Genomic DNA, 144,179 nt, shown 5'->3' on the forward strand with positions numbered 1-144,179 from the left:
ACTTGCCATGAGATCTTGTAATAATCTCCATTTGCTAGATTTCTTTTTAATAACAAATATTGGGCTATTCCAAGGACGAGTAGATTTCTGTAGATAACCAAGAGCATATTGTTTATCCATTAACAATTTTGCTGCCTCTAACTTCTCTTTAGATAAGGGCCATTGATCACACAGGAGTAGAGGCATACCATGTGGTCTAGTCAATGGCCCTTCTGAAAACCCATACCATGTCTATCACTTTTTGGTGTTATTGATAGAGGTTCAATAGGGCCTTGTAAAGTCTTTCCAAGGCCTTTGCCTTTTTCATACCCCGTTCTGTGCATCATTTGAATAACTTCAGGAGATTGTGATTCTTTAGGAATGGGAGGTGTCTCTAACTCTAGTCCCATATCAAAGAGTATATCTCTGCCCCAAAGGTTCAAATCTATATCTAATATAAAAGGTTGAAAATTTCCATGATGGCCTTCAGAAGTTTGCCAAGGTGAGTGGTTAGAGCTAATTTTTGGAGCTGATGCATTACCTACTCCCTTTATGTGAGTGGTAGTGCTTTTGAAGGGCCATTGAGAGGGCCAATCCTTGAGTGCTATGACTGACATATCAGCTCCAGTATCAATCAAGCCCTGAAATGGATGACCATGGATATATATGGTCAAAAATGGTTTATCAGAGATAATAATTCTCATCCAATAGGCATCTGTTGAGCCAAATCCTTGTTCCCCTCGTTGAGATTTCACAATTTGGTTCTGTGATTGTACTCTAAATAACAAGATTAATTGTGCTATAGATATTTTAGGTTGCATGGCCATGATCCCAGAAGAGAGGGAAATCATTATTTTAATTTCTCCTGTGTAATCCTCATCTATAAATCCAGGATGAAAATTTAACCCCTTCATAGTCCAGCTGGAATTGCTTAATAAAAGTCCCCAAATTCCTTTTGGCAAGGGGCCCCATATTCCAGTAGTGATTGCTTTAGAGGGTTCCCCATCCTCATAGGTAAACAGCAACATGTGGGGCTAAGTCGAGTCCAGCACTGGAGGGGGTACCTCAGAATAATTTGTTGACTCTGGGCAAGTCTGCACTATTTGCTTGGGGAATTGTGGTAGGAGGGATGCTTTTGTTTGGCGGGGCAGCAGTGGGCCCCTTTTGATGTTTCACTGAAGGGGTTGGCCAAATTTATCTGTTTTGGATAGACAGTCATTTGCCCAATGATATCCTCTCTGGCAATGGGGACATAGAGATTGAGGCTTACTCTTTTGATTATTGGGAGGAGTAGGCAAACCTTTACTTTGCCTTTGTTTAGATAATTGGGGGCATTGAGCATGAAAGTGTCCCAAATTTCCACATTGAAAACATGCTCGATTATTAAATTGTCCTCCCTTAGATTTAATAAGGTGTTGCTGCATTTCTTGAGGGGAAATTACTTTTAATATTAAAGCAATAGGAAATCCTTGAATATAGGAAGGCCCAATATCAGCACACAATCGAATGTAATCCTCTAAAGTGCCTGTTTTACTCCAAGGGCTTATAGCAGCCTGACATGCAGTGTTAGCATTTTCATAAGCCAATTGTTTGACTATAATAGTCCCAGCTTCACCATCCAATACAATCCTACCTACAGCCTTTAAGAGAGGGGCTACAAAGTCCTGACACGGCTCATCAGGTCCCTGTTGAATTTTAGATAATTCCTCAGTTTGGGCCCTATAGTAGGTAATTTCTTCCAAGCCTTAAGAGCACATTCATTAATTTGAGTGAATGCAATCTCTGGATAATCTATTTGAATGCCAACATCATAATAAGGTCCAGCTCCTACTAATATATCATAAGTAATAGGAATCTGTGTTCTTCTATTATACAAGGCCATTTCATTAGCTCTTTCAATGAATTAAGCCTTCTATAATAAGAAATCTCCACCTGATAAACATGCATGAGCTATGACATTCCAATCACCAGGACACAAAGCTTCCATTCCCAAATTATCTAGTAGAGGTAAAGTAAAAGAAGCAGTAGGATCATACTGAGCAGTGGCGGTTTTAATTTCTTTTAAGACTTTGAAATTTAGAGCTGTGTAAATTCTTTGTCCTTGCTCGTTGGCAGTAACAGGGAATGCAGAAAACTCTGCAACATCTCCCCTTTTTGCTGTGCTTGATACAAAGCACGCTGTAATGGTGTTACTCCTGATAAAGAAAGTAACTGTGCACTTTGTTGTGCAGCCATTACAGGAAAAGCAGCACGTTTAGGTTTTACTTTCTCTTTACGACTTGGCGCCTGCCATCCAGCATCCGGGATTTTATAGGCCGATTTTATCTTAGATTCACCCCCTAAGGAGGGAGTGGTATTAACCCCAACATGAGTACACTGTGGCACTAAAGTATTATTCGGTACCTGCTGTTTACATGGTGTATCAAAAAAGAGTGCAATGGAGCTGGAGAAGAGGAACCATAGGACATTATCATCATCAAGATAAACATCATCCTTTTCAATTTCATCATCCCCTGAAGTTATCAATAGCAGGGGCGGTAAATGAACCACACTGGGAGGACTCTCAGACATATGACTTTTATTGAATAATTCCTCCAAAGATGGGAGAGACAGCGCTGATGCCATCATGGAATCTCCGCCATGAGAAGGGCTTAAACTGCACATTAGAAAATCCTCACCTTTGCAGTCTCTGGGGAAATGTTGGCTTAAAGGATGGTATACAGAACATCATTTTCTTTTCTCTTTGTCTAGAAAGGGAAAGCGGGACATTGACACACAAGACAACCTGCGTTCTTGATCAGGCTCATAGGGCTCTTTTTCTGTCCTTCCCAGGCTTCCTACCTAAAGCCATAGGACTCCAAGGTCATGGGAGAGGGATGGCTGCTTCAGTGAATCCAGCAACTGTGATGTCACAAAGCTTTGATGTCATAGCAGCCACTCCTCATCAACCCACGCCTGATATCTACACTTGGCTGGAGTAGTCATGGGTGTGCCAAGAGGATCCCAAGTCTCCCAAACCGCAGCAGCCACCTGGATCTCTCACCAAGGCAGTTTGTGAAGCGATTCGGTTTCACCTTCTCCATGGCCGACTTCATAATCTTAAGAACATTGAGCATTCCCACAGGGTGGAGCAACTACCCTCTGGGGATCTGCATGGAGATGTGGCAGCACAAGCTTGCCTTAATCCTCCCATGGCCATCCCCCAAATGGTTTCATGGGATAAGCAAACAGTGCCTCTTGTGGAAGATGGGCATGTTCTAATGGAGCCAGGAGACGATGAACAATGTGTCAACAAAAGGCCATTACAGCGTGACAGACAGCAGATGCTACAGGTTGGTGATGAGATCCAGGAAGACAAAGAACAGGAGAATGAACTAGGAAGCTCCGAGCGAAGGTCGGACATTTTAGGATGGTGGGGGGTGCTCTGTACCTGACTGCATTTTAAAGGGAACTAAGTTCAAATTAAATAAAACATCCTATGGCCACAGTCAATCCTTGTACACTGGTTTTGGTTTATGTTTTTTGTCAAATGATGCACATGCACATATTTGACAGAGAGACAGAGTGATCACAATCAGGTGGTGGAGCCAGAGGGGAGAAGCTGACTTGCCCGTGAGCAGGTAACCTGAGACCAGAGAGAATGCCATGACCCTGGGATCATGAGGTGAGCTGAAGGCCACCTCTGAACTAATGGACAAACACCAAGACCCAACCTTTGACTTCTGAATACCTTCTCGTTCTAGATAAGAGCGGCTGCCCTGTCATTGTTCAGAAATGCAGGGGATATGGATTTTGGCTTGGGCTGGTGTTGCTTTAGCTGTCCGACCTAATTCGAGAGCTGGTATAGCTTGTCCTCTTGAGGTAAGTGACTTGGCCATGGACAAAGTATGCTCCAACGCATATTTGGGTAATGGCAATTCCTCCATTTCTAGCTTTTGCAGGGAAATGACACTATGTCTTTTGGTGCCCTGCTTCTGTGGATGGTGATGGGAGTCCTCTGTGCCTCTTAATCTGGATCTCTTTTGCTGCTCCCAGATGAAAGCCATTTCAGCTCTGATTTCTCAAAGACATGTTCAGCACTTTTTTTTTCTCTCATTCCTAGTTCTCCTACAATAGACACCTATTTCCATTCCTTGGATTCGATGGATTCCCTAAGCTCTTTGTCATGTTTCATCACTCTTCCTTCTCTCTTTGGACTTGTTGTTTATTTTATAGTCTTTTTCTTCCAGATAACTTGGATCCTCTGCTTCTGCCAGCTTCCTGGACTTTTCATCCAGTCTGCTTCCAATCTTTTCATCAGGAACATTTAATTTTATATTATTTTACTTTTATCAGCTTTATCTCGTGGTTCAGAACTCATTATCTGTGTTTTCTGATGTTCACGAAATATCCTGGATGCTGCCTTTTATCCTCCATTGCGGGTTTTTTCATGTAAAAGTTTCACCCCGATTTCCGGGCCATGATCATTTGCTGTTCTTTTTCTCAGCATCATTTGATTCTTCCATGTTTGCATTGCATCTGGGTCTCTATCTTCTTCTCAGTATTCTAAAACCCCATTCTGTTTAATAGCCTGGGAGGAAGTTCTATAGGAAGAAGAGGTCATGGGTTACCAAGGGTTGGCCCTTGAGAGATTCTCAGTTGTGTGTGTGTGTGTGTGTGTGTGTGTGTGTGTGTGTGTGTGTGTGTTATGCATGCCCTCTGCTTTTGTGTTGTGACTTTCCACTGTCCTTGAGATGGGTCATCAGCAGAAGATCTCCTTGCTTACTGTTTGGTGTGCTTAGGTTCTGGGCTGAATATGCTGAGGTTTAACATGCTGGATTCTCGTGTGCCTGTGAAAGAGATGTTCAAACAACTCAACAGTGTGAAGGCCTGTAGAATGTTGTGTTCGGGAGAGAGCATGTGGGCAGGGCTTTCTTCTAGTCCCCGATGGGTGAGTCTGCTCTCCTTGAACTAAGCAGCTTGGACAGAGGAAGACAGTCCACCAAGAATTCAATGGTTGGGATTTTGGTATTTGCAGGTTAGGAAGCTAATGTCCTCACCATCCTGTCTTTGGCCAGTACCTCGGTCTTGATGCTGCTGGTGCGAGAGCCCCAAATTTATTATGCCCCCATTGAGTCATCTCCATGAACATTGCCTCTCATGGATGCACTGCCAGAACTCACCATCTTCCCACTCCATCTCCTGGGATGGACTATGATCATGGTTTCTAGGCTGTCTGCACCTGGTTGCTTGTTGGTGTCCTTTGCAGGAGAAACACAGTATTCTCTCAAATTGACGTCTGCTCAACCTGCTGATTTGAAATCTCCAGGCCTCATGACCTTTCGTTGGCAAGAACTTGGGCCATTCAGACCCTCTGCTTTTCACAGCCAATGGCTTTGGGAAACAGGTTTCCTGTGTATTCCCAGTGTGCTCCTTTCTCCTGTGCCTTTGTCTTTTGCATTGTCTTACTGGCCTCTGACACACCAGTTGCACACGTCTCTCCTGAGTCATGTCTTCAATCTTCTCCCATAGTCTCTGCGACTTCTTTTCTCTTTTGCTGTGGAGTTTAATTTGTAGGCTTCAGGTCAATTTCTGCCGAGTTCCAGTTGATGTGTTCATCTTCCTGTTGTGTTCATGGCTGAAGACAAGCCTGGAGTTCTCAGACACTACTACCATCTCACTGTCCTCCCAAGGCATCAAAAGTTCTTACTGAGGAATAAGCAAGAATGAATTCTTGCCACTTGCCTCATGTGGCAGTGTTGTGGAGAACATTGGGCTAGGTAATATTTATCATTCAGAAAGACAAATAACATAAAGTTTCACTTTCTCGTTGTAGTCAAGAGATACGGGAAAAAGGGACAAACCACACGGTTCTAACCAGGCACACAAAATTTGGTGTTTGTTAGAAGACAGGTTTGTGAGAATACGTGTTTATCAAAGAGGACAAAAGGTGACATTCTTTGTAGGAAATGTGGTTGGAAGTGATGGAATGTGAGGTTCAAGTCATGTCAAATTGAATTGCTATCCATAAAAGAACAACTTCCTATCTCTTGAAATTTAATTATAAGTCTATGTGAACACACACAGACAACATCCAGACACACACACACACACACACACACACACACACACACACACACAAAGGATACACACAAAAGATGGAGACAAAGTGAGGAATAACAGTAAAGGAAGAAAGACTCCCAAATAATACCATAAAAAGGAAAGGTACAGAGAATCCAAGTCAGAAACCAACCAAAATAGAAAGTTAACCTCCTACCTATCAATTTTCAGTTCAAGTATTCTGGACAAATTCTCCCATTAGTACAAACAGGTACTGGACTGAATAAAAATTTTTTAAAAAGGCAAAAATGTTCCACAAGAAAACAATAAAAACTTAACAAGCTTGACCTTATGTCATGAATAGAGATTTCCTCCAACTATAAAGATACATATAGCTTGAAAGTGAAGGAATTGGGGAAGACATAGTTTATGCAATTGGCAAGGAGAAGAGAGCCAAAGAGATGGTGCTTATCCAGATAGAGAGATTTTATGCCTTACAGAGACAAAAGATTACCGGAAGGAGTTTTGTCTTGATGGGACATCGAAACATCAGAAACTTGGAAGGATTGCCAACATATACACCACCAACATGGGTGTATCTAAATGTTGGAAGCATTTACAGAAAGGAAAGGAGGTGGGGACCTCAATCCAGTATTGTTGGGGACTATGATATCCACTTTCAGCACAGGAAAGATCATCCAGATGGAAAGTTGGTAAGGAATAACAGAAGTAATTATGTGCTGTCTAGATCACATGAATTTTGGGGATCCATGCATAAGATTGTGTCTCTGAGGACCATAATATAAGTTCTTCCTAAGGGCATACCAAACTTTGTCTATCACAGATCATGTGCTGGAGTCCAAATCAAGTCATAATTAATGGGAGAGAATTCACATTATATCTTGTACACTTATGACCACAAAGTATGAAAATGGAAAGAAGTCACTTATAAAAGTGTGAGGAGATGGGAGTTGGGGTATCAGATGGTGGTATTATAGAGGGCATGGATTACATGGAACACTGGGTGTGGTGAAAAAACAATGAATACTGTTGTGCTGAAAATAAATTAAAAAATAATGATTCAAAATTAAAAAAAAAAAAACAAGAGAAGAAAAGAAAGAAAGAAACTTTGGTAAAGCCCCCAGGGAATCCGCCAGTTCCTGGCTCTTGTTTTTGGGAGGCTTTTCATCACTGCTTCAATCTCGTTACTAGATATCAGTCTATTCAGATTGTTGATTTCTTCCTGGTTAAATTTTTGGGAGTTTATAATTTTCCAGGAATGCATCCATTTCATCTAGGTTGCTTAGCTTATTGGCATATAAATGTTGATAATAACTTCTGACTATTGTTTCTCCTTCCTTGGTGTTTGTTGTGATCTCTCTCTTTTTCATTCATAATTTTCTAAATTTGGGCTTCCTCTCTTTTCTTTTCAATTAGTGTGGCCAATGTTTTATTGATCATATTGATCCTTTCAAAAGACTAGCTTCTAGCTTCATTGATGCATTCTACTGTATCTCAGGTTTCTACCTCATTGATCTCAGCTCTAATCTTGATTATTTCCTTTCTTTTGTGTGGAGTTGGTTGGATTTGTTATTGATTCCCCAGTCTCTTAAGGTGTAGAGACAGCTGCTGGGTTCTGGATTTTTTTTTTTTTTTTTTTTTTGAGGGAGGCTTGGATGGCTATGTATTTCCCCCTTAGGACCGCCTTTACTGTATCCCATATATTTTGTACCCAAGTGTCTTCATTCTCATTGGTTTCTATGACATTGTTTCCGTTCATTTTTGATCTCCTGGTTTATCCAAGCATTCTTAAACAAGGTGGCCTTTAGATCCAGGTGTTTGAGTTCCTTCTGAACTTTTCCTTGTGATTGAGCTCAAGTTTCAAAGCACTGTGTTCTGAGAATGTGCTGGGATAGTCTCAGTCTTTTGGTATCGGTTGAGTCCTGATTTGCGACCCAGTATGTGTTCTGTTCTGGAGGAGGTTACATGTGCACTTGAAAAGAATGAGTATTCTGTTGTTCTAGGGTGGAATGTTCTGTATATCTATGAGGTCCCTCTGGCCCAATGTGTCATTCAATGCTCTTGTTTCTTTATTGATTTTCTGCTTCTATGTTCTATTTCTGAGAGAGGCATGTTAAGATCTCATATCATTTATGGATTCATATCGATATGACTCTTTATCTTGACTGACAGTTTTCTTACGTAATGGGCTTCTCCCATATTGGGGGCATAGATATATACAATTGTTAGATCATCTTGGTGGATAATCCCTTTAAGGATTATGTAGTGGCCTTCTGTATCTCTGACTACAGTCTTTAGTTTAAAATCTAATTTGTCTGATATGAGAATCGCTACCACGGCCTTCTTTTGAGACCCATTGGCATGAGATATGCTTCTCCATCCCTTCACTTTCAGTCTGGGTGTATCTTTAGGTTCAAAATGGGTCTCTTGTAGACAACATATGGATGGGTCCTGTTGTTTTATCCAATCTGCAACCCCGTGCTCTCTTATAGGCGTATTTAGGCCATTCACATTGAGAGTGATTACTGATAGGTATGTTTTTATTGACATTGAGGTACTTTTGAAGTCTTTCTTTCTGTTTATTGTCTCTATATTTTTGTTCAATGCTATTCTTAGGATTTTTCCTCTTTTATAGAACCTCCCTGAATATTCCCTGCAATGTCAGCTTGATGGTTGCATAGTCTCTTAAGCTTGCTGGTCTTGAAAACTATCTCTCCATCCAATTTGAATGTCAGTATTGCTGGATAAAGTATTCTTGGCTGCATGTTCTTTTCATTAGGTGCCCTGAATATATCTTGCCAACCTTTTCTGGATAGCCAGGTGATCCTGATGAGCTTTCCTCTGTATGTAAGGACCCTCTATGTCCTAGCGGCTTTCAAGAGATTGTATCTACACGTATGATTTTCAGGTTTTACTATCAGGTGCCTTGATTTTTTTTTTTTTTTTTTGACTCTATAATCTTGGTGGGAGGAGACTGTTCTGCCTCTAGTACATGAAGGCTGGTTCCAATTGCAAGACTGGGTGTATTTTCATGAAGAACTTGTTCCACTATATCTTCTCGACTTCCTTCTTTCTCCTCCCCTTCAGAGATTCCTATAATTCTGATATTGGAACTTTTCATGTCATCTTTTATTTCCCTGATTCTTTTTTTGTGGCTTCTAAGCTGTGTGTTCCAGGTTTCTTCCTGAACTCTCTCTCTCCGTTTGTACTCCAGATCACTAATTCTATCTTCTTTTGCAGTTACCCTAGCATTTAGAGAATTTAGATTCAATTGGAACTCATGAGAACATTGTGAACTTCATCCATGGTGGCTTTCTGTTCTGCCCCATTCAAACTTCTTCTTTTTTTTTTTTTTTTCATCCATGGCTTTCTGAAACCTAGCTATTGCCTGGATAATTGTGAGCCTGTATTCTCTTTCATACATATTGACTTTGTTGAAAGTCATTAGCTCTGTTGCAGAAGGCCCATGCTCTGTATGTTTCTTCTCTGTTACATTCCTCTTCATAGTCATTTTTGTGAGAGATGATTGAACGGATATAGCTGGATCTATTGACCGAGGTGCAGTCAAGGTGCACCTTGCAATGCATCTGAGCAAACAGGATTCCCCACCGAAACGAGAGAAAAAAAAAAAAAGATAAAGAAAATAAAGAGAGATGGAGAGTGAGGGAAAAAAAGGGAAGATAAAAAATGTTCAGCCCATATGTGCCCTAAGGAAAGATTTAAAAACACAGACAAACAAAAAGACTAATAAATGTATATGACATGATATGTATCATGATACATATGTACATGATACATATCATGTCATATACTTTTTATGGGGCAATATATATATATATATATATAGCTAGGTGATCCTGATGTGCTTTCCTCTCTCTGTGTGTGTGTATATATATATACAAATAAAGGAAGAACCTCATCAAAAAGAACACTGAGTATAAGAATTGTATATACTATCAGGACAAACACAAAAATACGGAAACACTGGCGAAGATAAAGATAGGAGATTGATTATAAATTCTGTTTGGGTAAGGAAGTTTATTTTCATTCTTCCTGGATGTATCTTGATATTTTTGATATCTTTGTTTAAAAACTCAACTTTCCTAGATAAAGGGGGACTAAAAATTGGCTAACCTATAGGGGTAGCATTGATTGGGGAAAGGGGATTACCTTGAGGTTTAACTCTATATTAACATTAAAAAATAAACATTAAAAAAATAAACCAGAATAAACTCCACTAAATTAAAAAAATTAAAAATAGAATGCAAAAGAAAAACCAAGGTGTATGATTTAAAAGATTCAGGTTAGAAGGTTAATATGGAATTTGATGTACTGGACATCTCAGTGTTATGGGAAATTGGTTAAAAAATTATCTATATATAACAAATGAACCAGAATAGTGGGAAAGGATTAAAAATCAAAGTTGTGTCTCTGAAGTAGTGGTGATTGTTCTGTTGTAGTCTTTTTTTTTTTTTTCTGGTTGTTATTTTTGGGGGAGGGGCCTGCCAGGTGGTTTTCAGTCAATGATGTTCCCTGATTTAAGTACTCCCACCTCTCTCAAGGGGGTGGGATTTGAGGAAACCTATTTTTTAAGCCTTTCTTCTCTGAAGGTTTTGTTTGTTCAGTTTTTTTTTTTTTCTCTTGCCTTGACTGCTTTTGATAGTTTTTGGAGGTTTAGAGGAAAGCAAACTGCACCCCAACCTCCCTCTCAGAGAGAAGCCTCAGTCTGCTCACCTGTGGGTGCTGCAGTTTCCATATAAATTTCCCCTTGGCTGTTGGCAGAGCAGATTTTGAGTCACGGTCCTGGGGTACGCAAGATCTTCTGCTTGTAGACAAACCATGGCAGCAGCCATTCTCTGGGCGGCTCCAGACCTCCAGAGAGGTTCAAAGGAGTGAAGGCACACTGAGATTTTCATGTTTGCCCATGCTGGGAGTGCCTGGCATTTCATGGTCTAATATAGCCGGGCTTGCAAGCACCTCTCTCAGGGAAGGGTCTGGGTCACATCCATATCAGTTTCTGATAGCAGGGCACGGGTCCAAGAGCACGAGCCTGGGCCTTCGCACACCTCTCTAAGAGTGTGTGAGGCACGCACACGTCTCAGGCTCTGATAGTATGGCATTCGTCTAAAAGCACCTGGCAGGGCCTTCGCACAGCTTTCTCAGGTGAGGTAAGGGGTGCATGTGTCTCAGACTCTGTTAGCAAGGCTCACTTTTCTGCTGTCTTGTGAGGCTCCCAGCCCATTGCAGGAGCCAGATCCCACACGATCTTGGGCTCACTGATGGCTCAGGGACCAAGACCTGCTTTCCCCACCACACTCCCTCTTCCTCAGTGTCAGGGGAGGCTGTCCTGGGTTCAGGGACTTAACTCCCTTTCCTTAGCCACCTGATTTCCACAATTAACCACCATGATGCTTTGCTCTTTTCAAGTGCTGTCAAACAGAGTCCAAGTTAATGCTGCTCCCCAGATGCAGGACACTCTAATAGTGGGGTATTACTTTTCAACTGGCCACCTCGGGTGGCTCCCTTCCATTTTTGTTTATCTTTTAATCTCAGTCTGATGTTCTCACTCCGCTTTTCCTGCCCACTTGTGTCTTCTGCCCCTGTATAGATCCAGACATGTACAATTCGGATCTCAGGCTGATGTCTTGGGTTATTGGAGTTCTTTGGTCGGGGTAAAGGCTGAGACGGTGCCTTTTCCTACTTTCCCGTTATCTTGTCTCATCTCACATAACACTTATTATGAAATTTCAAGAGATAAGAGGTCGGCCATTATGGATAGCAAATCAATTTTATATGCCTTGAAAACTCACATTTTATCACGTTCAACATTTTCTTCAAATTATGTCCCATTTAGTCCTCTTTTATAAACACGTATTCCCACTAACCTGCCTTAAACACAAAATTTTGTGTGTCTGGGGAAAGTTGTATTGTTTGTCCATTTACCCCTGCTTTTTCACATGTTTCATTACTACCATGAGAGAGTGAAATCATATATTATTTGTCTTTCTGAGACTGAGAGATGCGAAGTAGCCCAATGCTCTCCATAACTATGCCACATGAGACAAGTGGCAAGAATTCATTCTTCTTTAAGGCTGGGTAAGAGTCTGTGGTGCCTTTGGAGGACAGTGAGATAGTAGTAGTGTCTGGGAACTCCAGGCTTGTCATTAGCCATGAAAACAAAAGGAAGATGACTACATCAACTGCACATGGCAGAAATTCACCTGAAGTCTACAAAGTAAGTGCTACATCAAAAGAGAAAAAAAGTTGCAGAGTCTATGGAAGAAGATTGGAGCATGGCTTAGGGACGTTTGGTGCTTCAGAGGGCAGTAAGCCAATGCAAAAGACAAAGGTACAGGATAGAGGAGAACACTGGGGGAACGCCTAAGGAGCAAGTTTGTCAATGCCATTGGCTGTGGCCAGCAGAGGATCTGGAGGGTACAAGTTACTGCCAAAAAACGGTCTTGAGGTCGGATTGTTCAGATCAGCAGGCTTGGCAGATATCAATTTGAGACAACATGAGACAACACTGTTTTGCTCCTAGAGATGACACCAACAAGCAACCTGGGGATGACACGAACATGACAGCCTGGAAACCATGATCAGAGACAGTACGAGGGGTCACAATGGGAAAATGGTGTGTTCTGGCAGTTCATTTGAGAGAGGCAGTGTTCGTAGAGATGACTTGATGGGGGTACAAGAAATTTGGGGCTCTTGCACAATCAGCATAAAGATGCCCCATCCTCTGCTGGTAGATAGTATGGGGGTTCATGTCTCCCTGGGTGATCAGGGGGCTCGAGTTCCCCTTGGCGGTTAGAGGGGGAACTCAAGGGGGTTTGAGTGCCCCTAGACATTCAGGGGGTTCAAGTCTCCCTGGGCGGTTTGGGGGTTCAAGTCCTCCTATGCGAACAGGGGATAAAGAAAACCCCCTCCAGTGGCAGGTTATTGGTAAGAATCATTGGGCCTACGGTTGTCTTTGCCTGGTCCTTTTGTTGTCCGTTGTATTGTTTGTTATGATTGAAGGAATGGGGCAAGCAGAGAGTAAAGGGACTCTGACTTTCATCTCTCTGTTCTTCATAATAGATGTGAGGCTTCTCACTCACTCATTTCGTGTGTTAAGGCCTATGACTGTAGCCAACTGGGGTTAGTCTAAGAGTGAGTTAAGGTGCCCAATGCTGATGCTCATTGGAGCTGAGCGTGGAGTATGAGTGCCTAATGGACCACTTTTGGTAAGCAGAACTGGCACTGTGGGATGAACCGACCTTGAGTCAAAGACATTAAAAAAATATTCCCAATCAGCTGCTGAAACCCCCTTTGTTTTGGGGAATTCCTTGCCTTCTCTGGTCTGATGTGGAATGCCTAGCCCCTCCCCCTTGTTGGCGGGAGAGCATGGCATCTGAAGTGGAGATCGTTATTTGTCTGTCTCAAGGTTTTAATGGGTAATTGTTAAAGTGGCTTCTAAAGTCTTTGGTAACCTGAAACTGTGAAGGGTTGCTTGAATGACAAATGGAATTAAATTCGTTGGACATGTAGGTCTTAACCAAATGAGATATAATGCTAGACCATTAGGTCAAAATCTCATCTTGACCACGACACACGCTATCGCGGACCTTCGTAGACTCAAACCGACTGATGATGGTGAACACCCGAGTGACAGGGTATCAGGCCCTCCTCCTCAACAAACCAAGAGTGATCTCACAGCCACCAGTGGTGCTAAATCCAGCCACACTGCTCCCAGAGGAGCTGGCTGACCATCTACACAACTGTGGGGAGGTCCTAAACCAAGTCAGAGGAATAAGACTGGATCTCAGAGACATGCCCTTCCCAGATGCAGAGATGACTCTGTTCATGGAAAGAGGTATGTGATGTATGTGAGGGCTGTGGTAGTTTATCCTGAGCAGGAATTCTGGGCAGCACCCTGCCACATGGAACTTCGGCATGGAGCTACTTACAAAGGAAGGAGCTTATTAACAGCAGAAGGGAAAGGAATTAAAACAGAAGAGAAATATTGGGACCCAAAAGAGGTGGCTGTTATGCATTTCTTGCGACACCAAAAGGGGACTGATCTGATTTCAAAAGGAAACCAATTATCAGATCGAGATTTAAAGCAAGCAGCCTGAGAAACAATGCAAGAGCTGGTTACACACCTGGATCTATCCATACCAGATAAACTGGAGTATTCAGAGGAAGATTTAAAGTATTTACAAAAATGGCTAAATTATATTATAAAGGGGACTGGGCTAAGACTAAAAGAGGAAATGTAATTCTTCCTCGAAGACTGGGAAAGAACTTAGTAGACCAGATACATTAAGGTACTCTCCTGGGGTCCCTCAAACTCAAGGAACTTAAAGGCAAGCAGTTCCAGGCTTCTAAATTACGGCATATGGTTCAGGATATAGTTGATAGATGTGCTCAGTGCCAGGCAGTTAATGTGGGAGGAACTAGAATTGGAAGAGGGAAAAGAGAAAGAGGTAGGGTACCAGGAATATATTGGGAAATATATATTACAGATATAAACCCCGGAAAATATGGGGACAAGTATATGTTAGTCTTTGTAGATACCATTTCAGGCCAAGGCTTTTTCCGAGAAACATGAGACAGCAGGAGTGGTAGCCAGAAAGCTAAAAGAAAAATAATTCCTAGGTCTGGGCTGCCTCTCACGATTGGGTCAGACAATGGCCTTGCATTTTGAGTTCAGTCTAACAGGAATTGGCCAAGGCCATGGGCACAAATTGGAAACTACTTTGTGCCTATCAGACCCAGAGTTCTGGGCATGTAGAGAAAATGAACCGGAATTTTAAAGTGACCTTGACAAAACTAACCCAGTGGATGGGTGGATCTCCTTCCTTTCACCCTGCTCAGGGCAAGATGTACACACTATTTAAACAGGGTGACCCCATTTGAAATGTTTGGGAGAACCCCTGCTCCCGCTGTGTCCTCGGCTACAAAAGGTTGCCCTAGCAGAAATGACTGATCAGTCTGTACTGCAGTCACTGCAGGCATTACAGTCTGTATTAAAAAAAAAATGCAGGGATCCAGACTGCCCACACTGGTATGGAGACGGAGGTGGAACCACATCCTTTCCAACCCTATCACTTGGTTTGGATATGACATTATCCAGTGGGGAGCTTGGAGCCTCGCTGGATGGGACCGTTTACTGTTACCCTGACCACACCACAGCAGTAAAAGTAGAACGCATCAGGGGCTGGATTCATGTATGTCACATCAAACGAGCCAAGGATGAAGATGACCCCCAAAGGTGGAAGCCACAGCCAAAAATCGCGCTCGCCATGGACTAAATCTAAGACTGAAAAGACTATGAGATTGTTGTTGCTCCTATTTTTACCTGTTGATGTAAAGTATAGGTAGTTAATTAGATAAAGGAAATTAGAAAAAAATGGAAAGGGTTCTATGAAGCAGTAAATGGGTAACTCATCAGCCGACTGTGCACTAGTGTCATTTACACTAGTATAAATATACAGCCGACTGTACACTACTGTCATGTACAAAAGAAAATCAGAGCGATAAAAATGTTAGAATTACATGCTCAATAAACCCTTTATAACCAGAGAATGTAGAGCTGGATGAAAAGTCAAGGATTGGACTAATCTCCAAAGAATAGGGAGGAATGTAAGAGCCTGGGTGGCCAGAGGGAATCATTTTGTGTTTATGCATTTTGCATAGATTGACCTCATGCAGTAAATTTAGATTGATACTGCCCCTCCCAAAGGTATTTACTCTCAAAGCCTAGATATAAGGGCAGGTCAGGCCAGATGAAGATATCCACTAGTGGGGAGCTTATACCTACTAGGTAAATTGAGATTCAATTATCCATCCGTGTGTTACTAGCAGTTTTTTTCTATGTCTGGCATACCTAGCCCCACTATGCAGTTTTCTCTGTGTATTGCAATCTCAAGGCCACCTGTGTACAGCCCAGCTAAACTACATCTATACATGTTAGTCTGTGATGCTGGAGGGGGTCGAATTTGGAAGAGTAGGCCCTGACCAGTCAGTATTATTCTCGATGTTTGGAATGAAATTAAGTTTTGCTTGACCTTCGCTTTGTATCAGTCTTGCTCCTTTCATTAAAAACCCTAACACTTGTGTCTGCACTGTGGAAGACTCCAGACATGTCTATGTCATGATTGGCGGTGTTCCCTTTGAGCTTTCCTTGGGTGGCCCTTCTCCTGTTCAGAAGATGGGTGATTGGGTGGGAGGGTCTAACATTTGTGCAGGGCTCAGATTCCCTCCCCTGAGGTTTGCTTGAGGCCTGATTGTTACTTGACCTTTCCAGGCTAAGATGGAATGGTGGATTCTTGCCTTTCTCCGAAATCCAGAGGACTGGTGCTGACAGTCAGGACCAAACACTACGAATTGGGCCATGGAGAAGGTGATACCGATTCGCTTCACAAATTGCCTTGGTGAGAGACCCAGATGGCTCCAGCGGCTTGGGATGGCTAGGGATCCTATTGGCACACCCATGAATATCCCAACCAAGTGTATTGATCTGGCATGGGTTTATGAGGATTGGTTGCAATGACCTCAAAGCTTTGTGACATCACAGATGCTGGCTTCACTGAAGCAGCTGTCCCTCTCCCATGACCTTGGTATCCTATGGCTTTAGGTAGGAAGCCCCAGGAAGGACAGAACAAGAGACATCTGTGCCTGATCAGGAACTCAGGTTGCCTTGTGGGTTAATGTCCCACTTCCCCTTTCTAGATAAATAGGAAAAAAATGATGTTCATTATACCTTCCTTTAGGCCAACGTTTCTCCAGAGACAGCAAGGTGTCCTATTTCCACTACAATATCTAGATCTCAAGAAACAGTGAGGCATCTTGGATACCAACATCTCTCCGTGGGATTTGTCATCCTGTGGGTGAGCAAGTCCTTTGTCAGTGTCTTTTCCCAACGGGTCAGTGATGACTAACGGACAGACAGTCCCTTTTTGAGGAAAAAGATGAGGGCATGGATATATGGTGCTGCCCTTGTCCTCATCTCCTAGATTTCTGAAACACAAGGTTAATGGATTAGGGCTCTGTCTACCTGGTTTTCCCTTAACTTTGCAAAGTCTTCGAGGAAAGTGACGTTCTGAATCAGAGCTACTCTTCAGGAAGAGGCCTGGACTGCACCTGTTGTCATCATTAGTTAACTGTACTTGTAGTGGAACGGGTATAGACATGTTGACCAAGTCTCTTTAGTCAAAAGGAAAGGGATGGCCTATATCGACAGCTTGCAAAGCCCACTTGAGCAGAACTGTGGACTGAGCCTCAAGGTCCCTGCAGACTAGTGATGAAGAAGGTGTGGTCCATCTTGGTAATGGAGTATTCCTCAGCCATCAGGGAGGATGAACCCCTGTACATTGACATGAACGTCCCATATCTGGGTGATGGGAAATGAAAAGACTGGCAGACCGTGGAAATATCATATAGCTTTCCACAATATGTTCCTCAGGATGAATACCTTGGCTCTAAGTTAAGGAAAGGAAAACTGAATGGGAAGAATGCAGAGAAGGAGACCCACCAAGAGTGACTCAGGACTCTGAGAACCAAGCTGAGGGTTACAGAGACGAGACACATACAGGGAATAAGGGAACTGCTTAATGGGTGTTCAGGAGCTGTGTCATATATTAGGAAAAGCACTAGGTAGCATATGAAACTAAAAGATCCGTGAATACTGTGTCAAAAAAAAAGACAAATAAATTCCAAGAAGAATTCTAAGATTTTCAACAAAAAAATTCAGAGAAAAACAATGTGACCCTTTCAAAACCTAAAGAAGGCACAGGGAGAAAAGGAAAGAATTACATTTTTTATTATCTTTCCTTATTGAATGACATGGGATTGGTTTCCTAAAATGTCCTTATCTGAATTGGGTCTTTATCCTTGTAAATTAGAGTCTACCCACCTCTTCCATCTCTAAAATTGATGAGAAGACATGACATTGCCTTCGCTAAATACCTAAAAGAGTGGCCCAGGAAAATGACTTGGACCTGGCCCTCTGTGTGCTTGCAGGTGCTTGATTACTGCTTCAAATGCTTCAGTCACTACTAGAGAATTGAGATTTTGTAGGTTTCCTGACCTAATCGTGGGAGTTTCTATGTGTCTGGGAATTTAAACTTTTCTCTCCCGTCTTCGATTTGCTAGTATAAATGTGTGTATGTGCCTCTTAGCTTATTCTTTTTTTCTTTCTACCAGTTGTCATGTGGTTTCATAATTTCAGCTGTGTGCTTGTCTCCCTGCTATATCCCATTAATGGCTTCTGTAGTTTGTTCATGTTTTCAGAACTGAAGTGTGAGATCTCCGGATTTTTTTTTCTATTGGTTTGTTTGTATTTCCTTTATTTCGATAAACATATGTATGATTTCATTTTTTTCTCTTAACTTTGGAGTTCGGCTCTTGTACTTGTTCCTTCAGGCGTCCAGTTAGTTTCCTTTTTTTTTTTTTTGGTGTTTTTAAATTTTGGAAATGCATGTGTTTAACCCTTTATGGTTTCCCAAAAAACTGTTTTGGCATCACTGCTTAAGTTTCTTGACATTCCTTTGTTCATCGCTCTTTCTGCATTTCCTTTGGATTTCCTTTCTTGCATTCATTGCTGGTTCGTGAGTGTGTTGTTTTCCAACCTTTAGGGTTCGGCTGTATTTCCAATTTGAAAGTGATATCTCCCGTTTTCATAACTTCGTGATCATAAGTGCCCAGGATTGGTTTTGACTTCTCTTCCATGAATTACGACTGGATTTCGACTCGAGCTCATGACCGACGATAGATAAAGTTAGGTCTGCTGCTGGGAAGAACATATCTTACTGTCCTCAGAGACACAATCTTACTCATGGATCCCAAAAGATCAGGTGGTCTCGAGAGCCCATGTGGAAGTCTGTTATTCCTTATCACCATTCCATCCGAATGATCTGTGCTGTGCTTAACGTGGATATCATAGTCCCCATCAATATAGGATTAAAGTCCCCATCTCCCTTTCTCTCTGTTCATATGCTTCCAACGTTTAGATACAGCCATGTTCTGCTATATATGTTGGCAGTTCTTCCAGGTTTCTGATGTTTTGATGCTCCATCATGACAAAAACACCTTCCACTCTCTTTTGTCTCTCAAAGGCATAAAATTACTCAAGATTCCTTAGGCACAATCACTTTGGGTCTCTTCTCCTTGGAAGGAGCATAACCTACGTTTCGAAATTTCTTCACTTTCACGCTATGTGTATCTTTATAGTCAAAGGAAATCTCCTATGGGAAACAGAGGTCGAGCTTGTTTAACATTTGTTGTATTCTGATGGATCTTTTCTCATTTTTTTTTATTGTTGTATTTTATTTTATTTATTTATTTATTTATTTTAATTTCAACCACACCTACAAAATGTTTGTATTGATGGGAGACTTTCGTCCTGAATCCTGAATGAATTATTGTTAGGTAAGAAGTTCACTTTCTCATTTTGGTTGACTTCTGACTTGAATTCTCTGTGCCTTTCCCTTTTTTGGTATTTTCTTTGGGGATGCTTCATTAGTGCGATTTTTCACTTCCTCCCCCTCTTTCGCGTGTCTTCTCTGTGTGTGTGTGTTCGTGTGTGTGTGCAGGTGCATGTCTTAATGTGTGCGTGATCTGTGTATGTTTCACACAAAACTTATAATTAAATTTCAAGAGGTAGGAATTGGTTCTCTTAAGGTTAGCAATTCAATTTGACATGCCTTGAAAACTCACATTCCATCCGTTTCAAGAACATCTTCTGCAAGGAATGTCATCATTTGTCCTCTTCCATAAACACATATTCTCACAAAACTGCCTTCAAACAAACACCATATTTTGTGTGCCTCATTAGAATCGTATTTTTTGTCCCTATACCCCTTGATTTTTCATATGTTTCTTGACTGTCTTGAGGGAGTGAAATCGTCTGTTTGTTTTCTTCCTGAGAATGATAGATATGACAGAGCCCAAAGCTCTCTGCAAGCCTGTCACATGAGACATGTGGAAGAATTCATTCTTGCTTAAGTCTCAGTAAGATTTGCAATGACATGGAGGACAGTGAGATGGTAGTAGTGTCTAATAACCTCGTGCTTGTCTTCAGCCATGAAGGCAAAAGGAAGATGACAACAATAATGGAAGCGGGTGGAAATTGACCTGAAGCCTACAAAGTAAACTGCACAGAGTAAGATATTGGAGGTCGCAGAAACTATGGCAGAAGTTTGGAGACATGGCTAATGGGAGATTTGGGTGGTTCGTGCATCAGAGGGCAGTGATCCCATGCAAAGGACAAAGGCACAGGAGAACAGGGCACACTGAAAACCCACAAGGAACCTGTTTCCCAGTGCAATTGGCTGTGAAGAACAGAGGGTCTGAGTTCTTGACAACACAATTCTTGAGGGCTGGAGTTTTCAGATCAGCAGGCTTTGCAGAAATCGACTGGAAAGAACACCGTGTTTTTCTTGCAGGGGACACCAACAAGAAACCAGGTGCAGACAGCCTGGAGACCATGATCAGAAACAATACCAGGAGATTTAGTTGGAGGAGAGTGGGTCCTGGCAGTGCATCCGTGAGAGGCAGTGTTTGTGGAAATGATTCAATGGGTGCATAAGAAATGTTCGGCTCTCAAAACAGTAGCAACAGGACCTACCTACTGGCCAAGAGAGGATGATGAGACATTTGCTGCCTACCCTGCCAAGACGAAAACCCAACCGTGGAACACTTGGAGGACTGCCTTCCTCAGTCCAAGATGCTTAGTCCAAGGAGAACACATTCTCCCATAGGGGAAAAGAAGAATGCCTTGACCACATGCTCTCTTCTGAACACAGCATTCTACAGGCCTGCATTCTATTGGGTTGTGGAATGTCTCCTTTCACACACACACACCAGATCCTACTAAGTGAAAGCTCAGCATATTCAGCCCGGGCCCCAAACACACCAAACGCCAGGCAAGGAGGGCTCTTGCAGTTGACTGGTCTCAAGGACAGGGTCAGCTACAACACAACAGCAGATGGCATGCATCACACACACACACACACACACACACACACACACACAGAAACACCCATCAGCCCTAAGGGCCAGTACTTCGTTACTCCTGGATTTCCTCTTCTTAAAGACATTAACCTCAGGATGGAAAAAGAATGAGCTTTCAGAATATGGAGAGGAAGACAGAGACTGTATATCCAAGGCAAAGACGGAAGAATCAACTGATGCCAAGGTAAAAGAACATGATGATAACAGCTAGGCAATCAGAGAGAAACTTCTATAGAACACGCCCGATGGGGTATAGAAAGCAGCGGCCTGGATACTTCCTGTACATCAGAAAACATAGAAGATATCAGAGAGTCTGGAACCGTAGAGATAAACTGATAAAGATAAACGAACATAAATAGCTCCTGAAGAGAAGATTGGTAGGAGACTGGATGCAAAGTCCGGGAACATGGCAGAAGTAGAGGATCAAATGAGTGACCTGGAAGAACTAGTCTAGAAAATAAGGAAGCAAATTCTAAAAGAGAAGGGAGAATGACAGGACATGACAATGAGCTTAGGGAATCATCATCTCCAGGAATTGAAAGAGGTGCCTCTTGAAGGAGAAGTAAGAGTGAGTGAAAGAAAGAGGGCTGAACATAGATTTGAGAAATCGGGGCTGAAAATGACCCTCATCTGGTAGCACAAACAGAGGTCCACAATCAGAGGCACAGAAGACTCCAATCACCTTCCACAGAAGCAGAGCACCAAAAGACCTAGTGTCATTTTCCCCTGGAAAATCTAGGCATGGAGGAATTCACTTTAGCAAATAGGTATGGGAGAATAGTTTGTCCATAGCCCAGTCACTGACTTCAAGAGGAAATGTTATACCAGCTCTCAAAGAAAGCCGGATAGCTCAAGCAACAGCAGCCCAGGCCAAAACCCTTATCCCCTGCATTTCTGAACAAGGACTGAGCAGTGGTTCTTGTCTAGAACCACGAGGTTCTCAGAAATCAACGGTTGGGTCCCAGGATGTGTCAATCAGTTCAGAGGCAGCCTTCAGATCAACTCATGATTCCAGGGTCTTGGCAATGACTGTGTTCTCAGGTTCTCTGCTCAGGGAAAGTAAGCTTCTCCCTCGCCAGCTCTACCCCCTGATTGTGAACTCTCGGTCTCTCTGTCTAATAAGTGCAAACACATCATTTGACATGATAACAAAAACAAAACTAGGCACAATAATTGACTGGGGTCAGAGGATGATTTATTGAATTTGGACCAAGGTTCCTATGGAGGGCAGCTAGGTACAGAGAACCTCTCACCATCCTGAAATACCAGACCTTCGCTCAGAGCTCCAATGTTCATTCTCCTGTTCTTTATCTTCCTGGATCTCCTCACCAATATGAAGCATCGGCTGTGTGTCATGCTGTACTTACCCCTTGTTGACACAAGTTCATTCTCTTCTGGCTCCTTTATAACATGCCCATCTTCTACAACAGGAACTGTTTGCTTATCACATGGCATCATTTGGCTGAGGGTCATGAGAGGTAGAAGGCAGGCTTGTGCTGCCACATCTCCATGCAAGTCCACAGGGGGTATATGCTCCACCCTGACGGAGTGCTCAAGGTTCTTCCACATTCGAATCCTCTTCAATGGGTCCTTTTGGACATATAAGTTTTCTTCCTGAATCGGGCACAGACGTCTTTCAGATGGCTTCACTTGGGCTATGGGTCTCTTTTAAAATGCTCTCCGTTTGCTCCTGCGGACTCCAAGTACATGAGTCCATCCTGGATTTAAGGTTCTACACCTAAGGTATAGAGTCTGCCTTTGATGCATGGTCATTTTTGAAGATTGGGAGGCCATGTTGGCAGCATTTCTAGAGAGGCTCGAGGTACTCTGTCCTCCCTGTTGAAGACTCCAGAAAAGTCTGGCACGGTTGCGGGTGTTCACTTGTCTTTCCTTGGGTGGGCCTTCTCCTGTTCAGAGGCTCCATGATTGTGTGGGAGGGCCTTATCTTTGTGCCAGGCTCAGATTTCCTCCCCTGAGGCTTTGCTTGAGGCCTGATTGTTTCTTGGCCTGTTGTGGTTAAGATGGAATGGTGGATGCTTGACTTTCTCTGGAATCAAGAGGGCTGGTGCTGATAATCATGACCAAACACTATGAATTGGGCCATGTAGAAGGTGACACCGATTCGTTTCGCAAACTGCCTTGGTGAGAGACCCAGACAGCTCCAGCGGTTTGGGTGGGCCTGGGGTGCTCTTGGCCCACCCTCGACTACTCTAGCCAATTGTAGTGATCAGGTGTGATGTAATGAAGAGTGGTTGCTATGAACTCAAAGCTTTGTGACATCACAAATGCTGGCTTCACTGAAGCAGCTGTCCCTCTCCCATGACCTTGGTGTCCTAAGGCTTTAGGTAGGAAGCCGCCGAAGGACAGAACAAGAGCCCTCTGAGTCTGATCAAGATCTCAGGATGCCTTGTGGATTAGTGTCCCACTACCCCTTTCTGGAAAAAGGGGAAAGAAAATGATGTTCAGTATACCTTCCTTTAGGCCAACATTTTCCCAGAGACGGCAAAGTGTCCTATTTCCACTACGATATCTAGAGATCTCAAGAAACGGTGAGTTCTCATGGGTATCAACAACTCTCCATGGGGTTGGTAATCCTGTGTGTGAGAGCCTCCTCTCTCAGCGTCTTTTGCCTATGGCTCAGTGATGACTAAGGGACAGAAAGTCCCCTTTCGAGGAAAAAGGTGAGGGCATAGATATATGGTGCTGTCTGTGGTCTCATCACTTAGTTTTCTGAAACACACGGCTAATGGTTTAAGGCTCTGTCTACCTGGCTTTCCCTTACACACCTTTGCAAAGTCTTAGAGGAGAGTGTCATTCTGCATCAGGGCTAAACCTAAGGAAGAGGCTGGGACCGTACCCGTTTTCATCACTGTTGTCCTTGTTGCGGTAACGGGTATAATCATGTTGACCATGTCTCTTTAGTCAGAAGGATAGGTACGGCTAATATCGATGGCTTGCAAGGCCCATTCGAGCAGACCTTTACAGTGAACTGCAATGCCCTTGCAAGGACTAGTGGATAAGGAAGGCTTGGTCCATTTTGGCAAGACAGTATTCCTCGGCCGTTGAAGAGAATGAACGCCCTGGACCTTGCCTTGGCATGAATGTCCCATGCCTGGCTGATGTGAAATGAAAAGGCAAGCAGAAAATGGGAAATATCATATGGCTTCCCACAATATGTGCCTCATAAGGAATACCTTGGCGCTTTGTCCTCTTCAATAAACATGTATTCTCATAAAAATGCCTTCACACAATCACCACGATTGGGTGCCTCATTAGTGTCGTATTGTTTGTCCCTATAACCCTTGCTTTTTCATATGTTTCTTGACTGTCATGAGGGAGTGAAATCATCTGTTTGTTGTCTTTCTGAGAATGATAGATGTGACGAAGCCCAATGCTCTCCGCAACACTGCCACATGAGGCAAGTGGAAGAATTCATTCTTTCTTATGTCTCAGTAAGAATTTGTGGTGACATGGAGGACAGTGAGAGGGTAGTAGTGTCTAATAACCTCGTGCTTGTCTTCAGCCAAGAAGGCAACAGGAAGATGACCTCAACAACTGCAACGGAATGGAAATTGACAGGAAGCCTACAAGGTAATCTCCACAAAGAAGAAAGTTAGTCGCAGAGACTAAGGGGGGAAGGTTGGAGACATGGCTTTTAGGAGATTTCGTTGGTTCATGCATCAGATGGCAGTGCTCCCTTGCAAAGGACAAAGGCACAGGAGAGCAGGGCACACTGGAAAACCACAAGGCATCTGTTTCCCAGTGCCATTGGCTGTGAGGAGAAGAAGGTCTGAAGGGCACGAGTTCTTGAAAACACAAGTCTTGAGAGCTGGAGTTTTCAGATCAGCAGGTTTGGCAGATATAAACTCGAAAGAACTCTGTGTTTTTCCTGCGTTGGTCACCAAAAAGCAACCATGTGCAGACAACCTGGAGACCATGATCAGCGACAATACCAGGACATGCAGTGGGAAGGTGGTGGGTTCTGGCAGTGCATCCATGAGAGGCAGTGTTTATGGAGTTGTCTTAATAGGGTTATAAGAAATATTGGGCTACCACAGGAGGAGCATCAAGACCGAGCTACTGTCCAATACAGGATGGTGAGGACCTTAGCTACCTACTCTGCCCACACGAAATCCCAACCGTGGAACACGTGAGGGACAGCCTTCCTCACTCCAAGTTGTTTAGTCCAAGGGTAACAGACTCTCCCATAGGGACAAGAAGAATCCCTTGACCACATGCTCTCTTCTGAACACAGCATTCTGCAGGCCTGCATTCTGATGAGTTTGTCGAATGTCTCCTTTCACAGGCACACCAGAGCCCACCAAGGTAAACCTCAGCATATTCAGCCCAGGCCCCAAACACACCAAACATCAGGCAAGGAGAGCCACTACAGATGGCTGGTGTCAAGGACAGTGTCAGCCACAGCACAAACATAGGATGGCATGCATGCCCACACACACACACACACACACACACACACACACACACACTAGACAAACCTTACGGGCCCGTCCTTGGTCACTCAATGATCTCTTCTACCTAAATAAATTACCCACAGGATAGAAAAAATGAATAAGTATTTCGAATACAGAGAGGAGACAGATATCTAGATCTAATACAAGATGGAAGAATCAATAGATGCCAAGGAAAAAGAACAAGAATGGATGACGGCTAAGAAATCAGAGTGAAGCTTCAACATATAACACGCCCAATGTGGGTTTGAAAGCAGCGGCCTGGATCCTTCCTATACATCAGAAAACATAGAAGATATCAGAGAGTCTTGAACCACAGAGATAAAACTGATAAAGATAAAAGAACCTAAAGAGCTCCTGAAGAGAAGATTGGTAGGATACTGGATGCAAAGCTGGGAACATGGCAGAAGTAGAGGATCCATTTAGTAACCTTGAAGAACAAGCCTAGAAAATAAGGAAGCAAATTCTAAGAGAGAAGTAAGAATGACGGAACATGAAAATGAGCTTAGGGAATCATCATCCAAAAATAAAGGAAATAGGTGCCTATTGTAGGATAAGTAAGAGTGAGAGAAAGAATAGAGGTCTGAACATGGATTTGAGAATCGGGCCTATCAATGACCCTCATCTGGGAGCTGAAACAGAGGTCCAGAATCAGAGGCACAGAGGACTCCCATCACCTTCCACAGAAGCAGAGCACCAAAAGAAATAGTGTCCTTCCCCCTGGAAAATCTAGGCATGGAGGAATTCTCTTTAGGCAAATAGGCATCGGAGAATAGATTGTCCATAGCCCAGTCACTGACTTCAAGAGGAAAAGCTATACCAGCTCTCAAAGCAGGCCAGATAGCTCAAGCATACCCGACCAAGCCAAAATCCTTATCCCCTGCATTTCTGAACAATGACAGAGCAGCGGTTCTTGTCTAGAACCAGGAGGTATTCAGAAGTCAAATGTTGGGTCCCTTGTAGTATCCATCAGTTCAGAGGCGTCCTTCAGATCAACTCATGATTCCAGGGTCTTGGCTATGACTCTGGTCTCAGGTTCTCTGCTAAGGGGCAAGTAAGCTCCCCCCTCTCCAGCTCCAACCCCTGATTGCGATCTCTCTGTCTATCTGTCCAATATGTGCATGTGCATCATTTGACAAGATGACAAAGACAAAACCAAGGTACATTAATTGATCGGTGCCAGAGGATGTTTTCTTGAATTTGGACCTAGGTTCCTGTGGAGGGCAGCCAGGTACAGAGAACCTCTCACCATCCTAAAATGCCCAACCGTTGCATCGAACTCCCTCATTTATTCTACTGTTTTTTGTCTCCCTGGATATCCCACAAACCTGAAGCATCTGCTGTCTGTCACGCTGTACTGACCCCTTGATGATAATTGTGCATCTTCTCGGGGCTCCATTAGAACATGCCCATCTTCCACAAGAGGCACTGTTTGCTTATCTCATGAAACAATTAGGGGGATGATTATGAGAGGGTGAAGGAAGGTTTGTGCTGCCACATTTCCATGCAGTTCCTAGGAGGGTAGCTGCTCCAACCTGAGGGAGAGCTCAAGGTTCTTCCACATTAGAATCCTCTTCAATGCGTCCTTTTGAACATAAAAGTTGTCTTCCTGAAATGGCTAGGAAGTCTTTCAGATGGCTTCACTTGGGCTTTGGGTCTCTTCCACCATGCTCTCCGTTTGCTCCTGTGGACTCCAAGTACATGATTCCATCCTGGACCTAAGGTTAAGTGTGTAGAGTCTGCCTTGATGCATGGCCTTTTTGAATATTGGGAGGCCATGTTGGCACCATTTCTGGAGATGCTCGTGGTACTCGTGTCCTCGCTGTGGAAGACTCCAGACATGTCTTTGGCACGGTTGCGGGGGTTCATTTGGAGCTCTCCTTGTGTGGCCATTTTCCTGATCAGAAACACCGTGATAGGGTGGGATGGCCTGACCCTTGTGCAGGGCTCAGATTTCCTCCCCTGAGGCTTTGCTTGAGGCCTCATTGTTTCTTGGCCTGTCGTGGTTAAGATGGAATGGAGGATGCTTGCCTTTCTCTGTAGTCCAGAGGACTGAAGCTGGCAGTCACGACCAAACACTACGAACTGGGCCATGGAGAAGATGACACCAACTTGCTTCGCAAACTGCCTTGATTTGAGACACAAGCAGCTCCAGCAATTTAGGACGGCTTGGTGTCCTCTTGTCCCACCCATGACTACTCCAGCCAAGTGTAGTTATCAGGCGTGGGTTGATAAGGAGTGGTTTCTATGACCTCAAAGCTTTGTAACATCACAGATGCTGGATTCACTGAAGCAGCTGTCCCTCTCCAATGACTTTGGTGTCCTATGGCTTTAGGTAGGAAGCCCCAGGAAGGACAGAACAAGAGCCTTCTGAGTCTGATGAAATACCCAGGTTGTCTTGGGGGTTAATGTCCCACTTCCCCTTTCCAGACTAAGAGGAAAGAAAATGACATTCAGTATACCTTCCTTTAAGCCAATATTTCCCCAGATACAGAAAGGTGTCGTATTTCCACTAAAATTTCTAGAGAGCTCAAGACACAGGAGACTTCGTATGTATCAACAGCTCTCCATGGGTTTTGTCATCCTGTGGGTGAGAGCATCCTTTGTCAGCGTCTTTTGCCTATGGGTCAGTGATGAGTAAGGTTGGAAAGTCCCTTTTTGAGGAAAAAGGTGAGGGCTTTGATATACGGTGCTGTCTGTGGCCTCATCTCCTAGTGTTCTGAAATCCAGGGCCAGGGATTATGGCTCTGTCTCCCTGGTTTTCCCTTAATCAACTTTGCAAAGTCTTCGAGGAGAGTGACCTTCGGCATCACAGCTAACTCTTAAGGGAGAGGCCTGGACTGCACCCATTGTCATCATTAGTTAACTATATTTGCTGTGGTAATGGGTATAGACACGCAGACCAGGTCTCTTTAGTCAGAATGAAAGGGACGGCCTATACCGACGACTTGCAAGGCACATTCGAGTAGACCTTTGGAGTGAGCTGCAATGCCCTTACAAGGACTAGTGGATAAGGAATGTTTGGTCCATTTTGGCAACACAGTATTCCTCAGCCTTCAAAGAAAATGAACCCCTGGACCTTGCCTTGACATGAATGTCCCATGCCCTGCTGATGGGAAATGGAAAAAGCAAGCAAACAAAGGGAAATATCATATGGTTTCCCACAATATGTGCCTCGGGAGGAATGCCTTGTCCCTTCGTAAAGGAAGGGAAAACTGAAGGGCAAGAAATCAGAGAAGGAGACCCACCAGGAGTGACTCAGGACTCTGAGAACAAAGCTGAGGGTTACAGAGATGAGAACTGCCTAATGGTGTTCAGGAGTTGTGGCATATATTAGGAGGAGCACTAGGACGTACATGCAACTAAAGCGTCCGTGAATACTCTGTCAAAAACGGATGATGGATGATAGGTGGGCTTTCTCAACAGGACAGCAACAACAACAACAAAAACTTCAGAGGACAACTATCTGGCCCTTTCAAAACCAAAGGAAGTCACAGGGAGAAAAGGAAAGCATTATATTGTTTATTATCTTTCCTTATTGAAATGACATGGGATTGCTTTACTAAAATGTCTTTCCCTGAATTGTGTCTTTATCCTTGTGACTTATAGTGTACCCGCCTCTTCCATCTCTGGAATCCATGAGAGGACATGGCAATGCCTTCGCCCAATACCTAGAAGAGTGGCCCAGGTATATGACTTGACCTGGCCTATTGTGTGTTGGCAGGTGTTGGATTACTGATTCAAACGCTTCAGTCACTACTAGAGAGCTGAGATTTTGTAGGTTTCCTGACCTAATCTTGGGAGTTGCTATGTGTCTGATAATTTATCCTCTTCTCTCCGGTCTTGGATTTGCTAGCATAAATGTGTGGATGTGTCTCTTAGGTTATTCTTTTTTCCTTTCTACCAGTTCTCAAGTTGTTTTATACTTTCAGCTGTGTTCTTGGTCTCCCTGTTTTATCCCAGCAATGGCTTCTGCAGTTTGTTCATGATTAAGACACTGAATTGTAAGATCTCCTGATTTTTTTCCTATTGGTTTGTTTGTATTTCCTTTATTTCGATAACTCTATGTATGATTCCATTTTTTCTGTTAACTTTGGAATTTGGTTCTTCTTCTTCTTGTTCCTTCAGCATCGAGGTAGGTTGCTTTACTTTTTTTTTGGGGGCGGTTTTTTTTTTTTTTTTTTTTTGGAAATGCACGCATTAACCCTAGATGGTTTCCCCATCAAATGGGGCATCACCCCATAAGTTTCTTGATATTCCTTTGTTCATGGCTCTTTCTGCTTTTCCTTTGGATTTTCTTTCTTGCATTCATTGCTAGTTCGTGACGTGTGTTTTCCTACTTTTAGTGTCTGGCTGTATGTCCAATTTGAAAGTGATATCTTCCCGTTTTCATACCTTCACGATCATAAGTGCACAGGATAGGTTTTGACTTCTCTTCCATTAATTACCCCTGGAGTTGGATTCCAGCTCATGACCTGTGATATAAAAAGTTCGGTCAGCCTTTGAGAAGAACATATCTTATGCTCCTCAGATATGCAATCTTACTCATGTATCCCCATAGCTCAGGAGGTCTAGAGAGCCAATGTGAATGTCTGTTAATCCTTACCACCTTTCCATCCAGATGATCTGTCCTGTGCTTAACTTGGATAATATAGTCCCCCAACAATATTGGATTAAAGTCCCCATCTCCCTTCCTCTCTGTTCATATGCTTCCAACGTTTAGATAAACCCATGTTTTTGGTGTATATGTTGGCAATTCTTCCAGGTTTCTGGTGTTTGGATGCTCCATCAAGACAAAACACCTTCTGCTAATCTTTTGTCTCTCGGAGGCATAAAATCGCTCCATTTGATGTAGACACAATCACTTTGGCTCTCTTCCCCTTGGCAATAGTGTAACCTACGTCTTCCCAATATTTTCGCTTTCAAGCCATAGGTATCTTTATATTCGAAGGAAATTTCCTATTGTCAACAGAAGGCCGAGCTTTTAAATATTTTTTGCTTTCTTATGGATCTTTTTTGCCTTTTTATTATTATAATTATTTTTTTGGTGATTTCCAGCACTTTTATGAAGTGTTTGTATTGTCGGGAGACTTTAATCCTGACTACTGAATGAATTATTGATAGGTAAGTAGTTCACATTCTCATTTTGGTTGGCTTCTGACTTGGATTCTCTTTGCCTTTCCCCTTTATGGTATTTTCTTTGGGGTTGCTTCCTTAGTGTGATTCTCACTTCCTCTCCCTCTTTTGCGTGTCTTATCAGTGAGTGTGTTCAGTTGTGTGTGCATGTGCCAGTGGTAATGTGTGTGTGGTCTGTGTGAGTTTCACATAACACTTATAATTAAATTTCAAGAGATAAGAATTCGGTCTCTTAAGGATAGCAACTGAATTTGAGATGCCTTGAAAAATCACATTCCATTCATTTAGGAACATCTTTTGCAAGGGACATCATCTATTTTCCTCTTGGAAAAACACGTATTCTCACAAAACTGCCTTCAAACAAACACCAAATTTTTGTGCATCATAAGAGTAAATTTTTTCTTCCTATACCACTTGATTTTTCATATGTTTCTTGACTGTTTGAAGGCAGTAAAATCTTCTGGGTTTTGTCCTTCTGAGACAAATAGTCTGTTTGTTTTCTTTCTGAGAATGATAGATGTGATGAAGCCCAATGGTCTCCGCAATGCTGCCACATGAGACACGTGGAAGAATTAATTCTGTCTTATGTTAGTAAGAATTTGCTGTGACATGGAGGACAGTGAGATGGTAGTAGTGTCTAATAACCTCGTGGTTGTCTTCAGCCATGAAAGCAACAGAAAGAAGACAACATAAACTGCAATGGGGTGGATAATGAACTGAAGTCTATAAAGTAATCTCCACAGTGAAGAGAATGGAAGTCACAGAGACTAAGGGAGAAGGTTGTAGACATGGCTCAGTGGATATTTGTGTGGTTCATACATCAGAGGGCAGAGATACTATTCAAAGGACAAAGGCACAGGAAAGCAGGGCTCACTGTGAACCCACAAGGAACCTGTATCGCAGTGCCATTGGCTGTTATAGGCATAGGATATGAAGGGCACAAGTTCTTGAAACACAAGTCTTGAGGGCTAGATTTTTCAAATCAGCAGGCTTGGCAGTCATTGGCTCGAAAGAACACCACGTTTTTCCTGCATAGGAAACCAACAAGCAACCAGGTGCAGACAGCCTGGAGACAATGATCAGAGACAATACCAGGAGAAGCAGTGGGAAGATGGTGGGACCTGGCAGTGCATCCATGAGAAGCAGTGTTTGTGGAAATGACTGAATGGGGGCATAAGAAATTTGGGGCTCTCTCACCAGCAGCATCAAGACAGAGCTATTGGCCAAGAAGGACAGTGAGGACATATGCTGCCAAGCCTGCCAAAACGAAATCCCAACCATGGAACACTTGGAGGACTGCCTTCCTCAGTCCAAGATGCTTAGTCCACGGAGAACAGACTCTCCCATTGGGCACGAGAAAAAGCCTTAACCACATGCTCTCTTCTGAACACAGCATTCTGCAGGCCTGCATTCTTTTGAGTTGGTGGAATGTCTCCTTTCACAGGCACACCAGAGCCCACCGAGGTAAACCTCAGCATATTCATCCCGGACCAAAAACCCATCAAATGTCAGGAAAGTAGGGCCCTAGCAGTTGACTGGTCTCAAGGAAGGTTCAGACATACACAACAGCAAATGGCATGCATGCCATACACACACACACACACACACACACACACACACACACACACACACACCAAAATCTCCTAAGGGTCAGCCCTTGGTCACTCCGGGATCTCACATTTATAAATAAATTAACCTCAGGATAGAAGACAGAATGAGAAATTCAAATACAGAGAGGAATACAGAGACCGAGATCCAAGGCAAAGATGGAAGAATCAATTGATGCCAAGGTAAAAGAGAAGAAATTATCCAGGCTAGGCAATCGGAGTGAAATCTCTACATATAAAAAGCCTAAGTGGTTTTAAAGCAGCGGCCTGGATACTCCCTGTATATCAGAAAACATAGAAGATATCAGAGAGTCTCAAACCACAGAGATAAAACTGAAAATATAAAAGAACATAAAGAGCTACTGAAGAGAAGATTGGTAGGAGTCTGGATGCAACGTCCGGGAACATGGCAGAAGTAGAGGATCCAATTAGCGACCGGGAAGAACAAGCCTAGAAAATAAGGAAGCAAATTCTTGAAAGTAGGCAAAATGATGGAACATGACAATGAGTTTAGGGTATCATCAACTCCAAGGAATTGAAGAGGTGCCTCTTCTAGGAGAAGTAAGAGTGAGAGAAAGAAAAGAGGGCTGAACATGGATTGGAGAAATCGGGGTGAAAATGACCCTCATCTGGGAGCAGGAACAAAAGTCCAGAATCAGAGGCACAGGTGATTCTCATCAACATATACAGAAGCAGAGCGCCGAACGACATTGTGTAATTCCCTCTGGAAAATCTAGGCATGGAGGGATTCTCTTAGGGCAAATAGGCACGGGAGAATAGTTTGTCCATAGCCCAGTCACAGACTTCAAGAGGAAAAGCTATACCACCTCTGAAAGCAGGCCGGATAGCTCAAGCAACACCAGCCCAGACAAAACCTTATCCCCTGTATTTATGAACAATCACAGAGCAGCAGTTCTTGTCTAGAAACAGGAGGTATTTGGAAGTCAATAGTTGGGTCCCGGGTTGTGTCCATCAGTTCAGAGGCGGCCTTCAGATCAACTCATGATTCCAGGGTCTTGGCATTGACTGTTCTCAGGTTCTCTGCTCATGGGCAAGTAAGCTTCTCCCTCTCCAGCTCCACCCCCTCACTGTGATCTCCCTGCCTCTCTGTCCAATACGTGCATGCACATATATTGACAAGAAAACAAAAACAAAACCAGGCACAATAATTGACTGGGGCCAGAGGATGTTTTATTGAATTTGGACCTAGGTTCCTATGGATGGTAGCCAGGTACAGAGAACCTCTCACCATCCAAAAATGGCCGACCTTCTCTTGGAGCTCCCTTGTTCAATCTCCTGTTCTTTGTATTCCTGGATCTCCTCACCAACCTGCAGCATCCGCTGTCTGTTGCGCCTTACTGACCCCTTGTTGACACATTGTACATCCTCTCCTGGCTATATTAGAACATGCCCATTTCTGCAAGAGGCACTATTTGCTTATATCATGAAACCATTTGGGGGATGGTCATGAGAGGATGAAGGCAGGCTTGTGCTACCACATCTCCATGCAGTTCCACAGAGGGTAGCTGCTCCACCCTAAGGGAGTGCTCAAGGTTCTTCCACATCCAAATCCTCTTCAATGAGTCCTTTTATTCATATATGTTGTCTTTCTGAAACGGGTACGGATGTCTTTCAGAGGGCTTCATTTTGGATATGAATATCTTCCCACATGCTCTCCTTTTGCTCCTATGGACTCCAGATACATGAGTCCATTCTGGATCTTAGGGTGTAGAGTCTGCCTTGGATGCATTGTCATTTTAGAAGTTTGGGAGGTCTGTTGGCACCGTTTCTGGAGACGCTCGAGGTACTCGAGTACTCCCTGTTGAACTCAAGACATGTCTCTGACAACGTTGCGGGAGTTCACTTTGAGCTTTCCTTGGGTGGCCCTCTTCCTGTTCAGAAGCTCCATGATTCAGTCGAAGGGCCTACCCTTACAAAGGCCAGGATTTCCTACACTGAGGCTTTGCTTACAGTCTGATTGATTCTTGGCCTATCCTGGTTATGATGGAATGAGGGATTCTTGCCTTTCTCCAGAGTCCAGAGGGCTGGTGCTGAGAGTCACGACCAAACACTGCAAATTCATCCATGGAGAAAGTGAAACCGACTTGCTTCATAAACTGCCTGGGTGAGAGACCAGGCGGCTCCAGCTGTTTGGGACGGCTTGGGGTCCTCTTGGCCCACCCAAGACTACTCTAGTTAAGTGTTGTGATGCGGTGTGGGTTAATGAGGAGTGGTTGAAATGACATCAAAGCTTTGTGACATCACAGATGCTGGCTGCACTGAAACAGCTGTCCCTCTCCCATGACCTTGGTGTCCTATGGCTTTAGGAAAGAAGCCCCGGGAAGGACAGAATAAGAGCCCTCTGAGCTTGAGCAAGAACCCAGGTGGTCATGTGTGTTAATGTCCCTCTTCCACTTTCTAGACAAATAGGAAAGAATATGACGTTCAGTATCCCTTCCTTAAGCTAACATTTCCCCAGAGATGGCAAGGTGTCCTATTTACACTACAATTTCTAGATATCAAGACACAGTAAGGCCTCATGGATATCAATAGGGATTAGGGCCTGTCTACCTGCCTTTCCCTTAAACCCCTTTGCAAAGTCTTTGAGGTGAGTGACAATCTGCATTAGAGCTATCTCTAAGGAAGAGGCCTGGACTGCACCCATGGTTATCATTAGTTAACTGTACTTGTTGTGGTAACAGGTATAGATATGTTTACCAAGTCTCTTTAGTTAGAATGAAAGGGATGGCATATATTGATGGCTTGCAAGGGCCATTTGAGCAGACCTTTGGAGTGAACCACAATGCTCTTGCAGGACTAGTGGATAAGGAAGGTTTGGCCCATTTTGGCAGCACAGTATTACTCAGCCGTGGACGAAAATGAACCCCTGGACCTTGCCTTGACATGAATGTCCATGCTTGGCTGATGTGAAATCGAAAAGGCAAGCAGACAAAGGGAAATATCATATAGCCTCCCACAATATATGCCTCCAGAGGAATACTTTTGCCCTTAGTAAAGGAAGGGAAAACTGAAGGGAAGATATCAGAAAAGGAGACCCACCTGTAGTGACTCAGGACCATGAGAACCAAGCTGAGGGTTACAGAAAAGAGACACATGCAGGGAATGAGGGAACTGCTAACGGGTGTTCAGGAGTTGTGGCATATATTAAGATGAGCACTAGGTCGTAATGCAACTAAAGTATCCGTGAATACTCTGTCAAAAATGGATGATGGATGATAGGCAGGATTTCTCTACAGAAGAGCAACAACAACAACAATAATTCAGAGGAAAATAATCTGGCCCTTTCAAAACCAAAGATGGCACAAGGAGAAAAGGAAAGATTTATTTTTTATTTATCTTTCCTTATTAAAATGGCATAGGATTTTTTTTCTTAAAATGTCCTTAACTGAATTGGGTCTTTATCCTTGTAAATTAGAGTCTACCCGCCTCTTCCATCTCTGGAATCGATGAGAAGGCAGGACAATGCCTTTGCTATATACTTAGAAGAGTGGCCCAGGAAAATGACTTCAACATGGACTTCTGTGTATTGGCAGGTGTTGGATCACTGCTTCAAATGACTCAGTCACTACTAGAGAGCTGAGATTTTGTAGGTTTCCTTACCTAATCTTGGAAGCTTCTATGTGTCTGGGAATTTAACCTTTTCTCTCTGTTCATGTATTTGTTAGCATAAATGTGTGGATGTGCCTCTTTGGTTATTCTTTTTTTTTTTTTTTTTTTTCTACCAGGTGTCATGTGGTTTCATACTTTCAGCTGTGTGTTTGTCTCCCTGTTTTAGGCATAGAGGGATTCTCTTAGGGCAAATAGGCATTGGAGAATAGTTTGTCCATAGCCCAGTCACTGACTTCAAGAGGAAAAGCTATACCAGCTCTCGAAGCAGGCCAGATAGCTCAGGCAACACCAACCCAAGCCAAAATCCTTATCCCCTGCCTTTTTGAACAATGACAGAGCAGCTCTCTTGTCTAGAATCAGGAGGTACTCAGACGTCAATGGTTGAGTCCCAGGTTGTGTCCATCAGACCAGAGGCGTACTTCAGATCAACTCATGATTCCAGGGTCTTGGTATCGAATCTGGTCTCAGGTTCTCTGCTCAGGAGCAAGTAAGCTTCTCCCTCTCCAGTTCCACCCCCTGGTAGGGATCTCTCTGCCTCTCTGTCCAATACGAGCATGAGCATAGTTGTACAGGATAACAAAGACAAAATCAGTGAACAATAATTGACTGGGTCCTGAGGATGTTTTATTGAAATTGGACCTAGTTTCCTATGGAGGGCATCCAGGTACAGAGAACATCCCACCATCCTAAAATGCCCGACATTCGCTCGGAGCTCCCTTGTTCATTCTCCTGTTATTTGCCTTCCTGGATCTCCTCAACAAATCACAGCATCTGTTGTCTGTCATGCTGTACTCACCCCTTGTTGACACATTATGCATCCTATTGGGACTCCAAGGAACATGCCCATCTTCTGCAAGAGGCACTGTGTGCTTATCGCATGAAACCATTTGGAGGATTGTCATGAGAGGGTGAAGTCAGGCTTGTGCTGCCACATCTCCATGCAGTTCCACAGAGGGTAGCTGCTCCACCCTGAAGGAGTGCTCAAGGTTCCTCAACATTCGAATCCTCTTCAATGCACCCTTTTCTACATACATTTTGTCCTCCTGTAACGGGCCACGGAAGTCTTTCAGATGGCTTCACTTGGGCTACGGGTCTCCTCCAACATGCTCTCCGTTGTCTCCTGTGGACTCCAAGTACATGAGTCAATCCTGGACCTAAGCTCTAGGGTGTAGAGTCTGCCTTGGGTGCATGGTCATTTTGGAAAATTGGGAGGCCTTGTTGGCACCGTTTCTGGAGACGCTCGAGGTCTCATTCCTCGCTGTCAATGACTCCAGACATGTCTTTGGCATGGTTGTGGGGCTTCACTTTGAGCTTTCGTTGAGTGGCCCTGATGGAATGAGGGATGCTTGCCTTTTTCCGGAGTCCAGAGGGCTGGTGCTGACATTCTCGAGCAAACTCTACGAAATGGGCCACGGAGAAGTTGACACTGACACACTTCGCAATCTGCCTTGGTGTGAGACCCAGGCGTCTGCAGTGGTTTGGGAAGGCTTCTGGTCCTCTTGACCACCCATGACTTCTATAGACAAGTGTACTTATCTGGCAAGGGTTGATGAGGAGTGGTTGCTACGACCTCAAAGCTTTGTAACATCACAGATGCTGGATTCACTGAAGCAGCTGTCCCTCTCCCATGAACTTGGTGTCCTATGGCTTTAGGTAGGAAGCCCCAGGAAGGACAGAACAACAGCCCTCTGAGCCTGAACAAGAACTCAGGGTGTCTTGTGGGATAATGTCGCACTTCACCTTTCTAGAGACAAAGAGGAATGAAATGACTTTCAGTATACCTTCATTTAGGCCACCATTTCCGCGGAGACGTTAAACTATCCTAGTTCAACTACAATTTCTAGAGATCTCAAGAAACGGTGAGGACTCATGGGTATGAGCAACTCTCCGTGGGGTTTGTCATCCTGTGGGTGAGAGCATCCTTTTTCAGAGTCTTTTGCCTATGGGTCAGAGATGACTAAGGGACGGAAAATCCCTTTTCAAGGGAAAAGGTGAGGGCATCGATATATGGTGCCATATGTGGCCTCATCTCCTAGTGCTCTGAAACACGCTGCTAAGGGATTAGGCCTCTGTCTACCTGGCTTTCGCTTAATGCACTTTGCAAAGTCTGCGACGAGGGTGATATTCTGCTCAGAGCTAACATTTAAGGAAGAGGCCTGGACCGCACCCATTGTCATCATTAGTTAACTGTACTTGTTGTTGTAATGCGTATAGCCATGTTGACCAAGTCTCTTTAGTCAGAAGGAAAGGGATGGCCTATACCGATGGCTTGCAATGCCCATTCGAACAGACCTTTGGAGTGAGCCACAATGCCCTTGCAAGGACTAGTGTATCAGGAAGTTTGAGTCCATTTCGGTACCACAGTATTCCTCAGCCATCGAAGTGAATGAACCACTCGACCTTGAGTTGACATGAATGTCCCATGACTGGCTGATGGGAAATGGAAAAGGCAAGCAGACAAAGGAAATATCATATGGCTTCCCACGGGAGGAATACCTTGTCCCTTAATAAAGGAAGGGAAAACTGAAAAGCAAGAATTCAGAGAAGGAGACCTGCCAGGAGTGACTCAGGACTCTGAGAACCAAGTTGAGGGTTACAGAAAAGAGAACTGCTTAAGGGGTGTTCAGGAGTTGTGGGATATATTAGGAGGAGAACTAGGACATATATGTAACTAGCATCCGTGAATACTCTGTCAGTAATGGATGATGGATGATAGGAAGGCTTTCTCAACAGAAGAGCAACAACAACAAAAATCAGAGGAAAACATTCTGCCCGTCTCAAAACCAAAGTAAGTCACAGGGAGAAAAGGAAAGAATTATATTTTTTATTATCTTTCCTTATTGAAATTACATGGGATTGCTTTACTAAAATGTCCTTATCTGAATTGGGTCCTTATCCTTGTGATTTGAGTCTACGCGCCTTTACCATCTCTGGAATCTATGAGAGGAAATTACAACGCCTTCCTAAATACTTAGAAGAGTCGCCCAGGAAAATGACTTGGACCTGGCCTTCTGTGTGTTGGCAGGTGTTGGATTACCGCTTCAAACGCTTCAGTCAATACTAGAGAGCTGAGTATTTGTAGTTTTCCTGACATAATCTTGGGAGTTTCTATGTTTCTGAATATTTATCCTTTTCTCTCATTTCTGGGATTGCTAGCATAAATGTGTGGATGTGCCTCTTAGGGTTTTTTTTTTTTTTCCTTGCTACCAGTTTTCATGTGATTTCATACTTGCAGCTGTGTGCTTGTCTCCCTGTTTTATCCCAGTAATGGCTTCTGCGGTTTGTTCGTGTTGTCAAAACTGAAGTGTGAGATCTCCTGATTTTTTTTTCCTATTGGTTTGTTTGTATTTCCTTAATTTTGATAATCACATGTGTGATTTCAATTTTTCTGTTAATTTTGGAGTTCAATTTTCTTCATCTTGTTCCTTCAGTCATCCAGTTAGGTGGGCTTCTTTATCGGTGTTTGTAATTTTGGAAATGCATGCATTTAACCCTATAAGGTTTCCCTATAAAATGTTTTGGCATCATCCCTTATGTTTCTTGACATTCCTTTGTTCATAGCTCTTTCTGCTTTTGCTTTGGATTATCTTTCTTGCATTCATTGCTAGTTTGTGAGTGTGTTGTGTTTTCCAACTTTTAGTGTCTGGCTGTATTTCCAATTTGAAAGTGATATCTTCCTGTTTTCATACCTTTGTGATCATAAGTGCACACGATAGGTTTTGACTTCTCTTCCATGAATTACGACTGGATTTGGACTCGAGCTCATGACCTGTGATAGACAAAGTTAGGTCTGCCACTGGGAAGAACATATCTTATTGTCCTCAGAGACACAATCTTACTCACGGATACCCAAAGGTCAGGTGGTCTCGAGAGCCCATGTGGACGTCTGTTATTTCTTAGCACCTTCCTATTCAGAGGATCTTTCCTGTGCTTAACGTGGTTATCATAGTTCTCAACAGTATTGGATTAAAGTCGCCATTTCCCTCATTCTCTGTTCATAGGCTTCCAACGTTTAGATACAGCCTTGTTCCTGGTGTATATGTTGGCAATTCTTCTAGGTTTCTGTTGTTTTGATGCTCCATCAAGACAAAACAACCTCCGCTTATCTTTTGTCTCTCAAAGGCATAAAATCACTCTCGCCTACTTAGGCACAAACACTTTGGCTATCTTCTCCTTGGCAAGAACATAACATACGTCTTCCCAATTTCTTCACTTGAAAGCTATGAGTATCTTTATAGTCGAAGGAAATCTCCTACGGTCAACAGAAGGACGAGCTTGTTTAATATTTGTTTTTTTCTTATGGATCTTCTCTAGCTTTTTTTGTTTGTTTTTGAATTTCACCCACTCCTCCAAAGTGTTTGTATTGACAGAAGTCTTTGGTCCTGAATACTAAATGAATTATTGATAGGTAGTACCTAACTTTCTCATTTCGGTTGGCTTCTCACTTGGATTCTATTTGCCTTTCCCCTGTATGGTATTTTCCTTGGATTTGCTTCATTAGTACGATTCCTCCCTTCCTCCCCACCTTTTGCATATCTTATCCTTTTGTGTGTTCGTGTGTGTGCATATGCATGTGTAAATGTGTGTGTGGTCTGTGTGTGTTTCACATAACCCTTATTATTAAAATACGAGTGATAGGAATTTGGTCTCTTATGCGTAGCAATTCAATTTGACATGCCTTGAAAACTCACATTCCATCAGTTTCAGGAAAATCTCCTGCAAGTAATGCCATCTCTTCTCCTCTTCGAGAAACACGTGTTCTCACAAACTGCCTTCCAACAAACACCACCATTTTAGTTCTGCATAAGAGTTGTACTGTGTGTCCCATTACCCTTGCTTCTTCTGATGTTTCTTGACTGTCATGAGGGAGTGTAATCGTCTCTTTTTGTCTTTCTGAGAATGATAGATTGATGAAGCCCAAGGCTCTCCGCAACACTGCCATATGAGACAAGTGGAAGAATTCATTCTTGCTTTTGTCTCAGTACGAATTTGCGGTGACATGGATGAAAGTGTGATGGTAATAGTGTCTAATAACTTCATGGTTGTCTTCAGCCATGAAGGCAACAGGAAGATGACCACAACAACTGCAGTGGGGTGGAAATTGACCTGCAGCCTATAAGGTAAACTCCACAGTGAAAGAGAAAGGAAGTCATAGAGATGATGGAAGAAGGTTGGAGAAATTGGCTCAGGGTATATTTGGTTGTTTCATGGATTAGAGGGCTGTGAGGCCATACAGAGGACAAAGGCACAGGAGGCAGGGCACACTGTGAACCCACAAGGAACATGTTTCCCAGTGCTGTTGCCTATGAACTTAGAGGGTCTGAAGGGTACGAGTTCTTGACAACATAAGTCTTGACGGCTAGTGTTTTCAGATTAGCAGGCTTGGCAGACATCGAATCTAAAGAACATGTCTTTTTCCTGCATAGGACAACAACCAGAAACCAGGTGCAGACAGCCTGGAGACAATAATCAGACTCAATATGGGGAGATGGAGTGGGAAGATGGTGAGTCCTGGGAGTGCATCCGTGAAAGGCAGTGTTCGTGGAGGTGTCTCATGTGGACATCATAAATTTTGTGCTCTCGCACCAGCAGCATCAAGACAGAGCTACTGGCCAAGACAGGTAGGTGAGGACATTGTCTGCCTACCCTGGAACACGAAATCCCAACCGTGGAAGACTTGGAGGACTGCATTCCTCAGTCCAAGATGCTTAGTCCAAGTAGTACAGACTCTCCCACAGAGGACAAGAAGAAAGCATTGACCACATGTTCTTCTATATACACAGAATTCTGTAGGCCTGCATTCTGTTGAGGTGTTGATTTCAGGGTCTTGGCATTGACTCTTCTCTCAGGTTCTCTGCTCAGGGGCAAGTAAGCATCTCCCTCTCTAGCCCCACCCCCTGATTGGGATCTTTCTGCCTCTCTGTCCAATGTGCCTGTGCATTGTTGGCTAAGATAACAAAGACAAAAGCAGTGCACAATAATTGACTGGGGCCTGAATAGATTTTATTGAATTTGGACCAAAGTTCCTATTGAGGGCAGCCACGTACAGAGAATATTCCACCTCCTAAAATGCCCGACCTTCACTCGGAGCTCCCTCGTTCATTCTCTTGTTCTTTGTCTTCCTGGATCTCCTCACCAACCTGCAGCATCCACTGTCTGTCACGCTGTACTGAACCCTTGTTGACACATTGTGCATCCTTCCGCGGCTCCATTGGAACATGCCTATCTTACAAAAGAGGCACTGTTTGCTTATCGCATGAAACCATTTGGAGGATGGTCATGAGAGGGTGAAGATAGGCTTCTGCTGTCACATCTCCATGCAGTTCCACAGAGGGTAGATGCTCCACCCTCAGGGAATGAACGAGGTTCTCCCACATTCGAATCCATTTCAATTGTCCTTTGACATACAGGTTGTCTTCGAGAAATGGGCACAAAAAAGTTTCAGATGGCTTCACTTGGGCTATGGGTGCATTCCAACATGTTCTCCGTTGGCTCCTGTGGACTCCAAGTACATGAGTCCATCCTGGACCTAAGGTTCTAGTGTCTAGAGACTGCCTTGGATGCATGGTCATTTTGAAGTTTGGGAGGCCTTGTTGGCAACGTTTCTGGAGACGCTCGACCTACTCGTGTCCTCGCTGTGGAAGAATCCAGACATGTCTTTGGCACGGGTGCGGGGGTTAACTTTGAGCTTCCTTGGGTGGCCCTTTTCCTGTTCAGGAGCTCCGAGATTTGGTGGGAGGGGCTCATCCTTGTGCATGGCTAGGATATCCTCCCTTGTGGCTATGCTTCCGGTCAGATTGTTTCTTGGCCTGTTCTGGCTAAGATGAAATGAGGGATGCTTGCCTTTCTCCAGAGTCCGTAGAACTGGTGCTGACACTCACAACCGAACACTACGAATTGGGCCATGGAATAGGTGACACCGACTTGGTTCTCAAACTGCCTTGATGAGATACCCAGGTGGCTCCAGAAGTTTGGGACAGCTTGGGGTTTTCTTTTACCACCCATGACTACTCCAGCCAGTGGAGTGATTAGGCGTGTGTTGATGAGGAGTGGTTTCTATGACCTCAAAGCTTTGTGACATCAAAGATGCTGCCTTCACTGAAGCAGCTGTCCCTCTCCCATGACCTTGGTGTCTTATGGCTTTAGGTAGGAAGCCCCAAGAAAGTCAGTACAAAGCCCTCTGATCCTGATCAGGAAATCAGGTTGTCCTAAGGGGTTATGTCCCACTTCCCCTTTCTATAGAAAAAGAGGAAAGAAAATGACATTTAGTATACCTTCCTTTAGGGCAACATATTCCCGGAGACGGCAAGGTGTCCTATTTCCAGTACAATTTCTAGAGATCTAAAGAAACAGTGAGGCCTCGCAGGTATGAGCAGCTCTCCGTGGGTTTTGTCATCCTGTGGGTGATAGTGTCCTTTGTCAGCGTTTTTTCCTTTGTTCAGTGATGACTAAGGGAGAGAAAGTCCCTTTTCGAGGAAAAAAATGAGGGCATCGATATATGGTGCCGTCTGTGGCCTCGTCTCCTAGTGTTCTGAAATACGCGGCTAAGGAATGAAGCCTCTGTCTACCTGGCTTTCACTTAAAAACCTTTGCAAAGTCTTCGAGGAGAGTGATATTCTGCATCAGAGCTAACACTTAAGGAAGAGGCCTGGACCGTACCTGTTGTCATCATTATTTAACTGTACTTGTTGCAGTAAGGGGTATAAACATGTTGACCAACTCTCTTTAGTCAAAAGGAATGGGACTGCCTATACCGACGACTTGCAAGGCCCATTTGAGCAGACCTTTGGAGTGAGTTGCATGCCCTGGCAAGGTCTAGTGGATCAGGAAGTTTGGGTCCATTTTGGCACCACAGTATTCCTAAGCTGTCGAAGAGAATGAGCCCCTGGATCATGCCTTGATATGAAAGTCCCATGCCTGGCTGTTGGGAAATGTAAAGGCAAGCAGACAAAGGGAAATATCATATGGCTTCCCAGAATATGTGCCTCTGGAGGAATACCTTGGCCCTTAGTAAAGGAAGGGAAAACTGAAGGGGAAGAAGTTCGCAATGGAGACCCACCAGGAGTGACTCAGGATTTGAGAACCAAGCTGAGGGTTACAGAAATGAGAACTGCTTAATAGTGTTCAGGAGTTGTGGCATATATTAGGACGTACATGCAACTAAAGCATCCATGAATACTCTGTCAAAATTGGATGATGGATGATAGGCAGGCAGAACAGCAACAACAACAATATAAATTCGGAGGAAAACAATCTGGCCCTCTCAAAACCAAAGGTATTCACTGGGCGAAAAGGAAAGAATGATATTTTTTATTATCTTTCCTTATTGAAATGACATGGGATTGGTTTCCAAAATGTCCTTCTCTGAATTGGGTTTTTATCCTTGTAAATAAGAGTCTACCCGCTTCTTCCATCTCTGGAATCCTTGAGAGGACATGACAATGCCTTCGATCAATACCTAGAAGAGTGGCCCAGGAGAATGCCCTAGACCTAGCCTTCTGTGTGTTGGCAGGTGTTGGATTACTTCTTCAAACGCTTCAGTCAATACTAGAGAGCTGAGATTTTGTAGGTTTCCTGACCTAATCTTGGGAGTTTTTATGTGTCTGGGAATTTATCCTTTTATCTCAGTTCTTGGATTTGCTAGCATAAATGTGTGGATGTGCCTCTTAGGTTATTCTTTTTTTCCTTTGACATGTTGTCATGTGGTTCCATACTGTCAGTTTTGTGCTTCTCTCCCTGTTTTTTTTTTTTTTTTTTTTTTTCCAGTAATGTCTTCTGCGGTTTGTTCATGTTTAAAAAACAGAATTGTGAGATCTCCTGATTTTTTTCCTCTTGGTTTGTTTGTATTTCCTTAATTTGATAATCACATGTATGATTTGTATTTTTCTGTTAACTCTGGTGTTCGGTTTTTCTTCATTCCGTTCCTTCAATCGTCCAGTTAGGTGGCTCTCTATATCGGTGTTTTTAAATTTTGAAATGCATGCATTTAACACTATATGGTTTTCCCATAAAATGTTTTGGCATCATACCATAAGTTTCTTGACATTCCTTTGTTCATGGCTCTTTCTTCTTTTCCTTTGATTTTCTTTTTTGCATTCATTGCTAGTTTTGAGTGTGTTTTGTTTTCCAAGCTTTAGGTATGGCTATATTTCCAATTTGAAACTGATATTCCCGTTTTTATACCTTCATGAACATAAGTGTCCAGGATAGGTTTTGATTTCTCTTCCATGAATTATGACTGGATTTGGACTTGAGATCATGACCTGCGATAGAAAAAGATAGGTCTGCCACTGGGAAGAACTTATCTTGTTGTCCTCAGAGATGCAATATTTCTCATGGATCCCCAAAGCTCAGGTGGTGTCAAGAGCCCATGTGGACATCATTAGCACCTTCCCATCCTGATGATCTGTCCTGTGCTTAACGTGGATATCATAGTTAACAACAGTATTGGATAAAAGTCGCCATCTCCCTTCCTCTGTGTTCATGGGCTTAGAACGTTTAAATACACCCTTGTTCGTGGTGTATAGGTTGGCAATTCCTCCAGGTTTCTTTGTTTTGATGCTCCATCAAGACAAAAAACCTTCCGCTAATCTTTTGTCTCCCGAAGGCATAAAATCATTCTCGCTTATTCAGGCACAAACACTTTGGCCGTGTTCTCCTGACAAGACCATATCCTGGGTCCTCCCAACTTCTTTTCCTGAAAGCTTTGCATATCTTTATAGTCGAAGGAAATCTCCTATGGGCAACAGAAGGTCGATCTTGTTTAATATTTGTTGTTTTCTTATGGAACTTTTCTACCATTTTTTTTTTAATTTCAAACACTGCTACAAACTGTTGTATTGATGGGAGACTTTAGTCCTGAATACTGAAGGAATTATTGGTAGGTAATAGTTCACTTTCTCATGTCGGTTGGCTTATCATTGGATTCTATTTGCCTTTCCCCTTAATTGTATTTTCTTTGGGGTTGCTTCATTGGTACGATTCCTCGGTAACCCTCAGCTGGATTCTCAGAGTCCTGAGTCACTCCTGGTTGGGCTCCTTCTCTGACTTCTTGCCCTTCAGTATTCCCTTCCTTTACTAGGGCCAAGGTATTCCTCCCGAGGCACATATTGTGGGAAGCCATATGATATTTCCCTTTGTCGGCTTGCCTTTACATTTCCCATCAGCAGGGCATGGGACATTCATGTCAAGTCAAGGTCCAGGGGTTCATTCCCTTCGACGGCAGAGAAATACTGTGGTGCCTAAATGGACCCAAACTTCCTGATACACTAGTCCTCGCAAGGGCATTGTGGCTCACTCCAAAGGTCTGCTCAAATGGGCCTTGCAAGCCGTCAGTATAGGCCGTCCCTTTCCTTGTGACTAAAGAGTCTTGGTCAACATGTCTATACCCGTTACCACAACAAGTTCAGTTAACTAATGATGACGATGTGTGCGGTCAAGGCCTCTTCCTTAAGAGTTAGCTCTGATGCAGAAAGACATTCTCCTCGAAGACTATGCAAAATTTTTTAAGTGAAAGCCGGGTAGACAGAGGACAAATCCCTTAGCCGTATGTTTCAGAACACTAGGAGACGAGGCCACAGATGGCACCATATATCGATGCCCTCACCTTTGTCCTCAGAAAGGGACTTTCCGTCCCTTTCATCACTGACCCATACGCTAACGTTGCTGACAAAGGAAGCTCTCACCTTCAGGATGACAAACCCCACGTGGAGCTCTCATACCCAGAAGGCCTCACCGTTTCCTGAAATCTCTAGAAATTGTAGTGGATATAGGACAACTTGCCATCTCCGGGGATATGTTGGCCTAAAGGAAGGTATAGTGAATGTCATTTCCTTTCCTCTTTGTCTCTAGAAAGGGGAAGTGGGACATTATCCCACAAGACAACCTGAGTTCTTGTTCAGGCTCAGAGGTTCTTGTTCTGTCCTTGTTGGGGGGCTTCTGACATAAGCCATAGGACACCAAGGTCATGGGAGAGGGACAGGTGCTTCAGTGAAGCCAGCATCTGTGATGTCACAAAGCTTTGAGCTCATAGCAACCACTACTCATCAACCCATGCCTGATTACGACACGTGGCTTGAGTATTCATAGGTGCGCCAAGTGGACCTCAAGCCGTCCCTAACCACTGGAGCCGCCTGGGTCTCTCACCAAGGAATTTTGCGAAGTGAGTCGGTGTCACATTCTCCATGGCCCTATTCGTAGTGTGTGGTCGTGACTGTCAGCACCAACCCTCTGGACTCCAGAGAAAGGCAAGCATCCTTCATTCCATCTTAGCCATGAAAGACCAAGAAACAATCATACCACCAGCAAAAGCTCAGGGAAGGAAATCCGAGCCCTGTGCAAGGGTGAGGACTTTACACCCAAATTCGGAGCTTCTGAACAGGAAAAGGGCCACCCAAGGAAAGCTCAAAGTGAACCCCCACAACCGAGCCAAAGGCATGTTTAGATTCCTCCACAGCGAGGACACGAGTACCTCTAGCGTATCCAGAAACGGTGCCAAAAAGGCACGCCAATCTTCCAAAACCATGCATCCAAGGCAGAATATACAGCATAGAACCATAGGTCCAGGATGGACTCATGTACTTGGAGTCCACAGGAGCCAACGGAGAGCATGTTGGAAGAGACCCATAGCCCAAGTGAAGCCATCTGAAAGACTTACATGCCCGTTTCAGGAAGACAACTTGTATGTCCAAAAGGACACATTGAAGAGGTTTCGAATGTGGAAGAACCTGGAGCACCCCCTCAGAGTGGAGCAGCTACACTTTGTGGAACTGCATGGAGATGTGGCAGCACCAGCCTGCCTTTACCTCTCATGACCATCCCCCATTGGCTTCTTGCGATAAGCAAACAGTGCCTCCTGCGGAAGATGGGCATGTTCAAATGGAACCCCGAGAGGATGCACAAAGTGTCAACACGGGGTCAGTACAGCACGACAGACATCAGATGCTGCAGGTTTGTGAGGAGATCCAGGATGACAAAGAACAGGAGAATGAACAAGGAGCTCTGAGGGAAGGTCGGGCATTTTAGGATGGTGGGAGGCTCTCTGTACCTGGCTGCCCTCCATAGGAAGCTAGGTCAAAATTCAATAAAACATCCTCAGGCCTCAGTTAATTATTGTGCCCTGGTTTGTTTTGTTATATTTTCCAATGATGTGCATGCACGTATTGGTCAGAAAGGCATAGACATCCCAGTCAGGGGTTGGAGCTGGAGAGGGAGAAGCTTACTTGAAACCAGATTCAATGCCTAGACCCAGGAATCATGAGTTGATATGAAGGCAGCCTCTGAACTGATGGACACAACCCGGGACACAACCATTGACTTCTGAATACTTCCTGGTTCTAGACAAGAAATGCTGCTCTGTCATTGTTGAGAAATGCAGGGGATAAAGATTTTGGCTTTGGCTGGTGTTGCTTGAGCTATCCGGCCTGCTTCGAGAGCTGGTATAGCTTTTCCTCTTGAAGTCAGTGACTGGGCTATGAACAAACTATTCTCCAATGCCTATTTGCATAAAGAGAATATCTCCATGCCTAGATTTTCTAAGGGGAATGGCACTATGTCTTTTGGTGCTCTGCTTCTTTGGAAGGTGATGGTAGTCCTCGGTGCCCCTGATTCTGACCTCTGTCTCTGCTCCCAGATGAGGGTCGTTTTCAATTTCTCCAATCTACGTTCAGGGCTCTTTTCTTTCTCTCACTCTTAATTCTCCAACAAGAGGTACCTCTTTCAATTCCGTCGAGATTCACTAAGCTCAATTTCATGTTACATCATTCTGCCTTATCTATTCAGGGAAAAGACAGTGCTCTTTCGAGTCGATGTCTCACAAGCCTACTGATGTGAGAACTCCAGCCCTGAAGACTTGTGTTGTCAAGAAGTCGTGCCCTCCAGACCCTCTGCATGTCACAGCCAACGCAATTGTAAACAGGTTTTTTGTGGTTTCCCAGTGTGTCTTGTCTCCTGTGCCTTTGTCCTCAAGGCCCTCTGATCCACGAACCAACCAAATCTCCCCTGACCTGAGCCATGTCTCCAAATTCTCCCATCATCTCTGCGACTTCCGTATTCTTTCGCTGTGGAGTTTACCTTGTAGGATTCAGGTCAATTTCCACCCCATTGCCATTGTTGTTGTCATCTTCCTGTTGCCTTCCTTTATACAAGCATAAAGATATTAGACACTACTACCATTTCACTATCCTACATGTCACTGCAAATTCGTACTGAGACATAAGCAAGAATGAATTCTTCCACTTGTCTCATATGGCAGTGTTGGGGAGAGCATTGTGCTTCGTCACATCTATCATTCTCAGAAAGACAACAAACAGAAGATTTTACTCCCTCATGACAGTCAAGAAACATATGAAAAAGCAAGGGTATTGGAACAAACAGTACGACTCTAAGAGGAACTCAAATGCTGGTGTTTGTTTGAAGGCAGTTTTGTGAGAACACGTGTTTCTCGAAGAGGACAAGAGATGACATTCCTTGCAGAAGATTTTCCTGAAACGGATGGAATGTCTGTTTTCAAAGCATGTCAAATTGAATTGCTACCCATAAAAGACCGAATTCCTGCCACCAATATTTTAATAATAACTGTTTTGTGAAACATACACAGACCAACACACATTAAAACATGCACATGCACTCACAAGAACACACAAAAACAAAAGACATGCAAAAGAGGGGGAGGAAGTGAGGAATCGTACTAATGAAGCAACCGCAAAGAAAATACCATAAAGGGGAAAGGATAATAGAATCCAATTGAGAAGCCAACTGAAATGAGAAAGTCAACTATTACCTATCAATAATTCATTCGGTATTCAGGACTAATGTCTACCATCAATACAAACAGTTGGTAGGAGTGGTTGAAATTCCAAAACAAAACAAAACAAAACAAAAAGGTAGAAAAGATCCACAAGCAAACACATATATTAAAAAAGCTCGACCTTCTGTTGCCCATAGGAGATTTTCTTCGACTATAAAGATACTCATAGCTTGCAAGTGAAGAAATTGAGAAGACTTAGGTTATGCTATTCCCAAGGAGAAGAGAGCCAAAGTGTTTGTACCTAGTCAGCGAGAGTGATTTTATGCCTTTGAGAGACAAAAGATTAGCGGAGGGGTTTTGTCTTGATGGAGCATCAAAATAACAGAAACCTGGAAGAATTGCCAACATATACACCACGAACAAGGGTGTATCTAAACGTTGGAAGCCTATGAACAGACAGGAAGAGAGATCGTGACTTTCCTCCAATACTGTTTGGAAATATGATATCCATGATAAGCACAGGACAGAAGATCTGGATGGGAAGGAGATAAGGAATAAAAGACGTCCACATGCACTCTCAACACAACTGAACTTTGAGGATCAATAAGTACGATTGTGTCTCAGAGGACAATAAGATATGTTCTTCCCATGACACACCTAACCTTGTCTATCCCAGGTCATGAGCTCGAATCCAAATCCAGTGGTAATTCATGGAAGAGAAGTCAAAACCTATCCTGTTCTCTTATGATCATGAAGGTATGTAAACAGGAAGATATCACTTTCAAATTGGAAATCACATATTGGGAAGCCTTATGATATTTCCCTTTCTCTGCTTGCCTTTTCCATTTCTCATCAGCCAGGCATGGGGCCTTCATGTCATTGCAAGGTCCAAGGGTTCATTCACTTAGAAGGTTGAGTTATACTGTGGTGCCGAAATGGACCCAAACTTCCTGATCCACTAGTTCTTGCAAGGGCATTGCGGCTCACTCCAAAGGTCTGCTTGAATGGGCCTTAAAGCCTTCGGTATAGGCCGTCCCTTTCCTTCTGACTAAAGAGACTTGGTCAACATGTCTATAACCGTTACCACAACAAGTACAGTTAACTAATGATGACAACGGGTGCGGTCCAGGCCTCTTCCTTAAGAGTTAGCTCTGATGCAGAATGTCACTCTACTCGAACACTTTGCAAATGTGTTTTAGGGAAAGCCAGGTAGACAGAGGCCTAATCCCTGAGCTGCGTGTTTCAGACACTAGGAGACGAGGCCACAGGCAGCACCATATATCGATGCCCTCACCTTTCTTCTCGAAAAGGGACTTTCCGTCCCTTAGTCAACACTGACCAATAGGCAAAGACACTGACAAAGAACGCTTTCACCCACAGGATGACAATCCCCATGGTGAGCTGCTCATTCTCGCGAGGCCTCACTATTTCTTGATCTCTAGTAATTTTAGTGGAAATAAGTGACCCTGCTGTCTCCGGGATATGTTGGCCTAAAGTCAGGTATACTGAATGTCATTTTCAATCTTCTTTGTGTCTAGAAAAGGGAATTGGGACATACACCCACAAGACAAGCTGAGTTCTTGACCAGGATCAGAGGGATCTTGTTCTGTCCTTCCCGGGACTTACTAACTAAAGCCATAGGACACTAATATTATCATAAAAGGACAGCTGCATCAGTGAAGCCAGCATCTGGGATGTGACAAAGCTTTGAGGTCATAGCAACCACTAGTCATCAACCCATGCCTGATCACTACACTTGGCTGGAGTAATATGGGTGGGCCAAGAAGACCCCAAGCTATCCCAAATCACTGAAGCTGCCTGGGTCTCTCACAAAGGCATTTTGCGATGCGAGTCGGTGTCACCTTCTCCATGGCCCAATTCGTAGTGTTTGGTCGTGAGTGTCAGCACCAGCCCTCTGAAATTCGAAGAAAGGCACAAATCCCTCATTCCATCTTAGCCACGACAGGCCAAGGAACAATCAGACTGGAAGCATAGGCTCAAGGGAGGAAATGCGAGCCCTGCACAAGGGTGAAGCCCTCCCACCCAATCACAGAGCTCTGAAGAGGAAAATGGCCATGCAAGGAAAGCTCAAAGTGAACCCCGCAACTGTGCCAAAGACATGTTTGGTGTCTTCCACAGCGAGGACACAAGTACCTCAAGCGTCTCCAGAAATGGTGCCAACAAGGACTCCCAATCTCCAAAATGACCATGCATCAAAGGCAGACTCTACACCCTAAAACCTTAGGTCCAGGATAGACTCATGTTCTTGGGGTCCACAGGAACCAACGGAGAGCTTGTTGGAAGAGACCCATAGTGCAAGTGAAGCCATCTGAAAGACTTCTGTGCCCGTTTCAGGAAGACAACCTGTATGTCCAAAAGGACAATTGAAGAGGTTTCGAATCGAAGAACCTGGAGCACTCCCTCAGGGTGGAGCAGCTACCCTCTGTGGTACTGCATGGAGATATGGCAGCACAAGCCTGCCTTCATCCTCTCATGACAATTTCCACATGGTTTCATGTTATAAGCAAACAGTGCCTCTGGCGGAAGATGGGCATGTTCCAATGGAGCCCGAGAGGATGCACACTGTGTCAACAATGGGTCAGTACAGCGCGACAGTGGATGCTGCAGGTTATTTAGGAGATCCAGGAACATAGAACAGGAGAACCAACAAGGGAAATCCGAGTGAAGGTCGGGCATTTTAGGATGGTGGGAGGATCTCTGTACCTGGTTGCCCTCCATAGGAACCTAGGCCCAAATTCAATAAAACATCCTCTGGCCACATTCAATTATTGTGCACTGGTTTTGTCTCTGTTTTCTTGTCCAACGTTGTGCATGCACATATTGGACAGAGAGGCAGAGAGATCCCAATCAGGGGGTGGAGCTGGAGATGGAGAATCTTACTTGCCCCTGATCAGAGACCTACAGGAGTCAATGCCAAGACCCTGGAATCATCAACTCAACAGAACGCAGGGCTGCAGAATGCTGTGTTCAGAGAAAAACATGTGGTCAATGCTTTCTTCTCATCCCCTATGGGAGAGTCTTTTCTCCTAGACAAAGTATCATGGACTGAGGAAAGCAGTCCTCCAAGTGTTCCAAGGTTGGGATTTCGTGTTGGCAGGGTAGGAATCCAATGTCATCAACTACCTCTCTTGGCCAGTAGCTCTGTCTTGATGCTGCTAGTGCGAGAGCCCAAAATTTATATGTCCCCATTTGAGACATCTCCACAAACACTGCATTTCACGGATGCACTCCCAGGACTCACCATCTTCCCACTGCGTCTCCTGATATTGTCTCTGATCATTGTCTCCAGGCTCCTGCACCTGCTTGCTTGTTGTTGACATATGAGGGAAAAGGACGGTGTTCTTTTGAGTCGATGTCTGCCAAGCCTGTTGAGCTGAAAACTCCAGCCCTCAAGACTTGTGTTGTCAGGGACTCGTGCCTTTCAGACCCTCTGCCTGTCACAGTCAAGGGCACTGGGAGACAGGTCCTTGTGGGTTCTCAATGTGCCCTGCTCTCCTGTGCCTTTACCCTCTGCATGCGCTCACGGCTCTCTGACCCACAAACCAAACAAATCATCCCTGAGCTATGTCTCCAACCTTCTCCCCTCATCTCTGCAACTTTTGTTCTCTTTCGCTGTGGAGTTTACCTTGTAGGCTTCAGGTAAAATTTGACCCCATTGCAGTTGTTGTGGTCATCTTCCTGTTGCCTTCATGGCTGAAGACAAGCACGAGGTTATTAGACACTACTACCATCTCAAAGTCCTCCATGTCACTGCAAATTCGTACTGAGACATAAGCAAGAATGAATTCTTCCACTTGTCTCATATGACAGTGTTGCGGAGAGCATTGGGCTTTGTCACATGTATCATCCTCAGAAAGACAACAAACAGACGATTTCACTCCCTCATGACAATCAAGAAACCTACGAAAAAGTAAGGGTATTGGGACAAACAGTACGACTCTACTGAGGAACTCAAATAATGGTGTTTGTTTGAAGACAGTTTTGTGAGAACACCTATTTCTCAAAGAGGACAAGAGATGACATTCCTTGCAGAAGATTTTCCTGAAAGTGATGGAAACTGAGTTTTCAAGGTATCTCAATTTTAATTGCTACTCATAAGAGACTGAATTCATATCACTCGAAATTTATTCATAAGTGTTGTGTGATACACCCACAGACCACACACACATTAACACATTCACTTGCACACACACATGAAAATACAGAAGGATAAGAGGTCTGTGTGTGTTTCACAACATACTTATTATTAAAATGTGAGAGGATGGAATTCGGTCTCTTATGGGTAGAAATTCATTTTGACATGCTTTGAAAACTCACATTCCATCAGCTTCAGGAAATCTCCTTCAAGGAATATCATCTCTTGTCCTCTTCAAGAAACACGTGTTCTCACAACACTGCCTTCCAACAAACACCACCATTTGAATTCCTCATCAGAGTCATACTGTTTGTCCCAATACCCTTGCTTTTCCGTATGTTTCTTGACTGTCATGAGTTAGGGAAATCGTCTATTTGTTGTTTTTCTGAGCATGATAGATGTGAAAAAGGACAATTCTCTCTGCAAGACTGCCATAAGAGACAAGTGGAAGAATTCCTTCTTGCTTATGTCTCAGTACGAATTGCGGTGACTGGAGGAGAGTGTGATGGTAGTAGTGTCTAATAACTCATTCTTGTCTTCAGCCATGAGGGCAACAGGAAGATGACCAAAACAACTGCAGTGGGGTGGAAATTGACCTGAAGCCCTACAAGGTAAACTCCAAAGCAAAAGAGAACGGAGGTGCAGAGATGATGGGAGAAGGTTGGCTACATGGCTTAGGTGAGATTTGGTTGGTTCGTGGATCGAGGGCCAGGGCCCAGGCAGAGGACCAAGGCACAGGAGAGCAAGGTACACTGGGAACCCACAAAGAACCTGTTTCCCAGTGCCATTGAATGTGACATACCGAGGGTTTGAAGGGCACGAGTACTTGACAACACAAGTGTCGAGGGCTGAAATTTTCATATCAGCAGGCTTGGCAGACATCGAACTAAAAGAACACCATCTTTTTCCTGCATAGGACAACAAGAAGCAACTGGAGCACAGCCTGGAGACAATGATCAGAGACAATACTAAAAGACGAAGTGGGAAATGGTACATTGTAGGATTACATAGGTGAATGGAGTGCATCAGTGTTAATGGAGATGTCTCAATGTTGACATAATAATTTTTGGGCTCTGACAACAGCAGCATCAAGACAGACATACTGGCCAAGACAGGTAGGTGAGGACATAGGCTCCCAAGCCAGCCAACACGAAATCCCAATTGTGGAAACCTGGAGGACTGCCTTCCTCAGTCCAAGATGCTTAGTCCAAGGAGAACAGATTCTCCCATAGGGGAGGAGAAGAAAGCTTTGACCACATGATCTCTTCTGAACACAGCATTCTGCAGGCCTGCGTTCTGCTGAGTTGGTGGAATTTCTCCTTTCACAGGCACACCAGAGCCCACCAAAGGAAATGTAAGCATATTAAGACCGGACCCTAAAGACACCAAATGACAGGAAAGGAGAGAAGGAGTTTAACGAATACAGAGAGGTGACAGAGACCTAGATACAATGAAAAGATGGAAGAATCAATTGATGCCCAGGTAAAGGAAGAAGGAATGACTACGTCTAGGCAATCAGAGTGAAATCTCAACATAGAACACGCCCGATGTTGTGTTGAAAGCAGCGGCCTGGATACTCACTGTACATAAGAAAACATAGAAAATATCACAGAGTCTCAGACCACAGAGATAAAACTGATAAAGATAAAAGCACGTAAAAACTCATGAAGAGAAGTTAGGTAGGAGATTGAATGCAAAGTCCGGGAACATGGCAGAAGTGGCGGATCCAATCAGGGACCGGGAAGAACTGGCCTAGAAAATAAGGACGCCAATTTTAAGAGAGAAGGCAGAATGATGGAACATGATAGTGAGCTTAGGGAATCTCCAAGGAAATGAAAGAGGTGCCTCTTGTAGGCGAAGTAAGAGTGAGAGAAAAAAAGAGGGCTGATCCTAGATTGGAGAACATGGGGCTGAAAAGGACCCTCATCTGGGAGCAGAGAAAGTGGTCCAGAGTCAGAGGCACAGAGGACTCCCAACACCTTCCACAGAAGCGGAGCACCTAAAGAAATAGTGTCGTTCCCCTGGAAAATCTAGGCATGGAGGTATTCTCTTTAGGCAAATAGGCATCGGAGAATAGTTTGTCCATAGCCCAGTCACTCACTTCAAGAGGAAAAGCTATACAAGCTCTCGAAGCAGGCCGGATAGCTCAGGAAACACCACCCAAACCAAAATCCTATCGCCTGCATTTCTGAACAATGACAGAGCAGCGGTTCTGTCTAGAAGCAGGAGGTATTCAGAAGTCAATGGTTGGGTCCCGGGTTGTGTCCATCAGTTCAGAGGTGGCCTTCAGATCAACTCATAATTGCAGGGTCTTGGCATTGACTCTGTTCTCAGGATCTCTGCTCAGGGGCAAGTAAGCCTCTCCTTCTCCAGATCCACCCCCTGATTGGGATCTCTCTGCCTCTCTGTCCAATACGTGCATGTGCACGTTGCACAAGATAACAAAGACAAAAACATTGCACAATAATTGACTGGGGCCAAAGGATGTTTTATTGAATTTGGACCTAGTTTCATATGGAGGGCAGCCAGGTACAGAGAACCCCCCACCATCCTAAAATGCCCGACCTTCGCTCGGAGCTCCCTTGTTCATCCTCCTGTTCTTTGCCTTCCTGGATCTCCTCACCATCCTGCAGCATCTGCTGTCTGTCGCACTTTACTGACCCCTTGTTAACACATTGTGCATCCCCTCGGGGCTCCATTGGAAAATGCCCATCTTCCGCAAGAGGCACTGTTTGCTTATCGCATGTAACCATTTGGGGGATGGTCATGAGAGGGTGAAGGCAGGCTTGTGCTGCCACATCTCCATGCAGTTCCACAGAGGGGAGCTGCTCCACCCCGAGGGAGTGCTCAAGGTTCTTCCACATTCGAATCCTCTTCAGAGCGTCCTTTTGGACATACCAGTTGTCTTCCTGAAACGGGCACCGAAGTCTTTCAGATGGCTTCACTTGGGCTATGGGTCTCTTCCAACATGCTCTCCGTTGGCTCCTGTGGACTCCAAGAACATGAGTCCGTCCTGGACCTAAGGTTCTAGGGTGTAGAGTCTGCCTTGGATGCATGGTCTTTTTGGAAGATTGGGAGGCCTTGTTGGCACCGTTTCTGGAGACGCTCGAGGTACTCGTGTGCTCGCTGTGGAAGACTCCAGACATGTCTTTGGCACGCTTGCGGGGGTCACTTTGAGCTTACCTTGGTTGGCCCTTTTCCTGTTCAGATGCTCCGTGATTTGGTGGGAGGGCCTCACCCTTGCGCAGGGCTCGGATTTCCTCCCCTGAGGCTTTGCTTGCGGTCTGTTAGTTTCTTGGCCTGTCGTGGCTAAGATGGAATGAGGGATCCTTGCCTTTCTCCGAGGTCCAGACGGCTGGTGCTGACACGACCAAACACTACGAATTGGGCCATGGAGAAGGTGAAACCGACTCACTTTGCAAACTGCCTTGGGGAGAGACCCAGGCGGCTCCAGCGGTTTGGGACGGCTTGGGGTCCTCTTGGCCCTCCCATGACTACTCTAGTCAAGTGTAGTGGTCATGCCTGGGTTGATGAGGAGTGGTTGCTATGACCTCAAAGCTTTGTGACATCACAGGTGCTGGCTACACTAAAGCAGCTGTCCCTCTCCCATGACCTTGGTGTCCCATGACTTTAAGTAAAGCCCCGGGAAGGACAGAACAAGAGCCCTCTGAACCTGATCAAGAACTCAGGATGTATTGGGGCACCTGGGTGGCTCAGTGTGTTAAGCCTCTACCTTAGGCTCAGGTCATGATCCTAGGGGCCTAGGATCGAGCCCCACTTAGGGCCTCTGCTCAGCAGGGAGCCTGCTTCTCCTTATCTCTCTCTCTCTGTCTGTCTCTCTGCCTATTTGATATCTCTCCCTTGTCAAATAAATAAATAAAATCTTTTATAAAAAAGATAAAACTCAGGATGTCTTGTGGGTTAATGTCCTACTTCCCCTTTCTGGAGACATAGAGAAAGGAAAATGATATTCAGTACACCTTCCTTTCGGCCAACATGTCCCCAGAGACGGCAAGGTGTCCTTTTCCACTACAATTTCTAGATATCTCAAGAAAAGGTGAGGCCTCGTGGGTATGAGTAGCTCTCCGTGGGCATTGTCGTCCTGTGGGTGAGAGGGTACTTTTTCAGCGTCTATTGCCTATCGATCAGTGATGACTAAAGTACTGAAAGTCCCTTTCCGAGATCAAAGGTGAGGGCATCCCTATATGGTGCAGTCTGTGGCCTTGTCTCCTAGTGTTCTGAAACACGTGGCGAGGGGAGGAGGCCTCTGTCTACCTGGATTTCCCTTAAATACCTTTGCAAAGTCTTCGAGGAGAATGACCTCCTGCGTCAGAGCTAACTCTCAATGAAGAGGCCTGGACCGAACCCGTTGTCATTATTCGTTAACTGTACTTGTTGTGGTAATGGGTATAGACATGTGGACCAAGTCTCTTTAGTCAGAAGGAAAGGGACGGCCTATTCAAATGGCTTGCAAGGCCCATTCTAGCAGAACTTTGGAGTGAGCCGCAATACCTTTGCAAGGATTAGTCCATGAGGAATTTGGGGGCCATTTTGGCACCACAGAATTCCTCTGCTTTCAAAGTGAATGAACCCCTGGACCTTGCCTTGACATGGATGTCCTATGCCCTGCTGATGGGAAATGGAAAAGGCAAGCAGACAAAGGGAAATATCATATGGCTTCCCACAATATGTGCCTCGGGAGGAATACCTTGGCCCTAGTAAAGGAAGGAATACTGCAGGTCAAGAAGTCAGAGAAGGAGACCAACCAGGAGTGACTCAGGACTATGAGAATCCAGCTAAGGTTTACCGAAAAGAGAACTGCTTAATGGGTGGTCAGGAAATGTGGCATATATTAGGAGGAGCATTAGGACGTCCATGCAACTAAAGCATGCGTGAATACTCAGGCTTTCTCAACAGAACAGCAACAAAGACAGCAACATTCAGAGGAAAACAATGTGACCCTCTAAAAACCAAAGGAAGTCACAGGGAGAAAAGGAAAGAATTAGATTGTTTATTATCCTTCCTTATCGAAATGACATGGGTGGATTTCCTAAAATGTCCTTCTTTGAATTGGTTCTTTATCCATGTGAATTAGAGTTTACCCGCTTCTTCCATCTCTGGATTTGATGAGAGGACATGACAATGCATTCGCTCAATACCTAGAAAAGTGGCCAAGGGAAATGACTTGGACCTGGCCTTCTGTGTGTTGGCAAAGGTTGGATTACTGCTTCAAATACTGCCGTCACTACTAGAGAGCTGAGATTTTGTAGGTTTCCTGACCTCATCTTGGAAGTTTCTATGTGTCTGGGAATTTATCCTTTTTTCCCAGTTCTTGGATTTGCGAGCATAAATGTGTGGATATGCCTTTTCGGCTATTCTTTTTTCCTTGCTACCAGTTGTCATGTGCTTTCATACTTGCAGCTGTGTGCTTGTCTCCCTGTTTTATCCCAGTAATGGCTTCTGCGGTTTGTTCGTGTTGTCAACACTGAAGTGTGAGATCTCCTGATTTTTTCCTATTGGTTTGTTTGTATTTCCTTAATTTTGATAATCCCATGTATGATTTCAATTTTTCTGTTAACTTTGGAGATCTGGTTTTCTTCATCTTGTTCCTTCAGTCGTCCTTTTACATGGCTTTCTTTTCGGTGTTTTAAAATTTTAGAAATGCAAGCATTTACACCTATATGGTCTCTCCATACAATGTTTTGGCATCATCCTCTAAGTTTCTTAGAATTCCTTCTTTCATGGCTCTTTCTTCTTTCTTTGGATTTTCTTTCTTGCATTCATTGTAGTGCGTGAGTGTGCTGTGTTTTACACTTTTTGTTTCTGGCTGTATTTCCAATTTGAAAGTGATACCTTCCTGTTTCCATACCTTCGTGATCATAAGTGCACAGGATAGATTTTGACTTCTCTTCCATGCATTACGACGGGATTTGGACTCGAGCTCATGACCTGCGATAGACAATGTTAGGTCTGCCGCTGGGAAGCACATATCTTACTGTCCTCAGAGACACAATCATTCTCATGGATCCCCAAAGTTCAGGTGCATGCATGTCTTATATTTGTGTGAGTTCATGTGTGTGTTCATGTGCATGTGTTAATGTGTGTGTGGTCTGTGTGTGTTTCACATCACACTTACTATTAAAATGCGAGAGAGTGGAATTCCGTCTCTTATGGGTAGAAAATCAATTTGACATGCCTTAAAGGCTCACATTCCATCAGTTTCAGGAAATCTCCTGCAAGTAATGTCATCTCTTGTCCTCTTCAAGAATCACGTGTTCTCACAAACTGCCTTCCAACAAACACCACCATCTGAATTCCTCATTAGGGTCATATTGTTTGTCCCAATACAGTTGCTTTTTCGTATGTTTCTAGACTGTCATGAGTTAGTGAAATCGTCTCTTGGTTGTCTTTCTGAGCATGATAGATGTTACAAAGCCCAATGGTCTCCAAAAGACTGCCATAAGAGACAAGTGGAAGAATTCCTTCTTGCTTATGTCTCAGTACGAATTGCGGTGACATGGAGGAGTGTGAGATGGTGGTAGTGTCTAAAAACCTCATGCTAGTCTTCAGCCACGAAGGCAAGAGGAAGATGACCACAACAACTGCAGTGGGGTGGAAATTGACCTGAAGCCTACAAGTTAAAGGCCACAGCGAAAGATAACGGAGGATGTAGAGATGATGGGAGACGGTTGGAGACATGGCTCAGGGGAGATTTGGTTGGTTCGTGGATCAGAGGGCTGGGGCCCATGCAGAGGACCAAGGCACATGAGAGCAAGGAACACTGGGAAACCACAAGGAACCTGTTTCCCAGTGCCGTTGACTGTGACATCCCGAGGGTCTGAAGGGCACAAGTACTTTACAACACAAGTGTGGAGGGCTGAAATTTTCATATCAGCAGGCTTGGCAGACATTGACCTGAAAGAACACCATCTTTTTACTGCATAGGACACCATCAAGCATCCAGTTGCATACTGCCTGGACACAATGATCAGAGACAATACCAAGAGACCAGTGGGAAGATGGTGAGTCATGGGAGTGCATCCGTGGAGTGCATCAGTGTGAATGGAGATGTCTCAATGTGGACATAACAATTTTGGGGACTCTCAAAACAGCAACATCATGACATACCTACAGGCAAAGACAGGTAGGTGAGGACATAGGCTGCCAAGCCAACCAACACGAAATCCCAATCATGGAACACCTGGAGGACTGCCTTCCTCAGTCAAAGATGTTTAATCCAAGGAGTACAGATTCTCCCATACAGGACGAGAAAAAACTTTGACCGCATGTTCTCTTCTGAACACAGCATTCCGCAGGCCTGCGTTCTTCTGAGTTGGTGGAATTTCTCCTTTCATATACACCAGCGCCTTGCAAGGTAAACCTCAGCGTATTAAGGCCGGACCGTAAAAACACGAAACGGCAGGATAGGAGAGGCACTGCGAATGACTGGCCTCAAGGACAGGGTCTGCCACTATACAAACAGCAGATGGCTTGCATGCTACGTATGCACACACACACACACACACACACACACACACACACACACACACACACACACACGCATGCATGCACTCAACAAACATTATGGGCCAGCCCTGTATATCTCCCGGATCTCTTCTTCCTAAAGAAATTACTCTCAGGTTAGAAAAGAGAAGGAGTTTAACGAATACAGAGAGGTGACAGAGACCTAGATCCAATGCAAAGATGGAAGAATCAATTGATGCCCAGGTAAAGGAAGAAGGAATGGTCACGGCTAGGCAATCAGAGTGAAACCTCTACATAGAACAAGCCCGATGTTGTTTGAAAGCAGCGGCATGGATACTCGCTGTACATCAGAAAACATAGAAGATATCACAGAGTCTCGAACCACAGAGATAAAACTTATAAAGATAAAAGCACCTAAAGAACTCCTGAAGAGAAGATTGGTAGGAGATTGGATGCAAAGTCCGGGAACATGGCAGAAGTGGAGAATACAATTAGGGACCGGGAACAACAAGCCTGGAAATAAGGATGCAAATTCTAAGAGAGAAGGCAGAATGATGGAACATGATAGTGAGCTTAGGGAATCGCCAAGGAAAGGAAAGAGGTGCCTCTTGTAGGTGAAGTAAGAGTGAGAGATAGAAAAAAGGGCAGATCCTGGATTGGAGAACTCGGGGCTGAAAAAGACCCTCATCTGAGAGCAGAGAAAGTGGTCCCAAATCAGAGGTACAGAGGACTCCCAATGCCTTCCACAAAAGCGGAGCACCTAAAGGCAGAATGTCATTCCCCCTGGAAATCTAGGCATGGAGGTATTCTCTTTAGGCAAATAGGCATCGGAGAATAGTTTGTCCATAGCCCAGTCACTGACTTCAAGAGGAAAAGCTATACCAGCTCTCGAAGCAGGCCAGATAGCTCAGGCAACACCAGCCCAAGCCAAAATCATTATCCCCTGCATTTCTGAACAATGACAGAGCAGCGGTTCTGTCTAGAACAAGGAGGAATTCAGAAGTAAATGGCTGGGTCCCGGGTTGTGTCCATCAGTTCAGAGGCGGCCTTCAGATCAACTCATGACTCCAGGGTCTTGGCATTGACTCTGTTCTCAGGTTCTCTGCTCAGGGGTAAGTAAGCCTCTCCCTCTCCAGCTCCACCCCCTGATTGGGATCTCTCTGCCTCTCTGTACAATACGTGCATGTGCACGTTGGACAAGATAACAAAGACAAAAACATTGCACAATAATTGACTGGGGCCAAAGGATGTTTTATTGAATTTGGACCTAGTTTCCTATGGAGGGCAGCCAGGTACAGAGAACCCCCCACCATCCTAAAATGCCCGACCTTCGCTCGGAGCTCCCTTGTTCATCCTCCTGTTCTTTGCCTTCCTGGATCTCCTCACCATCCTGCAGCATCTGCTGTCTGTCGCGCTGTACTGACCCCTTGTTAACACATTGTGCATCCTCTCGGGGCTTCATTGGAATATGCCCATCTTCCGCAAGAGGCACTGTTTGCTTATCGCATGTAACCATTTGGGGGATGGTCATGAGAGGGTGAAGGCAGGCTTGTGCTGCCACATCTCCATGCAGTTCCACAGAGGGGAGCTGCTCCACCCTGAGGGAGTGCTCAAGGTTCTTCCACATTCGAATCCTCTTCAGAGCGTCCTTTTGGACATACCAGTTGTCTTCCTGAAACGGGCACCGAAGTCTTTTAAATGGCTTCACTTGGGTTATGGGTCTCTTCCAACATGCTCTCCGTTGGCTCCTGTGGACTCCAAGAACATGAGTCCATCCTGGACCTAAGGTTCTAGGGTGTAGAGTCTGCCTTGGATGCATGGTCTTTTTGGAAGATTGGGAGGCCTTGTTGGCACCATTTCTGTAGATGCTCAAGGTACTCGTGTGCTCACTGTGGAAGACTCCAGACATGTCTTTGGCACGCTTTTGGGGGTTCTTTTTGAGCTTCCCTTGGTTGGCCCTTTTCCTGTTCAGATGCTCCGTGATTTGGTGGGAGGGCCTCACCCTTGCGCAGGGCTCGGATTTCCTCCCCTGAGGCTTTGCTTGCGGTCTGTTAGTTCCTTGGCCAGTCGTGGCTAAGATGGAATGAGGGATCCTTGCATTTCTCTGAGGTCCAGAGGGCTGGTGCTGACACTCACGACCAAACACTACGAATTGGGCCATGGAGAAGGTGACACCGACTCGCTTTGCAAACTGCCTCGGGGAGAGACCTAGGCGGCCCAGCGGTTTGGGACTACTCCCATGACTACTACAGTCAAGTGTAGTGATCAGGCCTAGGTTGATGAGGTGTGGTTGCTATGACCTCAAAGCTTTGGTGACATCACAGATGCTGGCTACACTAAAGCAGCTGTCCCTCTCCAATGACCTTGGTATCCTATGACTTTAGTAGGAAGCCCCGGGAAGGACAGAACTAGAGGACTGCAGACAATGCCTTCGCTAAATACCTAGAAGTGTGGCCCAGGAAAATGTCTTTACCTGGCCTTCTGTGTGTTGGCATAGGTTGGATTACTGCTTCAAATGCTGCCGTCACTACTAGAGAACTGAGATTTTGTAGGTTTCCTGACCTCATCTTGGAAGTTTCTATGTGTCTGGGAATTTATCCCTTTTTCCCAGTTCTTGGATTTGCGAGCATAAATGTGTGGATATGCCTTTTCGGCTATTCTTTTTTCCTTGCTACCAGTTGTCATGTGCTTTCATACTTGCAGCTGTGTGCTTGTCTCCCTGTTTTATCCCAGTAATGGCTTCTGCAGTTTTTCGTGTTGTCAAAACTGAAGTGTGAGATCTCCTGATTTTTTCCTATTGGATTTGGTATTTCCTTAATTTTGATAATCCCGTGTATGATTTCAATTTTTCTGTTAACTTTGGAGATCTGGTTTTCTTCATCTTGTTCCTTCAGTCGTCCTTTTAGGTGGCTTTATTTTCGGTGTTTTAAAATTTTAGAAATGCAAGCTATTCACCCTATATGGTTTCCCCATAAAATGTTTTGGCATCATCCTCTAAGTTTCTTAGAATTCCTTCTTTGATGGCTCTTTCTTCTTTTCTTTGGATTTTATTTCTTGCATTCATTGTAGTGCGTGAGTGTGCACTGTGTTCCACTTTTTTTTTTTTCTGGCTGTATTACCAATTTGAAAGTTATACCTTCCTGTTTTCATACCTTCGTGATAAAAAGTGCACAGGATGGATTTTGACTTCTCTTCCATGCATTACGACTGGATTTGGATCGAGCTCATGACCTGTGATAGACAATGTTAGGTCTGCCGCTGGGAAGAATATATCTTACTGTCCTTAGAGACACAATCATTCTCATGGATCCCCAAAGTTCAGGTCGTCTCGAGAGCCCATGTGGACGTCTGTTATTCCTTAGCACCGTCCCATCCAGATGATCTGTCCTGTGCTTAACGTGGATATCATAGTTCCCAACAGTATTGGATAAAAGTCGCCATCTCCCTTGCTCTGTGTTCATGGGCTTCCAACGTTTAGATACACCCTTGTGCATGGTGTATATGTTGGCAATTCTTCCAGGTTTCTGTTGTTTTGATGCTCCATCAAGACAAAACAACTTCCGCTTATCTTTTGACTCTCGAAGGCATAAAATCACGCTCGCTGACTTAGGCACAAACACTTTGGCTCTCTTCTCTTTGGGTATAGCATAACCTAAGTCTTCCCGATTTCTTCACCTGCAAGCTATGAGTATCTTTATAATCAAAGGAAATCTCCTATGGGCATCAGAAGGATGAGCTTGTTTAAATTTGCTGTTCTCTTATGGATCTTTCCTAACTTTTTTTTTTTTTTTTTTGGAATTTCAACCATTTTTAGAATCAGTTTGTATTGACGGGAGACTTTAGTCCTGAGTACTGAATGTATTATTGATAGGTAATAGTTTAATTTCTCATTTTGTTTGGCTTCTCAGTTGGATTCTATTTGCCTTCACCTATATGGTATTTTCTTGCGTTTGCTTCATCGGTACGATTCCTTGCTTCCTCCCCATCTTTTGCATGTCTTATCTTTGTGTGTGTTCATGTGTGTGTTCATGTGCATGTGTTAATGTGTGTGTGGTCTGTGTGTTTTTCACATCACACTTATTATTAAAATGCGAGAGAGTGGAATTCCGTCTCTTATGGGTAGCAATTCAATTTGACATGCCTTGAAAGCTCACATTCCATCAGTTTCAGGAAATCTCCTGCAAGGAATGTCATCTCTTGTCCTCTTCAAGAATCACGTGTTCTCACAAAACTGCCTTCCAACAAACACCACCATTTGAATTCCTCATTAGGGTCATATTGTTTGTCCCAATACACTTGCTTTTTCGTATGTTTCTTGACTGTCATGAGTTAGTGAAATCGTCTCTTGGTTGTCTTTCTGAGCATGATAGATGTGACAAAGCCCAATGGTCTCCAAAAGACTGCCATAAGAGACAAGTGGAAGAATTCCTTCTTGCTTATGTCTCAGTATGAATTGCGGTGACATGTAGGAGTGTGAGATGGTGGTAGTGTCTAATAACCTCGTGCTAGTCTTCAGCCATGAAGGCAACAGGAAGATGACCACAACAACTGCAGTGAGGTGAAAATTGACCTGAAGACTACAAGTTAAACGCACAGCGAAAGATAACGGAGGATGTAGAGATGATGGGAGAATGTTGGAGACATGGCTCAGGGGAGATTTGGTTGGTTCGTGGATCAGAGGGCCGGGGTCCATGCAGAGGACCAAGGTACATGAAAGCAAGGAACATTGGGAACCCACAAGGAACCCGTTGCCCAGTGCCGATGACTGTGACATACCAAGGGTCTGAAGGGCACGAGTACTTTACAACACTAGTGTGGAGGGCTGAAATTTTCATATCAGCAGGTTTGGCAGACATTTACCTCAAAGAACACCATCTTTTTACTGCATAGGACACCATCAAGCATCCAGGAGCAGACTGCCTGGACACAATAATAGGAGACAATACCAAGAGACCAGTGGAAGATGGTGAGTCATGGGAGTGCATTCGTGGAGTGCATTAGTATTAATGGAGATGTCTCAATGTGGACATAACAATTTTGGGGGCTCTCAAAACAGCAACATCATGACAGACCTACAGACAGAGACAGGTAGGTGAGGACATAGGCTGCCAAGCCAACCAACACGAAATCCCAAATGTGGAACACCTGGAGGACTGCCTTCCTCATACAAAGATGATTAATCCAAGGAGTACAGATTCTCCCATACAGGACGTGAAAAAAACTTTGACCGCATGTTCTCTTCTGAACACAGCATTCCACAGGCCTGCGTACTTCTGAGTTGGTGGAATTTCTCCTTTCACAGGCACTCCAGAGCCTTCCAAGGTAAATGTCAGCGTATTAAGGCCGGACCGTAAAAGCACGAAATGGCAGGAAAGGCGAGGCACTGCAAATGACTGGCCTCAAGGATAGGGTCTGCCACTATACAAACAGCAGATGGCTAGCATGCCACATACACACACACACACATACACACACACACAAACACACGCATGCATGCACTCAACAAACATTAAGGGCCAGCCCTGTATTACTCCCGGATCTCTTCTTCCTAAAGAAATTACACTCAGGTTAGAAATGAGAAGGAGTTTAACGAATACAGAGAGGTAACTGAGACCTAGATCCAATGTAAAAATGGAAGAATCAATTGATGCCCAGGTAAAGGAAGAAGGAATGGTCACGGCTAGGCAATCAGAGTGTAACATCTACATAAAACAAGCCCGATGTTGTTTGAAAGCAGCGGCCTGTATACTCGCTGTACATCAGAAAACATAGAAGATATCACAGAGTCTTGAAACACAGAGATAAAACTTATAAAGATAAAAGCACCTAAATAACTCCTGAAGAGAAGTTTGGTAGGAGATTGGATGCCAAGTCCGGGAACATGGCAGAAGTGGGGAATCCAATTAGGGACCGGGAACAACAAGCCTGGAAAATAAGGATGCAAATACTAAGAGAAGGCAGAATGATGGAACATGATAGTGAGCTTAGGGAATCGCCAAGGAAATGAAAGAGGTGCCTCTTGTAGGCGAAGTAAGAGCGAGAGAAATAAAAGAGTGCTGATCTTAAATTGGAGAACTCGGGGCTGAAAAGGACCCTCATCTGGGAGCAGAGAAAGTGGTCCCGAATCAGAGGTACAGAGGACTCCCAACACCTTCCACAGAAGTGGAGCACCTAAAGGCATAATGTCATTTCCCCTGGAAATTCTAGGCATGGAGGTATTCTCTTTAGGCAAATAGGCATCGGAGAATAGTTTGTCCATAGCCCAGTCACTGACTTCAAGAGGAAAAGCTATACCAGCTCTCGAAGCAGGCCAGATAGCTCAGGCAACACCAGCCCAAGCCAAAATCCTTATCCCCTACATTTTTGAACAATGACAGACAGCGGTTTGGTCTAGAACCAGGAGGTATTCAGAAGTCAATGGCTGGGTCCCGGGTTGTGTCCATCAGTTCAGAGGCGGCCTTCAGATCAACTCATGATTCTAGGGTCTTGACATTGACTCTGTTCTCAGGTTCTCTGCTCAGGGGCAAGTAAGCCTCTCCCTCTCCAGCTCCACCCCCCGATTCTGATCTCTCTGCCTCTCTGTGCAATACGTGCACGTGCAAGTTGGACAAGATAACAAAGAAAAAATCATTGCACAATAATCGACGGGGGCCAAAGGATGTTTTATTGAATTTGGACCAATTTCCTATGGAGGGTGCCAGGTACACAGAAAAGCCCACCATCCTAAAATGCTCGACCTTCGCTCAGAGCTCCCTTGTTCATTCTCCTGTTTTTTGTCTTCCTGGATCTCCTCACCATCCTGCAGCATCTGCTGTCTGTCGCGCTGTACTGACCCCTTGTTAACACATTGTGCATCCCCTCGGGGCTCCATTGGAACATGCCCATCTTCCGCAGGAGGCACTGTTTGCTTATCGCATGTAACCATTTGGGGGATGGTCATGAGAGGGTGAAGGCAGGCTTGTGCTGCCACATCTCCATGCAGTTCTACAGAGGGGAGCTGCTCCACCCCGAGGGAGTGTTCAAGGTTCTTCCACATTCGAATCCTCTTCAGTGCGTCCTTTTGGACATACCAGTTGTCTTCCTGATACGGGCACCGGAGACTTTCAGATGGCTTCACTTGGACTATGTGTCTCTTCCAAAATGCTATCTGTTGGCTCCTGTGGACTCCAAGAACATGAGTCCGTCCTGGACCTAAGGTTCTAGGGTGTAGAGTCTGCCTTGGATGCATGGTCTTTTTGGAAGATTGGGAGGCCTTGTTGGCACCGTTTCTGGAGACGCTCGAGGTACTCGTGTGCTCGCTGTGGAAGACTCCAGACATGTCTTTGGCACGCTTGCGGGGGTTCACTTTGAGCTTCCCTTGGGTGGCCCTTTTCCTGTTCAGATGCTCCGTGATTTGGTGGGAGGGCCTCACCCTTGCGCAGGGCTCGGATTTCCTCCCCTGAGGCTTTGCTTGCGGTCTGTTAGTTTCTTGGCCTGTCGTGGCTAAGATGGAATGAGGGATCCTTGCCTTTCTCCGAGGTCCAGACGGCTGGTGCTGACACTCACGATCAAACACTACGAATTGGGCCATGGAGAAGGTGACACCGACTCACTTTGCAAACTGCCTTGGGGAGAGACCCAGGCGGCTCCAGCGGTTTGGGACGGCTTGGGGTCCTCTTGGCCCTCCCATGACTACTCCAGTCAAGTGTAGTGATCAGGCCTGGGTTGATGAGGAGTGGTTGCTATGACCTCAAAACTTTGTGACATCACAGATGCTGGCTACACTAAAGCAGCTGTCCCTCTCCCATGACCTTGGTGTCCCATGACTTTAAGTAAAGCCCCGGGAAGGACAGAACAAGAGAACTCTGAACCTGATCAAGAACTCAGGATGTATTGGGGCACCTGGGTGGCTCAGTGTGTTAAACCTCTACCTTAGGCTCAGGTCATGATCCCAGGGGCCTGGGATCGGGCCCCACATAGGGCTCTCTGCTCAGCAGGGAGCCTGCTTCTCCTTATCTCTCTCTCTCTCTGTCTCTCTGCCTATTTGATATCTCTCCCTTGTCAAATAAATAAATAATATCTTTTATAAAAAAGAAAAAACTCAGGATGTCTTGTGGGTTAATGTCCTACTTCCCCTTTCTGGAGACATAGAGAAAAGAAAATGACACTCAGTACACCTTCCTTTTGGCCAACATGTCCCCAGAGACGGCAAGGTGTCCTTTTCCACTACAATTTCTAGATATCTCAAGAAAAGATGAGGCCTCGCGGGTATGAGTAGCTCTCCGTGGGTATTGTCGTCCAGTGGGTGAGAGGGTATTTTTCAGCCTTTTTTGCCTATTTGTCAGTGATGACTAAGGTACTGAAAGTCCCTTTCCGAGGTCAAAGGTGAGGGCATCCCTATATGGTGCAGTCTGTGGCCTCGTCTCCTAGTGTTCCGAAAAACGCAGCTAGGGATGAGGCCTCTGTCTACCTGGCTTTCCCTTAAATACCTTTGCAAAGTCTTCGAGGAGAATGACCTCCTGCGTCAGAGCTAACTCTCAATGAAGAGTCCTGGACCGAACCCGTTGTCATTATTTGTTAACTGTACTTGTTGTGGTAATGGGTATAGACATGTGGACCATGTCTCTTTAGTCAGAAGGAAAGGGACGGCCTATACAAATGGCTTGCAAGGCCCATTCTAGCAGAACTTTGGAGTGAGCCGCAATGCCTTTGCAAGGATTAGTCCATGAGGAATTTGGGGGCCATTTCGGCACCACAGAATTCCTCTGCTTTCAAAGTGAATGAACCCCTGGACCTTGCCTTGACATGGATGTCCTATGCCCTGCTGATGGGAAATGGAAAAGGCAAGCAGACAAAGGGAAATATCATATGGCTTCCCTCAATATGTGCCTCGGGAGGAATACCTTGGCCCTAGAAATGGAAGGGAATACTGCAGGGCAAGAAGTCAGAGAAGGAGACCCACCAGGAGTGACTCAGGACTATGAGAATCCAGCTGAGGGTTAACGAAAAGAGAACTGCTTAATGGGTGGCCAGGAATTGTGGCATATATTAAGAGGAGCACTAGGAGGTCCATGCAACTAAAGCATGCGTGAATACTCTGTCAAAAATGGATGATGGATGATAGGCAGGCTTTCTCAACAGAACAGCAACAATGACAACATACATTCAGAGGAAAACAATGTGGACCTCTCAAAACCAAAGGAAGTCACAGGGAGGAAAGGAAAGAATTATATTGTTTATTATCTTTCCTTATTGAAATGACATGGATGGATTTCCTAAAATGTCCTCCTTTGAATTGGGTCTTTATCCTTGTTAATTAGAGTTTACTCGCCTCTTCCATCTCTGGATTTGATGAGAGGACATGACAATGCATTCGCTCAATACCTAGAAGAGTGGCCCAGGAAAATGCCTTGGACCTAGCCTTCTGTGTGTTGGCAAAGGTTGGATTACTGCTTCAAATGCTGCCGTCACTACTAGAGAGCTGAGATTTTGTAGGTTTCCTGACCTCATCTTGGAAGTTTCTATGTGTCTGGGAATTTATCCTTTTTTCCCTGTTCTTGGATTTGCTAGCATAAATGTGTGGATATGCCTTTTTGGCTATTCTTTTACTTGCTACCAGTTGTCATGTGCTTTCATACTTGCAGCTGTGTGCTTGTCTCCCTGTTTTATCCCAGTAATGGCTTCTGTGGTTTGATCGTTGTCTCCCTGTTTTATCCCAGTAATGGCTTCTGTGGTTTGTTGTCACAAACTGAAGTGTGATTTCTCCTCATTTTTTCCTTTTTGTTTGTTTGTATTTCCTTAATTTTGATAATCCCATGTATGATTTCAATTTTTCTGTTAACTTTGGAGATCTGGTTTTCTTCATCTTGTTCCTTCAGTCGTCCTTTTACGTGGCTTTCTTTTCGGTGTTTTAAAATTTTAGAAATGCATGCATTTTACCCTATATGGTTTCCCCTTAAAATGTTTTGGCATCATCCTCTAAGTTTCTTAGAATTCCTTCCTTCATGGCGCTTTCTTCTTTTCTTTGGATTTTCTTTCTTGCATTCATTGTAGTTCGTGAGTGTGCTGTGTTTTCCACTTTTTGTTTCTGGCTGTATTTCCAATTTGAAAGTGATACCTTCCTGTTTCCATACCTTCGTGATCATAAGTGCACAGGATAGATTTTGACTTCTCTTCCATGCATTACGACTGGATTTGGACTCGAGCTCATGACCTGCGATAGACAATGTTAGGTCTGCCGCTGGGAAGAACATATCTTATTGTCCTCAGAGACACAATCATTCTCATGGATCCCCAAAGTTCAGGTCGTCTCGAGAGCCCATGTGGACGTCTGTTATTCCTTAGCACCTTCCCATCCAGATGATCTGTCCTGTGCTTAACGTGGATAACATAGATCCCAATAGTATTGGATAAAAGTCGCCATTCCCCTTGCTCTGTGTTCATGGGCTTCCAACGTTTAGATACACCCTTGTGCATCGTTTATATGTTGGCAATTCTTCCAGGTTTCTGTTGTTTTGATGCTCCATCAAGACAAAACAACTTCCTCTTATCTTTTGTCTCTCAAAGGCATAAAATCACTCTCGCTGACTTTGGCACAAACACTTTGGCTCTCTTCTCCTTGGAAATAGCATAACCTACGTCTTCCCGATTTCTTCACCTGCAAGCTATTAGTTTCTTTGTAATTGAAGGAAATCTCCTATGGGCATCAGAAGGATGAGCTTGTTTAATATTTGCTGTTCACCTATGGATCTTTCCTACCTTTTTTTTTTTTTTTTTTTTTTTTTTTGATTTGGAATTTCAACTACTCTTACAAACTGTTTGTATTAACGGGACACTTTAGTCCTGATTACTGAATGTATTATGATAGGTAATATTACATTTTCTCATTTCTGTTGGCTTCTCACCTGGATTCTATTTGCCTTCACCTATATGGTATATTCTTGGGGTTGTTTTATTAGTACGATTCCTCGAATCCACACATCCTTTGCATGTCAATCTTTGTGTGTGTTCATCTGTGTGTTCATGTGCATGTGTTAATGTGTGTGTGGTCTGTGTGTGTTTTACATCACGCTTATTATTAAAATGCGAGAGAATGAGTTTCGGTCTCTTATGGGTAGCAATTCAATTTGACATGCCTTGAAGACTCACATTCCATCAGTTTCATGAAATCTCCTGCAAGGAATGTCATCTCTTGTCCTATTCTAGAAACACGTGTTCTCACAAAACTGCCATCCAAAAAACACCACCATTTGAATTCCTCATTTGGGCCATATTGTTTGTCCCAATACACTTTCTTTTTCGTATGATTCTTGACTGTCATGAGTAAGTGAAATCATCTCTTGGTTGTCTTTCTGAGCATGATAGATGTGACAAAGCCCAATGGTCTCCAAAAGACTGCCATAAGAGACAAGTGGAAGAATTCCTTCTTGCTTATGTCTCAGTACGAATTGCGGTGACATGGAGGAGTGTGAGATGGTGGTAGTGTCTAATAACCTCATGGTAGACCTCAGCCATGAAGGCAAGAGGAAGATGACCACAACAACTGCAGTGGGGTGGAAATTGACCTGAAGCCTACAAGTTAAACGCCACAGCGAAAGATAACAGAGGATGTAGAGATAATGGGAGAAGGTTGGAGACATGGCTCAGGGGAGATTTGGATGGTTCGTGGATCAGAGGGCCGGGGCCCATGCAGAGGACCAAGGCACATGAGAGCAAGGCACACTGGGAACCCACAAGGAACCTGTTTCCCAGTGCCGTTGACTGTGACATCCCGAGGGTCTGAAGGGCATGAGTACTTTACAACACAAGTGTGGAGGGCTGAAATTTTCCTATCAGCAGGCTTGGCAGACATTGACCTGAAAGAACAACATCTTTTTATTGCATAGGACACCATAAAACATCCAGGAGCAGACTGCATGGAGACAATGATCAGAGACAATACCAGGAGACCAGTGGGAAGATGGTGAGTTCTGCGAGTGCTTCCGTGGAGTGCATCAGTGTTAATGGAGATATCTCGATGTGGACATAACAATTTTGGGGGCTCCAAACAGCAACATCATATCAGACCTACAGGCAAAGACAGCTAGGTGAGGACATAGGCTTCCAAGGCAACCAACACAAAATCCGAATCGTGGAACACCTGGAGGACTGCCTTTCTCAGTCAAAGATGCTTAATCCAAGGAGTACAGATTCTCCCATAGGGGACGGGATAAAAATTTTGACCACATGTTCTAATCTGAACACAGCTTTCCGCAGGCCTGCGTTCTTCTGAGTTGGTGGAATTTCTCCTTTCACAGGCACACCAGAGCCTTCCAAGGTATACCTCAGCGTATTAAGGCCGGACCGTAAAAACACAAGGGAACATGGCTGAAGTGGAGAGTCCAATTAGGGACCGGGAAAAAGAAGCCTGGAAAATAAGGATGCAAATTCTAAGAGAGAAAACAGCATGATGGAACATGATAGTGAGCTTAGGGAATCAATCAGAGACAATACCAAGAGTCCAGTGGGAAGATGGTGAGTCATGGGAGTGCATCTGTGGAGTGCATCAGTGTTAAGGGAGATGTCTCAATGTGGACATAACAATTTTGGGGGCTCTCAAAACAGCAACATCATGACAGACCTACAGGCAGAGACAGGTGGGTGAGGACATAGGCTGCCAAGCCAACCAACACGAAATCCCAATCGTGGAACACCTGAAGGACTGCCTTCCTCATACAAAGATGATTAATCCAAGGAGTACAGATTCTCCCATACAGGACGAGAAAAAAACTTTGACCGCATGTTCTCTTCTGAACACAGCATTCCGCATGCCTGCGATCTTCTGAGTTGGTGGAATTTCTCCTTTCACAGGCACACCAGAGCCTTCCAAGGTAAATGTCAGCGTATTAAGGCCGGACTTAAAAACACAAAACGGCAGGAAAGGAGAGGCACTGCAAATGACTGGCCTCAAGGACAGGGTCTGCCACTATACAAACAGCAGATGGCATGCATGCCACATACACACACACACACACACAAACACACACACACACACGCATGCATGCACTCAACAAACATTAAGGGCCAGCCCTGTATTACTCCCGGATCTCTTCTTCCTAAAGAAATTACACTCACGTTAGAAAACAGAAGGAGTTTAACGAATACAGAGAGGTGACAGAGACCTAGATCCAATGCAAAGATGGAAGAATCAATTGATGCCCAGGTAAAGGAAGAAGGAATGATCACGGCTAGGCAATCAGAGTGAAACCTCTACATAGAACAAGCCTGATGTTGTTTGAAAGCAGTGGCCTGGATACTCGCTGTACATCAGAAAACATAGAAGATATCACAGAGTCTCGAACCTCAGAGATAAAACTTATAAAGATAAAAGCACCTAAAGAACTCCTGAAGAGAAGATTGGTAGGAGATTGTCTGCAGAGTCCGGGAACATGGCAGAAGTGGGGAATCCAATTAGGGACCGGGAACAACAAGCCTAGAAAATAAGGATGCAAATTCTAAGAGAGAAGTCAGAATGATGGAACATGATAGTGAGCTTAGGGAATCGCCAAGGAAATGAAAGAGGTGCCTCTTATTGGCGAAGTACCAGTGAGAGATAGAAAAAAGGGCAGATCCTGGATTGGAGAACTCGGGGCTGAAAAGGACCCTAATCTGGGAGCAGAGAAAGTGGTCCCGAATCAGAGGTACAGAGGACTCCCAACACCTTCCACAGAAGCGGAGCACCTAAAGGTAGAATGTCATTCTCCCTGGAAATTCTAGGCATGGAGGTATTCTCTTTAGGCAAATAGGCATCGGAGAATAGTTTGTCCATAGCCCAGTCACTGACTTCAAGAGGAAAAGCTATACTAGCTCCCGAAGCAGGCCAGATAGCTCAGGCAACACCAGGCCAAGCCAAAAACCTTATCCCCTGCATTTCTGAACAATGACAGAGCAGCGGTTCTGTCTAGAACCAGGCGGTATTCAGAGTCAATGCTTGGGTCCCGGGTTGTGTCCATCAGTTCAGAGGCGGCCTTCAGATCAACTCATGATTCAGGGTCTTGGCATTGACTCTGTTCTCAGGTTCTCTGCTCAGGGGCAAGCCAGCCTCTCCCTCTCCAGCTCCACCCCCTGATTGGGATCTCTCTGCCTCTCTTTCCAATACATGCACTTGCACGTTGGACAAGGTAACAAAGACAAAAACATTGCACAATAATTGACTGGGGCCAAAGGATGTTTTATTGAATTTGGACCTAGTTTCCTATGGAGGGCAGCCAGGTACAGAGAACCCCCCACCATCCTAAAATGCCCGACCTTCGCTCGGAGCTCCCTTGTTCATCCTCCTGTTCTTTGCCTTCCTGGGTCTCCTCACCATCCTGCAGCATCTGCGGTCTGCCGCGCTGTACTGACCCCGTGTCAACACATTGTGCATCCCCTCGGGGATCCATTGGAACATGCCCATCTTCCGCAAAAGGTACTGTTTGCTTATCGCATGTAACCATTTGGGGGATGGTCATGAGAGGGTGAAGGCAGGCTTGTGCTGCCACATCTCCATGCAGTTCCACAGAGGGGAGCTGCTCCACCCCGAGGGAGTGCTCAAGGTTCTTCCACATTCGAATCCTCTTCAGTGCGTCCTTTTGGACATACCAGTTGTCTTCCTGAAACGGGCACCGGAGTCTTTCAGATGGCTTCACTTGGGCTATGGGTCTCTTCCAACATGCTCTCCGTTGTCTCCTGTGGACTCCAAGAACATGAGTCCGTCCTGGACCTAAGGTTCTAGGGTGTAGAGTCTGCCTTGGATGCATGGTCTTTTTGGAAGATTGGGAGGCCTTGTTGGCACCGTTTCTGGAGACGCTCGAGGTACTCGTGTGCTCGCTGTGGAGGACTCCAGACATGTCTTTGGCACGCTTGCGGGGGTTCACTTTGAGCTTCCCTTGGGTGGCCCTTTTCCTGTTCAGATGCTCCGTGATTTGGTGGGAGGGCCTCACCCTTGCGCAGGGCTCGGATTTCCTCCCCTGAGGCTTTGCCTGCGGTCTGTTAGTTTCTTGGCCAGTCGTGGCTAAGATGGAATGAGGGATCCTTGCCTTTCTCCGAGGTCCAGACGGCTGGTGCTGACACTCACGACCAAACACTACGAATTGGGCCATGGAGAAGGTGACACCGACTCGCTTTGCAAACTTCCTTGGGGAGAGACCCAGGCGGCTCCAGCGGTTTGGGACGGCTTGGGTTCCTCTTGGCCCTCCCATGACTACTCCAGTCAAGTGTAGTGGTCAGGCCTGGGTTGATGAGGAGTGGTTGCTATGACCTCAAAGCTTTGTGACATCACAGATGCTGGCTACACTAAAGCAGCTGTCCCTCTCCCATGACCTTGGTGTCCTATGACTTTAGTAGGAAGCCCCGGGAAGGACAGAACTAGAGGACTGCAGACAATGCCTTCGCTAAATACATAGAAGTGTGGCCCAGGAAAATGTCTTTACCTGGCCTTCTGTGTGTTGGCATCGGTTGGATCACTGCTTCAAATGCTGCCGTCACTACTAGAGAACTGAGATTTTGTAGGTTTCCTGACCTCATCTTGGAAGTTTCTATGTGTCTGGGAATTTATCCTTTTTTCCCAGTTCTTGGATTTGCGAGCATAAATGTGTGGATATGCCTTTTCGGCTATTCTTTTTTCCTTGCTACCAGTTGTCATGTGCTTTCATACTTGCAGCTGGGTGCTTGTCTCCCTGTTTTATCCCAGTAATGGCTTCTGCGGTTTGTTCATGTTTTCAACACTGAAGTGTGAGATCTCCTGATTTTTTCCTATTGGTTTGTTTGTATTTCCTTAATTTTGATAATCCCATGTATGATTTCAATTTTTCTGTTAACTTTGGAGATCTGGTTTTCTTCATCTTGTTCCTTCAGTCGTCCTTTTAGGTGGCTTTCTTTTCGGTGTTTTAAAATTTTAGAAATACAAGCTATTCACTCTATATGGTTTCCCCATAAAATGTTTTGGCGTCGTCCTCTAAGTTTCTTAGAATTCCTTCTTTCATGGCTCTTTCTTCTTTTCTTTGGATTTTCTTTCTTGCATTCATTGTAGTTCGTGAGTGTGCTGTGTTCTCCACGTTTTGTTTCTGGCTGTATTTCCAATTTGAAAGTGATACCTTCCTGTTTCCATACTTTCGTGATCATAAGTGCACAGGATAGATTTTGACTTCTCTTCCATGCATTACGACTGGATTTGGACTCGAGCTCATGACCTGCGATACACAATGTTAGGTCTGCCGCTGGGAAGAACATATCTTACTGTCCTCAGAGACACAATCATTCTCATGGATCCCCAAAGTTCAGGTCGTCTCGAGAGCCCATGTGGACGTCTGTTATTCCTTAGCACCTTCCCAACCAGATGATCTGTCCTGTGCTTTACGTGGATATCATAGTTCCCAACAGTATTGGATAAAAGTCGCCATCTCCCTTGCTCTGTGTTCATGGGCTTCCAACGTTTAGATACACCCTTGTGCATGGTGTATATGTTGGCAATTCTTCAGGTTTCTGTTGTTTTGATGCTCCATCAAGACAAAACCAACTTCTGCTTATCTTTTGTCTCTCGAAGGCATGAAATCACTCTCATTGACTTAGGCACAAACACTTTGGTTCTCTTCTCTTTGGGAATACCATAAACTACGTCTTCCAGATTTCTTCACCTGCAAGCTATGAGTATATTTATAGTCGAAGGAAATCTCCTAAGGACATAAGAAGGATGAGCTTGTTTAAATATTTGCTCTTCTCTTATGGATCTTTCTTTACTCTTTTTTTTTTTTTTTTGATTTGGATTTTCAACCACTTTTACAAACTCTTTGTATTGACGGGAGACTTTAGTCCTGAGTACTGAAATTATTATTGCTAGGTAATAGTTCACTTTCTCATTTCGTTTGGCTTCTCACTTGGATTCTATTTGCCTTCACATATATGGTATTTTCTTGGGGTTGCTTCATCGGTACGATTCCTCGCTTCCTCCCCATCTTTTGCATGTATTATCTTTATGTGTGTTCATGTGTGTGTTCATGTGCATGTGTTAATGTGTGTGTGGTCTGTGTGTGTTTCACATCACACTTATTATTGAAATGCGAGAGAGTGTAATTCCGTCTCTTATGGGGAGCAATTCAATTTGACATGCCTTGAAGACTCACATTCCATCAGTTTCAGGAAATCTCCTGCAAGGAATGTCATCTGTGGTCCTCTTCAAGAATCACGTGTTCTCACAAAACTGCCTTCCAACAAACACCACCATTTGAATTCCTCATTAGGGTCATATTGTTTGTCCCAATACACTTGCTTTTTCGTATGTTTCTTGACTGTCACGAGTTAGTGAAATCGTCTCTTGGTTGTCTTTCTGAGCATGATAGATGTGACAAAGCCCAATGGTCTCCAAAAGACTGCCATAAGAGACAAGTGGAAGAATTCCTTCTTGCTTATGTCTCAGTACGAATTGCGGTGACATGGAGGAGTGTGAGATGGTGGTAGTGTCTAATAACCTCATGGTAGTCCTCAGCCATGAAGGCAAGAGGAAGTTGACCACAACAACTGCAGTGGGGTGGAAATTGACCTGAAGCCTACAAGTTAAACGCTACAGCGAAAGATAACGGAGGATGTAGAGATGATGGGAGAAGGTTGGAGACATGGCTCAGGGGAGATTTGGTTGGTTCGTGGATCAGAGGGCCAGGGCCCATGCAGAGGACCAAGGCACATGAGAGCAAGGCACACTGGGAACCCACAAGGAACCTGTTTCCCAGTGCCGTTGACTGTGACATCCCGAGGGTCTGAAGGGCACGAGTACGTTACAACACAAGTGTGGAGGGCTGAAATTTTCATATCAGCAGGCTTGGCAGACATTGACCTGAAAGAACACCATCTTTTTACTGCATAGGACACCATCAAGCATCCAGGAGCAGACTGCCTGGAGGCAATGATCAGAGACAATACCAAGAGTCCAGTGGGAAGATGGTGAGTCATGGGAGTGCATCTGTGGAGTGCATCAGTGTTAATGGAGATGTCTCAATGTGGACATAACAATTTTGGGGGCTCTCAAAACAGCAACATCATGACAGACCTACAGGCAGAGACAGGTAGGTGAGGACATAGGCTGCCAAGCCAACCAACACGAAATCCCAATCGTGGAACACCTGGACGACTGCCTTCCTCATACAAAGATGATTAATCCAAGGAGTACAGATTATCCCATACAGGACGAGAAAAAAACTTTAACCGCATGTTCTCTTCTGAACACAGTATTCCGCATGCCTGCGTTCTTCTGAGTTGGTGGAATTTCTCCTTTCACAGGCACTCCAGAGCCTTCCAAGGTAAATGTCAGCGTATTAGGGTCGGACCGTAAAAACACGAAACGGCAGGAAAGGAGAGGCACTGCAAATGACTGGCCTCAAGGACACGGTCTGCCACTATACAAACAGCAGATGGCATGCATGCCACATACACACACACACACACAAACACACGCATGCATGCACTCAACAAACATTAAGGGCCAGCCCTGTATTACTCCCGGATCTCTTCTTCCTAAAGAAATTACACTCACGTTAGAAAACAGAAGGAGTTTAACGAATACAGAGAGGTGACAGAGACCTAGATCCAATGCAAAGATGGAAGAATCAATTGATGCCCAGGTAAAAGAAGAAGGAATGATCACGGCTAGGCAATCAGAGTGAAACCTCTACATAGAACAAGCCCGATGTTGTTTGAAAGCAGCGGCCTGGATACTCGCTGTACATCAGAAAACATAGAAGATATCACAGAGTCTCGAACCTCAGAGATAAAACTTATAAAGATAAAAGCACCTAAAGAACTCCTGAAGAGAAGATTGGTAGGAGATTGTCTGCAGAGTCCGGGAACATGGCAGAAGTGGGGAATCCAATTAGGGACCGGGAACAACAAGCCTAGAAAATAAGGATGCAAATTCTAAGAGAGAAGGCAGAATGATGGAACATGATAGTGAGCTTAGGGAATCGCCAAGGAAATGAAAGAGGTGACTCTTGTAGGCGATGTACCAGTGAGAGATAGAAAAAAGGGCAGATCCTGGATTGGAGAACTCGGGGCTGAAAAGGACCCTCATCTGGGAGCAGAGAAAGTGGTCCCGAATCAGAGGTACAGAGGACTCCCAACACCTTCCACAGAAGCGGAGCACCTAAAGGCAGAATGTCATTCCCCCTGGAAATTCTAGGCATGGAGGTATTCTCTTTGGGCAAATAGGCATCGGAGAATAGTTTGTCCATAGCCCAGTCACTGACATCAAGAGGAAAAGCTATACCAGCTCTCGAAGCAGGCCAGATAGCTCAGGTAACACCAGGCCAAACCAAAAACTGTATCCCCTGCATTTCTGAACAATGACAGAGCAGCGGTTCTGTCTAGAACCAGGAGGTATTCAGAAGTCAATGGTTGGGTCCCGGGTTGTGTCCATCTGTTCAGAGGCGGCCTTCAGATCAACTCATGATTCAGGGTCTTGGCATTGACTCTGTTCTCAGGTTCTCTGCTCAGGGGCAAGTAAGCCTCTCCCTCTCCAGCTCCACCCCCTGATTGGGATCTCTCTGCCTCTCTGTCCAATACATGCACGTGCACGTTGGACAAGGTAACAAAGACAAAAACATTGCACAATAATTGGCTGGGGCCAAAGGATGTTTTATTGAATTTGGACCTAGTTTCCTATGGAGGGCAGCCAGGAACAGAGAACCCCCCACCATCCTAAAATGCCCGACCTTCGCTCGGAGCTCCCTTGTTCATCCTCCTGTTCTTTGCCGTCCTGGATCTCCTCACCATCCTGCAGCATCTGCGGTCTGCCGCGCTGTACTGACCCCTTGTCAACACATTGTGCATCCCCTCGGGGATCCATTGGAACATGCCCATCTTCCGCAAGAGGCACTGTTTGCTTATCGCATGTAACCATTTGGGGGGTGGTCATGAGAGGGTGAAGGCAGGCTTGTGCTGCCACATCTCCATGCAGTTCCACAGAGGGGAGCTGCTCCACCCCGAGGGAGTGCTCAAGGTTCTTCCACATTCGAATCCTCTTCAGTGTGTCCTTTTGGACATACCAGTTGTCTTCCTGAAACGGGCACCGGAGTCTTTCAGATGGCTTCACTTGGGCTATGGGTCTCTTCCAACATGCTCTCCGTTGTCTCCTGTGGACTCCAAGAACATGAGTCCGTCCTGGACCTAAGGTTCTAGGGTGTAGAGTCTGCCTTGGATGCATGGTCTTTTTGGAAGATTGGGAGGCCTTGTTGGCACCGTTTCTGGAGACGCTCGAGGTACTCGTGTGCTCGCTGTGGAAGACTCCAGACATGTCTTTGGCACGCTTGCGGGGGTTCACTTTGAGCTTCCCTTGGGTGGCCCTTTTCCTGTTCAGATGCTCCGTGATTTGGTGGGAGGGCCTCACCCTTGCGCAGGGCTCGGATTTCCTCCCCTGAGGCTTTGCCTGCGGTCTGTTAGTTTCTTGGCCAGTCGTGGCTAAGATGGAATGAGGGATCCTTGCCTTTCTCCGAGGTCCAGAGGGCTGGTGCTGACACTCACGACCAAACACTACCAATTGGGCCATGGAGAAGGTGACACCGACTCGCTTTGCAAACTGCCTTGGGGAGAGACCCAGGCGGCTCCAGCGGTTTGGGACGGCTTAGGGTCCTCTTGGCCCTCCCATGACTACTCCAGTCAAGTGTAGTGGTCAGGCCTGGGTTGATGAGGAGTGGTTGCTATGACCTCAAAGCTTTGTGACATCACAGATGCTGGCTACACTAAAGCAGCTGTCCCTCTCCCATGACCTTGGTGTCCTATGACTTTAGTAGGAAGCCCCGGGAAGGACAGAACTAGAGGACTGCAGACAATGCCTTCGCTAAATACCTAGAAGTGTGGCCCAGGAAAATGTCTTTACCTGGCCTTCTGTGTGTTGGCATAGGTTGGATTACTGCCTCAAATGCTGCCGTCACTACTAGAGAACTGAGATTTTGTAGGTTTCCTGACCTCATCTTGGAAGTTTCTATGTGTCTGGGAATTTATCCTTTTTTCCCAGTTCTTGGATTTGCGAGCATAAATGTGTGGATATGCCTTTTCGGCTATTCTTTTTTCCTTGCTACCAGTTTTCATGTGCTTTCATACTTGCAGCTGTGTGCTTGTCTCCCTGTTTTATCCCAGTAATGGCTTCTGCGGTTTGTTCTTGTAGTCAAAAGTGAAGTGTGAGATCTCCTGATTTTTTCCTACTGGTTTGTTTGTATTTCCTTAATTTTGATAATCCCATGTATGATTTCAATTTTTCTGTTAACTTTGGAGATCTGGTTTTCTTCATCTTGTTCCTTCAGTCGTCCTTTTAGGTGGCTTTCTTTTCGGTGTTTTAAAATTTTAGAAATGCAAGCATTTTACCCTATATGGTTTCCCCATAAAATGTTTTGGCATCATCCTCTAAGTTTCTTAGAATTCCTTCTTTCATGGCTCTTTCTTCTTTTCTTTGGATTTTCTTTCTTGCATTCATTGTAGTTCGTGAGTGTGCTGTGTTCTCCACTTTTTGTTTCTGGCTGTATTTCCAATTTGAAAGTGATACCTTCCTGTTTCCATACCTTCGTGATCATAAGTGCACAGGATAGATTTTGACTTCTCTTCCATGCATTACGACTGGATTTGGACTCGAGCTCATGACCTGCGATAGACAATGTTAGGTCTGCCGCTGGGAAGAACATATCTTACTGTCGTCAGAGACACAATCATTCTCATGGATCCCCAAAGTTCAGGTCGTCTCGAGAGCCCATGTGGACGTCTGTTATTCCTTAGCACCTTCCCATCCAGATGATCTGTCCTGTGCTTAACGTGGATATCATAGTTCCCAACAGTATTGGATAAAAGTCGCCATCTCCCTTGCTCTGTGTTCATGGGCTACCAACGTTTAGATACACCCTTGTGCATGGTGTATATGTTGGCAATTCTTCCAGGTTTCTGTTGTTTTGATGCTCCATCAAGACAAAACCAACTTCTGCTTATCTTTTGTCTCTCGAAGGCATGAAATCACTCTCGCTGACTTAGGCACCAACATTTTGGTTCTCTCTTTTCTTTGGGAAACCTAACTACGTCTTCCAGATTTCTTCACCTGCACGCTATGAGTATATTTATAGTCGAAGGAAATCTCCTAAGGACATAAGAAGGATGAGCTTGTTTAATATTTGCTCTTCTCTTATGGATCTTTCCTAACATTTTTTTTTTTTTTGATTTGGAATTTCAACCACTTTTACAAACTCTTTGTATTGACGGGAGACTTTAGTCCTGAGTACTGAAATTATTATTGCTAGGTAATAGTTCACTTTCTCATTTCGTTTGGCTTCTCACTTGGATTCTATTTGCCTTCACCTATATGGTATTTTCTTGGGGTTGCTTCATCGGTACGATTCCTCGCTTCCTCCCCATCTTTTGCATGTCTTATCTTTGTGTGTGTTCATGTGTGTGTTCATGTGCATGTGTTAATGTGTGTGTGGTCTGTGTGTGTTTCACATCACACTTATTATTAAAATGCGAGAGAGTGGAATTCCGTCTCTTATGGGTAGCAATTCAATTTGACATGCCTTGAAGGCTCACATTCCATCGGTTTCAGGAAATCTCTTGCAAGAAATGTCATCTGTGGTCCTCTTCAAGAATCACGTGTTCTCACAAAACTGCCTTCCAACAAACACCACCATTTGAAATCCTCATTAGGGTCATATTGTTTGTACCAATACACTTGCTTTTTCATATGTTTCTTGACTGTCATGAGTTAGTGAAATCGTCTCTTGGTTGTCTTTCTGAGCATGATAGATGTGACAAAGCCCAATGGTCTCCAAAAGACTGCCATAAGAGAAAAGTGGAAGAATTCCTTCTTGCTTATGTCTCAGTACGAATTGCAGTGACATGGAGGAGTGTGAGATGGTGGTAGTGTCTAATAACCTCATGGTAGTCCTCAGCCATGAAGGCAAGAGGAAGATGACCACAACAACTGCAGTGGGGTGGAAATTGACATGAAGCCTACAAGTTAAACGCCACAGCGAAAGATAACGGAGGATGTAGAGATGATGTTAGAAGGTTGGAGACATGACTCAGGGGAGATTTGGTTGGTTCGTGGATCAGAGGGCCGGGGCCCATGCAGAGAACCAAGGCACATGAGAGCAAGGCACACTGGGAACCCACAAGGAACCTGTTTCCCAGTGCCGTTGACTGTGACATCCCGAGGGTCTGAAGGGCACGAGTACGTTACAACACAAGTGTGGAGGGCTGAAATTTTCATATCAGCAGGCTTGGCAGACATTGACCTGAAAGAACACCATCTTTTTACTGCATAGGACACCATCAAGCATCCAGGAGCAGACTGCCTGGAGGCAATGATCAGAGACAATACCAAGAGTCCAGTGGGAAGATGGTGAGTCATGGGAGTGCATCTGTGGAGTGCATCAGTGTTAATGGAGATGTCTCAATGTGGACATAACAATTTTGGGGGCTCTCAAAACAGCAACATCATGACAGACCTACAGGCAGAGACAGGTAGGTGAGGACATAGGCTGCCAAGCCAACCAACACGAAATCCCAATCGTGGAACACCTGGACGACTGCCTTCCTCATACAAAGATGATTAATCCAAGGAGTACAGATTCTCCCATACAGGACGAGAAAAAAACTTTGACCGCATGTTCTCTTCTGAACACAGCATTCCGCAGGCCTGCGTTCTTCTGAGTTGGTGGAATTTCTCCTTTCACAGGCACTCCAGAGCCTTCAAAGGTAAATGTCAGCGTATTAAAAACACGAAACGGCAGGAAAGGAGAGGCACTGCAAATGACTGGCCTCAAAGACAGGGCCTGCCACTATACAAACAGCAGATGGCATGCATGCCACATACACACACACACACACACACACACACACACACATGCATGCACTCAACAAACATTAAGGGCCAGCCCTGTATTACTCCCGGATCTCTTCTTCCTAAAGAAATTACACTCACGTTAGAAAACAGAAGGAGTTTAACGAATACAGTGAGGTGACAGAGACCTAGATCCAATGCAAAGATGGAAGAATTAATTGATGCCCAGGTAAAGGAAGAAGGTATGATCACGGCTAGGCAATCAGAGTGAAACCTCTACATAGAACAAGCCCGATGTTGTTTGAAAGCAGCGGCCTGGATACTCGCTGTACATCAGAAAACATAGAAGATATCACAGAGTCTCGAACCTCAGAGATAAAACTTATAAAGATAAAAGCACCTAAAGAACTCCTGAAGAGAAGATTGGTAGGAGATTGGATGCAGAGTCCGGGAACATGGCAGAAGTGGAGAATCCAATTAGGGACCGGGAACAACAAGCCTAGAAAATAAGGATGCAAATTCTAAGAGAGAAGGCAGAATGATGGAACATGATAGTGAGCTTAGGGAATCGCCAAGGAAATGAAAGAGGTGCCTCTTGTAGGCGAAGTACCAGTGAGAGATAGAAAAAAGGGCAGATCCTGGATTGGAGAACTCGGGGCTGAAAAGGACTCTCATCTGGGAGCAGAGAAAGTGGTCCCGAATCAGAGGTACAGAGGACTCCCAACACCTTCCACAGAAGCGGAGCACCTAAAGGCAGAATATCATTCCCCCTGGAAATTCTAGGCATGAAGGTATTCTCTTTAGGCAAATAGGAATCGGAGAATAGTTTGTCCATAGCCCAGTCACTGACTTCAAGAGGAAAAGCTATACCAGCTCTCGAAGCAGGCCAGATAGCTCAGGCAACACCAGGCCAAGCCAAAAACCTTATCCCCTGCATTTCTGAACAATGACAGAGCAGCGGTTCTGTCTAGAACCAGGAGGTATTCAGAGTCAATGCTTGGGTCCCGGGTTGTGTCCATCAGTTCAGAGGCGGCCTTCAGATCAACTCATGATTCAGGGTCTTGGCATTGACTCTGTTCTCAGGTTCTCTGCTCAGGGGCAAGTAAGCCTCTCCCTCTCCAGCTCCACCCCCTGATTGGGATCTCTCTGCCTCTCTGTCCAATACATGCACGTGCACGTTGGACAAGGTAACAAAGACAAAAACATTGCACAATAATTGACTGGGGCCAAAGGATGTTTTATTGAATTTGGACCTAGTTTCCTATGGAGGGCAGCCAGGTACAGAGAACCCCCCACCATCCTAAAATGCCCGACCTTCGCTCGGAGCTCCCTTGTTCATCCTCCTGTTCTTTGCCTTCCTGGATCTCCTCACCATCCTGCAGCATCTGCGGTCTGCCGCGCTGTACTGACCCCTTGTCAACACATTGTGCATCCCCTCGGGGATCCATTGGAACATGCCCATCTTCCGCAAGAGGCACTGTTTGCTTATCGCATGTAACCATTTGGGGGGTGGTGGTCATGAGAGGGTGAAGGCAGGCTTGTGCTGCCACATCTCCATGCAGTTTCACAGAGGGTAGCTGCTCGACCCTGAGGGAGTGCTCAAGGATCTTCCACATTTGAATCCTCTTCAATGCGTCCTTTTGGACATACAAGTTGTCTTCCGGAAACGGGCATGGAAGTCTTTCAGAAGGCTTCACTTGGGCTATGGGCCTCTTCCAACATGCTCTCCGTTGGCTCCTGTGGACTCCAAGAACATGAGTCCGTCCTGGACCTAAGGTTCTAGGGTGTAGAGTCTGCCTTGGATGCATGGTCTTTTTGGAAGATTGGGAGGCCTTGTTGGCACCGTTTCTGGAGACGCTCGAGGTACTCGTGTGCTCGCTGTGGAGGACTCCAGACATGTCTTTGGCACGCTTGCGGGGGTTCACTTTGAGCTTCCCTTGGGTGGCCCTTTTCCTGTTCAGATGCTCCGTGATTTGGTGGGAGGCCCTCACCCTTGAGCAGGGCTCGGATTTCCTCCCCTGAGGCTTTGCCTGCGGTCTGTTAGTTTCTTGGCCAGTCGTGGCTAAGATGGAATGAGGGATCCTTGCCTTTCTCCGAAGTCCAGAGGGCAGGTGCTGACACTCACGACCAAACACTACGAATTGTGCCATGGAGAAGGTGACACCGACTCGCTTTGCAAACTGCCTTGGGGAGAGACCCAGGTGGCTCCAGCGGTTTGGGACGGCTTGGGGTCCTCTTGGCCCTCCCATGACTACTCCAGTCAAGTGTAGTGGTCAGGCCTGGGTTGATGAGGAGTGGTTGCTGTGACCTCAAAGCTTTGTGACATCACAGATGCTGGCTACACTAAAGCAGCTGTCCCTCTCCCATGACCTTGGTGTCCTATGACTTTAGTAGGAAGACCCGGGAATTACAGACCTAGAGGACTGCAGACAATGCCTTCGCTAAATACCTAGAAGTGTGGCCCAGGAAAATGTCTTTACCTGGCCTTCTGTGTGTTGGCATCGGTTGGATTACTGCTTCAAATGCTGCCGTCACTACTAGAGAACTGAGATTTTGTAGGTTTCCTGACCTCATCTTGGAAGTTTCTATGTGTCTGGGAATTTATCCTTTTTTCCCAGTTCTTGGATTTGCGAGCATAAATGTGTGGATATGCCTTTTCGGCTATTCTTTTTTCCTTGCTACCAGTTTTCATGTGCTTTCATACTTGCAGCTGTGTGCTTGTCTCCCTGTTTTATCCCAGTAATGGCTTCTGCGGTTTGTTCGTGTTTTCAAAAGTGAAGTGTGAGATCTCCTGATTTTTTCCTAATGGTTTCTTTGTATTTCCTTAATTTTGATAATCCCATGTATGATTTCAATTTTTCTGTTAACTTTGGAGATCTGGTTTTCTTCATCTTGTTCCTTCAGTCGTCCTTTTAGGTGGCTTTCTTTTCGGTGTTTTAAAATTTTAGAAATGCAAGCATTTTACCCTATATGGTTTCCCCATAAAATGTTTTGGCATCATCCTCTAAGTTTCTTAGAATTCCTTCTTTCATGGCTCTGTCTTCTTTTCTTTGGATTTTCTTTCTTGCATTCATTGTAGTTCGTGAGTGTGCTGTGTTCTCCACTTTTTGTTTCTGGCTGTATTTCCAATTTGAAAGTGATACCTTCCTGTTTCCATACCTTCGTGATCATAAGTGCACAGGATAGATTTTGACTTCTCTTCCATGCATTACGACTGGATTTGGACTCGAGCTCATGACCTGCGATAGACAATGTTAGGTCTGCCGCTGGGAAGAACATATCTTACTGTCCTCAGAGACACAATCATTCTCATGGATCCCCAAAGTTCAGGTCGTCTCGAGAGCCCATGTGGACGTCTGTTATTCCTTAGCACCTTCCCATCCAGATGATCTGTCCTGTGCTTAACGTGGATATCATAGTTCCCAACAGTATTGGATAAAAGTCGCCATCTCCCTTGCTCTGTGTTCATGGGCTTCCAACGTTTAGATACACCCTTGTGCATGGTGTATATGTTGGCAATTCTTCCAGGTTTCTGTTGTTTTGATGCTCCATCAAGACAAAACAACTTCCGCTTATCTTTTGTCTCTCGAAGGCATGAAATCACTCTCGCTGACTTAGGCACAAACACTTTGGTTCTCTTCTCTTTGGGAGTACCATAACCTACGTCTTCCAGATTTCTTCACCTGCAAGCTATGAGTATATTTATAGTCGAAGGAAATCTCCTAAGGACATAAGAAGGATGAGCTTGTTTAATATTTGCTCTTCTCTTATGGATCTTTCTTAACTCTTTTTTTTTTTTTTTTTTTTGATTTGGAATTTCAACCACTTTTACAAACTCTTTGTATTGACGGGAGACTTTAGTCCTGAGTACTGAAATTATTATTGCTAGGTAATAGTTCACTTTCTCATTTCGTTTGGCTTCTCACTTGGATTCTATTTGCCTTCACCTATATGGTATTTTCTTGGGGTTGCTTCATCGGTACGATTCCTCGCTTCCTCCCCATCTTTTGCATGTCTTATCTTTGTGTGTGTTCATGTGTGTGTTCATGTGCATGTGTTAATGTGTGTGTGGTCTGTGTGTGTTTCACATCACACTTATTATTAAAATGCGAGAGAGTGGAATTCCGTCTCTTATGGGTAGCAATTCAATTTGACATGCCTTGAAGGCTCACATTCCATCAGTTTCAGGAAATCTCCTGCAAGGAATGTCATCTGTGGTCCTCTTCAAGAATCACGTGTTCTCACAAAACTGCCTTCCAACAAACACCACCATTTGAATTCCTCATTAGGGTCATATTGTTTGTCCCAATACACTTGCTTTTTCGTATGTTTCTTGACTGTCATGAGTTAGTGAAATCGTCTCTTGGTTGTCTTTCTGAGCATGATAGATGTGACAAAGCCCAATGGTCTCCAAAAGACTGCCATAAGAGACAAGTGGAAGAATTCCTTCTTGCTTATGTCTCAGTACGAATTGCGGTGACATGGAGGAGTGTGAGATGGTGGTAGTGTCTAATAACCTCATGGTAGTCCTCAGCCATGAAGGCAAGAGGAAGATGACCACAACAACTGCAGTGGGGTGGAAATTGACCTGAAGCCTACAAGTTAAACGCCACAGCGAAAGATAACGGAGGATGTAGAGATGATGGGAGAAGGTTGGAGACATGGCTCAGGGGAGATTTGGTTGGTTCGTGGATCAGAGGGCCGGGGCCCATGCAGAGGACCAAGGCACATGAGAGCAAGGCACACTGGGAACCCACAAGGAACCTGTTTCCCAGTGCCGTTGACTGTGACATCCCGAGGGTCTGAAGGGCACGAGTACGTTACAACACAAGTGTGGAGGGCTGAAATTTTCATATCAGCAGGCTTGGCAGACATTGACCTGAAAGAACACCATCTTTTTACTGCATAGGACACCATCAAGCATCCAGGAGCAGACTGCCTGGAGGCAATGATCAGAGACAATACCAAGAGTCCAGTGGGAAGATGGTGAGTCATGGGAGTGCATCTGTGGAGTGCATCAGTGTTAATGGAGATGTCTCAATGTGGACATAACAATTTTGGGGGCTCTCAAAACAGCAACATCATGACAGACCTACAGGCAGACACAGGTAGGTGAGGACATAGGCTGCCAAGCCAACCAACACGAAATCCCAATCGTGGAACACCTGGAGGACTGCCTTCCTCATACAAAGATGATTAATCCAAGGAGTACAGATTCTCCCATACAGGACGAGAAAAAAACTTTGACCGCATGTTCTCTTCTGAACACAGCATTCCGCAGGCCTGCGTTCTTCTGAGTTGGTGGAATTTCTCCTTTCACAGGCACTCCAGAGCCTTCCAAGGTAAATGTCAGCGTATTAAGGCCGGACCGTAAAAACACGAAACGGCAGGAAAGGAGAGGCACTGCAAATGACTGGCCTCAAGGACAGGGTCTGCCACTATACAAACAGCAGATGGCATGCATGCCACACACACACACACACACACACACACACACACACACACGCATGCATGCACTCAACAAACATTAAGGGCCAGCCCTGTATTACTCCCGGATCTCTTCTTCCTAAAGAAATTAAACTCACGTTAGAAAACAGAAGGAGTTTAACGAATACAGAGAGGTGACAGAGACCTAGATCCAATGCAAAGATGGAAGAATCAATTGATGCCCAGGTAAAGGAAGAAGGAATGATCACGGCTAGGCAATCAGAGTGAAACCTCTACATAGAACAAGCCCGATGTTGTTTGAAAGCAGCGGCCTGGATACTCGCTGTACATCAGAAAACATAGAAGATATCACAGAGTCTCGAACCTCAGAGATAAAACTTATAAAGATAAAAGCACCTAAAGAACTCCTGAAGAGAAGATTGGTAGGAGATTGGATGCAGAGTCCGGGAACATGGCAGAAGTGGGGAATCCAATTAGGGACCGGGAACAACAAGCCTAGAAAATAAGGATGCAAATTCTAAGAGAGAAGGCAGAATGATGGAACATGATAGTGAGCTTAGGGAATCGCCAAGGAAATGAAAGAGGTGCCTCTTGTAGGCGAAGTACCAGTGAGAGATAGAAAAAAGGGCAGATCCTGGATTGGAGAACTCGGGGCTGAAAAGGACCCTCATCTGGGAGCAGAGAAAGTGGTCCCGAATCAGAGGTACAGAGGACTCCCAACACCTTCCACAGAAGCGGAGCACCTAAAGGCAGAATGTCATTCCCCCTGGAAATTCTAGGCATGGAGGTATTCTCTTTAGGCAAATAGGCATCGGAGAATAGTTTGTCCATAGCCCAGTCACTGACTTCAAGAGGAAAAGCTATACCAGCTCTCGAAGCAGGCCAGATAGCTCAGGCAACACCAGGCCAAGCCAAAAACCTTATCCCCTGCATTTCTGAACAATGACAGAGCAGCGGTTCTGTCTAGAACCAGGAGGTATTCAGAGTCAATGCTTGGGTCGCGGGTTGTGTCCATCAGTTCAGAGGCGGCCTTCAGATCAACTCATGATTCAGGGTCTTGGCATTGACTCTGTTCTCAGGTTCTCTGCTCAGGGGCAAGTAAGCCTCTCCCTCTCCAGCTCCACCCCCTGATTGGGATCTCTCTGCCTCTCTGTCCAATACATGCACGTGCACTTTGGACAAGGTAACAAAGACAAAAACATTGCACAATAATTGACTGGGGCCAAAGGATGTTTTATTGAATTTGGACCTAGTTTCCTATGGAGGGCAGCCAGGTACAGAGAACCCCCCACCATCCTAAAATGCCCGACCTTCGCTCGGAGCTCCCTTGTTCATCCTCATGTTCTTTGCCTTCCTGGATCTCCTCACCAGTCTGCAGCATCTGCGGTCTGCCGCGCTGTACTGACCCCTTGTCAACACATTGTGCATCCCCTTGGGGATCCATTGGAACATGCCCATCTTCCGCAAGGGGCACTGTTTGCTTATCGTATGTAACCATTTGGGGGATGGTCATGAGAGGGTGAAGGTAGGCTTGTGCTGCCACATCTCCATGCAGTTCCACAGAGGGGAGCTGCTCCACCCCGAGGGAGTGCTCAAGGTTCTTCCACATTCGAATCCTCTTCAGTGTGTCCTTTTGGACATACCAGTTGTCTTCCTGAAACGGTAACCAGAGTCTTTCAGATGGCTTCACTTGGGCTATGGGTCTCTTCCAACATGCTCTCCGTTGGCTCCTGTGGACTCCAAGAACATGAGTCCGTCCTGGACCTAAGGTTCTAGGGTATAGAGTCTGCCTTGGATGCATGGTCTTTTTGGAAGATTGGGAGGCCTTGTTGGCACCGTTTCTGGAGACGCTCGAGGTACTCGTTTGCTCGCTGTGGAAGACTCCAGACATGTCTTTGGCACGCTTGTGGGGGTTCACTTTGAGCTTCCCTTGGGTGGCCCTTTTCCTGTTCAGATGCTCTGTGATTTGGTGGGAGGGCCTCACCCTTGCGCAGGGTTCGGATTTCCTCCCCTGAGGCTTTGCCTGCGGTCTGTTAGTTTCTTGGCCAGTCGTGGCTAAGATGGAATGAGGGATCCTTGCCTTTCTCCGAGGTCCAGACGGCTGGTGCTGACACTCACGACCAAACACTACGAATTGGGCCATGGAGAAGGTGACACCGACTCGCTTTGCAAACTGCCTTGGGGAGAGACCCAGGCGGCTCCAGGGGTTTGGGACGGCTTGGGGTCCTCTTGGCCCTCCCATGACTACTCCAGTCAAGTGTAGTGGTCAGGCCTCGGTTGATGAGGAGTGGTTGCTATGACCTCAAAGCTTTGTGACATCACAGATGCTGGCTACACTAAAGCAGCTGTCCCTCTCCCATGACCTTGGTGTCCTATGACTTTAGTAGGAAGCCCCGGGAAGGACAGACCTAGAGGACTGCAGACAATGCCTTCGCTAAATACCTAGAAGTGTGGCCCAGGAAAATGTCTTTACCTGGCCTTCTGTGTGTTGGCATAGGTTGGATTACTGCTTCAAATGCTGCCGTCACTACTAGAGAACTGAGATTTTGTAGGTTTCCTGACCTCATCTTGGAAGTTTCTATGTGTCTGGGAATTTATCCTTTTTTCCCAGTTCTTGGATTTGCGAGCATAAATGTGTGGATATGCCTTTTCAGCTATTCTTTTTTCCTTGCTACCAGTTGTCATGTGCTTTCATACTTGTAGCTGTGTGCTTGTCTCCCTGTTTTATCCCAGTAATGGCTTCTGTGGTTTGTTCGTGTTGTCAAAACTGAAGTGTGAGATCTCCTGATTTTTTCCTCTTGGTTTGTTTGTATTTCCTTAATTTTGATAATCCCATGTATGATTTCAATTTTTCTGTTAACTTTGGAGATCTGGTTTTCTTCATCTTGTTCCTTCAGTCGTCCTTTTAGGTGGCTTTCTTTTCTGTGTTTTAAAATTTTAGAAATGCAGGCATTTTACCCTATGTGGTTTCCCCATAAAATGTTTTGGCATCATCCTCTAAGTTCCTTAGAATTCCTTCTTTCATGGCTCTTTCTTCTTTTCTTTGGATTTTCTTTCTTGCATTCATTGTAGTTCGTGAGTGTGCTGTGTTCTCCACGTTTTGTTTCTGGCTGTATTTCCAATTTGAAAGTGATACCTTCCTGTTTCCATACCTTCGTGATCATAAGTGCACAGGATAGATTTTGACTTCTCTTCCATGCATTACGACTGGATTTGGACTCGAGCTCATGACCTGCGATAGACAATGTTAGGTCTGCCGCTGGGAAGAACATATCTTACTGTCCTCAGAGACACAATCATTCTCATGGATCCCCAAAGTTCAGGTCGTCTCGAGAGCCCATGTGGACGTCTGTTATTCCTTAGCACCTTCCCATCCAGATGATCTGTCCTGTGCTTAACGTGGATATCATAGTTCCCAACAGTATTGGATAAAAGTCGCCATCTCCCTTGCCTGTGTTCATGGGCTACCAACGTTTAGATACACCCTTGTGCATGGTGTATATGTTGGCAATTCTTCCAGGTTTCTGTTGTTTTGATGCTCCATCAAGACAAAACAACTTCCGCTTATCTTTTGTCTCTCGAAGGCATGAAATCACTCTCATTGACTTAGGCACAAACACTTTGGTTCTCTTCTCTTTGGGAATACCATAAACTACGTCTTCCAGATTTCTTCACCTGCAAGCTATGAGTATATTTATAGTCGAAGGAAATCTCCTAAGGACATAAGAAGGATGAGCTTGTTTAAATATTTGCTCTTCTCTTATGGATCTTTCTTTACTCTTTTTTTTTTTTTTTTTGATTTGGAATTTCAACCACTTTTACAATCCCTTTTGTATTGACGGGAGACTTTAGTCCTGAGTACTGAAATTATTATTGCTAGGTAATAGTTCACTTTCTCATTTCGTTTGGCTTCTCACTTGGATTCTATTTGCCTTCACCTATATGGTATTTTCTTGGGGTTGCTTCATCGGTACGATTCCTCGCTTCCTCCCCATCTTTTGCATGTCTTATCTTTGTGTGTGTTCATGTGTGTGTTCATGTGCATGTGTTAATGTGTGTGTGGTCTGTGTGTGTTTCACATCACACTTATTATTAAAATGCGAGAGAGTGGAATTCCGTCTCTTATGGGTAGCAATTCAATTTGACATGCCTTGAAGGCTCACATTCCATCAGTTTCAGGAAATCTCCTGCAAGGAATGTCATCTGTGGTCCTCTTCAAGAATCACGTGTTCTCACAAAACTGCCTTCCAACAAACACCACCATTTGAATTCCTCATTAGGGTCATATTGTTTGTCCCAATACACTTGCTTTTTCGTATGTTTCTTGACTGTCATGAGTTAGTGAAATCGTCTCTTGGTTGTCTTTCTGAGCATGATAGATGTGACAAAGCCCAATGGTCTCCAAAAGACTGCCATAAGAGACAAGTGGAAGAATTCCTTCTTGCTTATGTCTCAGTACGAATTGCGGTGACATGGAGGAGTGTGAGATGGTGGTAGTGTCTAATAACCTCATGGTAGTCCTCAGCCATGAAGGCAAGAGGAAGATGACCACAACAACTGCATTGGGTTGGAAATTGACCTGAAGCCTACAAGTTAAACGCCACAGCGAAAGAAAACGGAGGATGTAGAGATGATGGGAGAAGGTTGGAGACATGGCTCAGGGGAGATTGGGTTGGTTCGTGGATCAGAGGGCCGGGGCCCTTGCAGAGGACCAAGGCACATGAGAGCAAGGCACACTGGGAACCCACAAGGAACCTGTTTCCCAGTGCCGTTGACTGTGACATCCCGAGAGTCTGAAGGGCACGAGTACATTACAACACAAGTGTGGAGGGCTGAAATTTTCATATCAGCAGGCTTGGCAGGCATTGACCTGAAAGAACACCATCTTTTTACTGCATAGGACACCATCAAGCATCCAGGAGCAGACTGCCTGGAGGCAATGATCAGAGACAATACCAAGAGTCCAGTGGGAAGATGGTGAGTCATGGGAGTGCATCTGTGGAGTGCATCAGTGTTAATGGAGATGTCTCAATGTGGACATAACAATTTTGGGGGCTCTCAAACAGCAACATCATGACAGACCTACAGGGAAAGACAGGAGGGGAGGACATAGGCTGCCAAGCCAACCAACACGATATCCCAAATGTGGAACACCTGGAGGACTACCTTCCTCAGTCAAAGATGTTTAATCCAAGGAGTACAGATTCTCCCATACAGGACGAGAAAAAAACTTTGACCACATGTTCTCTTCTGAACACAGCATTCCGCAGGCCTGCGTTCTTCTGAGTTGGTGGAATTTCTCCTTTCACAGGCACTCCAGAGCCTTCCAATGTAAACCTCAGCGTATTAAGGCCGGAACGTAAAAGCACGAAACGGCAGGAAAGGAGAGGCACTGCAAATGACTGGCCTCAAGGACAGGGTCTGCCACTATACAAACAGCAGATGGCATGCATGCCACATACACACACACACACACACACACACACACACATGCATGCACTCAACAAACATTAAGGGCCAGCCCTGTATTACTCCCGGATCTCTTCTTCCTAAAGATATTACACTCACGTTAGAAAACAGAAGGAGTTTAAAGAATACAGAGAGGTGACAGAGACCTAGATCCAATGCAAAGATGGAAGAATCAATTGATGCCCAGGTAAAGGAAGAAGGTATGATCACGGCTAGGCAATCAGAGTGAAACCTCTACATAGAACAAGCCCGATGTTGTTTGAAAGCAGCGGCCTGTATACTCGCTGTACATCAGAAAACATAGAAGATATCACAGAGTCTCGAACCTCAGAGATAAAACTTATAAAGATAAAAGCACCTAAAGAACTCCTGAAGAGAAGATTGGTAGGAGATTGTCTGCAGAGTCCGGGAACATGGCAGAAGTGGGGAATCCAATTAGGGACCGGGAACAACAAGCCTAGAAAATAAGGATGCAAATTCTAAGAGAGAAGGCAGAATGATGGAACATGATAGTGAGCTTAGGGAATCGCCAAGGAAATGAAAGAGGTGCCTCTTGTAGGCGAAGTAAGAGTGAGAGATAGAAAAAAGTGCAGATCCTGTATTGGAGATCTCGGGGCTGAAAAGGAACCTCATCTGGGAGCAGAGAAAGTGGTCCCGAATCAGAGGTACAGAGGACTCCCAACAACTTCCACAGAAGCGCAGCACCTAAAGGCATAATATCATTCCCCCTGGAAATTCTAGGCATGGAGATATTCTCTTTAGGCAAATAGGCATCGGAGAATAGTTTGTCCATAGCCCAGTTACTGACTTCAAGAGGAAAATCTATACCAGCTCTCAAAGCAGGCCGGATTGCTCAAACAACACCAGCCCAAAACAAAATCCTTATCCCCTGCATTTCTGAAACAATGACAGAGCAGCGGTTCTGTCTAGAACCAGGAGGTATTCAGAAGTCAATGATTGTGTCCTAGGTTGTGTCCATCAGTTCAGAGGCGGCCTTCAGATCAACTCATGATTCCAGTGTCCTGGCATTGACTCTGTTCTCAGGTTCTCTGCTCAGGGGCAAGTAAGCCTCTCCCTCTCCAGCTCCACCCCCTGATTGGGATCTCTCTGCCTCTCTGTCCAATACATGCACGTGCACGTTGGACAAGATTACAGAGACAAAAACATTGCACAATAATTGACTGGTGCCAAAGGATGTTTTATTGAATTTGGACCTAGTTTCCTATGGAGGGCAGCCAGGTACAGAGAACCCCCCACAATCCTAAAATGCCCGACTTTCGCTCGGAGCTCCCTTGTTCATCCTCCTGTTCTTTGCCTTCCTGGATCTCCTCACCATCCTGCAGCATCTGCTGTCTGTCGTGCTGTACTGACCCCTTGTCAACACATTGTGCATCCCCTTGGGGCTCCATTGGAACATGCCCATCTTTCACAAGAGGTACTGTTTGCTTATCGCATGTAACCATTTGGGGGATGGTCATGAGAGGGTGAAGGCAGGCTTGTGCTGCCACATCTCCATGCAGTTCTACAGGGGGGAGCTGCTCCACCCCGAGGGAGTGCTCAAGGTTCTTCCACATTCGAATCCTCTTCAGTGCGTCCTTTTGGACATAACAGTTGTCTTCCTGAAACGGGCCCCGAAGTCTTTCAGATGGCTTCTCTTGGGCTATGGTTCTCTTCCAACATGCTCTCCGTTGGCTCCTGTGGACTCCAAGAACATGAGTCCGTCCTGGACCTAAGGTTCTAGGGTGTAGAGTCTGCCTTGGATGCATGGTCTTTTTGGAAGATTGGGAGGCCTTGTTGGCACCGTTTCTGGAGACGCTCGAGGTACTCGTGTGCTCGCTGTGGAAGACTCCAGACATGTCTTTGGCACGCTTTTGGGGGTTCTTTTTGAGCTTCCCTTGGGTGGCCCTTTTCCTGTTCAGATGCTCCGTGATTTGGTTGGAGGGCCTCACCCTTGCGCTGGGCTCGAATTTCCTCCCCTGAGGCTTTGCCTGCGGTCTGTTAGTTTCTTGGCCAGTCGTGGCTAAGATGGAATGAGGGATCCTTGCCTTTCTCCGAGGTCCAGACGGCTGGTTCTGACACTCACGACCAAACACTACGAATTGGGCCATGGAGAAGGTGACACCGACTCGCTTTGCAAACTGCCTTGGGCAGAGACCCAGGTGGCTCCAGCGGTTTGGGACCGCTTGGGGTCCTCTTGGCCCTCCCATGACTACTCCATTCAAGTGTAGTGGTCAGGCCTGGGTTGATGAGGAGTGGTTGCTATGACCTCAAAGCTTTGTGACATCACAGATGCTGGCTACACTAAATCAGCTGTCCCTCTCCCATCACCTTGGTGTCCTATGACTTTAGTAGGAAGTCCCGGGAAGGACAGACTAGAACCCTCTGAGTCTGATGAAATGCTCAGGTTGTCTTGTGGGGTAATGTCCCACTTCCCTTTTCTAGACTAAGAGGAAAGAAAATGATCTTCAGTATACCTTTCTTTAAGCCAACATTTCCCTAGATATGGAAAAGTTTCCTATTTCCACTAAAATTTCTAGAGAGCTCAAGACACAGGAGACGTCGTGTGAATCAACAGCTCTCCCTGGGTTTTGTCATCTTTTGGGTGAGAGCGTACTTTGTCAGCATCTTTTGCCTATTGGTCAGTAATGAGTAAGGTTGGAAAGTCCCTTTTCGAGGAAATAGGTGAGGGCTTCGATATACGGTGCTGTCTGAGGCCTCATCTCCCAGTGTTCTGAAATGCACGGCCAGGGATTAGGGCTCTGTCTCCCTGGTTTTCCCTTAATCACCTTTGCAATGTCTTCGGGGAGACTGACCTTCGGCCTCACAGCTAACTCTTATGGGAGAGGCCTGGACTGCACCCGTTGTCATCATTAGTTAACTATACTTGTTGTGTAAAGGGTTATAGACACGCAGACCAATTTCTTTAGTTAGAATGAAAGGGACGGCCTATACCGACGACTTGCAAGGCTCATTCGAGCAGACCTTTGGAGAGAGCCGCAATGCCCTTACAAGGACTAGTGGATAAGGAAGGTCCGGTCCATTTTGGCAACACAGTATTCCTCAGCCATCGATGAAAATGAACCCCTGGACCTTGCCTTGACATGAATGTCCCATGCCCTGCTGATGGGAAATCGAAAAGACAAGCAGACAAAGGGAAATGTCATATGGCTTCCCACAATATGTGGCTCCAGAGGAATACATTGGCCCTAAGTAAAGGAAGGGAAAACTGAAGGGCAAGAAGTCAGAGAATGAGACCCACCAGGAGTGACTCAGGACTCTGAGAACCAAAATGATGGTTACAGAAAAGAGAAGTTTTAAAGGGGTTTTCAGGAGTTGTGGCATATATTAGGAAGAGCACTGGGACGTACATGCAACTAAAGCATCTGTGAATACTCTGTAAAAACGGATGATGGATGATAGTCGGGCTTTCTCAACAGAACAGCAACAACAACATAAAAATTCAGAGGCCCTTTCAAAACCAATGGAAGTCACAGGGAGAAAAGGAAAGCATTATATTGTTTATTTTCTTTCCTTATTGAAATGACATGGGATTGCTTTACTAAAATGTCCTTCTCAGAATTGTGTCTTTATCCCTGTGACTTATAGTCTACCCGCCTCCTCTATCTCTGGAATCAATGAGAGGACATGGTAATGCCTTCGCTCTATACCTAGAAGAGTGGCCCAGGAAAATGACTTGAACCTGGCCTTCTGTGTGTTGGCAGGTGTTGGATTACTGATTCAAACGCTTCAGTCACTACTAGAGAGCTGAGATTTTGTAGGTTTCCTGACCTAATCTTGGGAGTTGCTATGTGTTTGATAATTTATCCTCTTCTCTCCGGTCTTGTATTTGCTAGCATAAATGTGTGGATGTGTCACTTAGGTTATTCTTTCTTTTTTTTCTACCAGTTCTCAAGTTGTTTTATTCTTTCAGCTGTGCTCTTGTTGCCCTCTTTTATCCCAGTAATGGCTTCTGCAGTTTGTTCATTATTAAGACACTGAATTGTGAGATCTCCTGATTTTTTTCCTATTGGTTTGTTTGTATTTCCTTTATTTCGATAACTATATGTATGATTACATTTTTTCTGTTAACTTTGGAATTAGGTTCTTCTTCTTCTTGTTCCTTCAGCATTGAGGTAGGTTGCTTTCCTTTTTTTTTTTTTTTTTTTGGTGTTTTTAAATTTTGGAAATGCACGCATTAACCCTATATAGTTTCCCCATAAAATGTTTTGGCATTACCCCATAAGTTTCTTGACATTCCTTTGTTCATGGCTCTTTCTGCTTTTTCTTTGGATTTTCTTTCTTGCATTCATTGCTATTTCGTGAGTGTGTTGTTTTCCAACCTTTAGGGTATGGCTCTATTTCCAATTTGAAAGTGATATCTCCCGTTTTCATCGCAAAAGGAAGATGACAACAATAACGGAAGCGGGGTGGAAATTGACCTGAAGCCTACAAAGTAAACTCCACAGTGTAAAAGATCTGAGGTCGCAGAAACTATGGGAGAAGTTTGGAGACATGGCTCATGGGAGATTTGGGTGGTTCGTGCATCAGAGGGCAGTGATCCCATGCAAAGGACAAAGGCACAGGAGAACAGGGCACACTGAAAACCCACAAGGAACCTGTTTCCCAGTGCAATTGGCTGTGACGAGCAGAGGGTCTGAGTTCTTGACAACACAATTCTTGAGGGCTGGAGTTTTCAGATCAGCAGGCTTGGCAGAAATCGACTCGAAAGAACACCGTGTTTTTCTTGCAGGGGACACCAACAAGAAACCAGGTGCAGACAGCCTGGAGACCATGATCAGAAACAATACCAGAAGATGTAGTTGGAGGAGAGTGGGTCCTGGCAGTGCATCCGTGAGAGGCAGTGTCTGTGGAAATGATTCAATGGGTGCATAGGAAATGTTCAGCTCTCAAACCTGTAGCAACTGGACCGAGCTACTGGCCAAGAGAGGATGATGAGACATTTGCTGCCTACCCTGCCAACATGAAAACCCAACCGTGGAACACTTGGAGGACTGCCTTCCTCAGTCCAAGATGCTTAGTCCAAGGAGAACACATTCTCCCATAGGGGACAAGAAGAATGCCTTGACCACATGCTCTCCTCTGAACACAGCATTCTGCAGTCCTGCATTCCATTGGGTTGTGGAAGGTCTCCTTTCACACGCACACCAGATCCTACTAAGCGAAACCTTAGCATATTAGGACGGGCCCCAAACACACCAAATGCCAGGCAAGGAGGGCCCTTGCAGTTGACTGGTCACAAGGACAGGGTCAGCCAAAACACAACAACAGATGGAATGCATCAGACAGACACACACACACCCACCCACACACACACACACACACACACACACACACACATACACACTTACACACACACATGCATCATCCCTTAATGGCCAGCTACGGTCATCCCGGATTTCCTCTTCTTAAAGACATTAACCTCAGGATGGAAAAAGAATGAGCTTTCAGAATACGGAGAGGAAGACAGAGACTTATATTCAAGGCAAAGATGGAAGAATCCACTGATGCCAAGGTAAAAGAACAAAAAATGGTCACGGCTAGGCAACCAGAGAGAAACTTCTACATAGAATACGCCTGATGGGGTATAGAAAGCAGCGCCTGAATACTTCCTGTACATCAGAAAACATAGAAGATATCAGAGAGTCTCGAACCACAGAGATAAACTGATAAAGATAAATGAACATAAATAGCTCCTGAAGAGAAGATTGGTAGGAGACTGGATGCAAAGTCCGGGAACATGGCAAAAGTAGAGGATCCAATGAGTGACCTGGAAGATCTAGTATAGAAAATAAGGAAGGAAATTCTAAAAGAGAAGGAAGAATGACGGGACATGACAATAAGCTTAGGGAATCATCATCTCCAGGAATTGAAAGAGGTGCCTCTTGTAGGAGAAGGAAAAGTGAGTGAAAGAAAGAGGGCTGAACATGGATTTGAGAAATCGGGGCTGAAAATGACCCTCATCTGGTAGCACAAACAGAGGTCCACAATCAGAGGCACAGAGGACTCCCATCACCTTCCACAAAAGAAGAGCACCAAAAGACATAGTGTCATTTCCCCCTGGAAAATCTAGGCATGGAGGAATTCACTTTAGCAAATAGGTATGGGAGAATAGTTTGTCCATAGCCCAATCACTGACTTCAAGAAGAAATGCTATACCAGCTCTTTAAGAAAGCCGGATAGATCAAGCAACACCAGCCCAGGCCAATACGCTTATCCCCTGCATTTCTGAACAATGACTGAGCAGCGGTTCTGTCTAGAACCACGAGGTTCTCGGAAGTCAACGGTTGGGTCTGAGGATGTGTCAATCAGTTCAGAGGCAGCCTTCAGATCCACTCATGATTCCAGGGTCTTGGCAATGACTGTGGTCTCAGGTTCTCTGCTCAGGGGAAAGTAAGCTTCTCCCTCGCCAGTTCTACCCCTTGATTGTGACTTCTCTGTCTCTCTGACTAATAAGTGCAAGCGCATCGTTTGACAAGATAACAAAAACAAAACAAGGCACAATAATTGACTGGGGGCAGAGGATGATTTAATGAATTAGGCCCAAGGTTCCTATGGAGGGCATCTAGGTACAGAGAACCTCCCACCATCCTAAAATACCAGACCTTCGCTCGGAGCTCCAATGTTCATTCTCCTGTTCTTTGTCTTCCTGGATCTCCTCACCAACCTGAAGCATCCGCTGTGTGTAACGCTGTACTGACCCCTTGTTGACACATGTTCATTCTCTTCTGGCACCATTATAACATGCCTATCTTGTACAACAGGCACTGTTTGCTTCTCACATGACATCATTTGGCTGAGGGTCATGAGAGGTAGAAGGCAGGCTTGTGCTGCCACATCTCCATGCAGTTCCACAGGGGTAGCTGCTCCACCCCGAGGGAGTGCTCAAGGTTCTACCACATTCGAATTCTCTTCAATGCGCCCTTTTGGACATATAAGTTTTCTTCCTGAATCGGGCACTGAAGTCTTTCAGATGGCTTCACTTGGGCTATGGGTCTCTTCCAAAATGCTCTCCGTTTGCTCCTGGGGACCCCAAGTACATGAGACCATCCTGGACCTAAGTTTCAACACCTAAGGTGTAGAGTCTGCCTTTGATTCATGGTCATTTTTGAAGATTGGGAGGATTTGTTGGCAGCAATTCTGGAGAGGCTCGAGGTACTTGTGTCTTCCCTGTTGAAGACTCCAGAAAAGTCTGGCACGGTTGCGGGTGTTCAGTTGTCTTTCCTTGGTTGGGCCTTCTCCTGTTCAGAAGCTCCGTGATTGTGTTGGAGGGCCTTATCCTTGTGCCAGGCTCAGATTTCCTCCCCTGAGGCTTTGCTTGAGGCCTGATTGTTTCTTGGTCTGTCGTGGTTAAGATGGAATGATGGATGCTTGTCTTTCTCTGGAATACAGAGGGCTGGTGCTGATAATCACGACCAAACACTATGAATTGGGCCATGTAGAAGGTGACTCCGACTCCTTTCGCAAACTGCCTTGGTGATAGACCCAGACAGCTCCAGCAGTTCGGGATGGCCTGGGTGCTCTTGGCCCACCCACGAATACTCTAGCCAATTGTAGTGATAAGGCGTGATGTAATGAGGAGTGGTTTCTATGAACTCAAAGCATTGTGACATCACAAATTCTGGCTTCACTGAAGCAGCTGTCCCTCTCCCATGACCTTGGTGTCCTAAGGCTTTAGGTAGGAAGCCCCCAAAGGACAGAACAAGAGCCCTCTGAGTCTGATCAAGATCTCAGGATGTCTTGTGGATTAGTGCCCCACTTCCCCTTTCTGGAAAATGGGGAAAGAAAATGATGTTCAGTATACCTTCCTTTAGGCCAACATTTTCCCAGAGACGGCAAGGTGTCCTATTTCCACTACAATTTCTAGAGATCTCAAGAAATGGTGAGGCCTCATGGGTATCAACAACTCTCCACGGGGTTGGTAATCCTGTGTGTGAGAGCGTCCTTTCTCAGCCTCTTTTGCCTATGGCTCAGTGATGACTAAGGGACGGAATGTCCCCTTTAGAGGAAAAAGGTGAGGGCATAGATATATGATGATGTCTGTCGTTTCATCTCTTAGTTTTCTGAAACCCACGGCTAATGGTTTAAGGCTCTGTCTACCTGGCTTTCCCTTACACACCTTTGCAAAGTCTTAGAGGAGAGTGTCATTCTGCATCAGGGTTAAACCTAAGGAAGAGGCCCGGACGGCACCCGTTGTCATCATTAGTTGTCCTTGTTGTGGTAACGGGTATAATCATGTTGACCATGTCTCTTTAGTCAGAAGGATAGGTACGGCTAATATCGATGGCTTGCAAGGCCCATTCAAGCAGACCTTTGCAGTGAGCCGCAATGCCCTTGCAAGGACTAGTGGATAAGGAAGGCTTGGTCCATTTTGGCAAGACAGTATTCCTCGGCCGTCGAAGAGAATGAACGCCCGGAACCTTGCCTTGACATGAATGTCCCATGCCTGGCTGATGTGAAATGAAAAGGCAAGCAGAAAAAGGGAAATATCATATGGCTTCCCACAAAATGTGTCTCATAAGGAATACCTTGGCGCTTTGTCTTCTTCAGTAAACATGTATTCTCATAAAACTGCCTTCACACAATCACCACGATTGGGGGCCTCATTTGTGTCGTATTGTTTGTCCCTATACCCCTTGCTTTTTCATATGTTTCTTGACTGTCATGAGGGAGTGAAATCATCTGTTTGTTGTCTTTCAGAGAATGATAGATGGGACGAAGCCCAATGCTCTCCACAACACTGCCACATGAGGCAAGTGGAAGAAATCATTCTCTCTTATGTCTCAGTAAGAATTTGTGGTGACATGGAGGACAGTGAGATGCTAGTAGTGTCTAATAACCTCGTGCTTGTCTTCAGATAAGAAGGCAACAGGAAGATGACCACAACGACTGCAACGGAGTGGACATTGACCGGAAGCCTAAAAAGTAAACTCCACAAAGAAGAAAGGTATTCGCAGAGACTAAGGGGGAAGTTTGGAGACATGGCTTATAGGAGATTTCATTGGTTCATGCATCAGATGGCAGTGATAACTTGCAAAGGACAAAGGCACAGGAGAGCAGGGCACGCTGGAAAACCACAAGGCACCTGTTTCTCTGTGCCATTGGCTGTGACGAGAAGAGGGTCTGAAGGGCCCGAGTCCTTGACAACACAAGTCGTGAGTGCTGGAGTTTTCAGATCAGCAGGCTTGGCAGATATAAACTCGAAAGAACTTCGTGTTTTTCCTGCATAGGTCACCTACAAGCAACCATGTGCAGACAACCTGGAAACCATGATGAGCGAAAATACCAGGACATGCAGTGGGAAGGTGGTGGGTCCTGGCAGTGCATCCATTAGAGGCAGTGTTCGTGGAGTTGTCTCAATGGGGGCATAAGAAATATTGGGCTCCCACAAGAGGAGCATCAAGACCGAGCTACTGGCCAATACAGGATAGTGAGGGGCATCCTCACCTCATACAGAGCACCAAAAGACTGCCTACTCTGCCCACACGAAATTCCAACCGTAGAACACTTGAAGGATAGCCTTCCTCACTCCAGGTTGTTTATTCCAAGGAGAACAATCTCTCCCATAGGGGACGAGAGGAATGCCTCGACCACATGATCTCTTCTGAACACAGCATTCTGTAGGCCTGCGTTCTGATAAGTTTGTGGAATGTCTCCTTTCACAGGCACACCAGAGCCCACCAAGGTAAACCTCAGCATATTCAGCCAGGCCCCAAGCACACCAAACGGCAGGCAAGGAGAGCCACTGCAGATGGCTGGTCTCAAGGACAGCATCAGCCACAACACAAACATCAGATGGCATGCACACACACACACACACACACACACACACACACACACACACACACACACATGCAGGCACACTAGACAAATCTTACGGACCCGCCCTTGGTCATGCAATGATCTCTTCTACCTAAATAAAGTACCCACAGGATAGAAAACAGAATAAGTAATTTGAATACAGAGAGGAGACAGAGATCTAGATCTAATACAAGATGGAAGAATCAATAGATGCCAAGGAAAAAGAACAAGAAAGGAAAACGGCTAGGAAATCAGAGTGAAGCTTCTACATATAACACGCCAGATGTGGGTTTGAAAGCAGCGGCCTGGATCCTCCCTATACATCAGAAAACATAGAAGATATCAGAGAGTCTCAAACCACAGAGATAAATCTTATAAAGATAAAATAACCTAAAGAGCTCCTGAAGAGAAGATTGGTAGGAGACTGGATGCAAAGACTTGGAACATGGCAGAAGTAGAGGATCAAATTAGTGACCTGGAATAACAAGCCAAGAAAATAAGGAAGCAAATTCTAAGAGAGAAGGAAAAATGACGGAACATGACAATGAGCTTAGGGAATCATCATCCAAAAAGAAAGGAAATAGGTGCCTATTGTAGGATAAGTAAGAGTGAGAGAAAGTCCATGGGCTGAACATGGATTTGAGAATTGGGGCTGTCAATGACCCTCATGTGGGAGCTGAAACAGAGGTCCACAATCAGAGGCACATAGGACTCCCATCACCTTTCACAGAAGCAGAGCACGAAAAGACATAGTGTCCTTCACCCTGGGAAATCTAGGCATGGAAGAATTCTCTTTAGGCAAATAGGCATCGGGGAATAGTTTGTCTATAGCCAAGTAATGACTTCAAGATGAAAAGCTATACCAGCTCTCAAAGCAGGCCAGGTAGTTCAAGCAACACCCGACTAAGCAAAAATCCGTATCCCCTGCATTTCTGAACAATGACAGAGCAGCGGTTCTTTTCTAGAACAAGGAGGTATTCAGAAGCAAAGGTTGGGTCCCTTGTGTCTATCAGTTCATAGGCGGCCTTCAGATCAACTCATGATTCCAGGGTCTTGGCTATGACTCTGGTCTCAGGTTCTCTGCTCAGGGGCAAGTAAGCATTTTCCCTCTCCAGCTCCAACCCCTGATTGCGATCTATCTGTCTATCTGTCCAATATGTGCATGTGCATCATTTGACAAGATAACAAAAACTAAACCAGGGACATTAATTGATTGGTACCAGAGGATGTTTTCTTGAATTTGGTACTAGGTTCCTGTGGAGGAGAGCCAAGTACCGAGAACATCTCACCATCCTGAAATGCCCGACTTTCGCTTTGAGCTTGCTCATTTATTCTACTTTTGTTTGTCTCCCTGGATATCCCACCAATCTGAAGCATCTGCTGTCTGTCACGCTGTACTGACCCCTTGATGACAATGGTGCATCTTCTCGGGGCTCCATTAGAATATGCCCATCCTCCGCAAGAGGCACTGTTTGCTTATCACATGAAAAAATTGGGGGGATGATCATGAGAGGGTGAAGTCAGCCTTGTGCTGCCACATTTCCATGCAGTTTCTCAGAGGGTTGCTGCTCCAACCTGAGGGAGTGCTCAAGGTTCTTCCACATTAGATCCTCTTCAACGCGTCCTTTTGAACATGAAAGTTGTCTTCCTGAAACGGTTACGAAGTCTTTCAGATGGCTTCACTTGGGCTTTGGGTCTCTTCCAACATGCTCTCCGTTTGCTCCTGTGGAGTCCAAGTACATGAGTCCATCCTGGACCTAAGGTTAAGTGTGTAGAGTCTGCCTTGATGCATGGTCATTTTTGAAGATTGGGACACCTTTTTGGCACCGTTTCTGGAGACGCTCGAGGTACTCCTGTCCTCGCTGTGGAAGACTCAAGACATGTCTTTGGCACGGTTGCGCAGGTTCATTTGGAGCTCTCCTCGTGTGGCCATTTTCCTGTTCAGAAGCACCGTGATAGGGTGGGATGGCCTGACCCTTGTGCTGGGCTCGTATTTCCTTCCCTGAGGCTTTGCTTGAGGCCTCATAGTTTCTTGGCCTGTTGTGGTTAAGATGGAATGGTGGATGCTTGCCTTTCTCTGTAGTCCAGAGGACTGAAGCTGACAGTCACGACCAAACACTACAAACTGGGCCATGGAGAAGGTGACACCAACTCGCTTCACAAACTGCCTTGATTTGAGACCCAAGCAGCTCCAGCAGTTGGGACCGCTTGGTGTCCTCTTGTCCCACCCATGCATACTCCAGCGAAGTGTAGTGATCAGGCGTGTCTTGATGAGGAATGGTTGCTATGACCTCAAAGCTTTGTGACATCACAGATCGTGGCTTCACTGAAGCAGCTGTCCCTCTCCAATGACTTTGGCATCCTATGGATTTAGATAGGAAGTCCTGGGAGGGTCAGAACAAGAGCCCTCTGATTCTGACGTAATACTGAGGTTGTCTTGGGTGTTAATGTCCCACTTCCCCTTTCTAGACTAAGAGGAAAGATAATTACGTTCAGTATACCTTCCTTTAAGCCAACATTTCCCCAGATATGGAAAGGTGTCCTATTTCCTCTAAAATTTCTAGAGAGCTCAAGACACAGGAGACCTCGTGTGTATCAAGAGCTCTCGGTGGGTTTTGTCATCCTGTGTGTGAGAGCGTCCTTTGTCAGCGTCTTTAGCCTATGGGTCAGTGATGAGTAAGGTTGGAAAGTCCCTTTTCGAGGAAAAAGGTGAGGGCTTCGATATACGGTGCTGTCTGAGGCCTCATCTCCTAGTGTTCTGAAATGCACGGCCAGGGATTAGGGCTCTGTCTCCCTGGATTTCCCTTAATCACCTTTGCAAAGTCTTCGAGGAGAGTGACTTTCAGCATCACAGCTAACTCTTAAGGGAGAGGCCTGGATTGCACCTGTTGTCATCATTAGTTAACTATACTTGTTGTGGTAACGGGTATAGACACACAGACCAAGTCTCTTTAGTCAGAATGAAAGGGACGGCCTATACCGACGACTTGCAAGGCTCATTCGAGCAGACCTTTGGAGAGAGCCGCAATGCCCTTACAAGGACTAGTGGATAAGGAAGGTCCGGTCCATTTTGGCAACGCAGTATTCCTCAGCCATCGATGAAAATGAACCCCTGGACCTTGCCTTGACATGAATGTCCCATGCCCTGCTGATGGGAAATGGAAAAGGCAAGCAGACAAAGACAAATGTCATATGGCTTCCCACAATATGTGCTTCGGGAGGAATACTTTGGTCCTTATTAAAGGAAGGGAATACTGAAGGGCAAGAAGTCAGAGATTGAGACCCACAAGGAGTGACCCAGGACTCTGAGAACCAGTAATGTTCTCAAATGTTTTTTACTTTCAGCTGTGTTCTTGTCTCCCTTTTTTATCCCAGTAATGGCTTCTGCAGTTTGTTCATCATTAAGACACTAAATTGTGAGATCTCCTGATTTTTTTCCTATTGGTTTGTTTGTATTTCCTTTATTTCGATAACTATATGTATGATTTCATTTTTTCTGTTAACTTTGGAAAATGGTTCTTCTTCTTCTGAGGGTTACAGAAAAGAGAACTGCTTAATGGGTGGTCAGGAGTTGTGGCATATATTAGGAGGAGCACTTGGATGTACATGCAACTAAAGCATCTGTGAATACTCTGTCAAAAATGGATGATGGATGATAGGTGGGCTTTCTCAACAGAACAGAATCAATAAAAACAAAAATTCAGAAGCCCTTTCAAAACCAAAGGAAGTAACAGGGAGAAAAGGAAATAATTATATTGTTTATTATCTTTCCTTATTGAAATGACATGGGATTGCTTTACTTAAATGTCCTTCCCTGAATTGCGTCTTTATCCTTGTTACTTATAGTCTACCCGCCTCTTCCATCTCTGGAATCGATGAGAGGACATGACAATGCCTTCGCTCAATACCTAGAAGAGTGGCCCAGGAAAATGACTTGGACCTGGCCTTCTTGGTGTTGGCAGGTGTTGGATTACTGATTCAAATGCTTCAGTCACTACTAGAGAGATGAGATTTTGTAGGTTTCCTGACCTAATCTTGGGAGTAGCTATGTGTCTGATAATTTTTCCTCTTCTCTCTGGTCTGGGATTTGCTAGCATAAATGTGTGCATGTGTCTCTTAGGTTATACTTTTTTCCTTTTTACCAGTTATCAATATGTTTTTTACTTTCAGCTGTGTTCTTGTCTCCCTTTTTTATCCCAGTAATGGCTTCTGCAGTTTGTTCATCATTAAGACACTAAATTGTGAGATCTCCTGATTTTTTTCCTATTGGTTTGTTTGTATTTCCTTTATTTCGATAACTATATGTATGATTTCATTTTTTCTGTTAACTTTGGAAAATGGTTCTTCTTCTTCTTGTTCCTTCAGTATCGAGGTAGGTTGCTTTTTTTTTTTTTTTTTTTTTTGGTGTTTTTAAATTTTGGAATTGCACGCATTAACCCTATATGGTTTCCCCATCAAATGTTTGGCATCACTCCATAAGTTTCTTGACATTACCTTGTTCGTCCTCTTTCTGCTTTTCCTTTGGAATTTCTTTCTTGCATTTTTGTTAGTTCGTGATGTGTTGTTTTCTAACTATTATTGTCTGGCTGTATGTCCAATTTGAAAGTGATATCTTCCTGTTTTCATACCTTCATGACCATAAGTGCACGGATAGATTTTGACTTCTCTTCCATTAATTACCCCTGCATTTGGACTCCAGCTCATGACCTGCGATTGACAAAGAGGGGTCTGCCTTTGGGAAGAAAATATATTATGCTCCTCAGATACGCAATCTTACTCATGGATCCCCACAGCTCAGGAGGTCTAGAGAGCCAATGTGTACGTCTGTTATTCCTTACCATCTTTCCATCCAGATGATCTGTGCTGTGTTTAACGTGGATATCATAGTCCCCAACAATATTGGATTAAAGTCCCCATCTCCCTTCCTCTCTGTACATATGCTTCCAACGTTAGATAAACCCATGTTTTTGGTGTATATGTTGGCAATTCTTCCAGGTTTCTGGTGTTTGGATGCTCCATCAAGACAAAACACCTTCTGCTAATCTTTTGTCTCTCGGAGGCATAAAATCGCTCCATTTGACGTAGACACAATCACTTTGGCTCTCTTCCCCTTGGCAATAGTATAACCTACATCTTCCCAATATCTTCGCTTTCAAGCCATATGTATCTTTATATTCGAAGGAAATTTCCTATTGTCAACAGAAGGTCGAGCTTTTTAATATTTTTGCTTTCTTATGGGATTTTTTTCCCTTTTTTTTTTTTTTTTGGTGAATTCAAGCACTCTTATGAAGTGTTTGTATTGTCGGGAGACTTTAATCCTGACTACTGAATGAATTATTGATAGGTAAGTAGTTCACATTCTCATTTCGGTTGGCTTCTGACTTGGATTCTCTTTGCATTTCCCCTTATGGTATTTCCTTTGGGGTTGCTTCCTTAGTGTGATTCTGACTTCCTCTCCCTCTTTTGCGTGTCTTATCTGTGAGTGTGTTCAGGTGTGTGTGCATGTGCCAGTGGTAATGTGTGTGTGGTCTGGGTGTTTCACATAACACTTATAATTAAATTTCAAGAGATAAGAATTCGGTCTCTTAAGGATAGCAACTGAATTGAGATGCCTTGAAAAATTACATTCCATTCATTTCGGAACATCTTCTGCAAGGGATGTCATCTATTTTCCTCTTTGAAAAACACGTATTCTCACAAAACTGCCTTCAAAGAAACACCAAATTTTTGTGCCTCATAAGAGTAGATTTTATGTCCCTATACCCCTTGCTTTTTCATATGTTTCTTGAATGTTTGAAGGCAGTAAAATCTTCTGGGTTTTGTCCTTCTGAGACAAATAGTCTGTATTTTTTCTTTCTGAGAATGATAGATGTAATGAAGCCCAATGGTCTCCGCAACGCTGCCACATGAGACACGTGGAAGAATTCATTCTGTCTTATGTTAGTAAGAATTTGCAGTGACATGGAGGACAGTGAGATGGTAGTAGTGTCTAAAAACCTCGTGTTTGTCTTCAGCCATGAAAGCAACAGAATAAAGACAACATAAACTGCAACGGGGTGGATATTGACCTGAAGCCTACAAAGAATCTCCACAGTGAGAAGTCACAGAGACCAAGGGAGAAGGTTGGAGACATGGCTCAGTAGATATTTGTGTGGTTCATGAATCAGAGGGCAGAGACACCATTCAAAGGACAAAGGCACAGGAAAGCAGGGCTCACTGGGAACCCACAATTAACCTGTATCCCAGTGCTATGGGATGTTATGTGCATAGGATCTGAAGGGAACAAGTTCTTGAAACACAAGTCTTGAGGGTTAGAATTTTCAAATCAGCAGGCTTGGCAGTCATTGGCTCGAAAGAACACCACGTTTTTCCTGCATAGGACACCAACAAGCAACCAGGGACAGACAGCCTAGAGACAATGATCAGAGACAGTACCAGGAGAAGCAGTGGGAAGATGGTGGGACCTGGCAGTGCATCCATGAGAGGCAGTGTTCGTGGAAATGACTCCATGGGGGCATAAGAAATTTTGCACTCTCTCACTAGCAAGCATCAAGACAGAGCTTTTGGCCAAGAAGGACAGTGAGGACATTTGCTGCCAAGCCTGCCAACATGAAATCCCAATCTTGGAACACTTGGAGGACTGCCTTCCTCAGTCCAAGATGCTTAGTCCACGGAGAACAGATTCTCCCATTGGGCACGAGAAGAAAGCCTTGACCACATGCTGTCTTCTGAACACAGCATTCTGCAGGCCTGCATTCTTTTGAGTTGGTGGAATGTTTCCTTTCACAGGCACACCAGAGCCCACCTAGGTAAACATCAGCATATTCAGCCTGGACCAAAAACCCATCAAACGTCAGGAAAGGAGGGCCCTAGCAGTTGACTGGTCTCAAGGTAGGGTCAGACGTACACAACAGCAGATGGCATGCATGCCATACACATACACAAACACACACACACACAAACACACCAAAATCTCTTAAGGGTCAGCCCTTGGTCACTCTGGGATCTCACCTTTATAAAGAAATTAACCTCAGGATAGAAGACAGAATGAGATATTCAAATACGGAGAGGAATACAGAGACCTAGATCCAAGGCAAAGATGGAAGAATCAATTGATGCCAAGGTAAAAGAACAAGAAATTATCCAGGCTAGGCAATCGGAGTGAAATCTCTACATATAAAAAGCCTATGGGTATTGAAAGCAGCGACCAGGATACTACCTGTTCAACAGAAAACAAAGAAGATATCAGAGAGTCTCGAACCACAGAGATAAAACTGAAAATATAAAAGCACATAAAGAGCTACTGAAGAGAAGATTGGTAGGAGAATGGATGCAACGTCCGGAACATGGCAGAAGTAGAGGATCCAATTAGTGACCTGGAGGAACAAGCCTAGAAAATAAGGAAGCAAATTCTTGAGAGTAGGCAAAATAAAGGAACATAAGAATGAGTTTAGGGAATCATCAACTCCCAGGAATTGAAAGAGGTGCCTCTTGTAGGAGAAGTAAGAGTGAGAGATAGAAAAAAGGGCAGATCCTGGATTGGAGAAATCAGGGCTAAAAATGACTCTCATCTGGGAGCAGGAACAGAAGTCCAGAATCAGAGGCACAGGTGATTCTCATCAACTTATACAGAAGGAGAGAACCAAAAGACATTGTGTATTTCCCCCTGGAATATCTAGGCATGGAGGAATTCTATTACGGCAAATAGTCATGGGAGAATAGTTTGTCCATAGCCCAGTCACTGACTTCAAGAGGAAAAGCTATACCAGCTCTCAAAGCAGGCCGGATTGCTCAAGCAACACCAGCCCAAGACAAAACCTTATCCCCTGTATTTATGAACAATGACAGAGCAGCGGTTCTTGTCTAGAAACAGGAGGTATTCGGAAGTCAAAGGTTGGGTCCCGGGTTTTGTCCATCAGTTCAGAGGCGGCCTTCAGATCAACACATGATTCCAGGGTCTTGGCATTGACTCTGTTCTCAGGTTCTCTGCTCAGGGGCAAAAAGCTTCTCCCTCTCCATTTCCACCCCCTCACTGTGATCTCCCTGCCTCTCTGTCCAATACATGCATTTGCATATTTTGACAAGAAAACAAAAACAAAACCAGTCATAATAATTGACTGGGGCCAGAGGATGTTTTATTGAATTTGGACCTAGGTTCCTGTGGACGGCAGCCAGGTACAGAGAACCTCCCATCATCCTAAAATGGCCGACCTTCTCTCGCAGCTCCCTTGTTCAATCTCCTACTCTTTGTCTTCCTGGATCTCCTCACCAACCTGCAGCATCCGCTGTCTGTTGTGCTGTATTGACCCCTTGTTGACACAATATGCATCCTCTCCTGGCTATATTAGAACATGCCCATCTTCTGCAAGAGGCACTGTTTGCTTGTATCATGAAACCATTTGGGGGATGGTTATGAGAGGGTGAAGGCAGGCTTGTGCTACCACATCTCCATGAAGTTCCACAGAGGGTAGCTGCTCCACTCTGAGGGATTGCTCAATGTTCTTCCACATTCAAATCCTCTTCAATGAGTCATTTTGGTCATATAAGGTGTCCTTCAGAAACGGGTACGATTGTCTTTCAGAGGGCTTCATTTGGGATATGGATCTCTTCCAAAATGCTCTACTTTTGCTCCTGTGGACTCCACATACATGAGTCCATTGTGGATCTTAGGGTTTAGAGTCTGCCTTGGATGCATGGTCTTTTTAAAAGTTTGGGAGGTCTGTTGGCACCGTTTCTGGAGACGCTCGAGGTACTCGCGTACTCCCTGTTGAACTCCAGACATGTCTCTGTCAAGTTTGTGGGAGTTCACTTTGAGCTTTCCTTGGGTGGCCCTCTTCCTGTTCATAAGCTCCATGATTCGGTGGAAGGGCCTAAACCTTACACAGGACAGGATTTCGTCCCCTGAGGCTTTGCTTGCAGTCTGATTGATTCTTGGCCTATCCGGGTTAAGATGGAATGAGGGATTCTTGCCTTTCTCCAGAGTCCAGCGGGCTGGTGCTGAGAGTCACGACCAAACACTGCGAATTCGTCCATGGAGAAGGTGAAACCGACTCGCTTCGTAAACTGCCTGGGTGAGAGACCCAGGCTGCTCCAGCAGTTTGGGACGTCTTGGCGTCCTCTTGGCCCACCAAGACTAATCTAGTCAAGTGTTGTGATGCGGTGTGGGTTAATGAGGAGTGGTTGAAATGACAACAAAACTTTGTGGCATCACAGATGCTGGCTTCACTGAAGCAGCTGTCCCTCTCCCATGACCTTGGTGTCCTATGGCTTTAGGTAGGAAGCCCCGGGAAGGACAGAAAAAGAGCCCTCTGAGATTGAGCAAGAAACCAGGTTGTTTTGTGTTTTAATGTCCCTCTTCCAATTCTAGACAAAGAAGAAAGGATATAACGTTCGGTATACCTCCCTTAAGCCAACATTTCCCCAGAGACGGCAAGGTGTCATATTTACACTACAATTTCTAGAGATCAAGACGCAGTGAGGCCTCATGGATATCAACAGCTCACCATGGGGTTTGTCATCCTGTGGGTGGTAGTGACCTTTTTCAGCGTCTTTTGCCTATGGGTCAGTGATGAATAAGGGTCAGAAGCCCCTTTTCAAATAAAAAGGTGTGGGCATCGATATATTGTGCTGTCTGTGGCCTCATCTTCTAGTATTCTGAAACACACAGCTAAGGGATTAGGGCTTGTCTACCTGGCATTCCCTTAAACCCCTTTGCAATGTCTTTTTTTTTTTTAAGATTTTATTTATTTATTTGACAGAGAGCGAGATCACAAGTAGCCAGAGAGGCAGGCAGAGAGTGAGAGAGGAGGAAGCAGGCTCCCTGCCGAGCAGAGAGCCCGATGTGGGGCTCGATCCCAGAACCCTGGGATCATGACCTGAGCCAAAGGCAGAGGCTTTAACCCACTGAGCCACCCAGGCGCCCCCCTTTGCAATGTCTTTGAGGTGAGTGACAATATGCATTAGAGCTATCTCTAAGGAAGAGGCCTGGACCGCACCCATGGTTATCATTAGTTAACTGTATGTACTTATTGTGGTAACGGGTATAGATATGTTTACCAAGTCTCTTTAGTTAGATGGAAAGGGATGGCCTATATTGATGGCTTGCAAGGGCCACTTGAGTAGACCTTTGGAGTGAGCCGCAATGGTCTTGTAGGACTAGTGGATAAGGAAGGTTTGGCCCATTTTGGCAGCACAGTATTACTCAGCCGTGGACGAAAATGAACCCCTGGACCTTGCCTTGACATGAATGTCCCATGCTTGACTGATGTGAAATCGAAAAAGCAAGCAGACAAAGGGAAATATCATATAGCTTCCCACAATATATACCTCCAGAGGAATACCTTTGCCCTTAGTAAAAGAAGGGAAAACTGAAGGGGAAGATGTCAGAAAAGGAGACCCACCCGTAGTGACTCAGGACCATGAGAACCAAACTGAGGGTTACAGAAAAGAGACACATGCAGGGAATGAGGGAACTGCTAGTAGGTGTTCAGGAGTTGTAGCTTATATTAGGAGGAGCACTAGGTCGTAATGGAACTAAAGTATCCGTGAATACTCTGTCAAAAACTGATGATGGATGATAGGCAGGATTTCTCTACAGAAGAGCAACAACAACAACAACAACAATTCAGAGGAAAATAATCTGGCCCTTTCAAACCCAAAAGAAGGCACAAGGAGAAAAGGAAAGAATTATTTTTTATTTATCTTTTGAAATGGCATAGGATTTGTTTTTTTAAATGTCCTTAACTGAATTGGGTCTTTATCCTTGTAAATTAGAGTCTACCCGCCTCTTCCATCTCTGCAATCGATGAGAAGACAGGACAATGCCTTCTCTATATACCTAGAAGAGTGGCCCGGGAAAATGACTTGAACCTGGCCTTCTGTGTGTTGGCAGGTATTGGATTACTGTTTCAAACGCTTCAGTCAATACTAGAGAGATGAGATTTTGTAGGTTTCCTGACATAATCTTGGGAGTTTCTATGATTCTGGGAATTTATCCTTTTATCTCAGTCCTGGGATTGCTAGCATAAATGTGTGGATCTGCCTCTTAGGTTATTCTTTTTTCCTTGCTACCAGTTGTCATGTGGTTTCATACTTGCAGCTGTGTGCTTGTTTCCCTGTTTTATCCCTATAATTTCTTCTGTGGTTTTATCATGTTTTCAAAACTGAAGTGTGAGAATTACTGATTTTTTTTCCTATTGGTTTGTTTGTATTTCCTTAATTTTAATAATCACATGTATGATTTCAATTTTTCTGTTAATTTTGGAATTCGATTTTCTTCATCTTCTTCCTTCAGTCATCCAGTTAGGTGGGTTTCTTTATTGGTATTTATAAATTTTGGAAATGCATGCATGTAACCCTATATGGATTCCCCATAAATGTTTTGGCATCATCCTCTAAGTTTCTTGACATTCCTTTGTTCATGGCTCTTTCTGCTTTTGCTTTTTTGGATTATCTTTCTTGCATTCATTTCTAGTTCGTGAGTGTGTTGTGTTTTCCAACTTTTAGTGTCTCGCTTTATTTCCAATTTGAAAGTTATATCTTCCAGTTTTCATACTTTCGTGATCATAAGTGCACAGGATAGGTTTTGACTTCTCAACCATGAATTAAGAATGGATTTGGACTCGAGCTCATGACCTGTGATAGACAATGTTAGGTCTGCCGCTGGGAAGAACATATCTTATTGTACTCAGAGATGCAATCTTACTCATGGATGCCCAAAGTTCAGGTGGTATCGAGAGCCCAAGTGGACGTCTGTTATTCCTTAGCACCTTCCTATTCTGAGGATCCTTCCTATGCATAACGCGGATATCATAGTTCCCAACAGTATTGGATTAAAGTTGCCATCTCCCTTATTTTCCGTTCATAGGCTTCCAACGTTTAGATTTACCCTTGTTCGTGGTGTATATGTAGGCAGTTCTTCCAGGTTTCTGTTGTTTTGATGCTCCATCAAGGAAAAACAACTTCCGTTAATCTTTTGTCTCTCAAAGGCTTAAAATCACTCTCGCCTTCTTAGGCACAAACACTTTGGCTCTCTTCTCCTTGGCAAGAGCATAACATACGTCTTCCCAATTTCTTCACTTGAAAGCTACGAGTATCTTTATAGTCGAAGGAAATCTCCTATGGTCAATAGGAAGTCGAGCTTGTTTAATATTTGTCTTTTTCTTATGGATCTTCTCTAGCTTTTTTTGTTTGTTTCTGAATTTCAACCACTCCTAAAAAGTGTTTGTATTGACAGAAGACATTGGTCCTGAATACTGAATGAATTATTGATAGGTAGTAACTCACTTTCTCATTTCGGTTTAATTATCACTTGGATTCTATTTGTCTTTCCCCAATATTGTATTTTCTTTGGATTTGCTTCATTAGTCCGATTCCTCCCTTCCTCCCCACCTTTTGCATGTCTTATCCTTTTGTGTGTTTGTGTGTGTGCATATGTATGTGTTAATGTGTGTGTAGTCTGTGTGTGTTTCACATAAAACTTATTATTAAAATACGAGTGATAGGAATTTGGTCTCTTATGGGTAGCAATCCAATTTGACATGCCTTGAAAACTCATATTCCATCAGTTTCAGGAAATTCTCCTGTAAGGAAGGCCATCTCTTGACCTCTTCGAGAAACACGTGTTCTCACAAACTGCCTCAAACAAACACCACCATTTGAGTTCTGCATAAGAGGCGTACTGTTTGTCCCAATACCCTTGCTTCTTCATATGTTTCTTGACTGTCATGAGGGAGTGTAATCGTCTCTTTTTGTCTTTCTGAGAATGATAGGTGTGATGAAGCCCAAGGCTCGCCGCAACAATGCCATATGAGACAAGTGGAAGAATTCATTCTTGCTTTTGTCTCAGTATGAATTTGCGGTGACATGGATGAAAGTGTGATGGTTGTGGTGTCTAATAACTTCATGCTTGTCTTCAGCCATGAAGGCAACAGGAAGATGACCACAACAACTGCAATGGGGTCGAATTTTACCTGAAGCCTACAAGGTAATCTCCACAGTGAAAGAGAACAGAAGTCACAGAGATGTTGGAAGAAGTTTGGAGACATTGGCTCAGGGGATATTTGGTTGGTTCGTAGATTAGAGGGCCGTGAGGCCATATAGAGGACAAAGGCACAGGAGGCAGGGCACACTGTGAACCCACAAGGAACATGTTTCCCAGTGCCATTGCCTATGAAACTTAGAGGATCTGAAGGGTACGAGTTCTTGACAACACAAGTCTTGAGGGCTGGAGTTTTAATTTACCAGGCTTGGCAAACATCGAATCTAAAGAACAGGACTTTTTCCTGAATAGGACACCAACCAGAAACCAGGTGCAGACAGCCTGGAGACAATGATCAGAGAAATACCAGGAGATGCAGTGGGAAGATGGTGAGTTCTGGGAGTGCATCTGTGAAAGGCAGTGTTCGTGGAGGTGTCTCATGTGGACATTATAAATTTTGTGCTCTCGCACCAGCAGCATCAAAACAGAGCTACTGGCCAACACAGGTAGGTGAGGACATTGTCTGCCAACCCTGGAACACGAAATCCCAAACGTGGAAGACTTGGAGGACTGCATTCCTCAGTCCAAGATGCTTAGTCCAAGGAGTACAGACACTCCCACAGGGGACGAGAAGAAAGCATTGACCACATGTTCTTCTCTGAACACAGCATTCTTCAGGCTTGCATTCTGTTGAGTTGATGATTCCAGGGTCTTGGCATTGACTCTTGTCTCAGGTTCTCTGCTCAGGGGCAAGTAAGCATCTCCCTCTCTAGCCCCACCACCTGATTGGGATCTTACTGCCTCTCTGTCCAATGTGCCTGTGCATCGTTGGACAAGATAACAAAGACAAAAGCAGTGCACAATAATTGACTGGTGCCTGAAGATATTTTATTGAATATGGACCAAAGTTCCTATTGAGGGCAGCCAGGTACAGATAACATCCCACCTCCTAAAATGCCCGACCTTCGCTCGGAGCTCCCTCGTTCATTCTCTTGTTCTTTGTCTTCCTGGATCTCCTCACCTACCTGGTGCATCCACTGTCTGTAACGCTGTACTGAAGCGTTTTTGACACATTGTGCATACTCTAGGGGCTCCATTGGAACATGCCTATCTTACACATGAGGCACTGTTTGCTTTTCGCATGAAACCATTTGGAGAATGGTAATGAGAGTGTGAAGATAGGCTTGTGCTGTCACATCTCCATGCAGTTCCACAGAGGGTAGCTGCTCCACCCTGAGGAAGTGATCCAGGTTCTCCCACATTCGAATCCTCTTCAATTGTCCTATAGACATACAAGTTGTCTTCGAGAAATGGGCACGAAAGAGTTTCAGATGGCTTCACTTGGGCTATGGGTGCTTTCTGTGTGTTGGCAGGTGTAGGATTACTGCTTCAAATGCTTCAGTCACTACTAGAGAGTTGAGATTTTGTAGGTTTCCTGACCTAATCTTGGAAGATTCTATGTGTCTGGGAATTTATGCTTTTCTCTCAGTTCTTGGATTTGCTAGCATAAATGTCTGGATGTGCCTCTTAGGTTATTCTTTTTTCCTTTGACATATTGTCTTGTGGTTCCATACTGTAAGTTGTGTGCTTCTCTCCCTGTTTTTTTTCCAGTAATGGCTTCTGTGGTTTGTTCGTGTTTTCAAAACTGAAGTGTGCGATCTCCTGATTTTTTTCCTATTGGTTTGTTTGTATTTCCTTAATTTTGATAATCACATGTATGATTCAACTTTTTTGTTAACTTTGGAGCTCGGATTTTCTTCATCTTGTTCGTTCAGTCATCCTTTTAAGTGGCTTTCTTTTTCGGTGTTTTTAAATTTTGGAAATGCATGCATTTAACCCTATATGGTTTCCCCATAAAATGTTTTGGCATCATCCTCTAAGTTTCTTAGAATTCCTTCGTTCATGGCTCTTTCTGCTTTTCTTTTGGATTTTCTTTCTTGCATTCATTGCTAGTTCGGGAGTGTGTTGTGTTTTCCAACTTTTAGTGTCTGGCTGTATTTCTAATTTAAAAGTGATATCTTCCAGTTTTCATACCTTCGTTGTCATAAGTGCCCAGGATAGGTTTTGATTTCTCTTCCATGAAGTAAGACTGGATTTGGAATCGAGATCATGACCTGCGATATGCAAAGATAGGTCTGCGCTGGGAAGAACATATCTTATTGTCCTCAGAGATGCAATCTTACTCATGGATCCCCAAAGTTCCAGTGGTCTCAAGAGCCCTTGTGGACGTCTTTTCTTCCTTAGCTCCTTCCCATTCAGATGATCTGTCCTATGCTTAACGTGGATATCATAGTTCCCAACAGTATTGGATAAAATTCGCCATGTCCCTTCCTTTGTGTTCATAGGCTACCAGCGTTTAGATACACCATTGTTCGTGGTGTATATGTTGGCCATTCTTCCAGGTTTTGTTGTTTTGATGCTCCATCAAGACAAAACACCTTCCGCTAATCTTTTGTCTCTCGAAGGCATAAACTCATTCTCGCTGATTTAGCCACAAACTCTTTGGCCATGTTCTCCTTGGCAAGACCATATTCTGGGTCTTCCATATTTCTTTTCCTGAAAGCTTTGCATATCTTTATAGTTGAAGGAAATCTCCTATGGGCAACAAAATGTCGAACTTGTTTAATATTTATTGTTTACTTATGGATCTTTTCTACCATTTTTTTTTTTTTTTGAATTTCAAACACTGCTACAAACTGTTGTATTGACGGGAGACTTTAGTCCTGATTACTCCAGCCAAGTGTAGTGATCAGGCTTGGGTTGATGTCTAGTGGTTGCTATGAACTTAAAGCTTTGTGACATCACAGATGCTGGCTTCACTGATGCCGCTGTCCCTTTACGATGATATTAGTGTCCTATGGCTTTAGTTAGGAAGCCCCGGGAAGGACAGAACAAGAGCCCTCTGAGCCTGGTCAAGAACTCTGCTTGTATTGTGGGTGTATGTCCCACTTCCCCTTTCTAGACACAAAGAAGAAAGAAAAAGACATTCAGTATACCTGCCTTTAGGCCAATATATCCCGGAGACAGCAAGGTCACTTATTTCCACTACAATTTCTAGAGATATCAAGAAACAGTGAGGCCTCGCGGGAATGAGCAGCTCGCCATGGAATTTGTCATCCTGTGGGTGAAAGCGTTCATTGTCAGCGTCCTTTGCCTATGGTTCAGTGTTGACTAAGGGACAGAAAGTCCCTTTTTGAGGAGAAAGTTGAGGGAATCGATATATGGTGCTGTCTGTGGCCTCGTCTCCTAGTATCTGAAACACGCAGCTAAGGGATTAGGCCACTGTCTACCTGGTTTCCCTGAAACACATTTCCAAAGTCTTCGAGGAGAGTGACAATCTGCATCAGAGCTAACCCTCAATGAAGAGGCCTGCTCCGAACCCATTGTCATCATTAGTTAACTGTACTTGTTGTGGTAACGGGTATAGACATGTTGATCAAGTCTCTTTAGTCAGAAGGAAAGGGACGGCCTATACCGAAGGCTTTAAGGCCCATTCAAGCAGACCTTTGGAGTGAGCCGCAATGCCCTTGCAAGAACTAGTGGATCAGGAAGTTTGGGTCCATTTCGGCACCACAGTATAACTAAACCGTCTAAGAGAATGAACCCCTGGACCTCGCTTTGACATGAAGGACCCATGCCTGGCTGATGGGAAATGGAAAAGGCAAGCAGAGAAAGGGAAATATCATATGGCTTCCCAATATGTGCATTTCCATTTTGAAAGTGATATCTTCCTGTTTTCATACCTTCGTGATCATAAATGCACAGGATATGTTTTACTACTCTACCATGAATTACCACTATATTTGGATTCGAGCTCATGACCTGGGATAGACAAGGTTAGGACTGTCGTGGGAAGAACATATCTTATTGTCCTCAGAGACGCAATCTTACTCATTGATCCTCAAAGTTCAGGTTGTCTTGAGAGCACATGTGGACGTCTTTTATTCCTTATCTCCTTCCCATCCAGATGTTCTGTCCTGTGCTTAACATGGATATCGTATTTCCCAAAAGTATTGGATGAAAGTCACGATCTCTCTTCCTGTCTGTTCATAGGCTTCCAACGTTTAGATACACCCTTATTCGTGGTTTATATGTTGGCAATTCTTCCAGGTTTCTGTTATTTTGATGCTCCATCAAGACAAAACACCTTCCGCTAATTTTGTCTCTTGAAGGCATAAAATCACTCTCGCTGACTTAGGTACAAACACTTTGGCTCTCTTCTCCTTAGCAAGAGCATAACCTACGTCTTCCCAATTTCTTCACTTGCAAGCTATGAGTATTTTTATAGTCAAAGAAAATCTCCTATGGGCAACAGAAGGTTGAGCTTTTTTAATATATGTGTTTTCTTTTGGATCTTTTCTAACTTTTTGTTTTGTTTTGTTTTGTTTTGGAATTTCAACCACTCCTACCAACTGTTTGTATTGTCGGGAGACTTTAGTCCTGAATACCGAATGAATTATTGATAGGTAATATTCACTTTCTCATTTCAGTTGGCTTATCACTTGGATTCTATTAGCCTTTCCCCTTTATGGTATTTTCTTTGTGGTTGCTTCATTAGTACAATTCCTCACTTCCTCCCCATCATTTGTATGTCTTATGTTTTTGTGTATTCTTGTGTGTGCATGTGCATGTTTTAATGTGTGTTGGTCTGTGTATGTTTCACATAACAGTTATTATTAAAATATTAGAGGTAGGAATTTGGTCTCTTATGGGTAGCAATTCAATTTGACATGCTTTGAAAACTCACATTCCATCCGTTTCAGAAAAATCTTCTGCAAGGAATATCATCTCTTGTCCTCTTCAAGAAACACGTGTTATCAAAAACTGCCTTCAAACAAACACCAGCATTTGAGTTACTCATTACAGTCGTACTGTATGTCCCACTATCCTTGTTTTTCCATATGTTTCTTGACTGTCGTGAGGGAGTGAAATCTTCTGTTTGTTGTCTTTCTGAGAATGATAGATGTGACGAAGCACAATGCTCTCCACAACACAGCCATATGAGACAAGTGGAAGAATTCATTCTTGCTTATATCTCAGTACGAATTTGCAGTGACATGGAGGATAGTGAAAATGTAGTAGTGTCTAATAACTTTATGCTTGTATTCTGCCATGAAGGCAACAGGAGGATGACAACAACAACTACAATGGGGTGGAAATTGATCTGAAGCCTGCAAGGTAAACTCCATAGCGAAAGAGAACGGAAGTCACAGAGATGATGGGAGAAGGTTGGAGACATGGCTCAGGTCATGGGAGATCTGGTTGGTTCGTGGATCAGAGTGCCGTGAGCCAATGCAGAGGACAAAGGCACAGGAGAGCACGACACACTTGGAACCCACAAGGAAACTGTTTACAATTGCCGTTGGCTGTGACATGCAGAGGGTCTGGAGGGCATGAGTTCTTGACAACACAAGTCTTGAAGGCTGGAGTTCTCAGATCAGTAGGCTTGTGAGATATCGACTCGAAAGAACACCATCTTTTCCTTCATACAGAAGGCAGAATGATGTAACATTGAATTGAGATTAGTGAATCTCCACGGAATTGAAAGAGGTGCCTCTTGTAGGAGAAGTCAGAGTGAAAGAAAGAAAAGAGCCCTGAACGTAGATTGGAGAAATGGGGCTGAAAACAACCCTCATCTGGAGCAGAGACAGAGGTCCAGAATCAGGGGCACCGAGGACCGCCATCACCCTCCAAAGAAGCAGAGCACCAAAAGACATAGTGCCATTTCCCTTGAAAAATCTAGGCATGGAGGTATTCTCTTTAGGCAAATAGGCATCGGAGAATAGTTTGTTCATAGCCAAGTCACTGACTTCAGGAGGAATTTCTATACCAGCTCTTGAAGCAGGCCAGATAGCTCAAACTAAACCAGCCCAAGCCAAAATCCTTATCCTCTGCATTTCTGAACAATGACAGAGCAGCAGTTCCTTTCTAGAACCTGGAGGTATTCAGAAGTCAAAGGTTGGGTCCCAGGTTGTGTCCATCAGATCAAAGGCGGCCTTCATATCAACTCATTATTCCTGGATCTAGGCATTGTATCTGGTCTCAAATAGCTTCTCCCTTTCCAGCTCCACCTCCTGATTGGGATGTCTATGCCTTTCTGTCCAATACAAGCATGTGCATGTTGGACAATATAACAAAACAAAATCAGTGCACAATAATTGACTGACGCCTGAGGATGTTTTATTGAATTTTGACCTAGCTTCCGATGGAGGGCGGCCAGGTACAGAGAGCCTCCCACCATCCTAAAATGCCCGACATTCGCTCAGAGCTCCGTGTTCATTCTCCTGTTCTTTGACGTCCTGGAACTCCTCACCAACCTGCAGCATCTGATGTCTGTCGTGCTATACTGACCCCGTGTTGACACATTGTGCATTTTCTCAGGGCTTCATTGGAACATGCCCATCTTCCACAAGAGGCACTGTTTGCTTATCGCATGAAACCAATGGGGGATGGTCATGAGAGGTGAAAGCAGGCTGGTGCTGCCACATCTCCATTCAGTTCCACAAAGGGTAGCTGCTCCACCCTGAGGGGGTGCTCCAGGTACTTCCACATTCGAATCCTCTTCAATGTGTCCTTTTGGACATAAAAGTTGTCTTCCTGAAACGGGCATGGAAGTCTTTCAGATGGCTTCACTTGGGCTAAGGTTATCTTCCAACATGCTCTCCGTTGGCTCCTGTAGACTCCAAGAACATGACTCCGTCCTGGACCTAAGGTTCTAGGGTGTAGATTCTGCCTTGGATACATCGTTTTTGGAAGATTGGGGTGCCTTTTGGGCACCGTTTCTGGAGAAGCTCGAGGTATTCGTGCCCTTGCTGTGGCAGAATCTAGACATGCCTTTGGCACTGTTCCGTGGGTTGACTTTGAGCTTTCCTTGGGTGGCTCTTTTCCTGTTCAGGAGCTCCGAATTTGGGTGTAAAGGTCTCACCCTTGCACAGGGCTCGGATTTCCTTCCCTGAGATTTTTCTGGTAGTCTGATTTTTTCTTGGCCTGTCATGGCTAAAATGGAATGAAGGACGCTTTCCTTTCTCCTGAGTCCAGAGTGTTGGTGCTGACAGTCACGACCACACACTACAAATTGGGACATGGAGAATGTAACACCAACTCACTTTGCAAACTACCTTGGTGAGGGACCCAGGCGGCTCCAGCAGTTAGGGACGGCTTGAGGTCCTCTTGGTGCACCCATGGTATTACAGCCATGTGTCGTAATCAGGTGTGGGTTGATGAGTAGTGGTTGCTATGACCTCAAAGCTTTGTGACATCACAGATGCTGCCTTCACTGAAGCAGCAGTCCCTCTCCCATGACCTTGGTGTTCTATGGCTTTAGGTATGAAGCCCCGGGTAGGACAGAACAGGAGCCATCTGACCTGAACAAGAACTCAGGTTATCTTGTGGAATAATGTCCCACTTCCCCTTTCTAGAGACAAAGTGGAAAGAAAATGGCATTCAGTATACCTTTCTTTAGGCCAACATATCCCCGGAGACGGCAAGTTGTCCTATTTCCACTACAATTTCTAGAGATCTCAAGAAACGGTGAGGCCTCCTAGGTATGAGAGCTCCACGAGGGGTTTGTCATCCTGTGGGTGAGAGCTTCCTTTGTCAGCATCGTTAGCCTATGGGTCAGTGATGACTAAGGGACGGAAAGTCCCTTTCCGAGGTAAAAGGTGAGGGCATCGATATATGGTGCCGACTGTGGCCTCGTCTCCTAGTGTTCTGAAACACGTGGCTAAGGGATTTATCCTCTGTATATGTGGATTTCACTAAAAAAACATTGCAAAGTGTTTGAGGAGAATGACATTCAGCTTCAGAGCTATCTCTTAAGGAAGAGGCCTGGACCGCACCCGATGTCATCATAAGTTAACTGTACTTATTGTGGTAATGGGTATAGACATGTTGACCAAGTCTCTTTAGTCAGAAGGATAGGGACGACCTATGCCGAGGGCTTGCAAGACCCAGTCGAGCAAACCTTTGGAGGGAGCCACAATGCCCTTTCAAGGACTAGTGGATAAGGAAATTTGGGTCCATTTCTGCACCACAGTATTCCTCAGCCATCGAAGTAAATGAAACCCTGGACCTTGCGTTGACATGAATGTCCCTTGCCTGGCTGAGGGGTAATGGAAAGGGCAAGCAGACAAAGGGAAATATCATATGGTTTCCCACAATATGTGCCTCGGGAGGAATACCTTGGCCCTTAGTAAAGGCAGGGAATACTGAAGGGCAAGAAGTCAGAGAAGGAGACCCACCAGGAGTGACTCAGGACTCTGAGAACCAAGCTGATTGTTACAAAAAAGAGAACTGCTTAATGGGTGTTCAGGTGTTGTGGCATATATTAGGAAGAGCATTAGGACGTGCATGCAACTAAAGCATCCATGAATACTCTGTTCAAAAATGGATGATTGATGATAGGCTGACTTTTTCAACAGAACAGCAACAACAATAACAAAAAATCAGTGGAAAACACTCTGGCCCTCTCAAAACGAATGGAAGGCACACGGAGAAAAGGAAAGCATTATATTTTTATTACCTTTCCTTATTGAAATCACATGGGATTGGTTTCCTAAAATGTCCTTCTCTGAATTAGGTCTTTATCCTTGTGAATTAGAGTAATCCGCCTCTTCCATCACTGGAGTAGATGAGAGGACATGACAAGGCCTTCGCTAAATACTTAGAAGAGTGGCCCAGGAAAATGACTTGGACCTGGCCTTCTGTGTGTTGGCAGGTGTAGGATTACTGCTTCAAATGCTTCAGTCACTACTAGAGAGTTGAGATTTTGTAGGTTTCCTGACCTAATCTTGGAAGTTTCTATGTGTCTGGGAATTTATGCTTTTCTCTCAGTTCTTGGATTTGCTAGCATAAATGTGTGGATGTGACTCTTAGGTTATTCTTTTTTCATTTCTACCACTTGTCATGTGGTTTCATACTGTGAGCTGTGTGCTTTTCTCCCTGTTTTTTCCCAATAATGGCTTTGGCGGTTTGTTCGTGTTTTCAAAACTGAAGTATGAGATTTTTTAAATTTTTTTTCTAATGGTTTGTTTTGTTTGTATTTCCTTAATTTTGATAATCACATGTATGATTTCTATTTTTCTGTTAACTCTGGAGGTCGGTTTTTCTTCATTCTGTTCCTTCAGTCGTCCAGTTAGGTGGCTTTCTTTTTCGGTGATTTTAAATTTTGGAAATGCATGCATTTAAACCCTATATGTTTGCCCCATATAATGTTTGGGCATCATCCCATAAGTTTCTTGACATCCTTTGTTCATGGCTCTTTCTGCTTTTCCTTTGGATTTTCTTTCTTGCATATTTTACTAGTTCCTGAGTGTGTTGTGTTTTCCATCTTTTAGTGTCTGGCTGTATTTCCAATTTGAAAGTGATATCTTCCTGTTTTCATACCTTCGTGATCATAAGTGCACAGGATAGGTTTTGACTTCTCTTCCAGGAATTACAACTGGATTTGGACTCGAGCTCATGACCTGTGATAGACAAAGAGAGGTCTGCCGCTGGGAGAACATATCTTATTGACCTCAGAGATGCAATCTTACTCATGGATCCCCAAAGTTCCGGTGGTTCAAGAGCCCTTGTGGACGTTTTTTTCTTTTTTAGCTCCTTTCCATTCAGATTATCTATCCTGTGCTTAACTGGGATATCATAATTCCCAACAGTATTGGATTAAAGTCGCCATCTCCATTCCTGTCTGTTCATAGGCTTCCAACGTTTAGATACACCCATGTTCGTGGTGTATATGTTGGCAGTTCTTCCAGTTTTCTGTTGTTTTGAAGCTCCATCAAGACAAAACACCTTCCACTAATCGTTTGTCTCATGAAGGCAAAAAATTACTCTCACTGACTTAGTCACAAACACTTTGGCTCTCTTCTCCTTGGCAAGAGCCTAAACTACCTACTCCCAATTTCTTCACTTGCAAACTATGAGTATCTTTCTTAGTCCAAGGAAATTTCCTATGGGCAACAGAGGGTCGAGCTTGTTAATATATGCTGTTTTCTTATGGATCTTTTCTACCATTTTTTTTTTTGATTGGTTTGGAATTTCAACCACTCCTACAAACTGTTTGTATTGATGGGAGACTTTAGTCTCATTTCGGTTGGCTTCTCACTTGGATTCTATTTGCCTTTCCCCTTTATGGTATTTTCTTTGGGTTTGCTTCATTGGTACGATGCCTTGCTTCCTCCCCATCTTTTGCATGTCTTATTTTTGTGTGTCTTCTTGTGTGTCCATGTGCATGTGTTAATGTGTGTGTGGTCTGCTTGAGTTTCACATAATACTTATTATTAAAATATGAGAGATAGGAATTCGGTATCTAATGCATAGCAATTACGTGACATGCCTTGAAAACTCACATTCCATCCGATTCTGAAAATCTCCTGCAAGGAATGTCATCTCTTGTCCTCTTCGAGAAACAAGTGTTCTCACAAAACTGCCTTCAAACAACACCACCATTTGAGTTCCTCATTAGAGTCGTACTGTTTGTCCCAATACCCTTGATTTTTCGTAAGTTTCTTGACTGTCATGAGGGAGTGAAATCGTCTGTTTGTTGTCTTTCTGAGAACGATAGATGTGACAAAGCCCAATGCTCTCCGCAGTACTGCCACGTGAGACAAGTGGAAGAATTCATTCTTGCTTATGTATCAGTAGGAATTTGCGGTGATTTAGAGGACTTAAGATGGTAGTAGTGTCTAATAACCTCATGCTTGTCTTCAGCCATGAAGGCCATAGGAAGATGACCACAACAACCATATTGGGGTGGAAATTGACCTGAAGCCTACAAGGTAAACTCCACAGAGAAAGAGAACGGAAGTTGCAGAGATGATGGGAGAAGGTTGGGTACATGGCTCAGGGGAGATTTGGTTGGTTCATGGAACAGAAGGCCCGTAGCTCATGCAGAGGACAAAGGCACAGGAGAGCAGGGCACACTGGGAACCCACAAGGAACCTGTTTCCCAGTGCCATTGGCTGTGGCACGCAGAGGGTCTGAAGGGCACGAGTTCTTGACAACACAAGTCTTGAGGGCTGGAGTTTTCAGATAAGCAGGCTTGGCAGACATCGACTCGAATGAACACCATCTTATTCCTGCATAGAGAAGGCAGAATGATGTAACATGATAATGACCTTAGGGAATCTCCAAGGAATTGAAAGAGGTGCCTCTTGTAGGAGAAGTCAGAGTGAGAGAAAGAAAAAAGCCCTGAATGTAGATTGGAGAAATTGGGGCTGAAAACGACCCTCATCTGGGAGCAGAGACAGGTCCAGAAACAGAGGCACCGAGGACTGCCATCACCTTCCAAAGAAGCAGAGCACCAAAAGACATAGTGCCATTCCCCTTGGAAAATCTAGGCATTGAGGTATTCTCTTTAGGCAAATAGGCATCGGAGAATAGTTTGTTCATAGCCCAGTCAATGACTTCATGAAGAAAAAAGCTATACCAGCTCTCAAAGCAGGCCGGATAGCTCAAGCAACACCAGCCCAAAGAAAAATCGTTATCCCCTGCATTTCTGAACAATGACAGAGCAGCGGTTCTTGTCTATAAACAGGAGGTATTCAGAATGCAAAGGCTGGGTCCAGGGTTGTGTCCATCAGTTCAGAGGCAGCCTTCAGATCAACTCATCATTCCAAAGTCTTGGCATTGACTCTGGTCCCAGGTTTTCTACACAGGGGCAAGTAAGAATCTTCCTCTCCAGCACCAAACCCTGATTGGGATCTCTATGCCTCTCTGTCCAATACGTGCATGTGCATCGTTGGACAAGATAACAAAAACTAAAGCAGTGCACAATAAATGCCTGGGGCCTGAGGATGTTTTATTTAATTTGGAAGTAGTTTCGTATGGAGGGCAGCCAGGTACAGAGAACCCCCCACCATCCTAAAATGCCAGACCTTCACTTGGAGCTCCCTTGTTCATTCTCCTGTTCTTTGTCATCCTGGATCTCCTCACCAACCTGCAGCATCTGGTCTGTCGCGCTGTACTGATCCCGTGTTGAACACCGTACATCCTCTCGGGGCTCCATTGGAAAATGCCCATCTTCTGTAAGTGGCACTGTTTGCTTATCACATGAAACCATTTGGGGGATGGTCATGAGAGGTTGAAGGCAGGCTTGTGCTGCCACATCTCCATGCAGTTCCACAGAGGGTAGCTGCTCCACCCTGAGGGAGTGCTCAAGGTTCTTCTGCATTCGAATCCTCTTCAATGCGTCCTTTTGGACATACAAGTTGTCTTCCTGAAATGCGCACGGAAGTCTTTCAGATGGCTTCACTTGGGCTTGGGTCTCTTCCAACATGTTCTCCGTTGGCTCCTGAGGACACCAAGTACATGAGTCCTTCCTGGACCCAAGTTTCTCTGGTGCAGAGTATGTCTTGAATGCATGGTCACTTTGGAAGTTTTGGAGGCCTTGTTGGCACCGTTTCATGAGACGCTCGAGGTTCTCGTGTCCTTACTGTGGATGACTCCAGACATGTTGGCTTCACTGAAGCAGCTGTCCCTCTCCCATGACCTTGGTGTCCTACGGCTTTAGGTAATAAGTCCCAGGAAAAACAGAACAGGAGCCCTCTGAGCCTGAACAAGAACTCAGTTTGTCTTGTGGGATAATGTCCCACTTTCCCTTTATAGAGACAAAGAGGAAAGAAAAAGACATTCAGTATACCTTCCTTTAGGCCAACATATCCCCTAAGATGGTAAGGTGTTCTATTTCCACTACAATTTCTAGAGATCTCAAGAAACGATGAGGCCTCCCGGGTATGAGTGCTCTCCATGGCGTTTGTCATCCTGTAGGTGAGAGTTCCTTTGTCAGTGTCTTTTGCCTATGGGTCAGTGATGACTAAGGGACAGAAAGTCCTTTTTTGAGGAAAAAGGTGAGGGCATCGATATATGGTGCCATCTGTGGCCTCATCTCCTAGTGTTCTAAAACACGTGGCTAAGGGATTAGGCCTCTTTGTATCTGGCTTTCACTTAAAAAACTTTGCAAAGTCTTCGAGGAGAGTGATATTCTGCATCAGAGCTAACTCTCAATGAAGAGGCCTGGACGGCAACCGTTGTCATTATTAATTTACTGTACTTTTGTGGTAATGGGTATAGACTTGTTGACCAAGTCTCTTTAGTTAGAAGGAAAGGGATGGCCTATACTGACGGCTTGAAAGGCCCATTCGAGCAGACCTTTTAGTGAGCCACAATGCCCTTGCAAGGACTAGTGGATCAGAAAGTTTGGGTCCTTTTCTGCACCACAGTATTCCTCAGCCATCGAAGTGAATGAAACGCTGGACCTTGCCTTGACATGAATGTCCCATGCCCTGCTGATGGGAAATGGAAAAGGCAAGCAGACAAAGGGAAATATCATATGGCTTCCCACAATATGTGTCTCTGGAGGAATACCTTGGCCCTTAGAAAAGGAAGGGAAAACTGAAGGGCAAGAAGTCAGAGAAGGAGACCCACCAGGAGTGACCCAGTACTCTGATAATCCAGCTGAGGTGTACAGAAAAGAGAACTTCTTAATGGGTTGTCAGGAGTTGTGGCATATATTAGGAAGAGCACTAGAATGTACATGCAACTAAAGCATCCGTGAATACTCTGTCAAAAACGGATGATGGATGATAGGCAGGTTTTCTCAACAGAACAGCAACAACAACAACATTAATTCAGAGGAAAACAATGTGGCCCCCTCAAAACTAAAGGAAGTCACAGGGAGAAAAGGAAAGCATTATATTGTTTATTATCTTTCCTCATTGAAATGACATGAGATTGGTTTACTAATATGTCCTTCTTTAATTGGGTCTTTATCCTTGTGAATTAGAGTTTACCCCCCTCTTCCATCTCTGCATTGGATGAAAGGACATGACAATGCCTTCACTAAATAGCTAGAAGAGAGGCCCAGGAAAATGACCTGGACCTGGCCTTCGTTGCATTGGCAGCGGTTGGATTACTGCTTCAAATCCTTCCGTCACAACTAGAGAGCTGATATTTTGTAGGTTTCCTGACCTAATCTTGGAAGTTTTTATGTGTCTGCGAATTTATGCTTTTCTCTCAGTTCTTGGATTTGCTAGCATAAATGTGTGGATGTGCCTCTTCGGTTATTCTTCTTTCATTTCTACCACTTGTCATTTGGTTTCATACTGTCAGCTGTGTGCTTCTCTCCCTGTGTTTTCCCAGTAATGGCTTCGGCGGTTTGTTTTTGTTTTCAAACCGAAGTGTGGGATCTCCTGATTTTTTTTCCTATTGGTTGGTTTGTATTTCCTTAATATTGATAATCACATGTATGATTTCTATTTTTCTGTTAACTCTGGTGTTCAGTTTTTCTTCATTCTGTTCCTTCAGTCGTCCTGTTAGATGGCTTTCTTTTTCAGTGTTTTTAAATTTTGGAAATGCATGCATTTAAACCCTATATGGTTTCCCCATGAAATGTTTTGGCATCATCCCATAAGTTTCTTGGCATTCCTTTGTTCATGGCTCTTTCTGCTTTTCCTTTGGATTTTCCTTCTTGCATATTTTGCTAGTTTGTGAGTGTGTTGTGTTTTCCAACTTTTAGCTCTGTCGTATTTCCAATTTAAAAGTGATATCTTCCTGTTTTCATACCTTCGTGATCAGAAGTGCACAGGATAGGTATGTCTTCTCTTCCAGGAATTACACCTGGAGTGGGACTTGAGCTCAGGACCTGCGATTGACAAAGATAGATCTGCCGCTGGGAAGAACATATCTTATTGTCCTCAGAGATGCAATCTTACTCATGGATTCCCCAAAGTTCCGATGGTCTCAAGAGCCCTTGTGGATGTCTTTTCTTCCTTTGCTCCTTCCCATTCTGATGATCTGTCCTATGCTTAACATGGATATTATAGTTCCCAACAGTATTGGATTAAAGTCGCCATATCCCTTCCTGTCTGTTCATAGGCTTCCAACGTTTAGAAACACCCTTGTTCGTGGTTTATATGTTGGCAATTCTTCCAGGTTTCTGTTGTTTTGAAGCTCCATCAAGACAAAACACCTTCCGCTAATCTTTTGTCTCTCGAAGGCATAAAATCACTCTTGATGACTTATGCACATGCACATTGGCTCTCTTCTCATTCGCAATAGCATAACTTCCGTCTTCCCAATTTCTTCACTTGCAAGCTATGACTATCTTTATAGTCGAGGAAAATCTCCTATGGGCAACAGAAGGTCGAGCTTGTTTAATATTTGTTGTTTTCTTAGGGATGTTTTCTACCTTTATTTGTTTGTTTGTTTTGGAATTTCAACCACTCCTACAAACTGTTTGTATTGACAGGAGACTTTGGTACTGAATACTGAATGCATTTCGGTTGGCTTCTCACTTGGATTCTATTTGCCTTTCCCCTTTATGGTATGTTCTTTGGTTTGCTTCATTGGTACGATTCCTCACTTCCTCCCCATCTCTTGCATGTCTTATCCTTGTGTGTGTTCATGTGTGTGTGTGCATGAGTATATGTTAATGTTGGTGTTGTCTGTGTGTGTTTCATATAACACTTGTTATTAAAATATGAGAGATAAGTATTCGGTCTCTTATGGGTAGCAATTAAATTTGATATGCCTTGAAAACTCACAATCCATCAGTTTCAGGAAAATCTCCTACAAGGAATGTCATCTCTTGTCCTCTTTGAGAAACACGTGTTCTCACAAAACTGCCTCAAAACAAACACCACCATTCCAGTTCCACATTAGAGTCATACTGTTAGTCCTGATATTAACAGTTAGTCGTGATCAGTATTTTTCGTTTATTTCTTAACTGTCTTGAGTTAGTGAAATCGTCTGTTTGTTGTCTTTATGAGAATGATAGATGTGACGAAGCCCAATGCTCTCCGCAACACTGCCATATGAGATAAGAGGAAGAATTGATTCTTGCTTATGTCTCAGTACGAATTTGCGGTGACATGGAGGAACGTGAGATGGTAGTAGTGTCTAATTACCTCATACTTGTCTTCAGCCATGAAGGCAACAGGAAGATGACCATGACAACTGCAGTGGGGTGGAAATTGACCTGAAGCCTTCAAGGTAAACTCCAAGCGAAAGAGAACGAAAGTCATAGAGATGATGGGATAAGGTTGGAGACATGGCTCAGGGAATATTTGGTTGGTTCGTGGATCAGAGGTTGGTTCGTGAGCCCATGCAGAGGAACAAGGCACAGGAGAGCAGGGCACACCAGGAACCCACAAGGAACCTGTTGCCCAGGGCTGTTGGCTGTGACACACATAGGGTCTGAAGGGCACAAGTATTTGACAGCACAAGTCTTGAGGGCTGGAGTTTTCATCTCAGCAGTCTTGGCAGACATTGCCTTGAAAGAACACCGTATTTTCCTTCATAGGACACCAACAAGAAACCAGGTGAAGACAGCCTGGAGACAATGATTAGAGACAATACCAGGAGACACAGTGGGAAGATGGTGAATCGTGGTAGAAAGGCAGTTTTCCTGGAGATGTCTCAATGTGGACATAATAAATTTTGGGCTCTCACACCAGCCACATCAAGACAGAGCTACTGGCCAAGACAGGTAGGTGAGGACATTGGCTGCCTACCGTGGCAACACGAAATCCCAAACGTGGAACACTTGGAGGACTGCCTTCCTCAGTCCAAGATGCTTAGTCCAAGGAGAACAGACTCTCCCATAGGGGTTGAGAGGAAATCATTGACCACTTGTTCTCCTCTGTTCACAGCATTCTGCATTCCTACGTTCTGTTGAGTTGGTAGAATGTCTCCTGACACAGGAACACCAGAGCCCAACAAGGTGAACCTCAGCATATTCATCCAGGACCCCAAACACAAAAAAGGATAGGAAAGGAGAGCCACTGCAAATGACTGGCCTCAAGGATAGGGTCAGCCACAGCACAAACAGCAGTGGCATGCAAGCCACATACACACACACAAACACAGAAAGACACACAGACACACACACACTCCAGAAACCTTAACGGCATGCCCTGGGTAACTCCCGGAACTCTTTTCCTAAATAAACTACCCTCAGGTTATAAAACAGAATGAGTTTTTCTAATTCAGAGAGGAGACAGAGACCTAGATCCAGTGCAAAGATAGAAGAATCAATTGATGCCCAGGTAAAAGAACAAGAAAGGATCATGGCTAGGCAATCGGAGCTAAACCTCTACATAGAACATGCCCGGAGCGGGATTGAAAGCAGCAGCCTGGATACTCCCTGTACATCATAAAGCATAGAAGATATCAGAGAGTCTCGAACCACAGAGATAAAACTGATAAAGATAAAAGCACCTAAAGAACTCCTGAGGAGAAGATTGGTAGGAGGCTGGATACAAAGTCCGGGAACATGGTAGAAGTGGAGGATCCAATTAGGGGCCGGGAAGAACACTCCTAGAAAATAAGGACGCAAATTCTAAGAGAGAAGGCAGAATGATGGAACATGATAGTGAGCTTAGGGAATCTCCAAGGAAATGAAGAGGTGCCTCTTGTAGTAGCAGTAAGAGTGAGAGAAAGAAAAGAGGGCTGAATATAGATTGGAGAAATCGGGGCTGAAAAGGACCCTGATATGGGAGTAGACACAGAGGTGCAGAATCAGAGGCACAGAGGACTCCCATTACCTTCCACAGAAGTGGAGCACCCAAAGACGTAGTGTCATTCCCCCTGGAAAATCTAGGCATGGAGGTATTCTCTTTAGGCTAATTGGCATCGGAGAGTAGTTTGTCCATAGCCCAGTCATTGACTTCAATGGATAAGCTATACCAGCTCTCGAAGTAGAACGGATAGCTCAAGCAACACCCGACTAAGCCAATATCCTTATCCCTTCCTTTCTGAACAAGGACAGAGCAGGGTTTCTAGTCTAGAACCAGGAGGTATTCAGAAGTCAAAGTTTGGGTCCGGATTGTGTCCATCAGTTCAGAGGTGGCCTTCAGATCAACTCATGATTCCAGGGTCTGGGCATTGACTCTGGTTTCAGGTTATCAGCTCTGGGGCAAGTAAGCTCTTCCCTCTCCAGCTCCACCCCCTGATTGGGATCAATCTGCTTATCTGTCCAATACTTTCATGCGCATCATGGGACAGGATAACAAAGACAAAACAGGTGCAAAATAATTGATTGGGTCCGGAGGTTGTTTTATTGAAGTTGGACCTAGGTTCCTATGGAAGGCAGCCAGGTACAGAGAGCCTCCCACCATCCTAAAATGTCGGACCTTCACCTTTGTGCAGGCCTCGGATTTGCTCCCCTGAGGCTTTGCTTGTGGTTTGATTGTTTCTTGGCCTGTATTGGCTAAGATGAAATGAAGGATGCTTGCCTTTTTCTGGAGTCCAGAGGGATGGTGCTGACAGTCACAACCAAACACTATGAATTGTGTCATCGAGAAGGTGACATTGACTAGCTTCACAAACTGCCGTGGTGAGAGACCCAGGAGGCTCAGCAGTTTGGGACGTCTTGGGGTCCTCTTGGCCCACCCATGACTACTCCAGCCAAGAGTAGTGATCAGGCGGGGGTTGATGAGGAGTGGTTTCTATGACCTCTAAGCTTAGTGACATCACAGAATTTGGCTTCACTGAAGCACCTGTTCCTCTCCCATGACCTTGGTGTCCTATGGCTTTAAGTAGGAAGCCCCGAGAAGGACAGAACAAGAGCCCTCTGAACCTGATCAAGAACTCAGGATGTCTTGTGGGTTAATGCCCAACTTCCCCTTACTGGAGACATAGAGGAAGGAAAATGACATTCTGTATACCTTCCTCTACGCCAACATATACCTGGAGACGGCACGGTGTACTTTCCAGTATAATTTCTAGATATTTCAAGAAGAGGTGAAGCCTCGCGAGTATGAACTACTCTCGGTGGGGTTTGTCGTCCTGTGGGTGAGGGCATAAATTGACAGCGTCTTTTGCCTATGTGTCAGTGATGACGAAGGTATGGAAAGTCCCTTTCTGAGGTAAAAGGTGAGGGCATCGATATATGGTGCCGTGTGTGGCATCGTCTCCTAGTGTTCTGAAACATGCGGCTAAGGAATTAGGCCTCTGTCTACCTGCTTTCCCTTAAATACTTTTGCAAAGTCTTCGACGATTTTGACATTCTGCATCAGAGCTCTCATTCAATAGGCCTGGACCGAACCGTTGTCATCATTAGTTAACTGTACTTGTAGTGGAAACGGGTATAGACATGTTGACCAAGTCTCTTTAGTCAGAAGGAAAGGGACGGCCTATACCAATGGCTTGCAAGACCCATGGGAGCAGACCTTTGGTGTGAGGCACAATGACCTTGCATGGACTAGTGGATCAGGAAATGTGGGTCCATTTCGGCACAACAGTATTCCTCTGCCGACAAAGTGAATGAACCCCTGGACCTTGCCTTGACATGAATGTCCCATGCCCTGCTGATGGGAAATGGAAAAGGCAAGCAGACAAAGGGAAATATCATATGGCTTCCCACAATATGTGCCTCGGGAGGAATACCTTGGCCTTTAGTAAAGGAAGGGAATACTGAAGGGCAAGAAGTCAGAGAAGGAGACCCACCAGGTGTGACTCAAGACTCTGAGAATCCACTTGAGGGTTACAGAAAAGAGAACTGCTTAATGGGTGGTCAGGAGCTGTGGCATATATTAGGAGGAGCACTAGGACGTACATGCAACTAAAGCATCCGTGAATACTCTGTCAAAAACTTTTGATGGATGATAGGCAGGCTTTCTCAACAGAACAGCAGCAACAACAACATAAATTCAGAGGAAAACACTTTGCCCCTCTCTACACCAAAGGAAGTCACTGGGAGTAAAGGAAATAATTATATTTTTTATTATCTTTCCTTAATGAAAAAAATGGGATTGGTTTCCTAAAGTGTCCTTCTTTGAATTGGGTCTTTAACCTTGTGAATTAGAGTTTACCCACTTCTTCCATCTCTGGATATGATGAGAGGACATGACAATGCCTTCAATAAATACCTAGAAGAGTGGCCCAGGAAAATGACTTAACCTGGCCGTCTGTGTGTTGGCAGGTGTTTGATTAATGCTTCAAACGCATAAGTCACTACTAGAGAGCTTAGATTTTGTAGGTTTCCTGATCTAATCGTGGGAGTTTCTATGTGTCTGGGAATTTATCCTTTTATCTCAGTTCTTGGATTTGCTAGCACAAATGTGTGGATGTGCCTCTTCGGTTATTCTTTTTTTTCGTCTACCAGTTGTCATGTGGTTTCACACTTGCATCTGGTGCTTTTCTCCCAGTTTATCCCAGTAATGGCTTCTGCGGTTCTTCGTGTTGACAAAATGAAATGTGAGATCTCCTGATTTCTTTCCTAATGGTTTGTTTATATTTCCTTAATTTTGATAATCACATGTATGTTTTCAATTTTTCTGTTAACTTTGGAGTTCGGATTTTCTTCATCTTGTTCGTTCAGTCGTCCTTTTAGGTGGCTTTCTTTTTCGGTGTTTTTAAATTTTGGAAATACATGCATTTAACCCTCTATGGTTTCCCCATAAAATGTTTTGGCATCATCCTCTAAGTTTCTTAGAATTCCTTTGTTCATGGCTCTTTCTGCTTTTCTTTTGGATTTTCTTTCTTGCATTCATTGCTAGATCGTGAGTGTGTTGTGTTTTCCAACTTTTAGTGTCTGGCTGTATTTCCAATTTGAAAGTGATATCTTCCTGTTTTCATACCTTCGTGATCATAAGTGCACAGGATAGGTTTTGACTTATCTTCCATGAATTAAGACTGGATTTGGACTCGAGCTCATGACCTGCGATAGACAAAGTTATGTCTGCCGCTGGGAAGAACATATCCTTGTCCTCAGAGATGCAATCTTACTCATGCATCCCCAAAGTTCAGGTGGTCTCGAGAGCCCATGTGGACGTCTGTTATTCCTTAGACCTTCCCATCCAGATGATCTGTCCTGTACTTAACGTGGATATCATAGTTCCCAACAGTATTGGATAAAAGTCGCCATCTCCGTTCCTGTGTGTTCATAGGCTTCCAAAGTTTAGATACACCCTTGTTCATGGTGTATATGTTGGCAATTCTTCCAGGTTTCTCTTGTTTTAATGCTCCATCAAGAAAAAACACAATCTTCTTATCTTTTGTCTCTCGAAGGCATAAAATCACTCTTGCTGACTTAGGCACAAACACTTTGGCTCTCTTTTCCTTGGGAATGACATAACCAACATCTTCCCGATTTCCTCCCTAGCAAGCTATGAGTATCTTTATAGTGGAAGGTAATCTCCTATGCCCATCAGAAGGTCGAGCTCGTTTAATATTTGTTGTTTTCTTATGGATCTTATCTAACTTTTTTTTTTTTTTTTTTTGGAATTCAAACCACTCTTACTAACTGTTTGTATTGACGGGAGACATTAGCCCTGAGAACTGAATGTGTTATTGATGGGTTCACTTTCTCATTTCGGTTGGCTTCTCACTTGGATTCTTTTTGCCTTTCACCTATATGGTATTTCCTTGGGGTTGCTTCATTGGTACGATTCCTCACTTCCTCCCCATCTTTTGCATGTCTTATCTTTCTGTGTGTTCATGTGTGTGTGCATGTGAATGTGTTAATGTGTGTGTGGTATGTGTCTCTTTCACATCACACTTATTATTAAAATATGAAAGAATGGAATTCGGTCTCTTATGGGTAGCAATTAAATTTGACATGCCTTGAAAACTCACATTTCTTCAGTTTCAGGAAATCTCCTGCAAGGAATGTCATCTCTTGTCCTCTTCAAGAACACGTGTTCTCACAAAACTGCCTTACAACAAACACAACCATTTGATTTTATCATTAGAGTCATACTGTTTGTCCCAATACCCTTGCTGTTTCGTATGTTTCTTGACTGTCATGAGTTAGTGAAATCGTCCGTTTGTTGTCTTTCTGAGAACGATAGATGTGACAAAGCCCAATGCTCTCCGCAAGACTGCCATAAAGACCTTGGAAGAATTACTTCTTGCTTATGTCTCAGTAGGAATTGCGGTGACTGGAGGAGAGTGAGATGGTAGTAGTGTCTAATGACCTCATGCTTGTCTTCAGCCATGAAGGCAACAGGAAGATGACCACAACAACTGCAGTGGGGTGGAAACTAACCTGAAGGCTACAAGGTAAACTCCACACAGAAAGAGAGCAGAAGTTGCAGAGATGATGGGAGAAGGTTGGAGACATGGCTCGGGGAGATTTGGTTGGTTCGTGGATCAGAGGGCCGGAACCCATGCTCAGGACCAAGGTGCAGGAGAGCAAGACAAACTGGGTACCCACAAGAAACCTGTTTCCCTGTGCCGTTGACTGTGACATACAGAGGGTATAAAGGGCACGAGTACTTGACAACACAAGTGTTGAGGGCTGAAATTTTCATATCAGCAGGCTTGGCAGACATCGACCTGAAATAACACCATCTTTTTACTGCATATGACATCAACAAAAGACCAGGAGCAGACAGTCTGGAGACAGTGATCAGAGAGAGACAATACCAAGAGACGCAGTGGGAAGATGGTGAGTCACGGGAGTGCATCCATAAATGGAGTGCATCAGTGTTAATGGAGATGTCTCGATGTGGACATAATAATTTTTGGGCTCTCATAACAGTAGCATAAAGACAGAGCTACTGGCCAAGACAGGTAGGTGAGAACATAGGCTGCCAAGCAGGCCAACATGAAATCCCAATCATAGAACACCTGGAGGACTGCCTTCCTCAGTGCAAGGTGCTTAGTCCAAGGAGAACAGATTCTCCCATAGCAGACGAGAAGAAAGCTTTGACCACATGTTCTCTTGTGAACACAACATTCTGCAAGCCAGCGTTCTACTGAGTTTGTGGAATTTCTACTTTCATAGGGAAACCAGAGCCAACAAAGGTAAACGTCAGCATATTCAGCCCGGATCTTTAAAATCACCAAACAACAGGAACGGAGAGGCACAGCAAATGACTGGCCTCAAGGACAGGGTCAGCGACAACACATCCAGCGGATGGCATGCATGCCACATACACACACACACACACACACACACACACGCATGCACTCAACAAACATTAAGGGCCAGCTCTTGGTCACTCCCGGATCTCTGCTTCCTAAAGAAATTACCCTCAGGTTAGAAGACAAAATGAGGTTAACAAATACAGAGAGAGTGACCTATATCCAATGCAAAGATGGAAGAATCAATTGAAACCTAGGTAAAGGAAGCAGGAATTATCACGGCTAGGCAATCAGAGTGAAACCTCTACATAGAACATGCCCGATGCGGGTTTGAAGGCAGAGGCCTGGAAAGTTACTGTACATTATAAAACATAGAAGATATCAGAGAGTCTAGAACCACAGAGATAAAACTTATAAAGATAAAAGCACCTGAAGAACTCCTGAAGAGAAGATTGGTAGGAGATTGGATGCAAAGTCCAGGGACATGGCAGAAGTGGAGGATCCAATTAGGGACTGGAAAGAAAAGCCTAGAAAATAAGGACGCCAATTCTAAGAGAGAAGGCAGAATGATGGAACATTATAAGGAGCTTAGGGAATCTCCAAGGAAATGAAAGAGGTACCTCTTGTAGGCGAAGTAAGAGTGAGAGAAAGAAAAGAGGCCGATCCTATATTGGAGAACTCGGGGCTGAAAAGGACCCTCATCTGGGAGCAGAGAAAGTGGTCCCGAATCAGAGGTACAGAGGACTCCCAACACCTTCCACAGAAGCCGAGCACCTAAAGACATAATGTCATTCCCCCTGGAAAATCTAGGCATGGAGGTATTCTCTTTAGGCAAATAGGCATCGGAGAATAGTTTGTCCATAGCCCAGTCACTGACTTCAAGAGGAAAAGATATACCAGCTCTTGAAGGAGCCCCGATAGCTCAAGCGACACCACCCCAGCCTAAATCCTTATCCCCTGCATTTCTGAACAATGACAGAGCAGCGGTTCTGTCTAGAACCAGGAGGTATTCAGAAGTCAATGGTTGGGTCCCGGGTTGTGTCCATCAGTTCAGAGGCGGCCTTCAGATCAACTCATGATTCCAGGGTCTTGGCATTGTCTCTGTTCTCAGGTTCTCTGCTCAGGGGCAAGTAAGCCTCTCCCTCTCCAGCTCCACCCCCTGAATGGGATCTCTCTGCCTCTCTGTACAATACGTGCATGTGCAACTTGGACAAGATAAGAAAGACAAAAACAGTGCACAATAATTGACTGGGGCCAGAGGATGTTTTCTTCAATTTGGACCTAGGTTCCTATGGAGGACAGCCAGGTACAGAGAACCCCCCACCATCCTAATATGCCCGACCTTCGCTTGGAGCTCCCTTGTTCATCCTCCTGTTCTTTGCCTTCCTGGATCTCCTACCAACCTGTAGCATCCGCTTTCTGTCGCGCTGTACTGACCCCTTGTTAACACATTGTGCATCCTCTCGGGCCTCCCTTGGAACATGCCCATCCCCCGCAAGAGGCACTATTTGCTTATCACATGTAACCATTTGGGGGATCGTCATGTGAGGGTGAATTCAGGCTTGTGCTGCCACATCTCCATGCAGTTCCACAGAGGGTAGCTGCTCCACCCTGAGGGAGTGCTCAAGGTTCTTCCGCATTCGAATCCTCTTCAATGCATACTTTTGGACATACCAGTTGTCTTCCTGAAACGGGCACCGAAGTCTTTCAGATGGCTTCACTTGGGCTATGGGTCTCTTCCAACATGCTCTCCATTGGCTCCTGTGAACTGCAAGAACATGAGTCTGTCCTGGACCTAAGGTTCTAGGGTGTAGAGTCTGCCTTGGATGCATGGTCTTTTTGGAAGTTTGGGAGGCCTTGTTGGCACTGTTTCCGGAGACGCTCGAGGTACTCGTGTGCTCGCTGTGGAAGACTCCAGACATGTCTTTGGCACCGTTTTGGGGGTTCACATTGAGCTTCCCTTGTGTGGCCCTTTTCCTGTTCTGATGCTCCGTGATTTGGTGGGAGGGCCTCACCTCTTGTGCAGGGCTCGGATTTCCTCCCCTGAGGCTTTGCTTGCGGTCTGTTAGTTTCTTGGCCAGTCGTGGCTAAGATGGAATGAGGGATCCTTGCCTTTCTCCGAGGTCCAGAGGGCTGGTGCTGACACTCATGAACAAACACTACGAATTGGGCCATGGAGAAGGTGATACTGACTTGCTTTTCAAATGGCCTGGTGAGAGACCCAGGCAGCTCTAGCGGTTGGGACATTTGGGGTCCTCTTGGCCCATCCATGACTACTCCATTCAACTGTAGTGATCAGGCCTGGGTTGATGAGGAGTGGTTGCGATGACCTCAAAGCTTTGTGACATCACAGATGCTGGCTTCACTGAATCAACTGTCCCTCTCCCAGGACCTTGGTGTCCTATGGCTTTAAGTAGGAAGCCTCGGGAAGGACAGAACAAGAGCCCTCTGAAACTGATCAGGAACTCAGTATGTCTTGTGGTTTAATGTCCAACTTCCCCTTAATGGAGACATAGAGGAAGGAAAATGACATTCAGTATATCTTCCCTTAAGCCAACATATCCCCGGAGATGGCAAGGTTTCCTTTTCCAC

This window comes from Mustela putorius, unplaced genomic scaffold, assembly GCF_011764305.1.
Source record: "Mustela putorius furo isolate JIRA1106 unplaced genomic scaffold, ASM1176430v1.1 tig00001094_pilon_pilon_pilon, whole genome shotgun sequence".
Taxonomy (NCBI): domain Eukaryota; kingdom Metazoa; phylum Chordata; class Mammalia; order Carnivora; family Mustelidae; genus Mustela; species Mustela putorius.